This window comes from Nicotiana tabacum, chromosome 8 (genome assembly GCF_000715075.1).
Source record: "Nicotiana tabacum cultivar K326 chromosome 8, ASM71507v2, whole genome shotgun sequence".
In the NCBI taxonomy this organism is placed as follows: Eukaryota; Viridiplantae; Streptophyta; class Magnoliopsida; order Solanales; family Solanaceae; genus Nicotiana; species Nicotiana tabacum.
This window is the reverse complement of record NC_134087.1, coordinates 27,800,394-27,944,572: the sequence shown is the minus strand read 5'-3', so window position 1 is coordinate 27,944,572 and position 144,179 is coordinate 27,800,394. Positions and strand designations below refer to the sequence as shown.

Genomic DNA, 144,179 nt, shown 5'->3' with positions numbered 1-144,179 from the left:
CCATATTTCTTCGGCACTGGCATCACATTAGCCAACCAATCAGGATATCGAGTGACCCGAATAACCTTTGCTTGCAGATGCTTGGTTACTTCCTCTTTAATCTTCACACTCATGTCTGTTTTGAACTTCCTCAATTTCTGCTTGATGGGAGGGCATGCCAGGTTAATGGGCAATTTGTGAACCACTAAATCTGTGCTTAACACCGGCATGTCATCATACGACCATGCAAAAACGTCTTTGAACTCAATAAGTGCTTTTATTAGTTCTTCACTGATATTAGGTGCAATGTGGATGCTTATTTTAGTTTCCCTGATATCATCTGCATCCCCTAAATTGATGGTTTCTGTGTCATTTAAGTTGGGATTGGATTTCTCTTTAAACTGGCTTAACTCCCTATTTATCTCTTCGAAGGCTTCATCCTCATCGTATTTCGATTAATCATCATAATCGACCTCTTGTACAATTAGTTCGGAATCAGATTGATTTTTTAGACTGGGTTGAAGATCTGTTGTGCATGCCATGTCATTAGAACCAATATAAAGAGAACTGTTCAGAAAGAGAAAAGAAGAAAACAAAGTTAAAACAAAATAAGAAGAAAAAGCTTTCACTTTATTAAAATACGGGATAACAGAGTTTCACACTTTGCCGAATGCTAAACAAAACTGGATTACAACCCTGGAATACTCCAAAAGACAAGAAAGAAAAATCAGAGCCCACTGCCAAGACTCCCTCCGGGTAGGAAGAGGAGTAGCCATCCAATTTTTGATATTTGCCCTAGGCCCCACAAATCGTACATCTAACCTACTGGACCCTTCTCCAGCTTCTATCATGTTGACATCGGTGAACAGCCTTTCAACGCCCTCATTCAAATCTCCATCTGGCCCAATCAGTGGTCCGAGAACTTTTGGGACCGACAACTTTCTGATTCCTGCTCTAACAAATGATCTAGATAGGCGCGGGATTGGCTTGGGAAGGTCCCAAACTCTTTTCCTCAACTTGCGGGCTCGCCTCACATCCGTCACTGTAGGCTTGAACCACAACCCAAAAGTATCCAGATTTTTGGGCAAAGAAACCGGCTGAACAATACCCTGAAGATCAGCCACTAAACCTTTGCCTGACACAAACCCGTTCTGCAACATCTTCGAGGCTACCATGACAGTTGTAGCTGCTATTCTGGGAAGTGGGATGCTTTCACCTTCGGGAATTTTGTCCACTAAAACCGTATCGAAAAACTGGTAAACCCACAACCCCTTATCATCATCAGTCTCTATGAAGGGTACGATGGCATTACTTACGGCGCTTGCATTGTCTTCGCCATGTATTACGATCTCTTGCCTATCCCACTCAAATTTGACCATCTGATGTAGTGTAGAAGGCACTGCTTTGGCGGCGTGGATCCAGGGTCACCCCAACAGAAGATTATATGACACTACCACGTCTAACACTTGAAACTCCATGGTGAACTCGACTGGACCAATGGTCAATCCCAGTATGATATCACCTACCGTGTCTGTACCACCACCGTCAAACCCTCGAACATAGATGTTGTTCTTGTGAATCCTATCACCATCGACCTTCAGTTTGTTTAATGTGGCCAAAAGACAGATATTGGCACTGGACCCATTATCAATCAATACTCGAGTGACTACCGAGTCTTCGCACTTCACGGTCAGATAAAGGCCTCTGTTATGTTCTGTACCCTCCACGGGCAACTCGTCGTCTGAAAAAGTGACCCTGTTGACCTCGAAAATCTTGTTTGCTATTTTCTCTAGATGGTTCACAGAGATCTTATCCGGAACATGGGCTTCGTTCAGAATTTTCATCAATACCCGGCGGTGCTCATCTGAATGGATCAACAACGATAACAATGAGATCTGTGCCGGGGTCTTCCTCAACTACTCCACAATGGAGTAATCTTGCGCCTTCATTTTCTTTAAAAATTCTTCCGCCTCTTCCTCGGTAACTGGATTCTGTGTCGCTACTGGATTGGCCCTTCTTAACTCTACGGGAGCAAAACACCTTCCAGAACGAGTTAACCCCTGTGCCTCACATATTTCTTCCACAACCTCCTTCCCCTTATGCATTAGCATTACTTGACTGTAGCTCCACGGCACAGCTTTCTCGCTGATTATCGGCAACTGCATTACTGGCCTGATAACAACTGGTCCTATGCATGCCCCCTTCACGGCTACTGGCTTGCTTGATATCCCTTGCTCCATTACTTTGACCGACTCTGGATTCTTGGCAACATCAGACGAACTCTTCCCCATCACTGGCTTGCCTTCTTCCCTTTCCGACTGTACTACCGCCTCTCCACTGATCGACTTTTCTTTTGGAATGGCATGGATCATCATTACCGTTTGTGAGGGCTTCTTGAGCTTCCCTCCTTCATGCACTAGTTCGATCATGTGGGCTTCAAGGTGTGCCGGCAACGGGTTCTGATTGATGTTGGGTGCCTCTGGATCCTGGACCTCGATCCTATTTGTGTCAATAAGATCTTGTAAGGCAGTCTTCTACTTCCAACACTTCTCAATATCATGCCCGGGAGCCCCCGAACAATATTCATAGCTTACCGAGTGGTCCAGATTTTTGGGAATGGGATTTGGCAATTTGGGCTCCACAGGACTCAATAGGCTTAACTGCCTCAATTTGTGGAACAGAGTAGTATAAGTTTCTCCCAGCGGAGTGAATGTTCTCTGCCTCTGCACCCTTTCATTCCTGAAAGTCTGATTCCCACGAAGCCTGGTCCCGAAGGATTCCTCTAGGTCCTTGGTGGTGGATATGTGTTTTGTGGAGGTAGATATGTGTTTTGTGGAGGTGGATATGTATTCTGGGGAGCCAGCACACGCCATTGCGGGCGAGCCGGAGGCTGGGTGTAAGTTGGGCGTGATGTACGGAGAAATGTGGTTCATGTGGTGGGTAGTAGGGTTGTGGAGGGTAATTTGGAGTGTATGGGTAATTTGGGTGATGGGGTCTAGGTTGGTAGTGAGGGAGGGGACCTCTGGATCTGGACCAAGTACCCACCTCGACTGTTGCGACATCTTCCCTTTTCTTCTTTCCGAGCGCACCTCCCGTGCCACTCTGGATGACCTGAGTGGTTGTTTTAATCACCAAATAGCTCAAGATTTTGTTGGACTTGAGTCTCTCATCAATCATACCACCCATTTTTACTACTTCGTTGAATGATTTGCCAACTGACGTCACCAAGTGACCAAAGTAAGTTGGCTCTATAGTCTGTAGAAAGTAGTCCACCATTTCCCCCTCTCTCATCGGAGGATCAACTCTCGTTGCCTGCTCTCTCCAGCGGAACCCAAATTCTTGGAAGCTTTCCCCAGGCTTATTCTCAAGTTTCAGCAATGTGAGACGGTCAGGGACGATCTCAAGGTTGTACTGAAAGTGACCTGCAAATGCTTGTGCTAAATCGTCCCAGGTGTACCACCTGCTCGGATCCTGTCTTGTGTACCATTCCAGTGCAGAACCGCTCAGACTCTGACCAAAGTAAGCTATCAGCAGCTCATCTTTTCCCCCGGCCCCTCTCATCTTACTACAAAAACCTCGCAGATGGGCCATTGGATCATCGTGCCCCTCATACAGATCAAACTTTGGCATCTTGAACCCTGCCGACAATTGAATGTCGGGGAATGGTGGTGCCACGAGAACAGGAACATTTGGTGGAGGAGGGTTCTGATTGGGTTGTGCAGTTCGGGGATCATAGGCATTTCTTCCCTGATAGTATTGGTGACTGGGGAAGCTTGTCGAAGGGCCGGGGGAGGGTATTCCGGCGTGTGTCCTGGTGGGAGAGTGGGAATAACGGGAGGGTTAGGCACCTTTTGTACCCTAGCTAAGGCCAGCTGCATTTCTTTCATCTCCTGTCTCATCTTATCCATTTCCTCCTTCAGCATTTGATTCTCCGTCCTTTCATCCTCGACACTTTGGTCTGAACTAGTCATGCTTTTTAGTACGGGCCCTTTGGATCTTGTTTGGTAATGGTAATCTGCCAGAACGTTCTAACAAACTAACTGGTTCGAAATCTCTGGAAGGACAACAAACTTGTTAGCGTTAGAGTTTAACACATATTGCAATTTCACGTTGGGGAATGCAATGTTCCTAGGCAGTTTAACCATTTCTAACATGTTTTTGCTTCGACCGCATGCGTCATTCCGGCTTACTTTGTTTGTGCCTCGTTTAAGTGTTTTTGAAATTTTCTTTATCTCTCTTTTTATTACTTTCTTTTCCTTTCTTTTATTCACTTTGCCTCTTTTTTTCTCTTTTTAGTGGTGGTCGAATCTTACGTGGATTGCCTACATATCATGTCCCCACATGAATCAGACCGGGCATAGTTCTGCCACAAGTGCGGAAAATAAAGATACCATTTTTGGAGTTTCCAACCTTTACTAGCAAAACGTTTTATTACAAGGCAAAACATTTTTGAAAGTAAATTGACAGACTTGATACAGACTACAGACTTTATGCTAAAAATACAAACTCTGACGGACAACAGACTCTGAAGACAAGGAAAATACAGACTCAAACTATGAATGTTTCCGAGTTTTGAATTTTTGCGCCCGCGGGGCGTCGTTCAGCCTCGCCGCGGGTTTTGGTGCAAGGCCCCTTTGCAGATCTTTCAAATCTTCCATGATCTGGTGGACATAAATCATTATTGAAGCAAAGAAGGTGGCCCTTCACCACCTAAATCATCCCACCATAGCCGCAACTTGAAAGGGATTTTAGTCATTATTGAAAAAGGTTCATTTTGCATCATGCTCTTCCTGCACATTTATTAAGGTGATTAAGAAATAAAATTTATTTGACTCAACAAATTGACTATTTTTTAATTTTTCACATATTAAAAGAAAGACCCGGCTCCGCACACGGCTTTTCAGCACTTAGGGAACGAAGATTTTAAAGTTGGGTGAGTCAACCGGTCAAAAATCCAAAAATGACTAAAAGTGGCCGTTTATGCAAAGTCAGACTTCCGGCGTCCCTTTTGGGAACATTCGGCTATTTTGACAAAACGGCGTCACCCGACTTATTTATGACAAAAATGTTTTTTGACATTTTTTGTAAAGGGGAGGTTGGATTCGATGGGGGTTGCCTACATATCCCGCGCCATGTGAGAATCAAACCGGCATAGTTCGGGTAGTTAAAACAAAATTCTTTTGAAAACAAGACTCTTTTTAATGGCAAATAAAACCATTTTTCATAAACAAAACCATTTATTTTTTCATTTTCTCAAAAATTCGACAGAGTTTTGACGCTATTTGGACATTGATTTTTTCAAAACAGGCGATTAACTACCTCTATTTCTCTTTCCTCAAAGTATTCAAAAGCCGGTCAGCATGCAAGTCCGAAGCAAACAAATGCACGGGTAGCAAGTTGGATGCATCAGGATAGTCTTTTGTCGTTTTGGTACACCTGTCCTAGACAGACCCAACCCCTATGTTTAGCCTCCAAAGTCAAATGCACATGATGCAAACAAACGTTCCTACTAGGGATCCAGCATGAAGCTGAGTTATTCTAGGTTCGTAACCTGGGTATTTGTTCTAGACAGTGTACCCGAGCGGACAACTCGAGTCGAAGAGGGGGCTACATACCGGGGACCCGCGGGATCGTCCGGCTTTGTAAATTGTCCAGCCTCTTTCTTATTCCAAGGTATGACACTAACAGAATAGGGAGTCTCGACCAGCAAGCACATCCCCGGAGGTAAGAAGAGAAGGGTTTCGACACAGTTTATATACAGTTCAGATAATATCAAAGCGGTAAAAACAACATTTAGCACATTAGGCCCAAACATGTAAAAATCATATAATAAACAAAGCCAATTATAACAATTATTCCAAGCTCAAATTCTCGAACCCTGAACCAGAAGTTCGGGTCTCTATCTCCCCAACAGAGTCGCCAGAGCTGTCACACCTCCTTTTTTACCTACACCCCCGTGAAGGGACGTAAAGGGAGTTTTTCCAATTAAAGGACAATCGAAACGGGATTTATTAATTAATTCAGAGTCGCCACTTCGGAGATTTATGGTGTCCCAAGTCACCCGTTGAATCCCGAATCGAGGAAAAGATTAACTCTGTATTACAGTCTGCGAACCAGAAATTCGGGTAAGGAATTCTGTTAACTCGGGAGAAGGTGTTAGGCATTCCCGAGTTCCGTGGTTCTAGCACGGTCGTTCAACTGTCATATTCGGCTTATTTATCTGATTTTAATTCATATTGAACCTATGTGCAAATTTAAACTTTTTACCGCTTTTATTATTGTTATTTTTTTTTCAACGAGAATTGCAACGTCGTGAAAACGCATCTCGAACCATGTCACATCAATGCACTCATGGTTGTTGACACATATCGACTCCGTTGAGACTTGGATTTGGGTCACATAAGTGTGCACCCGAGTTTAAGAAAGTAAATTATTAAAGGCGCGCCTAAAGCGACTAGCGTATCATTATTTTAGGTAAGGCCGTGAAATTTTGCTATACGACCCATCCCGAAGTCTAAGTAATTTTACCAACACGTATAGAGGGCCCCGCAGCTTGTGTATTTTTGTTTGTCGAGGCTCGTCTCATTCATTATTTTTAAAAGGAATTTGCAACGTCGTGGAAATGCATCTCGAACCACGTCACAATCAATGTACCCGTGATTAGCGACACATTTCGACTTCGTTGAGACTTGGATTTGGGTCACATAAATGTGCACCCGAGTTTAAGAGAGTAAATTATTTAAAGCACGCCGGAAGTGACTTGCGCGTTATTATCTTTTGGGGAAGGCCGTGAAATTCGCTAAACGGCCCGTCCCTAAGTCTAAGTATTTTAAAACAAATATTTATTGAGGGCCCCGCAATTTTGTATTTTTTTATTCGGCGAGGCTCATCTCATTTTTGTTTAAGGATATCCTAAAGCGACTATGATTTTCTATTTATTTGTCTCTAAGAATAAAGAAAAATCCCAATCAATTAGCATTAAAAGTTCGGGCTTCAAGATCAAGTCCGGGTCCAAACAAAAGGAAACACCTTCTAGTTTGAACCCGCTACCTAACTTAAGATCCGCCGCCTGCCGTTGTAAATATTAACAAACCAGCTACCATTTCTATCCAGTTCAACTTTTAGCTTTATTATATGAATTGGATTATTAGAATTAACTATGTGGAATACAAAGCCATTTTGAGCTCTTTTTACGATTTGTTGAAAAATGCATCAATGCTTAAAAACTGACATCAAGCTAACATTAATCACTAACATTTGAGAACTAACATTAGTTACTAACATTATTTACATTGCTATTTAAAATGATGTTATTTACTCAAGTGAACTCGCAATTTCAGAATTAGACCTATTAAACCAACATGCTAATTTCCATAAACTATTTGAACCTGTTTTGTGACATAAACTATTTGAAACTATTTCGCGACCACTGAAAAAAAAAGAATTAAATACGGTATATTTCACAACTAGTAATCACCAACTAAGATTAAGTACAATTGATATTCCATGTTTGTAGAAATAGATTCAATCAGTCCAACTTATGCATTCCAAAGTCATTCCAATACATACTATGAAATATCAAGTGAACTACTGCTTATATATCAAATTAAACACAAAGAAACAAGGGAAATTCAGAAATCCATTCCAACAACTCTTTACTTCCTTTCCTTTAAATTTGAGAGCTTTAGAACGTGTACCTGGATAACGGAAATACAAGAAGATGAAGGAGTAGTCAACAACAATAATAACACAGCAACGCAATGACAGAACAACCCAGTGACAGATTAAAAAGGAAGGAACCAGCAGAGTTCAAGCAACACCCAATGAAAACAATAGCCAATAACCAATAGCAAACTCAGGAAGAACCAATTAAAACCCCAGAAATACCAAACAACAACACCAATGAAACAGCAACAGTACTAGTTCTGATATTCAGCAGTAAAAGAAAAGACCCACTTTTCAGTTTCTTAGCTCTCCAAACACTGAACCTTTTGGATTAAAAACCAGTCTGTTTTTTACTCTCAGATTACTGAACTTTTAAATGTTAAAAATCCAGCCTGGACTCTCTCAAAAAAAGACTGAAAGAGAACTGATTTTTTTCCTCTCCAAAAACCCCCCTTTTCTGTTTTGAATGCCCCTATTTATAACCCAAAAACAGGTATGGACAACATATTTTAATCAATCCTTTTTAAGCTTTTCATACCGTTATGTTTTGTTCCCCACACTTGCACGCCTTGTTCCCCACACTTGCATGTCTTGTTCCCCACTAGAAAATGCCTTGTTCCCCACTAGCAAATGTCTTGTCCCCCACTATGTATTAAACAATGCCTTATTTTAATATTATTAGTGCTTAGTGGACAGAGCACTCAAATTAATCATTTTTAAAACTTTAAATCCCAAAATACCCCTGAAACTACTGAAATTACCATTCTACCCCCATCAGCTATATCCAATCCTCCTAATCAATTAACTAAACTATAGCAGCTATAACCAATCTTAAGTGAGAAATCCTAACAATTGACTAATTAAACACATGAAACTTACTCCCAATCAACAACATTAGGACAATTCAACAAGGCCAGATTCATATCAGAACAAACCTAACGGAACAAACAAGTATATCAAAATCACTATACACAATCATCAATTGAACTCAAAACAGTAGGAATGTCGTCAAAGCGCATACACAAATAATTTCAACGAACATGCAGTAGGATACTTCATGCGAAAACTTTATCAAAATGAACCCACATTAAAACGAAACCACAAATAGATTCGTGAATAGCATAGATTCGAGGTAAGAGATATGACCTTTACTACTACACTTTCTTGCTCCATTACGCACAGTGAAGACGAAACTCCAAAGAATAAGCAAAAAAAAAAATCCGTGAACGAGCTATGGCTGACCTTTATGCTAACGATTCGACGTCGAACAATGCTGAACTTCCGATGAAACACAGCTTCGTTCACAACACTGTTTCAATGCTTGACTAACAAACATGGACTCGGACGGAACCTCGACGCACTGCCTCGACGTACGATTGAGCAAGGCCTCGGATGGTTGGTCTCGTTTTGGACTGGAGGGTGGCTGGTCTCGTTTTTGGACTGGAAGGTGGCTACGGGGAAGGTGAGCCGGGTTGTTTGAGGTGGTCGAACGAGCTGATGGAGAAGGATGGCCAGTGGTTATTAGTAGTAGGGCTAGCGTAAAGCGGGCTGTCGACGAGTGATGGAGTCGCCGGTGGTCGTTGGATGTCGATAGAGAGGGCTTCCATGGATGTCGAGGGAGAAGGAGGGGTCGTTGGTTTCGAAGAAGAAGAAGGAGGGCAGCCATGGAGGTCGTTTGGAGCTGGAGGGGTCGTTTGGAGAAGAAGAAGAGAAGAGGGCAGCCATGGACGTGGGAGCTGGAGGGGTCATTTGGAGAAGAAGAAGAAGGAGGGCAGCCATGGACGTGGGAGCTGGAGGGGTCGTTTGGAGAAGGAGAAAAAGAGGGGGCGGGTGGTTTAGGGTTTTTTGTTAGGGGTTTGGAAATGAAATGAAGAAAGGGGGGTGGTTATTTGGGCTGTGTGGCAGACCGGGTCGGGGATGGGGTATGGTCTGGGTATCCGGGTTTCAATTTCAAAGGGGAAGAAAAATTGTTTGGACTTTAAATTGATTTGGCCCAAATATGACTTAACACTCTTTTATTTTGCCTTTCTTTTCTTGAACTAATAAAACTAAAAATTCCAGAAATCCTAAATTAACTTATAGGACTAGATTAATTTACAAAACTACTACTAACTTTTAATAACAATTAACACACACAATCAAATAAAATCACATAACTTGGACATGAAATGCTAAAAATGCAAAAAATACATTATTTTATGATTTTCTTTCTCTTAAAAACAAAACATGGTTCAATTAAATCCTAAGTGCACAATTAAATCTTAAATGTGCATGCAACATATATTTTTGTATTTTTAATTAATTAAAACAAACTAAACATTCACAGACAAAAATAATTATCTAAAATGTCACGCAAAGTTCTCAAAATTGTACTTAAAGGCAATTTGTTTTATTTTTCGATTTCTTTGGGAGTAGTTTTCGTGAAGCAAAAATCACGTGCTCACAGCATGTGATATACTTGATGAGATGGCGGATATTTACTCGGCATGGAAAAGTCGAGCTAATGTGCCTCAAGGTGATCCCAATGTCATTCACCTATACAAAGAGCTCCATGACCACGGCGAAACAATAGCCGAGTTAACTACAACCATGAACCAGTTGTCCAAAGCTCAGTAACAACAAGTTCAAGGGCCAAAACAAGTGAATGCCATGGAAGGGGTAAATATGATGGTCAACAATTTCAAGGAAATCCAGATAAATTTGAGAAAAGTGGTAGTGGTTACAATCAAGATGATGTGTATGATGATCAAAGTGTGACGACCTGGCCGGTCATCTTACAAATTAACGCCCCGATCCCTTATTAACTGCTTTTCTCGTGTTTATTTCTGTTATTTTTATTTACCGGGATGTTCGGTTTTGAGTTTCAGAGAGTTTTGGGAGACTTAGTTGCTAAATGAGAGCTTAAGTGTTGGAAAATTGACCATAGTCAGAACAACGTGAAGACGACCTCAGAATGGAATTTCGATGATTCTGTTAGCTCCGTTGGGTTATTTTGGGCTTAGGGTCGTGTTCAGATTGTGTTTTGGAGGTCCGTAGCTAATTTAGGCTTGAAGTGCCGAAATGTCGAATTTTGAAGTTTCCGGTTCGATAGTGAGATTTTGATCCGAGGGTCGGAATGGAATTCTGGAAGATGGAGTAGCTCTATAGTGTTGATTGTAACGTGTGTGAAAAATATCAGGTCATTCAGACGAGGTTTGATAGATTTTTTGATCGAAACCATATTTTTAGAGATTTAGAATTTTTAGGCTTGAATCCGTGGTTGATTCATCGTTTCGATGTTGTTCTAGGTGTTTTAAGGATTGGTATAAGTTTTGACAATGGTATTAGACTTGTTGGTCCTTTGGTTGAGGTCCCGAGGGCTTCAGGATGATTTCAGATGGTTTACGGAAGGATTTTGGAGTTTGGAGTTGCAGCTTCAGCTACTGGTTTTCTGTTATAACTGCACCTGGGGGTGTGGGACCGTAGGTGCGACACCGCAGAAGTAGCTATGAGGCCACAAAAGCGGGATTGGCCCAGAGCTCCAAGATCCGCAGGTGCGGCTGGGTTTTCGCAAATGCGGTGCCACAGATGCGGCCAAGCGACCGCAGATGCGGACCCAACCCGTTAAGTGCCTTTTCGCACCTGCGATGCATTTTTCCACAGGTGCGGGACCGCAGGTTTACTCCCTTGACTACAGATGCGGTAATCGCTGGGCAAAAACATATAAATACTTGGCTTCGCGAAATTTAGCCATTTGTCACCTCTTTTAAAACGGGAAGAAGCTTGGGGAGCACTTTTCAAGAGGATTTTTAGAGGAGTTCATTAGGGTAAGGTCTTTGGTCCCTAAACTTATTATTGGAATGATTTTTATCAATTCAAGCATGAAAAATTAAGGAATCAGCGGTAATTTTGGGGGTAGGGCTTGACTAATTAGAGGCCTTTGAGTGATGATTTGAGGGACCAATTGAGGTCCGATTTTGGTACTTTTGATATGACTGAACTCGTGAGAGTGTAAAAATTCTGAAAATGTAAATTTTATCTGATTCCGAGACGTGGGCTCGAGGGGCATTTTGGTCATTTTACCTAATTTTGCGTATTAGCTTAGAATTTCTTTGTAGAATCAATTACTTGAAGTGTTATTTATATTATGAAATTGAATGAATAGATTTGAGCCATTTGGAGTCGAGTACTCATGGAAAAAGCATGATTTTGGATTGATTCGAGCAGGTTCGAGGTAAGTGGCTTGCCTAACCTTGTGGGGGGGGGGGACCTTCCCCTTAGAATTTGGTATATCTGATTATTGAAATGCCTTGTACATGAGGTGACAAGTACGTACTTAAGTAATTGTTGAAAATTCAGTTTTCTTTAAGTTATTTTAATTGTGTTCCTTTTTCCTGTCTTATACTACTTGCAATTTAAGCCTGTTGTTAGCCTAGAAAAACATGTTTAATTGACTTAATTGCTTACTTGCTTAACCTGCCTTAATTGTATTACATGAAGCATGTTAGGTTAGAATTACCTGTTTACTTGGTACGAGATTGAGCTTAAATGAGTATTCCTTGTGTTGTTGCTGCGTGTTTTACTTTGGGACTATGGGATGTCATCTCGGGAGATCCCCTGCACGTATTTATGATTTGAGCTGAGGTGCAGGATACTGAGAGATCCCTAGCACGTATATTGAGGATACCAAGAGATCCTCGGGATACCAAGAGATCCCTAGCACGTATATTGAGGATACTAAGAGATCTTCGGGATACTAAGAGATCCCTAGCATATATTGAGGATACTGAGAGATCCTCGGGATACCAAGAGATCCCTGGCATATATTGAGGGTACTAAGAGATTCTCGGGATATTGAGAGATCCCTAGTTATTTCCTTGTGATTGTTTTTGCTCTATTTCAGTTATTGAATTCCTTGTTTTCCTGTATTAAATTCTTATTGTTAGTTTTTAACTTTACTGCTTATCTTATACTGTCATACCTTATATTTTTTATTTTATCTCAGTAGGGCCCTGACCTTTCTCGTCACTACCCGACCGAGGTTAGGCTTGGCACTTACTGAGTACCGCTGTGGTGTACTCATGCCCTTTCTGCGCATGTTTTTCATGTACAGATCCAGGTACTTCGACTCGGTCCCACTACCCTTGAGGCGCGCGACTGCTCCAGAGACTTCGAGGTATATCTGCCGCGTCCGCAGACCGAGGAGTCCATTTCTATTCTATCTTGTAGTGATAGCCCTTCTATTTTCTTCTGTTGATGTAGACATTCCGGAGTTAGAGAATTTTTATTTTATTCATAGCTTGTGATTCATGGGTTTCCGGGTTTTGGGAAAACTGTATTACTTTGTGAGAGTTGGTACTGTGTATGCCGAGTGGCACTTTCAAATGCTATTTTATTACACTCTTTCTGTTTAAAATTGTTTTTCTTTCTTTTCGCAAGTTTGGTTTATCTTCCGCAGTTTAGGCTTACCTCGTAGAGACTAGGTGCCATCATGATGGTTCATTGAGGGAGAACCGGGGTCGTGACAAGTTGGTATCAGAGCTATAGGTTCATAGGAGTCATGAATCACAGGCCGGTTTATTAGAGTCTCGTTGATTGGTATTAAGAAGTTTGTACTTATCTACGAGAGGCTATGTAACTGTTAGGAAAATTCCACTTCATTTGATTCCCTTGTCGTACGAGATTTTGATATCAAAATTCTAAACTTCTATCTTCTATTCTCTCACAGATGTTGAGGACACGCGCTACCCGAGATGATCAGGCACACGCGCCCCCTACTGCAGTCGTCAGAGGACGGGACCAGGGTAGAGGCCAAGGATGCTAACGTGGTGCAGCTAGAGCACCTGCGCGAGTTGCCACCGAGGTACCGCCAGCAGTTCCACCTGGAGTCCAGGCAACTGATATGCCTATTACTACTACTACTACTCCAGTACTTCAGGAGACTCTGGCACAGTTCATGAGCATGTACACCATTTTGGCTCAGGCAGGGTTGCTTCCCTTGCTGCAGCTATATCTCAGACCGGGGCAGGATCATAGACTCCCGTCGCCCGTACTCCTGATCAGCGAGTGCATGTTGAGCAGGTCCCTGAGATTATTGTTATACAACCTGCAGTTCGAGATCAGTCCGATGACAAGGCAGTTGTTTCCGAGGATGAGTAGCTGAGGCTTGAGTGGTTCAATAAGTACAAGCCTCTTATATTCAACAGTCTAGCGTCGGATGATGCTTTGGGATTTCTAGATGAGTGTTACTATATTCTCCGTACCATGGGTATATCAGGATCGAGCGGGGTTTCCTTCACTACTTTCCAGCTTCGAGGAGCTGCCTATGAGTGGTGGCGCACCTATGAGTTAGATAGTCCGGATGAAGCTGATTCACTGACTTGGACTCAGTTTTCAAATCTGTTCCTGAGAGAGTATGTTCCTCAGAGCCTTAGGGATGCATGGCATGCAGAGTTTGAGCATTTGCGCCAAGGTGCTATGACTGTCTCAAAGTATGCAGTCCGCTACACTAGTTTGGCTAGACATGCACCAGCCTTGGTTTTTATTGTTCGCGAGAGGGTTTGCTGGTTTATTGAGGGGCTCATTCCCAGCATCAGGTCTAGCATGGATCGTGAATTGGAGATGGATATTTCTTATCAGCAGGTGGTAAGCATTGCTAGGAGGATTGAGTGTATGCATGTTAAGAAGAGAGAGAAGAAGGAGGCTAAGAGGTCTCGAGAGTCGGGCCATTATTCTGGTGCCCGTGCCCCAGTTGCAGGCCGTCATGGTAGGGATTATATGATTCAACCTGTTTATTCAGCTCTTCCAGCGGCCAGTGGTATTCCAGCTCCTCCTAGACCTTAGGAGCCTTATTATGCACATCCGGTATCTAGCGCGCCTACTGCACGGGGTGCTTTCAGAGGTTAGTCCAGCAGACTTGGCCAGAGCCAGTCACAACCACCACATCCTCCCAGAGCTTGTTTTGAGTGTGGAGACACACGCCATATGGTGAGGGATTGCCCTAGACTTGGGAGGAGTGTGCCTCCACAGACTTCTCAGCCACTGCGCCCCGTAGAGTTCTTAGGCTATGGTTACAGCTCCAGCTGCTACCCCACCTACTGATAACTAGGAAATATGATGCATTTTACACTCCTTGCTTAAGTGTTGATTAGAATTGTGCACAAAATAGTCCCAAAGGCGCACAAGTTGTGCTTGATTGCAGGTTTGATCAACAAGGTGACAATATGTCAAAAACCAGCTCAAAAAGGAGTGAAACTTGCAAAAGTACCAAAACAAGACAAAGCTCAATCAAACAGGGCCAGTGCGACCGCACTCCAAAAGGCAATGCAGCCGCAAGGGGTTTTGTGCGGTCCGCATTAGGATCATTGCGGCCGTACTTGATTTAGTGCTGTCCGCGGAGCCAAGGGTCAGAGAGGTAGTGTTTTGGAGGTTGAAGCTCAATGCGGTCCACGGTCCTTTTTTGTGCGTACTGCAATGGAAGCCACCGTGGCCGCACTCGATTTCATGCGGTCCGCATTGCCCAAGTTCAGAGAGCTAAGTATTCAAGTTCAGAGCCTTAATGCGGCCACACTCGTTTTTGTGTGGTCCGCACTAGCCCCGCAGGGGTATTTTTGTCCAGATTTTTCAGCCTAGTATAAATAGATTCTTTTCCCATTTTTAGGTTAGCAGATAATTTTTTATCAAGAACTGCGCTCGTGACTTCGTTCTTTTAGATACTTCGAGTAATTTTAGTGTGATTTCAACATTGAATATTCAAATTTAATTTAGCAATTGATTATTATGAGTTTCTCTTCATCTATTTCTTTGTTTCCTTCTCTAATTATGAGTAGCTAGACCTATTAGCTAGGTTGTGGCTCAACCTTAGTGTGAGTAATTGACGGGTCTTGTATTTTGATGCTTGATTGTCTATGGGTGTTTAATATTTGGGCTAATTTAGGGTTTTAATTATGAACTTGTGGTTGCAAACACTAGTTTATGCCTAGTAGACTTTGGCTCTTCTTGAGAAAGAGAGCCTAAGTCCATAAAATTAGTCCAACAAGGAATTGGGGCGTACTCAAGAGATTAATGGGCCCAATTAAAGGGTTAAACCTAGAGATAGTAATACCCGACTTGAACCTTGATTGCTTGCACAAATTTGCATACCCAATTGGTCTTGAGAAAGTCAATTCGGGCAAAATCACTCAAACTACCGAGAGGTGTAGAGTGATTAGAATCGTGCAATGGTTATATCATACTCTTCAAATGTGACAATCTAGCTTTAGACTCAAGAATCTGTCAATTGACCACCTAGGTGAAAGCCGCTAGCCTAGTGCCTTTTAATCATTTGAACAACTCACAATAGTTTAAACCTTAGCTTTATTTAGTTTAATTGAGCATTGTAGTTTTATAAAATTAGAATTATAAATCAAATCAAAAATGTGTAGAAGTGCAATTAAGAACAAATACACAACTCCGCTTTAGATAGACACCCGACTCCAATATCTAGCTCCCTGTGGAAATCGATCCCGACCTTAATCGGGTAAAAGATGCTTTGACCTCTCTCACTACTCTATAGTAGTGTAGGGTTGGCCTCGATCACTTTTTGGCGCCGTTGTCGGGGAGCTAACTTTTTTGGCTATCTATCTAAATAGTTTTATGTATTGTTCTTCTTTCCTTTTGTGTTATTAATTTGTTTGTATCACAACTTTAGGTACAAAATGGCAGCAAATGTAAACAATGCACCTTTTGGAGATCTTCCGTCGGGGGAGGAAGTAGATGACAATGTTGAAGATGAGGTCCTTATTGTGCCTCAAGGACAAAGGAGAGGCCGCCAGGCCAATGATAATATTCCAGACCCTCCCCCGTCACCTCCAAGAGTGGCTCCTCGAGTGTTTCCAAACCAAGGCTATGCAAGTGCAATTTTCCCACCCCGGATTCGGGCAGGCAATTTTCAAATTACCAATGTGATGCTGACATTGCTGGAGCAGCGTGGGTATTTCACGGGAGCTACCAATCAAAATGCTTACAAACATCTCAGGGGTTCGTGGATACCTGTTGGGGGAGCCAGCAAACTAATGTGTCCGAAGATGCACTTCGGTTGAGACTCTTCCCATTCTCACTTAGAGGGAAGGAATTGGATTAACTCGAGCGACTTACCAACCATTCCATCACTACTTGGGATGAGTTGGCGGACAAGTTCATTGCAAAACTTTTCTCACCAGGGCATATGGCAACATTGAGAGATGAGATCTTGGCTTTTAAGCAGGAGCCCACGGGACCTTTGCATGAGATTTGGGAGAGTTATAGAATAATGGTGAAGGAATGCCCCAACAATGATATGACTAAGGCAATGATCCAACAGACTTTCTACTGGAGCATTAACACAACAAATCAGTACATAGTGAACCAACTTACGGGGGGAAACTTCATGAAGCTGTCATATGATGAGGCTTGTGACATTCTTGACAAGATGGCTGACACTTCTTCTGATTGGCAAAGTAGAGCCAATGTGCCCCAGGGTGACCCCACAGTCACTCATTTGCACAAAGAGTTACATGATCATGTGCAGGCTATAGCTGAGTTGACAACTACTCTGAACCAACTAGCAAAGGCATAGTTGCCACAAGTTCAAAATCCTTACCAAGTGAATGCCATGGAGGGTATCAACATGCTTGTCAACAAAAGAAGTCAAAGAGGTCAACAAAACCAAGGGAATTCGGAACAATTTGGCAATGACTGTGGTGAATTTCAAGATGATAGTTATGATGAACATAGTGAAGAGGTGCAATATGTGAACAATTATCAAGGCCAAAGGGGAAATTCTTCCAACCAACAACAATGGAGATCCCAAGGCAATTGGGGAAATCAACAACAATAAGGCAATGGTAATTGGGGGAACAACAACCAAAACAACAATTGGGGTAATTAGAATAACAATCAAAACAATCAAGGAAATTGGAATGGTAACAATAACAATTGGGGTGGTAACAACAATCAAGGTGGATGGAATAATGGAAACCAAGGAAATCAGGGGCAAGGCTTTCAAAGGCCCCCAATGTACCAACAACCGAACAATCCACCCCCATTTTCATACCAAGGTCCTAGTTTTTCTAGCAACGATATGGGTAGCATTGAAATGATGTTCGAACAAATGATGAAAAAGAATGCAGATTCTGATGCGCAGTTGTCTTCCCACAATACCTCAATCAGAAACTTGGAGGTGCAGTTAGGCCAAATTTCAGAGTCTTTGAATACTCATCCAAAGAGGGCTCTACCCAGTGATACGGTGGTTAACCCGAAGGGTGGGAACAATCATGTTTTGGTGGTTACTACAAAAGTGGGAGAGGAAGTGATGTGAATGCCTCCAAACAAAAGCAAATTTTGAGTGATGAAGTTGAGTTGCAAGAAGATGAAGTTCCTTTGGGGGTTGATGATTGATGACAATGTGAATGAAGAAGTGAGGACTGATATTCAAGATGCTGAGGTGGAAACTCAAAATGACGTGAACCCGTCTAGGGAACACGTAATAGACATGCTGGAGCCGGTTGTACCTAAAGCCAAGGTACCTTTTCCAAGGCCACCTCTGCCTTATCCTCAAAGGCTCGCGAAGCAGAAAAATGAGAATCAGTTTAAAAAGTTCATTGACATGATGAAGAGCTTATCCATTAATGTGTCTTTGGTGGAGGCTCTTGAACAAATGCTGAGCTATGCTAAATTCATGAAGGACTTGGTGACAAAGAAACCATCCATAGATTGTGAAACTATAAAGATGACTCACCAAGTTAGTGCAATAGTGCATTTAATGGCCCCGAAGCTTGAAGATCCCGGCGTTTTCACCATTCCTTGCACCATTGGGAGTGCAGACTTTGCTAAGGCTTTATGTGATTTGGGGGACAGTATCAATTTGATGCCCTACTTAGTTTTCAAAACTTTGGGTATTGGGCAACCTACGCCGACTTCCATGAGATTACAAATGGCGGATAGAACGATAAAGAGACCATTGGGTATTGTCGATGATGTGCTTGTCCGGGTGGACAAATTTATCTTGCCAGCTAACTTTGTGATCATGGATTATGAGGTGGATTATGAAGTTCCTATCATTTTGGAGAGACCTTTCCTTGATACTGGGAAGGCGTTAGTTGATGTGAAAGTAGGGGAACTCACCTTCCGAGTGGGTAATGAAAAAGTAGTTTTTCATGTGTGCAAGTCAATGAAGCAACCCAACAGTTCCGAGGTGTGCTCTTTTGTGGACCTTGTCACGACAATGATAGTTGATGATACTAGTGAAATGATCAATGTGGAGGACCCTCTTGAGGCCGTTTTGTTGAATCTTGACGTCAATGGGGATGCAATCCGGGTGGAGTGTGTGAATGCGTTACATGGAATGCGCTCATACTCTTATGAGCCTAGAAAACATTCTTTGGATCTCAAGAATAGGAAGACTCCACCAACAAAGCCTTCAATTGAGGAACCTCCGGTGTTGGAGTTGAAGTCGTTGCCTCCACACCTCAGGTATGAGTTCTTAGGTCCAAGTTATACTTTGCCAGTTATTCTTTCCTCTTGTCTTACTAACATGCATGTTGATGCCACATTGGTGGTGCTTCAAAAGCGGAAAAAGTCAATTGGATGGACTTTAGCTGATATTCGGGAGATAAGCCCCGCATTATGTATGCACAAAATTATCCTAGAAGATGATGCAAAGCCCTCATCAGAGCATCAAAGAAGATTGAACGAAGCAATGCAAGAAGTTGTGAAAAAAGAGGTGATCAAGTGGTTGGATGCCGGGGTTGTGTACCCCATCTCTGATAGCTCTTGGACTTTGCTGGTGCAATGTGTACCGAAGAAGGGTGGCATGACCGTGGTTTAAAATTCACAAAATAATTTGATTCCTACCATATCTGTCACCGGTTGGAGGGTATGCATGGACTACCGCAAGTTGAATAAAGTGACCCGCAATGATCACTTTCCTTTGCCTTTTCTTGATCAGATGTTAGACCGACTTGCTGGGAGTGCCTTCTACTATTTCTTGGATGGGTATTTTAGGTACAACCAAATCTTGATTGCTCCGGAAGATCAGGAGAAGACCACATTCACTTGTCCATATGACATTTTTGCCATTTCTAGGATGCCTTTTGGGTTGTGTAATGCACCGGCTACATTTCAGCGGTGTATAATGGTCATTTTCACTGATATGGTAGAAGACATTTTGGAGGTGTTCATGGACGACTTTAGTGTTGTGGGTGATTCATTGATGAGTGCTTGAAGAATCTTGATAGAGTTTTGGCCCGTTGTGAAGAAACCAATCTTGTTCTCAATTGGGAGAAATGCCACTTTATGGTGGAAGAGGGCATAGTTCTTGGGCATAAAATTTCAAAGCATGGTATTGAGGTAGACAAAGCAAAAATTGATGTGATTTCAAGGCTCCCTCCCCTACCTCTGTCAAGGGAGTTAGAAGTTTTCTTGGGCATGCGAGGTTCTACCGGAGATTTATCGAAGACTTTTCGAAGGTAGTGAATCCTTTATGCAAGCTATTAGAAAAAGATGCCAAGTTTGTGTTTGATGAAAAATGTATGCAAGCCTTTGAACTTCTCAAGCATAAGTTGACCACCACTCCTATCATTACCGCACCTAATTGGAGCTTGCCCTTTGAGCTCATGTATGATGCGAGCGATGTTGCGGTTGGGGCGGTTTTGGTTCAAAGAGTGAACAAAATATTTCATCTGGTGTACTATGCGATCAAGACAATGAATGATTCTCAAGTGAACTACACGGTGACTAAGAAAGAACTTTTGGCTATTGTGTTCGCAATGGAGAAATTTCGGCCGTATCTCAAGGGTGCCAAGGTCATAATCCATACCGACCATGCCGAACTGCGATACTTGATGATGTAGAAGGATTCCAAAGCTAGACTGATGTGATGAGTCTTATTACTTCAAGAGTTTGATTTGGAAATTGTGGATCGGAAGGGTAGTGAAAACCAAGTGGCGGACCACTTTTCCCACTTGGAGGAGGAAGGGAGACCTCGTGATGGCCTAGAGATCAATAATTCATTTCCCGATGAATAACTCCTTTCGGTGTCGGCGAATGGTATGCCATGGTTTGCAGATGTTGCTAATTTCCTTGTGACTGGTATAATCCCGTATGAGCTCTCTTTTAACCAAAGGAAGAAGCTCAAATGGGATGGTTTGGATTTCTATTGGGATGAGCCGTACTTGTTCAAGATTTGCATGGATGGTGTGATCCGAAGGTGTGTCCCGGAGGAAGAGCAATTGAGTATCTTGGAGGCATGTCATTCCTCTCCCTATGGTGGCCATCATGGCGGGGCGAGGACAACTTCCAAAGTTCTTAGTTGTGGGTTTTATTGTCCAACTTTGTACAAAGATGCAAGTGAACTAGTGAAGAGGTGTGATGAATGTCAAAGATCAGGTGGAATTTCGAAGAAAGATGAGATGCCTCTCAATACCATTCTTGAGGTTGATATTTTTGATGTGTGAGGCATTGATTTTATGGGTCCGTTTGTTAGCTCATGTGGGAACACATACATACATGTGGCGGTGGACTATGTTTCAACGTGGGTTGAAGTCGTGGCTTTGCCCAACAATGAAGCCCGGAGTGTTGATACATTTCTTAAGAAGAGCATTTTTTATAAGGTTTGGTACTCCTCGTACAATAATAAGTGATGGGGGTCTCATTTTTGTAATAGAGCTTTTGACACTTTGCTTGCAAAGTATGGTGTTAATCACAAAGTTTTTACTCCCTATCATCCTCAAGCAATTGGTCAAGTTGAAGTCTCCAATAGGGAAATCAAGAGCATATTGTCAAAGACGGTCAATGCTAATAGGACAGATTGGTCAAAGAAGTTGGATGACGCTCTATGGTCTTATAGGACTGCTTACAAGACTCCGATTGGTATGTCTCCATATCGATTGGTGTTTGGGAAAGCTTGCCATCTACCGGTTGAGTTAGAGCACAAGGCCATGTGGGCTTTGAGGAAGCTAAATCTTGAATAGGATATTGCAGCCAATCTTCGTGTGGAGCAGCTTAATGAACTTGATGAATTCTGATTCCATGCCTACTCCAGTTCATCCTTGTACAAGGACAACATGAAGTACCTTCATGATAAATATGCTCGTAGAAAGGAGTTCAAAGTGGGTGATTTGGTTCTCTTGTTCAACTCTTGGTTATGTCTATTTCCGGGAAAGCTTAAGTCAAAATGGAGTGGACCTTTTGAAGTGGTGTTTGTGACCCCGTTTGGTGCACTTGATTTGAAGAACAAAAATATGGAAGTTTTCAGAGTGAATGGGCATAGCTTCAAGCACTACTTGGGAAAAATTGATGACAACCACGTGGTTGCATTTCTTCATCTCAAATGATTTGATGGCAACCTGTGTCATGCCGCCACGTTAAATCACACGCTTCTTGGGAGGCAACCCATCTGTTCTTCTTCTTATTTTTTTTAGATTTTCATTATAGTATATGATTTATTTTTGGACTGACTGGTTGTGAGATGCTACAGGATTATATTGATGTAGTATAGGTCAAAGTGGAAAAAAAAATCTTCAAGTCTGAAATTTGCAATGCGGACAGCACTACCCTTTGTGCGACCGCAAGGAACTTAGTGCGGGGGGCACAAAATCAGTGTGGACCGCATTGATGATGGATGTAAAAACCAACTCTCTGAAGTTTGCCTCCGCGGCCGTATTAAATTTTGTGCGGTCCGTGGTGGACCACTGCGGCCGCGAAGCATTTTGTGTGGACCTCAGTGGTTGCCTTCTCAAACTTGTATAATTCCATGTTGTATGGACCGCACTGCATTTTGTGCGGTCCGCAGTGGGTAGTTAAGCTGGGGCCCAAGACATTTTCTATAAATATTACCTGAGGCCCACCGTTTGATCTTTTCGATCCTTTACTTTCAAAGCCCTAAAAATCACTATTTATCAGTAAAATTGCACAAATTCATGTGCATAGTATAGATTAATCTTCAGTACTTCTCACATCCGGTAACTTTAACTTCTTTTTAATTGTTTGATCTTCTTATTTTCTTTTAATTTTGGTTTTTCTTGTTTCTTTTTCTTGCCCTACCCGTATTTCTCTCAGTAATGTAGCTTAAGTTAGTTAATTCTTGTTTAAAGTTAGACTAGGTAGTTAAAACATTGGGAAAACACTAAGGGACTCTTTATTAGGTGTAAAATTGGACTTAAATTCAAAATATCATTAACCCTAGGTTGGTGCTGCAACTTGGTGCTATGTGCGGATCGCGGTGGAAATTGTACGGTCCGCGGTGCCCTTGAGAGGTCCACTATGGTATTTTGTGGGGACCGCGATGCTAAAAGTTCTAAAACATGATCATTGAGGACCGTAGTCGCATTGCATTTTGTGCGGTCCGCGATTCCTCAATGCGGACCGCATTACCATTTTGTGCGGTCGGCGGTGCATTTATTCAGAGAGTGGGTACTCTGAACCCCACCTTAATGCGGACCGCGGTGTCATTTTGTGCTGTCCGCATTGGCCTCTGTGCGGCCGCACTGCATCTTGTGCGGCCGCACTCTACAAGTTTGAACTGTCTGTAACATTTTTCTGCAACTGTGAATCACAATACTTTTCTGGGTACTAACAAGTCTAATGAATGTTGTTTGCAGACAATGGTGAAACAAAGAGGCAAGGGTGCTAAACAAGCAGATAGAGGAGAGTCCTCCCGGGGTGGGAAACAAAAGATGATAAAGTTGACCCCCCAAGCCCGACAAAACATAAAAAACACAAGGAAACTCATCAGAGCTGCTGATAGGGCTATTGATCAGTCAGGGAGTGAGTATGAGCCCTCCTGGGAGGCATCATCAGATTCAGTTCTAAGGTATATTGCTAACTGGCCAGAGAGAAACTGACTGAGAGACACTGCTCCACCTTCCTCCACTGCCCAAACTTCAGTGCGTGTATCTTCTGAGTCATCTGAGGGCTCAACTGCCGGTAGTGGAAATGAATACTCCACCTCTCCCACAGCTTCATTATCCGGAGAGGGTGCAGAAGGAGAAGAAAAGACAGAAGGAGAAAAAGAGGCAGTGGGAGAAAGGGGTGAACCTCAGGTGGGAGAAGTAGCGAGAACTAGAAACCCGGAGGTGTGGCAAGACCGTTTTGTGAGTGAGGTGGCCTACCATAAGTTCAGAAAATGGTGGCCTGTGAGGAAATTGATTCTAGACCGAAGTTTTTTGGACATAGACCTTTTGCCTCACAACAACCAATATGAGAAGACAATTTAGAGAGAGTGTGGGCTGGGAGTACTTCTTAAGCAACTGTGTAGATCCAAACGAGCACCTGCTCAAGGAATTCTACACCAATGTTTCCCACATCAAGAAGGGCACAAAAGTGACCAAGGTGCGGAATTTGAAAGTGCTATTTGATGGGAAAACAATAAATGACTACTTGGGCTTCAATGAGGAGGATGAATCACTATATTTGGAGAAGATGGCATTAGGTGAGGCGGCCCGTCCTTGGTTGGCACAGTACTTGGCAATCACAGGTACCACCCCCAATTGGTTGAATGCACGAGTGAAGATCTTAAGGAGAAGTTTGAATTTCGAGGCTAAGGGGTGGGAGACATTCGTGTGCGGCAGACCGGACCCCACTACCCACGACAACTCAATCCCTCTTTACCGGGCAGTACTGGTAGCATCAATTATGGAGGGTACCCGATTAACATTGGGAATGTGATGTCTCAGGTTATTACGCAGGTAGTGAGTGAAGGTGATAGAAACTACCCTTTCCCTAGCTTCTTAACCATGTACTTTAGGGACCTAGAGGTAGAAAAGCTAAAATTTGATGTCGAAGTGAAAGAAAGGGCACCGTTTTCATGGTACAACATGCAGGGTGATGACAACCCTAAAGGCAAGAACTGCAAGAGAATAGCAATTGCTTCTATTGGCCAGTCTGAAGAACCAGTAGTAGTAGTGGCTCCTACTCAGCCTTCTTCCACCTCAGCAGACATACCTCCTGGCCCATCAACTTCAGCAGCTCCAGACATACCCTCCACCCCGGCCTACCCAATGACTGCCTATCGTCTGAGCCAGGCCCTTCTCAGCATCAACAACTGGATGAAGACATCTTCCTCTAAGTTGTCTGTCCTTACTTCTACCATGGCAGCTTAGTCGGCACCTCCGCCTTCACAGGTCCCACATGTTATTGAGGAGACCCTCAAGGATATTTTGGACAACCAGAAGAAAATCCTTGACACTCAGAAAGTGCTTACAGAGGCTGTGGATTCTCATGGGAAAGCTCTTAAGGAGCTTGCTAGAGAGTCCAAGAAGATGAGGAAGAGGCAGGCTTCCAAGGAGTCCGTGAAGGAGTTGCGGGTTGTTGTTACCAGGTTGAAGCCATATCACCTGCCTTTGGATTTATTACTACATGACCCGGTTCTAGTAGCCCATCCACAGCCAATGCAGTCGGAGAGGCCTCCCAAGAGGAAGAGGGTGATTCCCCGTACAGATGACGTAATCATACATTTGGAGGACCCCCAGGGAGATTCCTCCAGCCAGCCCCAGGAGTTAGACCAGGCCTCGGTCCAGGTCCAGGCACAGGTCCCAGTAGAGCCACAAGTCTTAGGGAGCCAGCCTCAGGTTCCCGAGCTTATAGAGGACCCAGGGACCACTTAGGATCACATGCAGACATACGGGCCATAGGGAGTTTCTGTATCCTCTGCCCTTTATTTTTGGTGCTTATTTTGCTTAGTTGCCATTGAGGACAATACCAGCTTTCATTTTAGGGGGTAGGCCCTACTTAGATTTGGCGGATAACTGTATATATATGACAAATTTTATTATTTTTTTTCTTTCCTTTTTCATCTTTGGTATGTATATAATTTTAGCCCTTCATTATATTTTTCATAGTTTTCAGTTTGGGTCTATATATAAAAGTTATGTTACATTGTATATATTCACCCCCCTTATTGTATATTCGATTAAATCCCCTCTTGTAAATATTCATTTTACTTTCCGCAGTTTTTTCTTTCTTAGCTTCTTATTTATGTTCGTAGCTTCTTGTTTTGGATTTTTGCAATAAGCCTTTGGTTTTCTTAATTCCATGGTTTTTTTCAAAGGTGGAGTTTGTGTGAACCGGGTGGCTCTTCCCGATGATGGATGACATGACTATCTTCTTAAGGGTTTGACTCTGTTTTTCTTTTCTTTTTTGCTTTTTAGTAGTTAGTGCTTAAGAGTGCCTCAAGCAAAGCTTCACTTGGGCCTAGAACATTTTCCTTTGATCTTATGGTCAAAAACAAATCGTTGTGTATAAGATGGTGAAAGTTGTGACCTTAAGACTCTTGCGTTGGCCGATAATCATCAAGTGGTTTTTCGGAACCATTGTGTGCTCAAATCTTATCTAAGGTTGTTGTGGGCCCTCGACTCTGTGTCTTTAGCGATCCCATAGCTTGTGTGGTGAGAAATTTGCATTGCAAGTCCAAGTCCCGAGTCATTGGTCTAGAACTTCCCCTGAATGTTTGTTGAGGCGAAATCCTAAGTGAATTTTGACTTGAGACATGATTCTCAGCTCTCCTTGATCCAAATGATAGCTTGAACACTTCCATAGCCTAAAAATGATAAAATCCCTAGTCAACCCTTTTGAGCCTTAGACCTTTTTTCCTTCAAGAATCATAATACAAGCCTTTACCCGTTCTAAAAGGTACTCTCTCTTGGCACCCGATCTTTCCTTAGCACATGGAAAAAGTATAAGTTTGGGGGGAGAGACGAGTATTGTAACAAAGTGGTAAAAAGACACAAAATGAAGAAAAGGAAAGGCAATGAAAAAGAAAGAATAGCAAAAAGACAAAAAAAAGAATGTTCAATATAGAAATGAATAAAGGGATTCAAGAAAAGCAAATAATGAAAGGCGTGGAAAGTGGAGAAAGGAGAAAAGATTTGAAATGAATAAGAAAGAGTGACAGTGTGTCTCTCTAACCCCTTAGAAAGAAGTGAAATGACTTAAAAGGTCAAGTGAATGTGTGCCAAAATGAAACAAAAGAAGTGTTGAAGGGAAGATGAAACCTACATTGACCAAACATTTCCTACCATGAACCAAAAGTCTTCACTATGTCTCCACAAGAGCCCTATATGATCTTGAGTTGAATGAAGCTTACATTAGTGGTGACTCACATAAGAGGCAAGCATATGGTACTTAGAGCCGGACTTGTGACTTTTCCTTGAGAGAGATGAGTGTGTTTCCATTAACCTCGTTCTGAGTGCCACTATCCCAAAGGTGAGGTTTGCTTAGGGATAGTTGAGGATGTGTGAGTTTGGGATCCACAATGACCAAAGTAATAGAAAAGGTTCTTTGATGTGTTGAGTCAACTCTTCATGCTCTTGTGTCTCACTTAATCCATGATGTTTAAAGGAGTAAATGTTGTTAATGACTCATTTGTATTGAGGGCAATTGTTAGTCCCAATTGATGCTAGATGAGTTCACTTTAGGACAACTAAATTTCTTGGATTTTCTCTTAAGGGGTGGGTCTTATTTTGTTTGCTTGAGGACAAGTAAAAGCTTAAGTTTGGGAGAATTGATAACTAGGAAATATGATGCATTTTACACTCCTTCTTGCTTAAGTGTTGAGAAATGTGCACAAAATAGTCCCAAAGGCTCACAAGTTGTGTTTGATTGCAGGTTTGATCAACAAGGTGACAAGATGTCAAAAACTAGCTCAAAAAAGAGTGAAACTTGCACAAGTACAAAAACAATACAAAGCTTAGTCAAATAGGGCCAATGCAGCCGCACACCATTCTGTGCAATCCGCATAAGTGAAGTTCAGAGAGGTTGTTATTCACGCCAAAAGGCAATGTAGCCACAAGGGGTTTTGTGCAATCCGCATTAGGATAATTACGGACGCACTCGACTTAGTGCGGTCCACGGAGCCAAGGGTCAGAGAGGTGGTGTTTTGGACTGCAATGGAAGCCATCGCGGCCGCACTCAATTTCATGCGATCAGCATTGCCCAAGTTCAGAGAGCTGAGTTTTCAAGTTCAGAGCCATAATGCAGCCGCACTCATTTTTGTGCGGTCCGTACTAGCCCCGTAGGGGTATTTTTGTCCAGATTTTTTAGCCTAGTATAAATAGATTATTTTCCCATTTTTAGGTTAGCAGATAGTTTTTTATCAAGAGCTGCACTCGCGACTTCGTTATTTTAGCTACTTTGAGTAATTTTAGTATGATTTCAACATTGAATCTTCAAGTTTAATTTAGCAATTAATTATTACGAGTTTCTCTTCATCCATTTCTTTGTTTCCTTCTCTAATTATGAGTAGCTAGACCCATTAGCTATGGTTGTGGCTCAACCCTAGTGTGGGTAATTGATGGGTCTTGTGTTTTGATGCTTGATTGTCTATGAGTGTTTGATATTTGGGCTAATTTAGGGTTTTAATTGTGAACTAGTGGTTGCAAGCACTAGTTTATGCCTAGTAGACATTGGCTCTTCTTAAGAAAGAGAGCGTAAGTCCATGAAATTAGTACAACAAGAAATTGGAGCGTACTCAAGATATTTATATCCCCAATTAAAGGGTTAAACCTAGAGATAATAATACCCGGCTTGAACCTTGATTGCTTGCACAAATTTGCATACCCAATTGGTCTTGAGAAAGTCAATTCGGGCAAAATCACTCGAACTACCGAGAGGTGTAGAGTGAGTAGAATCGTGAAATGGTTATATCATACTCTTCAAATGTGACAATCTAGCTTTAGACTCAAGAATCTACAAATTGACCACCTTGATGAAAGTCGCTACCCTAGTGTCTTTTAATCAGTTGAACAACTCGCAATAGTTTAAACCTTAGCTTTATTTAGTTTAATTGAGCATTGTAGATTTACAAAATTAGAATTATAAATTAAATCAAAAATGTGTAGAAGTGCAATGAAGAGCAAATACACAACTCCACTTTAGATAGACACCCGACTCCAATATCTAGCTCCCTATGGAAATCGATCCCGACCTTAATCGGGTAAAAGATACTTCGATCTCTCTTGCTACTCCATAGTAGTGCAGGGTTGGCCTCGATCACCTGCTCAGCCAGCCAGAGGTGGAGGTTGGGGAGGTAGAGGTCACCCTAGAGGTGGAGGCTAGGCCCGATACTATGCCCTTCCTCCCCGTACCGAGACTGTTACCTCCGATTCTGTCATCACAGGTATTATACTGGTTTGTCACAGAGATGCATCAGTTCTATTCAATCCAGGATCCACTTACTCTTATGTGTCTTCTTATTTTGCTCCGCATTTGGGTGCATCTCGGGATTCTTTGAGTTCCCCTATTTATGTTTCCACTCCTGTGGGATATTCTCTTGTTGTGGACCACATTTATCGGTCATGTTTGGTTGCTCTTAGTGGTTTTGAGACCAGAGCCGATTTATTGTTGCTCAGCATGGTAGATTTTGATATTATCTTGGGCATGGACTGGTTGTCGCCCCATTTTGCTATTCTTGATTGTCACACCAAAACCATAATGCTGGTTATGCCAGGTTTACCGCGTGTTGAGTGGAGGGGTACTTTAGATCACACACCCAGTAAAGTTATTTCTTTTCTTAAAGCTCAGCGTATGGTTGAGACGGGGTGTGATGCATATTTAGCTTATATGAGAGATGTCAGTATTGGTACCCCTTCAGTTGATTCAATCCCAATAGTACGAGATTTCCCCGATGTGTTTCTAGCTGATCTTTCGGGCATGTCGCCTGATAGAGATATTGATTTTGGCATTGATCTGTTGCCAGGCACTCAGCCTATTTCTATTCATTCATATCGTATGGCTCCTTCTGAGTTGAAAGAGTTGAAGGATCAGTTAAAGGAATTGCTTGATAAGGGTTTTACTCGGCCCAGTGTATCACCTTGGGGTGCTCCTGTCTTGTTTGTGAAGAAAAAGGATGGTTCTATGCGTATGTGTATTGATTATTGCCAGTTGAACACGGTTATAGTGAAGAACCATTATCCTTTGCCTCGTATTGATGATCTATTTGACCAGCTTCAGGGCACATTGGTGTTTTCTTAGATTGACTTGTGCTCAGGTTACCATCAGTTGAAGATTCGAGAGCCAGATATCTCGAAGACTGCTTTCAGGACTCTATATGGTCATTACGAATTCCTTGTCATGTCATTTAGGCTGACCAATGTCCTAGCAGCCTTTAGGCATTTGATGCACAGTGTGTTCCGGCTGTATCTTGACTCGTTTGTCATTGTCTTTATTGATGATATTCTGGTGTATTCCCGGAGTCGGGAAGATCATGAGGAACACCTGAGGACTGTGTTTTAGACTTTGAGAGAGAAGAAGTTATATGCTAAGTTTTCGAAATGTGAGTTTTGGTTGGATTATGTGGCATTCATGCGCCACGTGGTATCGAGTGAGGGTATTCAGGTGGATCCGAACAAAATAGAAGTCGTGCAGAGTTGGCCCACACCATCCTCAGCTACAGATATTCGCAGTTTCTTTGGCTTGGCGGGTTACTACTGTCATTTTATGGAGTGTTTTTCATTGACTGCAGCCCCTATGACCAGGTTGACCCAGAATGGTGCTCCATTCCAATGGACGAAAGAGTGTGAGGCGAGCTTTCAGAAGTTCAAGACAGCTTTGACTACAACCCCAATTTTGATACTACTTATAGGTTTGAGGTCTTATACGGTCTATTGTGATGCCTCGAGGATTGGCCTCAGAGCGATGCTGATGTAGGACGGTATGGTGAATTCCTATGCGTCCAGACAGTTGAAGGTACATGAGAAGAATTATCCGGTCCATGACCTTCAATTAGCTGCCATTGTTCATGCCCTGAAGATCTGGCATCATAATTTGTATGGTGTTCCCTGTGAGATTTATACTGACCATCAAAGCTTACAACACCTGTTCAAGCAAAAGGATCTAAATTTGCGCCAGAAGAGGTGGTTAGAGTTGCTGAAGGACTATGATATCACTACTTTGTATCACTCGGGCAAGGCCAATGTGGTGGCCGATGCCTTGAGTCGCCGGGCAGAGAGTTTGGGGAGTTTAGCTTATTTACCAGTATCGGAGAGACCTATGGCAATGGATGTTCAGGCCTTGGACAGCCAGTTTGTGAGATTGGATCTTTCGGAGCCCAGTCGGGTTATATCTTGGTCTTCCTTATTTGATTGTATCAGGGAACGTCAGTATGATGGCCCTCAATTGCTTGTCCTCAAATGCTGGAGATGTGACCATTGGTGATGATGAGGTATTAAGGATGTCGGGTCGGATCTGTGTACCTAATGTTGATGGGCTTCGGGAGTTGATTCTGGAGGAGGCCCAAAGTTTGCGGTATTCCATTCATCTGGGTGCCACGAATATGTATCAGGATTTGAGGCAGCACTACTAGTGGAGGTGGATGAAGAAAGATATAGTTGGATTTGTATCTCGGTGCCTTAACTGTCAGCAGGTGAAGTTTGAGCACCAAAGACCGGGTAGGTTGCTTCAGCAGATAGAGATTCCGGAGTGGAAGTTGGAGCGGATCACCATGGACTTTGTAGTTTTGCTCCTACGGACTTTGAGAAAGTTTGATGCTATCTGGGTGATTATGGATCAGCTGACCAAGTCTTTTCACTTCATTCCTATGTGTACTACTTATTCTTCGAACGATTGGCGGAGATCTATATCTGGGAGATTGTTCGTCTGCATGGCATTCTAGTTTCCATCATTTCGGATAGAGGTACTCAGTTTACATCACGATTCTGGAGAGTTGTTTAGCATGAGTTGGGTACTCAGGTGGAGTTAGTACAACATTTCACCCTCACATGGACAGATAGTCCGAGCACACCATTCAGATTCTTGAGGATATGCTCTGTGTGTGTGTGTGATTGAGTTTGGAGGGTCTTGGAAACAGTTCTTGCCATTGGCGGAGTTTGCCTACAACAACAACTATTAGTCCAGCATTCAGATAGCACCGTATGAGGCTTTATATGGTAGGTGGTGTAGATCCCCTGTGGGTTGGTTTGAGCTGGGTGAGGCCAGAATTTTTGGGCACAGACTTGGTACAAGATTCTTTGGAGAAGGTTAAGTTATTCAGGATATACTTCGTACAGCCCAGTCTAGACAGAAGAGCTATGCAGACCGGAAGGTTCGTGATATTTCTTATATGGTTGGAGAGCGGGTTCTGCTTCGGGCTTCGCCTATGAAGGGCGTCATGAGATTTGGGAAGAAGGGAAAGTTGAGTCCGAGGTTTATTGGCCCTTTTGAGATATTGAGGCGTGTTGGGGAGGTTGCTTATGAACTTACCTTACCTCCCAGCTTGGCAGGAGTTCATTCGGTATTTCATGTTTCGATGCTCCGGAGATATCACGGTGATCCGTCACACGTGCTAGATTTTAGTTCAGTCCAGTTGGACAAGGATCTATCCTATCTTGAGGAGCCAGTGGAAATATTGGACAAGTAGGTTAGAAAGCTGAGGTCAAAGAACATTGCATCCGTGAAGGCTTAGTGGCGGGGTCAACCAGTCGAGGAGGCAACCTAGGAGACCAAGTAGGAGTTACGCAGTCGTTACCCTAATCTTTTAACTACTTCAGGTATGTCTCTATGCTCATTCGAGGACGAACGAATGTTTAAGTGTAGGAGGATGTGACGACCCGGTCGGTCATATTAATAATTAACGCCCCGATTCCCTATTAACTACTTTTTCCGTGTTTATTTCTGCTATTTTGATTTGCCGGGATATTCGATTTTGAGTTTCAGAGAGTTTTGGGGTACTTAGTCCCTAAATGAGAGCTTAAGTGTTAGAAAGTTGACCGTAGTCAGAACAGTGTGAAGATGACCTCGGAATGGAATTCCGATGATTCTGTTAGCTCCCTTGGGTGATTTCGGGCTTAGGGGCATATTCGTATTATGTTTTGGAGGTCCGTAGCTAATTTAGGCTTGAAATGCTGAAAGGTCGAATTTAGAAGTTTTCGATTTGATAGTGAGATTTTGATCCGAGGGTCGGAATGGAATTCCAAAAGTTGGAGTAGCTCCGTAGTGTTGAATGTGACGTGTGTGCAAAATTTCAAGTCATTCGGACGAGGTTTGATAGACTTTTTGATCGAAAGGGTATTTTTAGAGTTTTGGAATTTTTAGGCTAGAATCCGTCATTGATTCGTCATTTCGATGTTGTTCTAGGTGTTTTAAGGTTTGGTATAAGTTTGGACAGTGGTATTAGACTTATTGGTGCCTTTGGTTGAGGTCCCGGGGGCCTCGGGATGATTTCGGATGGTTAGCAGAAGGATTTTGGAGTTTGGAGTTGCAGCTTCAGCTGCTGGTTTTCTGTCATAACCGCACCTGCGAGTGTGGGACCGCATGTGCGGAACCGCAGAAGTGGCTATGAGGCCACAGAAGCGAGATTGGCCCAGAGCTCTAGGATCCGCAGGTGCGGCTCGGTTTTCGCAAATGCGGTGCCGCAGATGCGGCCAAGCGACCGCAGATGTGGACCCAGGCCATTAAGTGACTTTTCGCACCTGCGATGCATTCTTCCGCAGGTGCACTCCTTTGACCACAGATGCAGTAATCACTGGGCAGAAACATATAAATACTTGCCTTCACGAAATTTAACCATTTTTCACCTCTTTTCAATCGGGAAGAAGCTTTGGAAGCACTTTTCAAGAGAGATTTTCAGAGGATTTCATTGGGGTAAGGTCTTTGGTCCCTAAACTCGTTATTGGAAAGATTTTTATCAATTTAACCATGAATAATTAAGGAAAATCAGTGGTAATTTGGGGGTTAGGGCTTGACTAATTAGAGACCTTTGAGTGATGATTTGAGGGATCAATTGAGGTCCGATTTTGGTACTTTTGGTATGACTGAACTCGTGGGAGCGTAAGGATTCTATAAATGTAAATTTTACCTGATTTCGAGACATGGGCCCAAGGTGCGATTTGCCATTTTACCTAATTTCGCGTATTAGCTTAGAATTTCTTTGTAGAATCAGTTACTTGAAGTGTTATTTACATTATGAAATTTAATTGAATAGATTTGGGCCATTTGGAGTCGAGTACTCGTGGCAAGAGCGTGGTTTCAAATTGATTTGAGCCAGTTCGAGGTAAGTGTCTTGCCTAACCTTGTGTGGGGGACCTTCCCCTTAGGATTTGATATATTTGATAATTGAAATGCCTTGTGTCACACCTCCTTTTTCTAAACCTGGAAGGGTATAATGGGAGTTTTTTTAATTAAAGTGACAATAATCGAAATGGGATTAATTATTTATTCAGAGTCTTCACTTGGGATAATTTATGGTATCCCATGTCACCGGTTTAAAATCCCGAATCGAGGAAAGATTGACTCTGTTTTACAGTCCGCAAACATAAAAATAAGGAATTCTGTTAACCCTGGAGAAGGTGTTAGGCATTCCCGGATTCCGTGATTTTAGCACGGTCGCTCAAATATTATTATTGGCCTAATTATCTAATTAATTATATGTTTAAAACCTATTGTGCATTTTATTCCTTTGAAACCACTTTTAATAAATTAATGTTACATATTGCGAATCATGTCACGGAAACCGTACCCACGATCTACAACATGTTTATTTTATTAACAAGATTAAATGTGGTCGGGTCACATAAATGTACCCCCGGATTTTAGAAATTAAGCATCATAACAGTCATGGGAACCGTACCCGTAGCTGTGATAATTATTTAATCAAACATGCCTAAAGCAAACTACGAGAGTACAAAAGCATTTTCTAAACTAATTTTGTATTTATGTGAGGGCCATATGTTATGGATTTATTTGTGTTTGGCGCACCTCAAATTATTTTAAAGAAAAGGTTTGTATATATACCTTTGAAGGCAAACTAAGGATATTTCTATTTATTTAATTTAAAACAAGTACTACAACCACGCCACGTGAGTTGTACCCGTAGTTGTAATAGTTTAGTTACGTGCCTAAAGCAAACTACGAGTTTCATTTTTAAATAGCTAGTTATGATATTTATAAGGGCCATATGCGATTTGACTAAAATGGCACACCCCAATTATTAGTAAAGGACAATACTTGATTGAAACAAATTATGAAGTTTGTTAAGGTAAAGGGTCAATGAGCTTTAAATGAGCCACATGATATGGACCAAGGCTAAGGACCCCTGGGCCTGAGATTTGGCCCAAGATCCAAAGAAGACTGGATATGATAATTTTGGGCCTTGCATTGGACAAACTAACCCAACAGGCCCATGATATGTCTCTTGATACTTTTTGCCTTAGGCACATGCACACAATGTTAAACGTGAAAATTAATTTGCTGAAATTAACTAACCACACATGCATCTGAACATCAAAACTATTATTAAGTTGCTACTGAATTCATACACAGCAATTCTAACATAAGGCAAGAAGATAGGCAAAGTTTCAAAAATCCAAGTAACATGTTGTATCCTTTCTAATAGATGCTCTACTGCCGACATATATTTGTAATTCAAAATTACTTACTAATTACACGACATTCATACATACAACTGCCCTAATCAAATCCAAAATAGTTTCAGCTTACCGTAATTATCAAACATGCAGTCCTTACTTGAATTGTAACTTTAAAGATGACACAACAAAAAATCAAACCAACATAGGACTACTCAATTGACTCGAGCATGCATTCCAATACACTCAGACCCTCAATACGGAGACATAAGGAAAATGTAAAGTAAATGTTGATATTCAGCAGAAACTCAAATCTCCAATTTTACATGTCTTCAATTTGCACTTTCACACATTCATAGGGTCCAAAAAGTACATGGGGACAAAAAATAGAGCAAACGAAGATGATGAAAATCAGCAGCAGTCGAATAGAGCAGATCAGTAGTTCAACAATAGTAAGTTCGATTTCTTTAGACCATTTTGAACCTAGCTCAACCAAGAATCCTTTTAAGTTTTAAATTACTCTAATAGTGCAACCAAAGTAGTTTTTTAACCCAGAATGATTGCGGAGAATTTTCAGTCTTTTCAAGGTGTGAATGTGTGTGTCAAGAGTGTGGAGAGGGCGTTATTTATACAACAGAAATCTGTTGTGTGCCTTCCAAGGCAAGAAAATAGAATTTTCCCAAAATACCCCTCACAAGGCATCATTTCTTAACAGAAATGGACATCTATCTTTTTCTGATTGGTCTCAGCACTTCAGCTAACCAAATGAGGACAGCTGCCCTGTAATCTAGAACCTTCCAGATGGTTTTTATCCTATTAGACTTACCCAATCATTCAAACAAACCCCAAAAGTTTTTTTTTATGCAATTAAGATCCTAAGAGTTCCTACAAATTAACAAACTAGGACTAACAACAAAATTCGAAATCAAGGAAACAATGGAGATCAAGAAAACAAACGCTAATTCACTTTAACCCTATAACTAAATATGAATCCATTTATTAATGAACTTGAAATAAACACGCACATGAACATTTAAATCTAGTATGAATTCGAAATTCTTGACCAAAGGGCCATCCTCAGAGAATTAAACCTAGTCCGGGAACCTAATAACAACAAACAACTAATATGCAATTTTAATTTTCCTAATGAACAAACCACTAAGTAGAATCAAAACTAAGAAACACCAGAAATAGAATCTAAACATGTTGAAAACTAAACATGTGGCCAAATCAACAATAACATGCAGAGAACAAAAATCGAACAAAGAAAAAAGAAAAGGAAATTACCTATACCCTCCCTTTTAGCGTTGGAATCACTCGCTCAAAACATAAGCCAAAAAGTGAACTCGAACTACAGTAAATTGACTGTTCTGAACAAGAACAGTCGACTAACAGATGTTTTGAGTTCACTCGAACATCACACGACCCCAAAAAACGAAAAGGGAAAAATAGAAATCAGGACTCGACCATTCAGCTTCGAGATTTGAAGCTTTTTAGGGGTACTTTCAGGGAAATTGATGATAGGAGTGGGGAGAGGAAACACAACAGTCACCATGTATCGATTTGGGGAAATTTGGAGGGATTAAGGTTTTGGGATTCCGAGTTTGGATCTAAAATCGGGGGAGTTTGAGAGGGATTCGTGGGAAACGAGTTAGAGATTTGGCATGAGGGGATGAAGGGGATTCTAGGGTGTAGTTTTGAGGCAGATTGGAGTGGTATAGGGCGTCATCGCCGGCGGATGGCTTAGGAATTTCAGAGCGGCACTAGGGTTTAGGTTCTCAGGGTCTGAGAGACGTGAATAAAACCGTTTGGAACCGGGGGGTAAGGTTTTTTCAGACATATATATTAGGGCAGGGTGAGGAGTTCCGATCCGTTGGATTGAATGAAATCAACGGTTCAGATGAGAGGAGTCGAAAAAGAGGTCATTTGGTTAGGCTGTAGACTGGACCGGGTTTGGGGTTTGGGCCTGGGAAGATGAAGGGATTGGGGGTTTGGGCTCAATTAAATTTTGGCCCAAATTGCTCCAATTTCTGATTCTCTTTTTACTTTTTCCTAATTTTCAATTATTTTTTTTCATCTTTTCCTTTTAAAATTAATTTAAACCTAAATTAAACTCTTAAACTAAATTACACAATTAAGCTAATAATCCACCATAATAATTATAAAAATTAATTACTTCTAAATTAAAAAAAAGAAGTTACTAATTAAAAGGCTAAAAATGCAAAAGTAAACCGTTTTGATGATTTGCATTTCTTAACAAAACAAATAATTTACTAATTAACATAAAAATGTAAAAATAAATCTCAAATGCAATGCAGGGTTTTTTTTTTATATTTTTCATGATTTAAATAAAACAAACATGCATAGAAAAATGCAACCAATTGACAAAAATCTACAAAAAATCTACGAAATTGAAAATAATGGAAAAATTTATTTTCTTGAATTTATGGGAGTAATTCACATAGGGAAAAAATCACGCGCTCACAGCTGTCCCTATTTGCTCGGGAACGCGAAGAGTTTTCGGGCAAAGATAAAGTGAGCGGATACGAGCGATTTTTACCCGTTTGAATATTTTGTGGTAAGCATTTTTGAAAGATATGGCTGGGCCCTACTTCCGGGTTGCCTACATATTCTTGGCTATAAAAGAATCAGGTCAGTGTAGTTCGGGAAGTTTCGATAGCTGGGACTACCAGGAAGCTATGATTTCACTGATGTTGCTGCTGATACTCTTTGTTAAACTCCTTATTGCACCAAGATAAAATGAAAGAAGTTAGACTAAACTATGATCTATGAATTACAAGATTCATATCTATATCTTCAAACTTGATCTTGCAGTTTTTGTTGCTCTGTTGACTTGTACTCTCCAGGTGAAATTCCTTTGTTGTTGACTTGAATTGTATTCTAAGGTGATTTTCCTTTGTTCTTTAGGCGGGCGCCTGATTATTGAACTTGAACCAACTTCCTTTAAACATTAGTGTTTTCCCTTTGTTCTCTAGGTGGGTGCCTGATTACCAACATTTGAATAATCTTCCCTTCCTCCGACACTTAACTTGTTTTCCTTTTGTTTTCCAGGTGGGTGCCTGATTACTGAACTTACACCATCTTGCCTTGAACCTTGCTACTTTTACTTTGTTCTCCAGGTGGGCTCCTGAGTACCAACATTTTCATGGTTTTTCCTCGAAACTCAAACTATTTCCCTTTGTTCTCCAGGTGAGCTCCTGATTACCAACATTTGCATTATTTTTCCTTAAAAACATTAAATGCTTCCCTTTGTTCTCCAGGCGGGCTATTTATTACCAATGCTTGAATTGATTTCCCTTTGTTCTGAAGGTGGGCTCCTGATTACTGACGCTTGAATTGCTTTTCCCTTTGTTTTCCAGGTGGGCTCCTGATTACCAACACTTGAACTGATTTTCTCTTTGTTTTCCAGGTGGACTCCTGATTACTAACACTTGAATTGTTTTTCCCTTTGTTCTCTAGGGGGCTCCTGATTACCAAGACTTGAACTGTATTCCCTTGCTCTCCAGGTGGGCTCCTAATTGCCAAAAGTTTAACTGCTTCTCTTCGGAACTTGATTTGTTTTCCCTTTGTTCTCTAGGTGGGCTCCTGATTGCTGAACTTGAACTACTTCCTCTTGCAACTGCTTTTCCTTTGAACTATCTTCCCTTGTTTTTCTAGGTGAGTGCCTGATTGCTTGAACCTGAATTGCTTTCTATTCTCGAAACTTGTGTTATTTTCCTTTGCGCTCTAGGTGGGTGCCCGATTACAATAGAATAGACAAAATAAAGAAAATTTTCTGCCCCAGTTTAGTAGCTGAGCACATCTGTGAGTGTTAATTGCATTGTGTTACCCAATATCTCTAAGAATTTAAAAGCTAGATCTCATTATCTAAGAGGGTCATGAAAATTAAAATCAAATATCATCTTAAGAGTGACAACTTTAAGGCTGAATTATATTTCCCTACGGCAGAACGTACGCTAAATCTTGTTATCTAATGGGGGTCTTAAAGCTAAGTCTCATTATTCAGGCGAGTCCTGAAAATTTCGAATTGAATCATATCCTAAGAATGAAAACTTCAAAGCCAACTTATATTTCCTCAAGGTAAGCTTATGATAGATCTTGTTACTCATGAATGTTTTGAATTTTAAACTAGGTCCCATTGTCCAGGAGGGTCCTGAGGATTTACGGTCGAACCTGTCTGGTACTTGCTTTCTTTACGGAAGGTTTCTCCGAAACAAATGGAATTTTCTGCCCCTGTTTCAAATCAAATAAAAATCTTGTTACTTTAAAATGTGGTGGTTAATTTGTGGCATTCTTGCTGAAGGTGGACTCTCCACTGTCGTGCTTTTCTTTGACTGGTTTCCTTGAACTGGCTAAGAATCGTTTGACTTCCTGACTGACTCTCAATTGTAGGACCTTGGATGACCCGAGTGCTCTACACCCAAACCGTTATTTTACATTTCTGACCCTTCTACCTGAACCTCTGTATCTCCCACAAGATTACTAAATCATTCGACTAATGGAATTTTCACTAACACCTTATTTCCCACTTTACATTATGCTATCTCTGGTATGCTTTGGCCGCACATTGCTTTGTGCAATTTGAAATTTGGTAGTAAGCTTTGAAATCTCTTCTCACTTGCTTAAACAAAACTGACATTTGAAAAATCTTAGAGAAATAAACCCATAAGAAATCAAAATGCAATGACTTCGAGAGTTAGGAATAAAGAAGAAAATCCAAAACTGGATGACTGTTTGAGGGGGTAAAAGAAAAGAGACTTATCTGGGCAGAACAACTGGCACCAATTATCATGACATGCATTTTGGATTAATTAGCCCAGCCTATTCAACCAATCACCTTTCAGTTGTCATAATTTATGCCCGAGATCTCCAAAACCCAATTTTTTTGCACAATCACTGACCGTGTTCGGTCTGCGGTGCCCTAAAGAGGGTTTCACAAACAAACCTCTCTTATTTGTTCATCTCTCAACTCATTGTCTCCTTACGGTGCTTGCGAAGGTTTTCACCAATAAAACTTTCTAATTTTTAATTTCTCTCGGCTTTCCGTCGCCTTACGGTGCCCGTGAGGGTTTTCACCAATAAGTCTCTCTCATTTTTCATTTTTTATTTTCCTTCATAGACTGGAGTGTTGCCCTTGATATGAATCACCCCTACTTGCTCGACTTGGCATCTCTCGAGGACTGGTCGGAAGGTCTTTCTTTGGACCGTAATGTGTGCTTTTGGATAGGGTTAGAAAGAAAGGTTATCACGAAGGATCAAAACAAACTTGAATGTGTTCAAAATTATAATTTTTGGAATCAGATCTTTTACATAACCACAACTTCTACCCCAGTTTCTTTGCTTGGGGACTTTTCAATTTTATTTTGATGGGACCGAACCGTGAGGCTACATACGTATCCTTAAAAGGAATCAGGTCAAACGTAGTTCATGTCATAGGAATGCTTTGTTGTTGTTACTTCTCTTTTCCTTTCTTTCTCTTCTTTTTTTTCTTTTCTTTCTTTCTTTTTTTTCTCTTTCTTTATTTCTTTTCATTCTTTTTCCATTTTTTCCATTTTTTCCATTTTTTCCTTTTCTTTTCTCTCTTCTTTCTTTCTTTTCTTCTTTACTTATCTTTTGTGTTCGTGTTTTCTGAATTTTACTACTGATTCCAAAAGAGGGGTATGAAAGGAAATAAATAAGGTTCAAAAGGGGTAACAAAGGATAAAATGTTTAGATAGCAGAACAAAATGTCTTCATCATTCCAATCTTCAAAATATGCCAAGTACAAACAAACACAACTTGAACCAAAGAAATCATACATAATATCTTTTGACTGCATCAGAATTGATAGCCATGTCTACACATTTGCCTTCTATATATGTTAAATACAAAGCACCATCGGACAACACTCTTGTTACGATGAACGACCCTTGCCAATTTGGGGCGAACTTGCCTTTCGCTGCAGCATGATGTGGAAGGATGTGTTTCAATACTTGCTGACCCCACTTCAAATTTTCGGGGATGCACCTTCTTGTTGTATGCTCTTGCCATTCTCTTTTGATACAACTGACCATGGCATACTGCTGCCAATCTTTTCTCATCATTCAAACTCAATTTCGGCTTCAGCAACGATCCGAAGGGATGGAATTTCAATTTCCGCGGGTATCACTGCTTCTGTGCCATATACCAAAAAGTAAGGGGTTACACCTACTGAAGTGCGAACAGTAGTGCGATAACCCAACAACGAGAAGGAAAACTTCTCATGCTATTGCCTAGAACCTTGCACCATTTTCCGAAGTATCTTCTTTATGTTTTTTGTGGATACCTCAACTGCTCCGTTCACCTTGGGGCGATACGGGGTGGAATTGTGATGCGTGATCTTAAACTGTTGACACACTTCTTTCATCAGATGAATGTTAAGACTAGCCCCATTATCTGTGATGATCACCTTTGGGATTCCAAACCGACAAATGATATTTGAATGAACAAAATTGACCACTGTCTTCTTGGTCACAGACTTGAAAGTTTTAGCTTCAACCCATTTAGTGAAATAATTAATGGCCACCAGAATGAACTTGTGCCTATTGGATGTTGCTAGCTCAATTGATCCAATGACATCCATACCCCAAGCAACAAAGGCCCATGGCGCGGACATTGTGTTCAATTCAAATGGCGGAGAATGAATCAAATGTCTGTGTACTTGGCATTTAGGACATTTGTGCATAAAACTAATACAATTTCACTCCATGGTAAGCCAATAATAACCCGCCCGAAGAATCTTCTTTGCAAGAACGTATGCACTTATGTGTGGCCCGCACACTCCGTAATGTAATTCGGTCATGATAGTCATGGCTTGTCTAGCATCTATGCATCTTAACAATCCAAGATCTGGAGTTCTTTTGTACAAAACTCCTCTACATAAGAAAAGTCCACTCGCTAAACGCCGAAGTGTTGTCTTTTGATCCCCCGTGGCTTGTACCGGATACACCCCATCCTGATATACTCCTTGATGTCATGAAACCATGGTTCACCATCAAGTTCTTATTCAACCACATTACAGTAGGCATGCTGATCACGAACTTGAATATGCAGAGGGTAAACATAAGCTTTGTCTGGATGGTGCAACATCGATGCCAAGGTAGACAAAGCATCGACAACCTTATTATGGATCCTTAGAATATGCCTGAACTCTACTGATCGAAACCGTTGACAAAGATCGTACAGACATTGTCAATACGGTATAAGCTTTAAATCCCGCATCTCCCATTCTCCTTGAATCTGGTACACCAGAAGGTCCGAGTCTCCTAAGACCAAGACTTACTGGATTCCCATATCTATAACTAGCCTTAATCCCAAAATACATGCCTTGTACTCAGCCATGTTGTTTGTACAGTAGAAACGGAGCTGAGCCGTAATAGGGTAGTGATGCCCTGTTTCAGAAATGAGTACAGCTCCTATCCCAACGTCTTTCATGTTAGCATCCCCATCAAAGAAGAGTTTCCAACCGAGATTTTCCTCCTTCTCGACCTCGTCAATGTGCATTACCTCTTCATCTGGAAAATAAGTCTTCAAAGGTTCATATTCTTCATCCACCGGGTTCTCGACCAAATGATCGGCCAAAGCTTGGGCTTTCATCGCCGTTCGAGTCACATATACGATGTCAAACTCTATGAGCAAGATCTGCCACTTTGCGAACCTTCATGTGGGCATGGGCTTCTGAAAGATATACTTCAAAGGATCCATGAGAGAGATGAGGTAAGTAGTGTAGGATAACAAATAATGCTTCAACTTCTGTGCTACCCAAGTCAGGGCGCAACATGTCCTTTTAAGGGGAGTATACTTAACCTCATAAGATGTGAATTTCTTGTTGAGATAGTAGATGGATTGCTCTTTCCTGCCAGTGATGTCATACTGACCCAGCACACAACCAAATGAGTTATCCATGACTGTCAAGTAAAGAATCAAAGGTCTCCCTGGTTTCGGTGGGACCAGCACAGGTGGGTTTGACAAGCACTTTTTTATCTTGTCAAATGCTTCCTGACACTCATCAGTCCATTTTCCCGCAGCATCCTTCTTCAGCAACTTAAAGATAGGCTCACAAGTTGTCGTGAGTTGAGCAATAAACCTACTGATGTAGTTCAACAACCCGAGCAAACTCATCACCTTAGTCTTGTTCCTTGGAGGTGGCAATTCTTGGATAGCTTTGGTCTTTGACGGATCCAATTTAATGCCCCGCCTTCTGACTATGAATCCCAAAAATTTCCCTGATGGAACACCAAATGCGCACTTTGCAGGGTTGAGCTTAAGATTGTACCTGCGGAGCCTTTGGAAGAACTTTCTCAAATCTTTGACGTGGTCAGACTGCTTCCTGGACTTTATGATCACATCATCCACATAAACCTCAATCTCCTTGTGTATCATGTCATGGAATATGGTTTTCATTGCCCTCATGTAAGTTGCCCCAGCATTTTCCAAAACAAAAGGCATGACCCTGTAGCAACATGTTCCCCTTGGCGTGATGAATGCCATTTTTTCCGCATCTTCCTCATCCATTAAAATTTGATGATAGCCCGCATAGCAATCCACAAAGAGCCGATCTCATTCTTGGAACAATTATCAATCAAAATGTGGATATTTGGCAGTAGGAAATTTTCTTTTAGACTTGCCTTGTTGAGATCACGGTAATCAACGCACACTTTGGTCTTGCCATCCTTATTTGGCACAGGCACAACATTGTCTAACCACGTGGGATACCTCGTGACCCGAATGACCTTTGCATCAAGCTACTTTGTGACCTCTTCCTTAATCTTCACACTCATGTCAGTTTTGAATTTTCTCAACTTCTGCTTGACGGGAGGGAATGCTGGATCAATTGGGAGTTTGTGGACCACCAAATTGGTAATCAAACCGGGCATATCATCATACAACCATGCAAAAATATCCTTATACTCAAACAATGCTTTAATTATCTCTTCCCTGATTTGCGGTTCAAGATGGACACTTATCTTAGTTTCTCTGACATCATCTGGGTCCCCTAGATTGATTGCTTCTGTATCATTCAGGTTAGGCTTGGGTTTTTTTTCAAAATGACTTACTTTCTTACTAATCTCTTCAAAGGCCTCATCCTCATCATATTCTGATTTATCATCACACTCTATTTCTTGGATTATTATTTCAGAATTAGATTGCCGAAGATTCCTCATGCATGTCATGTCATTAAAATCAGCATAAAAAGAACTATACAAAGAAGAAAAGAAAACAAAAATAAAACTATCAGGAGTGATGGAAAGGGAAATTGCATTTCATTAAAATAAAGGATAACAGGGTTTGTACATCAACAAGCAAAAAATAAAAATCTAGGTCACAACCTTGGAATGACCTAGATAGAAAGGAAAACAAAACAAACTACCAAGACTCCTTCCGGGTAGGGAGAGGAGTAGCCTTCTAATTGTTAAGCTTTACATTCGGCCCGGCGAACTGCACGTCCACTTTGCCAGAACCTTCTCCAAATTCCACCATGTTCACATCATCAAACAACCTCTGGAACCTTTCAATTAACTCTTCATCAATGTCAACCACAGAACTTGGAACTGTCGTCACTGGGCGTTTCTTGACACCGGGCTTGACAAAAGACTTGGAGAGACGCGGAATAGGCTTTGGAAGTGCCCACGCCTTCTGTTCCCCCATTTTAGCCCTTTTCACATCTGCCGCTGTAGGTTTGAATCCAAGACCGAACGTACCCAAGTTCTCAATGAGGGACACTAGCTGTATGATACCCTGCAGAGATGCACCTAGACCTTTACCGGGCACAAAGCCATTTTTCAGCATTTCAAATGCCACTATGACTAACGCAGAGGTTATCTTAGGAGTTGGAACACATTTCCCTTCTGGAACTCTCTCGACCGGCACTGTTTCAAAAACCTGATAGACCCAGGGCCCTTTGTCATCTTCAACCTCAACGAATGGGACAGAGGCATCACTATGAGCACACAAATTATCTTCTCCATGCACGACAATCTCCTATCTATTCCATTCGAACTTGACCATCTGGTGCAGAGTGGGCGGGATTGCTTTAGCGGCATGAATCTAAGGTCGACCTAACAACAAATTGTAAGAGATGGCTACGTCTAGCACCTGGAACTCCATGGTCAATTCCACTAGTCCTATTGTCAACTCAAGCACTATATCACCAACTGAATCTTTCCTCCACCGTCAAATCCCCAAACGCAGATACTGTTCTTGTGAATCCTCTCATCATCCACTTTCAACTTGTTAAGAGTAGAGAGAGGGCAGATGTTTGCACTGGAACCATTGCCAACTAATACCTTGGTAACCACAGACTCTTTACATTTTACCGTAAGATAAAGAGCTCTGTTGTGTTAAGTACATTCCACAGGCAACTCATCATTAGAGAAAGTGACCCTGTTCACCTCAAATATTTTGTTGGCGATATTTTCCAGATGATTTACTAAAATTTTATCGGGAACATGAGCCTCGTTCAGAATGTTCATCAAGGCCCGATGATGCTCGTCTAAGTGGATTAACAATGACAACAATGAAATCTGAGCGGGTGTCTTTCTCAACTTCTCCACGATGGAATAATCTGGTACCTTCATTTTTCTTAGAAACTCCTCCGTCTCTTCTTCAGTGACTGCTTTCTTTACTAGAACTGAGTTATATCTGGATGTTTTAGCTTTCCTTAACTTTTCTGGGGCAAAGCATCTCCCCGAACGAGTTAATCCGTGGGCCTCATTGACCCGTTCATAGTTCTATGGGATAGCCTTGTTGTTGATTACCGGCAACTGGTGTCACACCTCCTTTATACCTACACCCCCGGGTAAGGGTGTATAAGGGAGTTTTTTCCAACTTAAAGTGACAATCGAAATGGGATTATTTATATTAAAAATTTAGAGTTGCCACTTGGGATAATTTTATGGTGTCCCAAGTCACCGGTTCAGATCCCGAATCGAGAAAAAGATTGACTCTGTTTTACAGTCTGCGAATACAGAAATCCAGGTAAGGAATTCTGTTAACCCGGGAGAAGGTGTAGGCATTCCCGGATTCCGTGGTTCTAGCACGGTCGCTCAACTGTTATATTTCGCCTATTTACTTGATTTTAGTATATGTTTTAGCCTATAATGCAATTTTAACTTTATAACCGCTTTTATCTAAATATTTTTAGGAAGATTCAACGCCATCTAAAACACATCTTGGACCACATCACATAAATGCACCCGCGATCCACGACACATTTATTTAGCGTTGTTGAGATTTGGATTTGGGTTACATAAATGCACACCCGAGTTTAGGAAGTAATTTTTAAAGTAGCGTGCTTAAAGCAACTACGCACTTTCAACTCTGCGAGGGCCATGGAAAATTCAACTAATGGCATACCTCGATTCTAATTTCGAAGGTTTGAACTAAACTTTTGAGGGCCAAAATTATGGAGCGCTTTCGCTAAAAGAGATTTCATGCTCGTGTCCTTTTAACTTCCTATTTCATGCATTTTAACCAAGCCCGATCCTAAAACATGTAAACAATTTAATTACTAATAACTTGTCCTTCCACCATTACCCCACGACTGACTCTTAACAACCACAACAACCTGTTGAATGGAGCATCCAAACAAATAAGCATTGAATTCACCCAAAGAAGGAAAGAATTATTGGGAAGCTAAAGTAACAAAATAAAATGAACCATTGTTATATGACCGGGATTAATTTTGCATTAACTATATCATACAACAGTTGACACGTCTAACCCTTGATGGTTTTCAAGGCATTCTAAGGCTATGTAAAATCCAAACAAGCTCAAAGATGTGATTTCTCCAATACATGATCATATACGTACAATTCGCATTAATAACCAAAACAAAAATGATGTTAACTATAATTTGCTTCAGTATGTATAAGAACTAGCATGTGATTTTATATCTAATACATCTAACGAGAATCTCATTGTGGGATATGAACTGGAAATGTAGATCCAAATTTAACAATAGAAAACAGACCTTTATTTCTGCATATTTTTCAGTGTACACAATGAAGAAAGTTTTCGATGCAGCAGACCAAAACGGGCTAACGACCTGATCCTTGAACCGATATCGGAACCTCGAACGATTCAAATCGAATGAGTTGGACGACGATTTCGGATTGATTTTCACACTGATTTAGGGCGAGTTCGCTACTGGTTTTCGGCGAGTTCGCTACTGGTTTCCGGCGAGTTCGCTACTGGTTTGATGAGAGTCGCTGCTCTCATTGGTGTGACGCTACTACGGGAGGAAGGGGTGTTGGGTGTTCTCTAAGGTTCAGGCTTAAGTTGTGTGCTGTGTTCGTTAACTCCTAGTTGAACAAGATGAAGAGTATTAGGAAGGGATGTGTGTTTTGGTGTTGCGGCGGGGAAGGGGCTGCTGTGTATGGATATGGAGATGAGAGAAAGGGGGGTCGTTTGGAGAAGAAGAACAGTCGCTGGGGTGAGGTCTTTTTTTTTTTGAAAAGCTGCGCTCCTCCCCTCTATTCAGATTTTGTAGGCCCTCATCTATATTCCCTAGGTCTAGGTCTATATTTTTGTATATTTTGCCAACTAGTCCCTATGTCTTTTGTTTATTAGGTCCCTAGGTTTTTAAAAAAAGATTTTTCTAGGTTAAGGGAGTATGGGTTTGGTCTTATTGGGCCTAAATTTAGGAGATTGGGGTAAGTCCATGTCTTGTTGGGTCTTAAAATTGGGCTCCAAGACTCCAAAAATTATTATTCAAAACCATAACTAAATTCCTTTAATATAAGATAACTACACTACATGATGCAAAAACAAATTCTAATGAATTAAACTAAACTATATTAAAACATGAAACTATTATATATTTTTTGTATTTTCAATATTACGTAAATATAAAAATAAGGTACTATTTTTGTATTTTTTTAAGATTAAAAATGTCTACAAAACATTAATGAACCTATTTTTTGCAATTTTTGTTTTCGTGTAATAAAATAAAGTAAAAGAGTAAAAATGAGTTGAAATAGCTATATTAGGCCTAAATTAAATATTTACGTGCTAAAATATGAAAAATCTTGGGGAGTGTTTAAAATCACATGTCTACAGCTGCCCCTCTTTGACTGGAAACGCGAAGAGTTTTCAGACAAAGAACGACTAGACGGGTTTTTTGACCCGACCCTTATTTGGGAGAGACTAAAACTGAGAAAAGGGGTATGTGACCGAGCCCTGGTATCTAAGCTGCCTGCATATCCTTGGCTATAAAAGAATCAGGCCATGTGTAGTTCAGAGGAGATTGAGATGATGGAGTATACCGAGGTGGAGAGCCGGTCGAGGTATTGTTCCGCCGAGGTTTTGGTCTGTGGTCCTGTTATTACATCAAAACATGAAAAAGACTAGCTAAGCCTGTAAAACTACGAGTTACAAGATTCCTATCTATAAGTCTTCTGAAGCTTGATTTTGAGTCTTAAGTGGTTCTTCATGCAGACTTTAGATTTGAGCCTTGACGCTTGCTAGTTGCAGGTGCTAGTTCCTCTTCTTCAACTTTTCGGGTCAAGCCAGGCATGCAGTGCTTGTGACCTCGGCCATGTCTTGAGCAGCCCACATCTTTCATCAACTTCTGCCTTTGGATTAACTTCTTGCCTTTCTTTTTTTTCTTAATTGTAACTAACTTTTGTTGATCACCTCGGACTGTTGACTCGCATTCTTGTCGCTATCTTCTTTTGTTGCTGACTTGAATTGCATTTTGAAGTGAATTCCTTTATTCTCCAGGTAAAGTTCCTTTGTTGCCGACTTGAATTGCGTTCTGAAGTGAATTCCCTTATTCTCCAGGTAGGCACATGATTGCCAATACTTGAATTGTCTTCCTTTTTTACCTTAAACTATTTTCCCTTGAAACTTGTGTTGTCTTCCTTTGAACATTGTTGTTTTCCCTTCTATCTTCAGGTGGGCTCCTGATTACCAACACTTGCGCTGCTTTTCCTCGAAACTTGAACTGCTTCCCTTCGTTCTTCAGGTGGGCTCCTGATTACCAACACTTGAATTGTTGCTTTGTTCTTCAGGTTGGCTCCTGATTACCGACACTTAAATTGTTTACCTTCCTTAAAACTGGTGTTGTTCTCCCTTTCTCTCCAGGTGGTCGCCTGATTATCAAAACTTGAACTGTACTCCCGTGCTCTCCAGGTAGGTGCCTGATTGCTGAACTTGAACTGTATTCCCGTGCTTTCCAGGTGGGCGCCTGATTGCCAAACTTTAACTATATTCCCGTGCTCTCCATATGGGCGCCTGATTGCCAAAACTTTAATTGTATTCCCGTGCTATCCAGGTGGGCGCCTGATTGCCAAAACTTTAACTGTATTCTCGTGCTCTCCAGGTGGGCGCCTGATTATAAAACTTGAGCTGTATTCCCGTGCTATCCAGGTGGGCGCCTGATTACTAAACTTGAACTGTATTCCTGTGCTCTCCAGGTGGGTGCCTGATTGCCAAAACTTTAACTGTAATCCCGTCCTCTCCAGGTGGGCACCTGATTACCAAACTTGAACTGTATTCTCGTGCTCTCCAAGTTGGCGCCTGATTACCAAAACTTTAGCTGTATTCTCGTGCTCTCCAGGTGGGCGCCTAATTACCAAACTTGAACTGTATTCCCGTGCTCTCCAGGTGCGCGCCTGATTGTCAAAACTATAACTATATTGCCGTTCTCTCCAGGTGGGCGCCTTATTACCACTTGAACTATATTCTCGTGCTTTCCAGGTGGGCACCTGATTGCCAAAACTCGAACTGTATTCCCGTGCTCTCTAGGTGGGCGCCTGATTGCCAAAATTTTAACTATATTCCCGAGCTCTTTCCAGATGGGCACCTGATTGCCAAACCTTTAACTGTATTCCCGTGCTCTCCAGGTGGGCGCCTGATTACCAAACTTGAATTGTATTCTCGTGCTCTCTAGGTGGACGTCTGATTGCTAAAACTTTAACTGTATTCCCGTACTCTCCAAGTGGGCGCCTAATTACCATACTTGAATTGTATTCCCGTGCTCTCCATGTGGCGCCTAATTGCCAAAACTTGAACTGTATTTCCTTACTCTCTAGGTGGGCGCCTGATTGCCCAAACTTTAATTGTATTCCCTTGCTTTTCAGGTGGATGCCTGATTACCAAAACCATAGTTGTATTCCCTTGCTTTTCAGGTGGATGCCTGATTACCAAAACCATAGTTGTATTCCCTTGCTCTCCAAGTGGGTGCCTAATTGTCAAAACTTGAACTGTATTCCCTTGCTCTCTAGGTGGGCGCCTGATTGCCAAAACTTAAACTGTATTCCCTTGCTCTCCAGGTGGGCGCCTAATTACCAAAACTTGAACCGTATTCCCTTGCTCTCCAAGTGGGTGCCTGATTGCCAAAACTTGAACCGTATTCCCTTAATCTCCAGGTGGGCGCCTGATTGCCAAAACTTGAACTGTATTCCCTTGCTCTCTAGGTGGGCGCCTGATTGCCAAAACTTCAACTGTATTCCCTTGCTCTCCAGGTGGGTGCCTGATTGTCAAAGCTTGAACTGTATTCCCTTGCTCTCCAGGTGGGCGCCTGATTACCAAAACCATAGCTGTGTTCCCTTGCTCTCCAGGTGGGCGCCTGATTGCCAAAACTTGAACTGTATTCTCTTGCTCTCCATGTGGGCGCCTGATTGACAAAACTTTTAAATATATTCCCGTGCTCTCCCGGTGGGCGTCTGATTGCTGAAACTTGAACTGCTCATCTGAAACTGCTACCTTTGAACCTGATTACAACAAAACAAATAAAACATAAGAAATTTTCCTGCCCTAGTTTGGTGCTTGGCGCATCTATGAGTGTTGATTGAATCATACCACCAAATATCTCTATGAATTTGAAAGCTAAATCCCATTATCCAGCAGGATCCTAAAAACTCCTAGTTAAATGACAGTTTTGAATCTAAATTATATCTTCTAAAGGTGTGACTTCCGCTAAATCTTGTTATCTAAGAGGATCTTAAAACTACATCCCATTATCCAGTAGGGTCCTGAGAATCAACAATCAGGTTTTATCTTAAAAGTGATAATTTTTACGGCTGAATTATAATACCCTTCAATAGAACTTACGCTAAATCTTGTTATCTAATGGAAATCTTAACGCTAAGTCCCATTACTCAGGAGGGTCCTGACCATTTCGAATTGAGTCCTATCCTAAGAATGAAAACTTCAAAGCCGACTTATATTTCTTTGGGGTAAGACTTATGCTAGATCTTGTACTCATGATTGTTTTGAATTTTAAACTAGGTCCCATTTTCCAGGAGGGTCCTGAGAATTTACGGTCAAACCTGTCTGGCGCTTGATTTTCCTTACGGAGGGTTTCTCCGAAACAAACGAAATTTTCTGCCCCTGTTTCAAATCAAAGAACAATTTTGTCAGTTCAAAAATATGGTGGTTGGTTTGTGGCCTTGACTTTGAGGGAGATTTCTCCTTCACTTCCCATGGTAACTGATTTCCACTCGAAGACCTTGCTTGCTTATTGACTAACCACTTTCTCTGTCATCCTTATCACAGAAATACCTCTTCTCCATTCAGACCCAATACACTCTATCTGTTGCATTTCTCATGAACTGACATTTACCAAACCTTTGTGTTTCACCGAAAATACCTTTGATTCATTCACCTAGCACCCTCCATCTGGTGCATTGTTCATGAATTGATATGTACCAAACCTTTGTATTTCACATAAATCCCAAAGTATGTCAATTTCCATCCACCCAGTGCGCATGTTGTTCTTTCCTGACTTAAATCACTGGCCTTGGCCTTGAGGTCTATTGCTCCTTTACTTGCCATGATAACTTTGATTTCTGCTTGGAAGACCTTGCTTTTCCCTGGTTAACCACTTTCTTTGTCAATCTTATCATAGAAAATACCTTTGATCTGTTTACCTAACACCCCCCATTTGTTGCATTGTTCACGAATTGATATATACCAAACCTTTGTATTTCACATGGATCCCAAGGCATGTCTATTGTTACCAACTCGGTGCGCTTGTTGTTCTTTCCTGACTTATGACACTTTAATGTACTATCCAGATCCCGTTTTGTGCAATTGGAAAGCTGGTGGCAAATTTTGAAGTCCTTTCTCACTTGTTCTGACCACACAGACTCAGGAAGAAGAAGTAAACAAGACAAAAGGAACAAAGTAAAGGACAGTGGAAAGAGATGATTCCTAACAAGAAAACTACAAAGTAGAAACCTATCAGATGTGGATACCAACTCTAGTGACCATGACATGCACATGTTGATTAATCTGTCAAACAAGTCTGATGTTCAACTCTTGTTGTACCTCTGAAGAGTGAAACTGGGCTTTAATGCTCCAATTATCCAATCTGATTCATGATCCTTATTCGACTTGTGGTGCCTGAAGGATTTTCACCATCAAGCCTCTCTCATTTTGTTCTTTTTCTCAACTCACCATTGCCTTATGGTGCCTGTGAAGGTTTTCACCGATAAGACTCTCATTTTTGTTTTCCTTGTGCAGAACAGAGTGTTGCCCCTGATGTGAATCATACCTCTAACTCGCTTGACTTGGCACTACTCAAAGATTGATCGGAAGGTCTTTCTTTGGACCGTAATGTGGGCTTTTGGATGGGTTAGAAAGAAAAGACAAAGGCTCAAAAACAGATTAAAAGGGCTCAAAATTACAAATTTTGGAATCAGATCTCTAACCACAACTTTTGCCCAAGTTTCTTTGCTTGGGGACTTTTGAATTTTTATTTGATGGGACCGAACCGTGAGGCTACCTACGTATCCTTAAAAGGAATCAGGTCGAACGTAGTTCATGACATAGGAATTAATTTGTTGTTGTGATTTTCTCTTTTCTCTTTCTTTTTTTTTTCTTCTTCCTTTTTTTCTTTTTGTTGTTTTGTTGTTTTTTTCTTTTTTTTTTTCTTTTTCTTTCTTTTTTTTTTCTTTTTTTTCATTCTCTCTTTTCCTTTACTTATCTTTCGCGCTTGCATTTATGATCTTTGCTGCTGATTCCAAAAGAGGGGTATGAAAATAAATAAGGCTCAACAGGGTAACAAAGGATAAAGTATTTAGATAGCAGAACAAAATGCCTTCATCATTCCAATCTTCAAAACATGTCAAGTACAGACAAATACAATTTAACCAAAGAAATCATACATAATATCTTTTGACTGCATCAGAATTGATAGCCATTTCTACACACTTACCTTCTATATCTGTTAAACACAAAGCACCATTGGACAATACTCTCGTTACGATGAACGACTCCTGCCAATTTGGGGCGAACTTGCCTTTTGCTTCAGCCTGATATGGAAGGATACATTTCAATAGTACTTCTTTATGTTCTATCTTCCCCAGTTTCACCCAATCCGGGCTTTGTGATCTCAAAATCCCTTCACTTATTTCCCTCAAATGTCCATATCATATCCCAAATTGCTTCACGATTAAACTAACTTTTTAAAACCAGGTTGAGAGTTATGCGTGCATGTCATGTCACTAGAGTCAACAAGAAAAGGACTATAAAAAGAAAAGAGAACTAAACAAAAATGACTAGAAATAACAGAAAACAGAAAATTGCATTAGACAGATGGTGAAAGGGTTTGAACAACAAAACAAGCAAACTAAACTGGGGTTACAACCCTAGAACAAACCTAGAAAACACTAAACGCACTACTACGACTAAACAAACTAGGCAAAATAAAAGGATAGAAAGGTTTGAGTCACAAGACAATATCCGGATTACAACCCTGAAACTAACCCGGACAATAGAAATGACAAAAAATAAACTACCAAGGCTCCACCCCAGCTAGCCAAAAGAGGAACGTCTTTTGAATTACCAAGCTCTGCATCTTAGCCACTGAGTTCAACATCAAGATTGCTAGAACCTTCACAAGTATTCCTCTCATTGTCCTTATCAAATTGCTTTTGGGTCCCTTTGGTCGGTTCGTTCTTATGATCAACTTTTGGAACCAAGAGTGATAGCGCTGAAGCTTTGAGGCAACTGGCCCTCTGAGGATCTCAGAATAGTTCTCATATTCCTTTTCCACATGAATCATGTCCTCCATGTGCGTCTCAGGCAATGGACTTTAGATGGTATCTGCTGCATTTGGATTTTGCGCGGTAATGTCACCCCCGTCAATAAGCTTATGGACTGCTCCTTTCAGATGCCAACACTTTTCTATGTCATGCCCCGGGGCATCTAGCAATATGCGCACCTTTGAGAAAAATCAAACTTCTTTGGAAGAGGGTTTGGCATTTTTATCTGAATCGGCTTCAACATGTCCAATTGCCTCAACCTTTGGAACAAACTGGCATATAATTCTCCAATAGGGGTGAAAGCCTTTTCTTTTTTCAGTAGTCTTTTCAATTTGTATTCTGGCCTCGGTTTGAACCTTTTGCGGCAGGTGGTTGATATGACTGAGGGGGCAGATGAGATATTTTTGGAAGTGGTGTGGGCCATCGCGAGCCTCGTGGATGTGGAGCATATGGTGGCGCATTGTGGATGAGGCATCGGGAAAGTGGTGTACGATTTTGGGGGTTCTGTGGAGAGAAGTAGCAGTGGGGAGGATTACAAGGATATCCGCGAGGTCGATATTGTGGCTGAAAGCATTTAGCAAGAACGACCACTGGACCCTACCGTCAGCGGGGCTCAGCAACATCTTTTCTATCAATGGGAGGACTATCCCAAGCAACTTGTTCGTTCCATTTGAGCCAAAAATCCTTAAAACTTTCCTTGGGTTTCTTTTCCATCTGGGATAAGGAGGAGCGGTCTGGGACAATGTCTATATTGCACTGAAAGCTTCGCACAAAATCTTGAGCCACGTCGCCCAATGTATGCCACTTACCGACATCTTGATGATTATGACATTCCAAAGTTGCCCCAGTCAAGCTCTCACTGAAATACGCCATCAACAAATCATCTTTCTCGCCGACATTTCTCATTTCACTGCAGTAACCCCTCAAATGTGCTATCGGATCTCCACACCCATCATACAAGTTAAACTTTTGCACTTTAAACCCCGCGGGCAGGCGAATATCAGGGAACATACACAATTCTTTGTAAGTCATGTTAACCTGGTCTCCCATCCCATGTATATTCTTTAAGGACTATTCTATACTTTTCAGCTTCCTGGATATCTCATCTCGCCCTTCTTATCATGTGACCTTTTCATTTTCAGCATGAAGCTCATCTCGAGGGTTCTGCTTGTATGAGTCAGGAACCTTGTGGGCAACCTTTGAGGGGAAATATTGGGCATCATGAGCTTTGAGTGGGTAGTCATTGTTAGGAATAACAGATATGACAGGAGGACAACTTTGGGAAGAGGTAATTGGAGAATGAGTGATGGAGCTACTAGGGTGATTGGGAAAGCTGTGATAAATGGGTGGATTTGGAGAGAATGGGGGATCATCCGGCACTATAACCGGAGTTTGGGTAAGGGTAGCATCTAAGAAGCTAGGTGGTGGCGGGGATGGTGCATTCCCAGTCATCCAGGCCTGATACATGTCCGCCATGTGTTGTCTTAATATCTTCACCTCTTCAACCAACCCATTGTCCTGTTCGACCAATTGCTTTTGGGCACCTGTATCAACCAACTCAATTTTGTTGTTGTCTGCCATTACCTTTTGACTTTATGTTGTGGAGAGGAGTTACTACTTCGAGAACCACAAACCAACCACCTTTCTGTTATGAAGATATCAAAAGGAACAAAATGGGGTCATCCCGTTAGCGTTAGGGCATTTAACAGCAAAAATATCACATTGCGTGCAATGCACCTAGCAACAATTAATGGTTCTAGAATTACTTCGAGGGTCATAAGGTCACTTGGCATCATCCCAGTTTGTCCATTTAAATCTTCTTTTTTCTTTTCTTTCCTCGCACTTCTTAGCTTGCTCGCTTTCTTTCCCTTTTTTTTCTGATTATCGCTCTTTTCTTTCCTCTTATTTCTTACCTCCCATAATTTCACCATCTTTTTTCTTCTTTTTTTTTTTTTCTTTTTTTCCTTTTTTTATTTTTCTTTTCTTTTAATAATAAAAAAAATGATTCGATCGAACCCTATGTAGGTTGCCTACATATCATGACCCCGCATGAATCAGATCTTTGCGTAGTTCTGGAAGATCAGGAATAAAGGAAACAAACTGACGTTCTCTTTTTCTTTTTCTTTTTCTTTTTCTTTTCTTTTCTTTTTACCTTAGTGACTACTCTGATGAGAAAAGAGAAATAAAAGAAGCAAATCTTTTTTTTGAATTTTCTAGACTTAATGTTCTATAACCTATTCTAAAGTCAAGCTTAACGAGCATAAATTTTTTTCTCTCTTTTTTAAGCACTTTATGGGAAATTATTAAGTAAAAATCCTACAAGAGAAGAATATTTTTTTGATTTTTTTTCTTTTTAAGAAGGAAATATAAAGGCTAAACCAAAGAAAAATATTTTGAATTTTCACTTGATATCCTAAAGAAAAGATTTCGAAACAAGAAATGAAAAAGATAAAAAACTGTTTTTGGGTTTGAATTTTGATTACCTAAGGAAGAAACTCTGAAAATAAACCAAAGAAAAAGTATTGTTGTTTTCTTTTTCTTATATGTACAATGTCCTAAAGTTATAGTAAAAATAAAAGAACTTTTTTTTCAAGTCATTTTTCATCAATTTCCCAAAGAAAACTCTCAAAAGAAATTTTTTTTGGATTTTTGAAATTAATATCTTAAAAGAAAACTTTTAAAGCGGTACTAAAGAAAATTCTCTTTTTTTTTCAATTTTTGGTCTTAATGTATTAAAAGAAAATATAAAAGCAATTTTTATTTTGAGTTCTAGATAATAATTGTCTAAAGTAAAAACCACCTCAAATGAATTCTTTTTAATTTTTTTTTTATTCCTAGAATTAGTATTCTGAAGAAAACTTCTAACAGAAATATAAAAACGCAAAATTTCTTGCTTTTTTTCTTTGATCTTTTTCTTATAATACATTTCCAAATACAAAATAAGAAATACAATAACAAAAGACTTGGCAAACGTAACTAGATTATTACAAACTCTAACATCACCTAAAAGACTGGATACTACTATACAGGACTAGAAAGTAAAACATGAACAATTGACTCAAAAACATAAAATGACTCCTCGAGCAGCTCCTGAATGCAGTGATCCTAGGGTATCTGTCATGCTTAAACTCCGGTAAGTAAATTCACACCTGTATAAGAAAACTTTAACCAATACTATGTGACACAATAACACTCCCTGTTAGACACATGCAAGACATGATTGAGGTTATTTGCAAAATGACTTATTTGGCCAAAAGGTGGCTAGAAGTGCAAAATTTTGCTAAAACCCCGCAAAGCAAAGAACTTAAGATTTACTAGGAAGACCGGACCTTATGTGGGTTGCCTACGTATCCCGCCACGAGAGACGAGAATCAGGTTCACGTAGTTCGGGCAGATTGGATACGGGCGAGAATAAAAAAAACAACTAATTTAGAGAAGAATATTTTTTTTTTGTCTTTTTCTTGAAAATGATGAAACATGTAAAAAAATATTGGATTTTCTTTTCCCCCTTTTTTGATTTTTGATTTTCGGGAAATGATGAAAAAGTGCAAAATCTTTTTGAATTTTTCATGTTTTTTCTTTTTCTTTTCCTTAACAAAAATGTGAAAGAAAATATAATTGGGCCCTACTTGCTTTATTACACTTCACCCTCTCTTTTTTCCTTTTTCCTTTTTTCCCCTTTTTTTTTCTTTTTCATTTGCCCTCAACTATCATTGGTCCGCCAAATGACCCTTTTACCCTTGAAAATTGCAAAATGTAGCACATAGGATGCATCAGGATGGTCTTTTATATTATTTTTTTTGGGCTACACCTGTCCTAGACGGACCCAACCCTTGTGTTGAGTCCCCAAAATCAAATGCCCATGATGCAAACAAGCGTTCCTACTAGGGATCCGGCATGGGGCTGAGTTATTCTAGGTTCAAAACATGGGTATAGTGTTCTAGACTTGTGCACCCAAGCGGACAACTCGAGCCGAGGAGGGGGCTACGTACCGGAAACCAAAAGGCCATCCGGCTTAGTAACTTGTCCGAGCCTCTTTCTTATTTCAAGGTATGACACTAACAGAACATGGAGTCACGACCAGTGTGCACATCCCCGGAGATGAGAAGAGAAGGATTTCAGAACAGTTTATATACAATTCACGTGGTATCAAAGCGGTAAAAGCAACATTTACCACATTAGGCCCAAATATGTAATAAAATCAGATAATAGATAAAGCCAAATATAAGAATTCATCTAAGCTCGAATTCTGAACCCTGAACTATAGATTCTGGGTTCTTATCCCCAGAGTCACTAGAGCTGTCACACCTCCTTTTTACCTACACCTCCGTGTAAGGGTGTATAAGGGAGTTTTTTCCAACTTAAAGTGACAATCGAAACGGGATTATTTTTATTAAAAATTCAGAGTCGCCACTTGGGATAATTTTATGGTGTCCCAAGTCACCGGTTCAAATCCCGAATCGAGGAAAAGATTGACTCTGTTTTACAGTCTGCGAACACAGAAATCCGGGTAAGGAATTCTGTTAACCCGGGATAAGGTGTTAGGCATTCCCGGATTCCTTGGTTCTAACACGGTCGCTCAACTGTTATATTTGGCCTATTTACTTGATTTTAGTACATGTTTTAGCCTATGGTGCAATTTTAACTTTATAACCACTTTTATCTAAATATTTTTAGGAAGATTCAACGCCATCTAAAACACATCTTAGACCACGTCACATAAATTCACCCGCGGTCCATGACACATTTATTTAGCGTTGTTGAGATTTGGATTTGGGTTACATAAATGCACACCCGAGTTTAGGAAGTAATTTTTTAAGTAGCGCGCTTAAAACAACTACGCACTTTCAACTCTGCGAGGGCCATGGAAAATTCAACTAATGGCACACCTCGATTCTAATTTTGAAGGATGTTTGAACTAAACTTTTGAGGGCCAAAATTATGGAGCGCTTTCTCTAAAAGAGATTTCATGCTCGTGTCCTTTTAACTTCCTATTTCATGCATTTGACCAAGTCCGATCCTAAAACATGTAAACCATTTAATTACTAATAACTTGTCCTTCCACCATTACCCCACGACTGACTCTTAACAACCACAACAACCTGTTGAACGGAGCATCCAAACAAATAAGCATTGAATTCACCCAAAGAAGGAAAGAATTATGGGAAGCTAAAGTAACAAAATAAAATGAACCATTGTTATATGACCGGGATTAATTTAGCATTAACTATATCATACAACAGTTGACACGTCTAACCCTTGCTGGTTTTCAAGGCATTCTAAGGCTATGTAAAATCCAAACAAGCTCAAAGATGCGATTTCTCCAATACATGATCATATACGTACAATTTGCATTAATAACCAAAACAAAAATGATGTTAACTATAATTTGCTTCAGTAGGTATAAGAACTAGCATGTGATTTTATATCTAATACATCTAATGAGAAACTCATTGTGGGATATGAACTGGAAATGAAGATCCAAATTTAACAATAGAAAATAGACCTTTATTTCTGCATATTTTTCAAAGTACACAACGAAGAAAGTTTTCGACGCATCAGACTAAAACGGGCTAACGACCTGATCTTTGAACCGATATCGGAACCTCGAACGATTCAAATCGAATGAGTTGGACGACGATTTCGGATTGATTTTTACACTGATTTAGGGCGAGTTCGCTATTGGTTTCCGGCGAGTTCGCTACTGGTTTGATGACAGTCGCTGCTCTCATTGGTGTGGCGCTACTACTGGAGGAAGGGGTGTTGGGTGTTCTCTAAGGTTCAGGCTTAAGTTGTGTGCTGTGTGCGTTAACTCCTAGTTGAACAAGATGAAGAGTATTAGGAAGGGATGTGTGTTTTGGTGTTGCGGCGGGGAAAGGGCTGCTGTATATGGATCTGGAGATGAGGAAAGGGGGGGTCATTTGGAGAAGACGAAGTCAGAGGGGTGGGGTCGTTTTTTTTTTGAAAAGTTGCGCTCCTCCCCTCTATTCAGATTTTGTAGGCCCTCGTCTATATTCCCTAGGTCTAGGTCTATATTTTTGTATATTTTGCCAACTAGTTCCTAGGTTTTTTGTGTATTAGGTCCCTAGGTTTTTTAAAAAAAGGTTTTTCTAGGTTAAGGGAGTATGGGTTTGGTTTTATTAGGCGTAAATCTAGGAGATTGGGGTAAGTCCATGTCTAGTTGGGTCTTAAGATTGGGCTCCAAGACTCCAAAAATTATTATTCAAAACCATAACTAAATTCCTTTAATATAAGATAACTACACTACATGATGCAAAAACAAATTCTAATTAATTAAACTAAACTATATTAAAATATGAAACTATTATATATTTTTTATATTTTTAAGATTACGTAAAGATAAAAATAAAGTACTATTTTTGTATTTTTTTTAAGATTAAAAATGACTACAAAACATTAATAAACCTATTTTTTGCAATTTTTGTTTTCTTGTAATAAAATAAAGTAAAAGAGTAAAAATGAGTTGAAATAGCTATATTAGGCCTAAATAAAATATTTACGTGCCTAAATATGAAAAATTTTGGGGAGGGTCAAAAATCACATGTCTACAATTGGGTTACAGGCTTGATGATGACAGGAACTGTACGGGCACCCTCTATAATTATGATAGGCTTATTTGCTGCTCCTGGCATAACCACTTTTAACTTTTCTTTCTTTGTTGCAACATCACTTGGGGATCCTTTCTTGACCACCGCAGGTGGTTCATCGTTTGTCTTGCTCAACTTGTTCACTGATCCTTCAACCATTGGATTTTTAACTGGCTTGACCTCACTGGACCGAATCATCGTGACGGTCTGTGAAGGCTTCTTGGGATCCCCTCCCTTATGTACTATCTCGATCATGTTTGTTTCCTGATGGGTTGGTAATGGGTTCTGGTTGATGTTGGGTGCCTCTGGAGTTTGGACTTCAATTTGGTTTGTGTCAATGAACTCCTGGATGGCATTTTTCAGGTGCCAGCACTTCTTTGTATCATGCCCCGGAGTAGTAGAACAATATTCACAACTCACAGAGTAATCAAGATTCTTTGGAGGAGGGTTTGGCAATATCGACTCAATTGGCCTCAGCATACCCAACTCTCTGAATTTATGGAATAAACTGGTATAAGATTCTCCCAATGGGGTGAAGGTTTTCTTTCACTGCAACCTCTTGTTTTTGAATGCTGGATTGGGTCGGAAACCTGGGCCGGTAGGGTTTCGGTAGGCTCGTAGGGGTGGGTAAGCATTTTGTGGAGTTGGGTAGGTGTTTTGTAGGGCTGGGGCACGCCATTGTGCATAGGCAGGAAGTTGAGTATATTTCTGGGCGTGGTGGACAGAAATATGAGGGTTTGGTGACGGGAAGTATTATTAGGTGGATTATATGGGGGTTGGTGTAGGTTCGGTGAGGGGGTCGAGGCTGGGTATAATGGTGTGATAGGCCCTTGGGTCAAAACCATGATCTTGAATCAATTGTTGCCACATCTTCCTTCTTTTTCTTTCCAATCACTCCCCTAGTCCCATTCTGGATGGCTTGGGTAGTTGCCTTGACAGCCGAGTAACTCATGATTTTGCTTGATTTAAGCCCTTCTTCCACCATGCCACCCATCTTCACTACCTCGTTGAACGATTTGCCTATGGCCGATATCAGATGGCCAAAGTAAGTGGGCTCCAGAGCCTGCAAAAAGTACTCCACCATTTCGCTCTCCTCCATCGAGGGGTTAACTCTTTCCGCTTGTTCTCTCTAGCGAAAACCATATTCTCTGAAACTTTCACTAGGCTTCTTCTCAATCTTAGTCAAAGACAATCGATCTGGAACAATCTCAATATTTTACTGGAAATGACGGGCGAATGCATGGGCCAAATCATCCCAGGTATACCATATGTTGTGATCCTGATGAGTGTACCACTCCAATGTCGAGCCACTCAGATGCTGGCTAAATTATGCCATCAATAGCTCATCTTTCCCACCGGATCCTCTCATTTTACTACAGAATCCCGTCAAGTAGGCCACCGGGTCTCCGTGCCCGTCATACAAATCAAACTTCGGCATCTTAAATCCTTCTGGCAACTGAACATCGGGAAATAGACACATATCTTTGTAGGCCACGCTCACCTGGCCTTCCAATCCCTGCATGTTTCTGAATAACTGTTCCGGGATTGTAACCTTCCTGAACATCTCCTCTTGTTCTGGGTTTTTGGGTGGTTTCTCGGTCTCCACTGGGAGGTCGAAACCTGGAGTGTAGGAGTAATGCTCTAGGCCTTGAAAGTAGGATCCGGGGGATAGTATTGGTTATCCTGGATCTGGAATAAGGGTTCACTGAAGGATCGATGGAGTGTAGCGAGTGGGGCGCTGCAAAAACAGGGGTGGCAGGTGGAGGAGGGTATGGGACTGGTTTGGGTGGTGGTGCTTGTGGGGTTTGGGAAGTGGTGCCTTGGTAGTGGTGGTAAATGGGAAAAGTTGGAGATGAATCAACAGTGAGAGGTTCTTGGGATTGAGCCAGTGACGGGACGAAAGCAAGGTTGGCGGGGTAGGATGGTGGTGGATGCCCTTTTACCCATGCCTGGTACATCTCTTCTATCTGGTGTTTCAGCGTATACAAATCCTTTTTCAGATTAACATTAGATTCCTCCCCCTCTCTTGACGGATCAATAACACTTGCATCCAATTCTTGGTTAGCCATGATCAACTTGTCTTTGGACCTGGTGTTGTACGGGTGAGTTACCAGAATGCCAAACAAACTAACCACCTGCCAGAACTTGATGACAACAACAAACTTGTTAGCGATTAGGGCTTAACAAATATGCAGCCGCACGTTGGGCATGCAATGCACCTAAGCAGTTAATCATTTCTACTATGCATTTGAACGGCTACCTGCATCATCCCAGCTTTAACTAATTTTCGTTTTGCAACTTCTCTCTTTTTATTCCCGCTTTTCTTTGGTTAACTCTTGTCTTTGTTCACTCATTTTCACTCTCTTGTTTTTCCATTATTTCCTTCCCACAATTCTCTTGTTTTTTCTTCTTTTTCTGTCTTTTTTTTTCTTTTCATTTAATAGTTATGATCGAATCCTATGGGGATTGACTATGTATCATGACGCCGTATGAATCAGACCAATTGTAGTTTTGGGAATAAGTGTAAAATAAAAAAGTTGGGGTTTTCAAATTTTCATTAATTAAAAACTTTTTGATTACAACAACTCATCCTAAATAATTTAATCATAAAAACTAACATACTCGAAAAGGGGGACTAACAGACTACAACAGAAAGATGAAAATACATACTCGAAAACAGACTAACAGACTCCAACAAAGAAAATGAAAATACAGACTCGAATGAAAATCATGAATACATCAATGTCTCAACTGCTTCAGGGGCCCGTGGGACATCAGTCGGTCTTGCCACGGGCCTATGCGCAAGATCCCCTTGAAGACGTTCCAGGTCACTCACTATATGGCGAACAAAGGTCATTATCGTAGCAAAGAAGGTGGTTCTAGTCATGTCTTCACATTCATGGCACTTCATGATGATGTAGTCAGCAATTGATCTAACCCTCTCCCTGATGATACCCTTTTCTTGTAGCAACCGTCCAACCTGCTGAGACTTGGCCCCTAAAACTTGTTCAGCTGTATGATTTTGTTCTTGAAGCTGCTGCAGGTCTTTTTCTAACTGCAACATCAGTGCATAATAGTGTTCCCTTTCTGCTTTGAAATCCCTTGTCTGCTTAGTCATTTCGTTCTCAAGGACGGTGATCTTTTTCTTCAACCCCACGATTTCATTGTCATATTTTTCTTTTAACTGTTTGACCAAGTGTGCTCGTTCCTCCGCATTTTTAGCCAATTTTGTTCGAGATTTTGCCAGTTCGCCTTCGGCCTTGTTCAGATCAAAACCATATTCACTCACTTTCTGCCTAAGGTTACTTATAAGCTTTTCATCTTTTGCACTTCTAGCAGTGTTTTCGGCTGCTTTTTTCTTTTCCTGAATTTGGGCTCGTAGGGAATCATTTTCTTTGGCTAGCTTTTTCTTTTCACCCTCATCCGCAGCGGCTTGCAAACCATTATCAAATTGAAGATCTCTAACTTGTTTTTCTAGCTTGCTTATGGTTGCCCTATACTCATTTTCTTTGTCCAACCAATCCCATTGTTCCTGTGACGCCTCGACAAATTCTTGAAGATGGGGTCTTTTGGCTGGTCTTCCAAACTCAACACTTCTTTTGTACCATGCAAGGTAACCTGGCGAGACTTCAGCCTTGGATAAATCATACACTTGGGTGCTTGCTGTCAAGTACTGACACTTTCTCCAGATCTGGCGAACTGCCACTTCATGAAACTGACCATTGGAACCGATCTCGACTACCTGAGTACTAAGGTCTTCATCTTTTGGAACTATTTGACACCTCCCCAGCTGTCTCAAAACCCGGTACGGGGTATAAGGCTGTATGCTTCTGAGACCCATCAAGAGGAAGTGAGGACCGGTAGCAGGCATATATATGACTTCATCAGCAGGAAGCCAACCCAACTTCCACTCTATTTGATTGGTAGTGACAGAACGGAGGCAAGATATCCATTCTGCGACCCCTTCTGGCATGTTGAACCCGTCGACCCTTGTATAAAACTTCTCTATGCAGCTTCCTCCCGTTGACCCATGGTTCATGTACTGGGGACGATGACATAGATGCTCGGTCATCCATATATGTAGCAACAAGTTACACCCTTCAAAAAAGTCTGCTCCGGCTTTGCAGGCTGTGAGAGCTCGGAATATTTCGAACACTATCATGGGTGCGAGGGTGCTTTTGGCCTGGGTAAGCAAAGTGTTGATGACCCCGGCTACACGTACATCGATATTTTTATCCTTCCTGGGAAACACTAAAAGACCCAAAAATACTACCATGAAGGCGAAGCATCTATGCTCTTCCCATTTTAGTCGATTTCCTTTGCTGCAAATTTTGCTCTCTGGGTTTTTGAATTCCCCTATGTGTCTGTACCGCTGATATATGGACTATGGAATAGAAAACTCAAACGCCAAATCTGCATATTCGACCCCCCTGCTTATTTTTATCAAATCAAGAAACTTGTGAGAAGTGACGGCTCTCGGGGCAACCAGATATTTATGTCTCAAAGCTTCGGTACTCCCAACATAACCGACTATCTCTTCTAAAGTGGGTGTGAGTTCAAAGTCCGAGAAATGAAACACGTTGTTTATTGGATCCCAAAATGTAACCATTGCTTTTATTATGTCTCCTCTAGACCTGATCTTCAATAACCCGGTGAGACCCCCCAAGTACTAGCTGACCACATCTCCTCCTGATTTTCCCAGATCTTCCCACCACATGTACAGTTCCAAAGGAATCTTGGTCATAAACTTCATTGGCAAGTTTTGACTCGTCCTCATTCTGCACATTTAGGTTAGGGTGATTGGCTTACACACAAAGTGAATCCCATTTGAAAAACTGACAAAAGGGGTTGTTTTTGCAAAAATTAAGAAATCACGGCTACTTTTGCGAATACGGCCCTTCAACACTTTGAAATGAAAGTTTTTAAGGTTGTGCTCCCTAAGTGGCAAAAATTTGGCAAAACATAGTCAACGGCTATTCTTACAAAAATAGCCTTTCGGCGTCCCGTCTGGACATTCGGCTATTTAGACAAGAACGGCATGACCCATTTTATTTACGACAGAATGACGACGTCTCATATATATTTTTCCAAAATTTTCAAAAAGCGGGGCTGGACCCGATGAGGGTTTCCTACGTATCCCACATCCGGTGAGAATCAAACCCGCGTAGTTCGGTCAGTTTTGACACGACTAAAAAATATAAACATTTTGAAATGATTTTTCTATTCTTTTCTCTCTTTTTTCAAAATTTTTGGCAGAGTTTCGAGATGTTTTTTGATACCGGATTTTGGGCAACGGATAAAATTTTCTCTCATTCTCCACACTTGGTCTTTTTTTTCTTTTTCGTTTCCTCTAACAATTTTTTTGGTTTTTCTCACTTAATCTAGAAGCCAGTCAACATGCAGTCCCAAACAAATTAAATGCATAGGTAGCACATAAAAATGCATCAAGTTGGTCTTTTATTTTCGGGTATGCCTGTCCTAGACGGACCCAACCCCTATGTTGAGTCCCCAAAGTCAAATGCATATGATGCAAATAAGTGTTCCCACTAAGGATCCGGCATGAGGCTGAGTTATTCTAAGTTCAAAACCTGGATATGTTGTTCCAGACTTGTGTACCCGAGCGGACAACTCAAGCCGAGGGGGGCTACGTACCGGGAACCAAAAGGCCATCTAGCTTTGTAACTTGTCCGAGCCTCTTCTTAATTTAAGGTATGACACTAATAGAAGAGAAGTCACGCCAACGTGCACATCTCCGAAGATGCGAAGAGAAGGGTTTCATAGCAGCTTATATACAGTCAGATAATATCAAAGCGGTAAAAAGCAGCATTTAGCACATTAGGCCCAAAACATGTAATAAAACCAGATAATAAATAAAAGCCAAATATAATAATTACTCAAAGCTCGAATTCTTGAACCCTGAACCAGAGATTCTGGGTTCGATCCCCAGCAAAGTCTCCAGAGCTGTCACACTTCCTTTTTTCTAACCCCGGAAGGGTATAAGAGGAGTTTTTTCAATTAAAGTGACAATAACCAAAACGGGATTAATTATTTATTCCGAGTCGCCACTTGGGATAATTTATGGTGTCCCAAGTCACCGGTTTAAAATTCCGAATCGAGGAAAGATTGAATCTGTTTTATAGTCCGCGAACATAGAAATCCGGGTAAGGAATTCTGTTAACCCGGGAGAAGGTGTTAGGCATTCCTGGAATCCGTGGTTTTAGCACGGTCGCTCAACTATTATTATTGTCCTAATTACTCAACTATTATTATTGTCCTAATTATCTAATTAATTACATGTTTAAAACCTATTGTGCATCTTATTCCTATGAAACCACTTTTAATAAATTAATGTTACATATTGTGAATCATGTCACGGGAACCGTACCCACGATCTATAACATATTTATTTTATTGACAAGATTAAATGTGGCCGGGTCACATAAATGTACCCAGGTTTTTAGAAATTAAGCATCATAACTATGTCACGGAAACCGTACTTGTAGCTGTGATAATTATTTAATCAAACGCGCCTAAAGCAAACTACGAGAGTGCAAAAGCATTTTCTAAACTAATTTTGTATTTATGTGAGGGCCATATGTTATGGATTTATTTTTGTATGGCGCACCTCAAATTATTTTAAAGAAAAGGTTTTTATATATACCTTTCAAGGCAAACTAAGGATATTTCTATTTATTTAATTTAAAACAAGTACTACAACCATGCCACGGGAGTCGTACCCGTAATTGTAATAGTCTAGTTACGTGCATAAAGCAAACTATGAGTTTCATTTTTAAATAGCTAGTTATGATATTTATGAGGGCAATGGGCGATTTAATTAAAATGGTTTGGGAAAGGACAATACTTGATTGAAACAAATTATGAAGTTTGTTAAGGCAATGCGGATCATCAGCAAAAGAGCCACAGATACATGCCAATCTTTGCATTGTATTTGGGGACCAAATCATGTACAGCAATAGTAGAACAAACAAGGACAAAGGGGATTGGGCTTGACCAATGGTATAGATGAGTATTGTGCTCAATTGAGCCCCAGAAATGAAACAGGGCAAATGGTCAATGAGCTTTAACTGAGCCACACGATATGGACCAAGGCTAAGGACCCCTGGGCCTGAGATTTGGCCCAACATACAAAGAAGATTGGATCTGATAGTTTTAGGCCCTGCATTGGACAAACTAACCCAACAGGCCCATGACATGCCTCTTGATACTTTTTGCCTTAGGCACATGCACACAGTGTTAAATGTGAAAATCAATTTGCTGAAATTAACTAACCACACATGCATCTGAACATCAAAACTACTATTAAGCTGCTACTGAATTCATGCACAACAATTCTAACATAAGGCAAGATGATAGGCAAAATTCCAAAAATCCAAGTATCATGTTGTATGCCTTTCTAATAGATGCTCTACTGCCGGCATATCTTTGTAATTCAAAATTACTTACTAATTACACTACATTCATATATACAACTGTCCTAATCAAATCCAAAATAGTTTCAGCTTACCATAATTATCAAATATGCAGTCCTTACTTGAATTGTAACTTTAAAGAAGACACAACTGAAAATCAAACCAACATAGGACTACAAAATTGACTCGAGCATGCATTCCAATACACTCAAACCCTCAAAATGTTTAAATACAAAACTCTCAACCTAATTAGCAAACTAATATAAGAGACTAAGAGACTAGACTATAGTTTGAATAGGAAGTACAAGAACAACAAAATGAGAAGAAAAAAAACACATAATAGAATTAACATTAATACAGGGACATAAGGAAAATCTAAAGTAAATGTTGATATCCAGCAGAAACTCAAATCTCCAATTTTACATGTCCTCAATTTGCATTTTCACACATTCATAGGGTCCAAGAAGTACCTGGGGATAGAAATTAGAGCAAAAGAAGATGATGAAAATCAGTAGCAGTCGAATAGTGCAGATCAGAAGTTCAACAACAGTAAGTTCAACTTCTTTAGACCATTTTGAACCCAGCTCAACCAAGAATCCTTTTTAAGTATTAAATTACTCTAATAGTGTAAGCCAAAGTAGTTTTTTAACCCAGAATGATTGCAGAGAATTTTCAGTCTTTTCAAGGTGTGAATGAGTGTGTCAAGAGTGAGAGGATGGCCTTATTTATACAACAGAAATTTGTTGTGTGCCTTCCAAGGCAAGGAAATGGAATTTTCCCAAAATACCCCTCACAGGGAATCTTTTCTTAACAGAAAATGGATAGCTGTCTTTTTCTCATTGGTCTCAGCACTTCAGCTAACCAAATGAGGACAACTGCCCTGTAATCTAGAATCTTCTAGCTGGTTTTTATCCTACTAGACTTACCCAATCATTCAAATAGATCCCTCAAGCTTCCTCTTTGTGCAATTAAGACCCTAAGAGTTCCTACTAATTAACAATCTAGGACTAACAACAAAATTTGGAATTAAGGAAATAATGGAGATCAAGAAAACAAACACTGATTCACTTTAAACCTATAACTAAATTTGAATCCATTTATTAATGAACTTGAAATCAACACACACAGGAACATTAATATCTAGTATGAATCCGGAATTCTTGACCAAAGGACCATCCTCAGAGAATTAAACCTAGTCCAAGAACCAAATAACAACAAACAACTAATATGCAATTTCAAATTTCCTAATGAACAAACTACTATGCAAAATCAAAACTAAGAAACACAAAAAATAAAATCTAAACATGCTTATAACTAAACATGTGGCCAAACAACAATAACATGCAGAGAACAAAAATCGAACAAAGAAAAAGAAGGAAATTACCTATATCCTCCCTTTTAACGCTGGAATCACTCGCTCAAAACACAAGCCAATAAGTGAACTCGAACTACCATTAATCGACTGTTCTTAACAAGAACAGTGGACTAACGGATGTTTTGAGTCCACTCGAACATCACACGACCCCAAAAAACAAAAAGGGAAAAATAGAAATCAGGGCGCGACCATTCAGCTTCGAGATTTGAAGCTTTTTAGCTGTACTTTCGAGGAAATTGATGATAGAAGTGGGGAGAAGAAAGACAACAGTCGCCATGTATCGATTTGGGGAAATTTTGAGGGATTAGGGTTTTGAGATTCCGAGTTTGGATCTAAAATCGGGGGAGTTTGAGAGAGATTCGAGGGAAACGGGTTAGAGATTTGGGATGAGGGGATGAAGGGGATTCTAGGGTGTGGTTTTGAGGCGGATTGGAGTGGTATAGGGCGTCGCCGCCAGCGGATGGCTTAGGAATTTCAGGGCGGAGCTAGGGTTTAGGTTCACAGGGTCTGAGAGACGTGAATGAAACCGTTTGGAACCAGGGGGTAAGGTTTGTTCGAACATATATATTAGGGCAGGGTGAGGAGTTCCGGTCCGTTGGATTGAATGAAATCAACGGTTCAGATGAGAGGGGTTGAAAACGAGGTCGTTTAGGTAGGCTGTAGACTGGACCGGGTTTGGGGTTTGGGCCTGGGCGGATGAAGGGATTGGGGGTTTGGGCTCAATTAAATTTTGGCCCAAATTGCTCCAATTTCAAATTCTCTTATTACTTTTTCCTAATTTTCAATTGTTTTTTTTTCTTCTTTTCCTTTTCAAATTAATTTAAACCTAAATTAAACTCTTAAACTAAATTAACTTACACAATTAAGCTAATAATACACCATAATAATTATAAAATTTAATACTTCTAAATTTAAAAAAAAAGAAGGTACTAATTAAAAGGCTAAAAATGCAAAAGTAAACCGTTTTGGTGATTTTCATTTCTTAAAAAAACAAATAATTTACTAATTAACCTAAAACATATAAAAATAAATCCCAAATGCAATGCAACATATTTTTTTTATTTTTTTATGATTTAAATAAAACAAACATGCATAGAAAATGCAAACAATTGACAAAAATCCTACAAAAAATCTGCGAAATTGCAAATAATTGGAAAATTTTATTTTCTTGAATTTATGGGAGGATTTGGTATATTTGATAATTGAAATACCTTGTACGTGAGGTGACGAGTGCGTATTTGAGCTAATTATTGAAAATCCGGTTTTCTTTAAGTAATTTTAATTGTGTTCCTTTTTCCTGTCTTATACTACTTGCAATTTAAGCTTGTTGTTAGCCTATAAAAGCATGTTTAATTGACTTAATTGCTTACTTGCTTAACCTGCCTTAATTGTATTACATGAAGCATGTTAGGTTAGAATTACCTGTTTACTTGGTACGAGATTGAGCTTAAATGAGTATTCCTTGTGTTGTTGCTGCGTGTTTTACTTTGGGACTACTGGACGGCATCCTGGCAGATTCCCTACACGTATTTATAATTTGAGCTAAGGTGCGGGATACCGGGAGATCCCCTAGCACGGATATTGAGGATACCAAGAGATCATCGGGATGCCGAGAGATCCCTAGCACTTATATTGAAGATACCAAGAGATCCTCGGGATGCCAAGAGATTGAGGATACCGAGATATCCTCGGGATACCAAGAGATCCCTAGCATATATTGAGGGTACTAAGAGATCCTCGGGATACTGAGAGATCCTCGGTTATTTCCTTGTGATTGTTTTTGCCTCTGTTTCAGTTATTGAATTCCTTGTTTTCCTGTAAAAATTCTTATTGTTAGTTTTCAACTGTACTGTTTATCTTATACTGACATACCTTATATTTTTTATTTTATCTCAGTAGGGCCCTAATCTTCCTTGTCACTACCAGACCGAGGTTAGGCTTGGAACTTACTGAGTACCGCTGTGGTGTACTCATGCCCTTTCTGCGCATGTTTTTCAGGTGCAGATCCAAGTAATTTGACTCAGTCTTATCACCCTTGAGGCGAGGCGACTGCTCTAGAGACTTTGAGGTATATCTGCTGCATCCGTAGATCGAGGAGTCCCTTTCCATTCTATCTTGTAGTGATATCCCTTCTATTTTCTTCTGTTGATGTAGACATTCCAGAGTTAGAGCATTTTTATTATATTCGTAGCTTGTGATTCATGAGTTTCTGCATTTTGGGAAAACTGTATTACTTTGTGAGAGTTGGTACTGTGTATGCCAATTGGCACTTTCAAATGCTATTTTATTACACTATTTCTGTTTAAAATTGTTTTTCTTTCTTTCCGCAAGTTTGGTTTATCTTCTTCATTTTAGGCTTACCTAGTCGTAGAGACTAGGTGCAGTCACGATGGTTCACGGAGGGCGAATCGGGGTCATTATACAAAGTGAAGAGGTTCAGTATATGAACAACTATCAAGGACAATGGGGTAATACTCCGAATCAGCAACAGTGGAGATCTCAAGGAAATTGGGTAAATCAAAATCAACAAGGAAATTGAAATAGTGGCAACAATAACAATCAAAGCAACTGGGGGAACAACAATCAAAATTGGGGCAACCAAGGAAACCAAGATAACTGGGGTGGCAATAACAATAGCAATTGGGGAGGCAATAACAACAAAGGGGGTTGGAATAATAATAATCAAGGGAATTGGGGCCCGGGCTTCAAAGGCCTCCGATGTTTCAACAACCTACCTCCATAGCCATCACAAGGTCCTAGCTCGTCCAACAATGAGATGGGACGGATTGAGACAATGTTTGAGCAAATGATGAAGAAAAATGCCGACTTTGATGCCCAATTAGCGTCCCATAATACTTCTATCCGCACCTTGGAGGTCCAACTTGGCAAAATTTCTCAAGCTTTGAATACTCGCCCTAAGGGGGCACTACCTAGTGACACGGTAGTAAACCCGTAGGGAGGAAACAATATGGGCCATGCTATGGCAGTGACCACAAGAAGTGGTAGAGGTGGAGTTGCTAGTAACTCTAATGCAAGAAAGGTTGTGAGTGATGATGTGTTGGTTCAAAATGATGATGAGAAAAGCAATGATGTGCAAGTGAGTGATGAGAATGTGAATGAAGAAGTGAGAATTGACATTGATGACAACGTGGAGGAGACACAAAATGATGTGAACCCGTCTGGGGAACACGTGATAGACATACCGGAAACGTAAGTGCCCAAAGCCAAGGCTCCTTTTCCAAGGCCTCCTCCACCATACCCTCAAAGGTTTGCAAAACAAAACAATGAGAACTAGTTCAAGAAATTTATTGATATAATGAAACGTTTGTCCATAAATGTGCCTTTGGTGGAAACTCTTGAACAAATGTCGGGGTATGCCAAGTTTATGAAAGACTTGGTAATAAAGAATAGATCCATGAATTGTAAAATGATCAAGATGACGCATCAAGTGAGTGACATTGTACATTCCATGGCCCCAAATCTAGAAGACCCCGGTGCTTTTACAATCCCGTGCACTATTGGTAGTGCCGATTTTGCCAAAGCTTTGTGTGATTTGGGGGCAATCATTAACTTGATGCCATACTCTGTATTCAAGACATTGGGGATTGGGAAAACAAGTCCCACATCCATAAGGTTGCCAATGGACGATAGGACAATGAAGAGGCCATTGGGGATAATAGATGATGTGCTAGTTCAGGTCGACAAGTTCATACTTCCCGCGGATTTTGTGATACTTGACTTCAAGGTTGACTATGAGGTGCCGATCATGTTGGGGAGACCTTTCCTAGCTATAGATAAGGCTTTAGTTGATGTGGAAGCAGAGGAGCTCAACTTCCCGGTGGATGATGAAAAAGTTGTGTTCCATGTCTACAAGTCAATGAGGCAGCCCAATAGCAACGAAGTATGTTAATTTGCGGATCTTGTGACCAAGGTCATTATTGAAGACACTAGTGATGTGATTAATGTGGAGGACCCTTTGGAAGCTATGTTGTTGAACCATGATGTGACTGAGGATGGACTTTGGCTGACATTCGGGGTATAAGCCCCGCCTTTTGCATGCACAAAGTTATACTAGAGGATGATGCCAAACCCTCCGTGGAACATCAAAGGAGGTTGAATGAGGCCATGCAAGAGGTCGTCAAGAAGGAAATTATCAAGTGGCTAGATATAGGGGTTGTGTAACCTATTTTGGATAGTTCATGGACTTCACCAGTACAATGTGTGCCGAAGAAGGGGGTATGACTATGTCACAAATGAGAAAAATGAGTTGATCCCCACTAGGACTATCACCGGATGGAGGGTATGCATGGATTACCGAAAGCTAAACAAAGTGACCCGCAAAGACCATTTTCCATTACCTTTTCTTGATCAAATGTTGGATTGATTTGCTGGACGTGCCTATTATTGCTTTTTGTATGGGTACTCAGGATACAACCAGCTTATGATTGCACCGAAATACCAAGAGAAAACCACCTTCATATGTCTGTATGGCACTTTTGCATTCTTACAGATGCCGTTTGGTTTGTGTAATGCATCGGCTACCTTTCAGCGGTGTATGATGGCAATATTTATGGATATGGTGAAGGACTTCCTCAAAGTGTTCATGGATGATTTTAGTGTTGTGGGTGACTCCTTTGAAGAATTCTTGGATAATCTTGACATAGTGTTGGCCCGATGTGAAGAGACCAACCTAGTCCTTAATTGGGAAAAGTACCACTTTATGACCGAGGAGGGCATTATCCTCAGACATATGATCTAAAAGAACGGTATTGAAGTGGACAAGGCGAAGATTGAAGTGATTTCAAAACTCCCTCCTCCTACTTTCGTCAAAGGAGTGTGGAGCTTTCTAGGGCATGCGAGGTTCTAGGTTCATCAAGGATTTCTCAAAGGTGGTGAATTCCTTATGTAAGTTGTTGGAAAAAGATACAAAGTTTGTGTTCAATGATGATTGCATAAAAGCTTTTGAGCTACTCAAGTATAGATGACTACCACTCTCATCAGTACCGCACCCAATTGGAGCTTACAAATTGAGCTCATGTACAATGCTAGTGACATTGCGCTAGGAGCGGTCTTGTGGCAAATTATCAACAAGATGTTTCACCCGGTCTATTATCCAAGCAAAACGATAAATGACTCCCAAGTCAATTATACGGTGACCGAGAAAGAGTTATTATCCATTGTCTTCGTCATGGAAAAGTTCAGGCTATATCTCATGGGTACCAAAGTGATTGTGCATACCGATCGCGCAGTACTCCGTTACTTGATGACAAACTCTAAGGCTAGGTTGATGAGATGTGTTCTTCTGATTCAAGAGTTTTACCTTGAAATTATTGATCGAAAAGGGAGTTAAAATCAAGTGGCAGACCACTTGTCCTGCTTGGAAGGGGAGGGGAGGCCCCATGATGGCCTTGAAATTAATGATTCATTTCGGGATGAACAACTCCTATTTGTGTCTTTGAATAGTATGCCTTGGTTCGCCGATGTGGCTAACTTTCTTGTGACCAGCATTACCCCGAGTGAGATCTCTTCTAACCAAAGGAAGAAGCTTAAATGAGACAACTTGGATTATTATTGGAAAGAACCATATCTTTTCAAGATTTGTAATGATGGTGTGATCCGGAGATGTGTTCCGGAAAAGGAGCAAATGAGTATTCTTGATGCTTTCCATTACTCTCCCTATGGTGGTCATCATGGTGAGGCAAGAACTGCTTCAAAGGTTCTCAGTTGTGGATTTTATTGGCCTACCCTATATAAAGATGCTAGTGAGCTTCTTAAAAGGTGTGATAAGTGTCAGAGAGCTGGTGGAATTTCCAAGAAGGATGAAATGTCTATCACTACTATTCTTGAGATTGATATTTTTGATGTATAGGGCATGAACATTATGGGTCCATTTGTGAGTTCATATGGGAACACCAATATTCTTGTTGTTGTGGATTACATCTCCAAATGGGTTGAAGCTGTGGCTTTTCCCAACAATGAAGCACGGAGTGTGGTGGCTTTCTTAAAGAAAAATATATTCTCAAGGTTTGGCACTCCAAGGGCGGTCATTAGAGATGGGGGTTCTCATTTTTGTAACAAATCCTTTTACACTTTGATCTCCAAGTATGTTGTCACTCACAAGGTGTCAACTCCCTATCACCCCCAAGTAAGTGGACAGGTTGAGGTCTCCAACAGGGAGATCAAGAATATTCTTTCCAAGAATGTCAACGCAAACCAGACTGATTGGTCAAGGAAACTTGAAGATGCTTTATGGGCCTATAGAATAGCTTACAAGAATCGAATTGGTATGTCCCCGTATCGATTGGTATTTGGGAAAGCATGTCACCGCCCGGTGGAATTAGAGCATAAGGCCATGTGGACGCTGAAGAAGTTAAAACTTTAATGGGATATAGCTGCAAGTCTCAGGGTAGAGCAACTAAATGAACTTGATGAGTTTCGATTTCATGCTTATTCTAGTTCGTCCTTGTACAAGGACAAGATGAATTACTTATATGACAAACATGCTTGGTACAAGGAATTCAAGGAGGGTGACTTGGTTCTTCTATTCAACTCTCAGTTACGATTGTTTCCGGGAAAGCTCAAGTCAAAATAGAGTGGCCCTTTTGAAGTGGTGCATGTAACTCAGTTTGGTGCTCTTGATTTGAAAGTAAAAATGGTGAAATATTCAGAGTTAATGGGCACCGATTGAAGCACTGTCTTGGCAAGTTCATGATAGCCACATGGTGGCATTAATCCATTTCAAGTGAATGATGGTAACATGCGTCATGCCGCGACGTTAAATCAGGCGCTTCTTGGGAGGCAACCCATGTATTTTTCTTTCTTTTTGATTTTCTTCTTAGTTTAGGCTTTGTTTTAAACTAACTGGTTGTGAAGTTTGTGTAGGAATTGTTGTGCAGTGCAGGACTTTAGCTGGAAAAATTTGCCTAAATATGGGGAATTTCGCGAACCATACCCAAAATCTCGCTGTCCGTTGTAGCAATACGCGGGGGCACTTTTTGTTCGTGGACACATACTTGAAGAGCTCAAAATATCAGCTCTCTGAATTTGAGTTCGCATCCACGTTCATGATTTAGCGAATCGTAATGACTTTCGCGGTCGAGCTCAATATTTTGCGGACCTCGGTATGATGCTTGAAGCTGTTTTTTATTAGGCAAAAGAACGCAAACCATGGTAGAATTTCGCGGCCTCATTCAGGTAAGTCAATGGGGTCTACAACTGCTATATATAAATAGGGGGTCCCTAATCCTAATACACTTTTCGAACCCTAAACTCTTACTAAACTTAGAGCATTGTTCATCTATCTGGCGTTCACTCTCATTTCTTTTGAATCAAGCATTGCTTTCCTGCTAAACATTCACACCTGGTATGTTCAAATCCATGGATTAATTTTATCTGCTTCTTTTCTTTTTGTTTTAATTTTTCATTTCAATTTTTTTGTTTAGATATAGTAAAATACATCCCTTGATCTAAAATTATTGATTTATGTTTACATGTCTAATGAGGGATAGGGTTAGTAACTTTAATTGCAAATTGAATGAATTGTATCCACTTAGTGAAAACCCTAGATTAAATTATTCATCAATGCTAGTTTTGTTTGAATTTCGCAGTCTGCGGTCCACTTTTTCGTGGACCGCATTCCTTAAATTATGGGAACTGAGTGTGGATGTATGATAGCGAACGCGATGATTTTTTCACAGTCCGCATTTGAATTTATGTGTCCGTGTCCCAGAATTTATGGTCCGCACTCTTGAGCTTTAGAGGCTCTGTTAACAGCTTTCGCGGCCGCGACCACTTTTACACGGTCCGCGCTTGGTCTTTCATGATCGGGTTGATTATTTTACGGTCCTCTCTCCACCAAGATTAGAGAATTAGTAGTTTGAACCTAAGCTCTTCGCGGCCGCGGTTACTTTTTCGCGGTCCGCGGTGCGCATTTCGCGGCAGAGTTCAATTTTTAGCGGTCCGTGGTGCCTGGTTTTTAGAAGCTGTTTCTGCATTTCAACTGCACTATTTTAACATGCTTGAAGCTTTGTTCTGACTGTTCTTCTTTGTTTGTTTGCTGTAGATAATCGTCCGATCCAGAGGTGGAAGTGATACAGCTAAAAGGAGGGCAGAACCCTCCCGAGGCAGAGGAAAAGGGAAGACCAAGATACCCCTAGCAGTCCAAAAATCAATCGGAACGATGAGAGCTGCCATCAAAGTTGCGGATAGAGCAGCGGACCACTCATATACGAGTGAGTATGTCCCTTCCCGGGAAGCTTCTAAAGGAGACTCGGTGCCCACTCATGTCCCCACATAGTTTTCGGGGAAATACCGGTTAAGAGATGAGACTACCTCCTCTTCTGAGTCATTTGATGGCTCAAAGGAAGGTAGTGAGGGTTCATCACCATCTTCGCCACCTACTACAACTTTGGCTTCACCAGCTGCACCTATTTTGGTGGATGATGAAGATGAGGTCCTGGATGACGGGAGATATGGTGACACCAATATTTGGGGATTGGCTAGATTCAAAAAATTCAAGGTGTAGGCTGATAGATTTGTGAGTGAGTTAGTCTGCCAAAAGTTCCGAGAATGGTGGCCCCGAAGGTCACCCACCCTTGAGAGGCAATTCATAGAGAGAGAGACCTCATTCTCCACGATCCAAATGTAGAAAGGCAGTTTGAGGAGAACGTAGGGTGGAAATGGTTTGCCAGCAAAGATTTGGATACCAATGAATACCTTGTCAAAGAATTCTATGCCAACTTTGCCTATATCAAAAAGGGCACACCTATGAAAAAGGTCCAGAACTTGAAGATCCGGTTTGATGGCCACACGTTGAATGAGTATGCTGGATTTGAGAATGTGGAAGCCGTGTAGTACTTGGAGAAGCTAGCACTTGGTGAAGTAGCCCGTCCATGGTTGGCGGAGATATTAGCCCCAGGGACAACACCAACATGACTCACAGTTGGAGTCCCGATATAGAAACACCCTCAGCTTCGAAGCCAAGGGGTGGTCTACCTTTGTGTACAGCTGGCTGGACCCGTGTCATCATGACAACATCCTCCCCCTCACCTGGTGTGTATTGATTGCTTTATCATGGCGGGGTACCCTATCAATGTAGGGAACCTCATGTACTATCACATCATAAAGGGAAAAAAAGGAGTAAAGATCTTACCCCTACCCCAACTTCTTCACCATGTATTTCGAGGACCAAGGAGTAGAGAAGAAGAGCTATGACACAAAGACAAGACAAAGAAGCCATTCTCCTAGTATAGCACAAAAGGACCGGACAACCCTAAAGCAAAGGGTAAAGTTGTTATCTCCGCTGGCCATTCTGAAGAGCAAGGGTAGTAGCCGCCGGGTCAGAGCCTTCCACAGCAGGGGGATCTTCTGCCATACCTCCTCCTTCATCCTGGACATCCATCACCATTCCGTTGTTTGTGCCATCTTCTTCCACTTACCCTCAGACTGCACTGTGGGTTTCTCAGACATTATCCACCATCAATAACTAGATGCAGGCAGCTACATCAAAGTTGTTTGTCTTATCCAATGCAGTAGAAGCACAGTTAGCCCCGGTTATGCCCTAGGTGCCTTCATTAGTGGAGGAGTCATTGAAGGAGATTCTGGAAAACCAGAAGAAGCTCCTGGACAACCAAAAACAGATCATGGATGCTTTAGACATTCCTTGAAGATCTATAAGGGACCAGGGAAAGCAAGTCAAGAAAATGAAAAAGACTCGGGCTTCCAAGGAATCAGTGGAGCAACTTAGGAAGTATGTATAGAGGTTCACATCTACTGGTGATATCCCACTAGATTTGATCATGAAGCAGCAAATCCCAGAATAACATGTAGCAGAGCAGCAGGCACCAGTAGCTGGCCAGTCTAAGGAGCCAGCTGTAGCTACACACAGTGTTGCGGAGTTGATCTAGATGCTCCGCAACCTCGTAGTCCCCCAGTCAGATTTGGAGATCAGTTAGAAGACCCGGAGGGAGCTACTAATCCTATGTAGTTTGAGGACCCCTCTCATGTTCTGGACCCGATGCAGACCACATAGGGAGTTTTCTTTACTCTTTAACCCTTCCCCTGATATTATTTTGCTATTAGCATTGAGGACAATGCAATCTTTTATTTAGGGGTGGTCTATTTTGATTTGATGATAATTGGATAAATTTGGTGTGTAATAACTATGTGACTATTTCTTTATATTTACTTCTCTTTATTTTACTTTTGGTATGTATATATTCGTAACTTTCACATTTGGTATGTATACATTTTTACCATTTGATGTATATATTCATTTTCATTTATATAAATATTCGCTTTACTTCCATTTTGTGTGTATTCCTTCATAGCTTCTTATTTTCTTTAGTAGTTTCTTGTTAAGTTAGTTTTTTTTTTACATTTTATGTGGACAATAAGCCTTTAGTTTCCTTAATGTCACGGTTCTTTCTAAAGGTGGATGTTATGTGAATCAGGTGGCTCTTCCCGATGATGGATGGCGGGAAAACCTTCTTAAGGGATTGAGTTGGTTTTCTTTATGTTTTTGTGTAGATAGTAGTAATGAATAGAAGTGTCTCAGGCAAGCTTTACTTGGGCCTAACACATTTACCTTCGACCTTATGGTTAGAAACTAGTTGATTGGCAAAGAATAGTTCTAGTTGTGACCTTTAGACTCTTGTGTTGACTAATCAATCATCGAGTAGCTTATTGGGGCCATTTGTGATGCTCAATCTTAGATAAGGTTGTTGTGGGCCCTCGACTCTGTCATCTTTAACAATCCAACAGCTTGTGAGGTGAGGTATTGAATTGCAAGTCCATGTCCCGTGCCAATAAGTCTAGAACTTGCCCTGAATGTTTGTCTAGGTGAAATCCTAAGTGTTGCTCGACTAGAGAAATTATTATAGGCTCTCCTTGATACAATTTGAAACTTGAAAGCATCCATAGCCTACCAAATATGATATCCCTAGTCAACCCCCATTGAGCCGATACCCTTTTTCTTTCAATAACCATGATACAAGCCTTTATACATTCTATAATGAGCCTTTCTTGGCACCCGATATTTCGTTAGCATTCACAATTGGCAAAAGCATAAGTTTGGGGGAGAGACGAGGAATGTTAAAGTGATAAAAGGTACAAAATGAAGAAAATAAAAGGCAAAAGAATAGAAAGAAAAGCCAAAAAGAAGTATGTCAAAAAGAAAGTGAATAAGATAGAAAAGTGAAGGGATTCGAAGAAACCAATGATGAAAGGCTTGGAATGATTAGTAAAGGAGAAAAATGATCATAGTGAGCAAGAAAGAGTGACAGTGTGTCTCTCTAGTCCCCCTAAGGAAGAATAAAATGACACAAAGAGTCAAGAAAATATGAGCTAAAATGAGGAAATGGAGTGCTTAAGGAAAGATGAAACCATAAGTCCTACCTTGATCCAAAAGCCTTCATTACATTCTCGCAAAAGCCCTATATGATTTCGAGTTGAGTGAGCTTATATTAGTGATGATTTACATAAGGGGCAAGATTATAGTACTTAGAGTGGGACTTGTGACATTTCCTTGAGAGAGATGAGCGTACTTCTCCACAATCCTTATTTTGAGTGCTACAATCTAAAAGTGATATTTCTTATAGAGAGTAGAGGAGGAAGAGTTTGGGTTCCACAATGACCTACATACTAGATAGAGCTCCTTGGTGAGTTAAGTCAACTCTTGATGCTCTTGTGTCGTACTAGAACTATGGTACTCAAAAAGGTTGTGTGTTGTCGATAATTCATTTGTGTTAATGTAATTGTTAGTCTCAGTTGATGCATGTTTGATTTACAATAGGGCAGCTGAAATATCCTTCTATTTTGATGAAGTAGAGGTAAAAATTACTCTATTTTCTTGAGGACAAGCAAACGCTTAAGTTTGGGGGAGTTGATAAGTGAGGATTTTAACCAATATTTGCTCTTTTTTTACTTGCGTTTTGGGATTAAAATGATTAAAGGTATTCCCTAAAACTAACATAATATGCTTGCTTGCAGGGATTCTTCACAATGAGCCAAAGTGGCCATGATCAACTCATAAAGGAGTAAAAACATGATCAAAGACCAAGACTAGGCCAAGATTGTAGAACGCGGATAGCGACAGAAAAGTGCAACCGTAAAAGTGTAATCGCAGACACGGTCATGAATTCGCGGATCGTGAGAAGGAGAATTAGAGAGGTGGATTTTCGGCAAAGACATAGATGGGGACCAGCCAGAAATTGATGGCCACGAAAATAATACCGTGGCCGCGATTGGAATTTCACCGATCGCACTTGCTAAGGTTCAGAGAGCTCACTAAAGAGGCAAAAATATTAAGCACGGACCGCATCAAAATTACACAGCCGCGAAAGGCTCTCACGTGGACACTGTGACAATTACACGCTCTATGAAACATGTTTCAGCCCAGTCTCATATGTACAGAAATGCGGATCGCGCTCAATATTACGCGGTCGTGAAAGCAAAAGCGCGGTCATGATCAGAATTACGTGATTGCGAAACCTCCGCTAGGGCATTTTTGTCTGGGAATTTCAACCTAGTATAAACAATCTTTTTCATATTTTTAGGTTATCTTATGTTTTGTTGAGTACGTGAGACGGCTAATTTTACCTATTTAGGTAATTTTGAACAAGATTTACCTTATAACTTTAGATTTTCATCTTTTAATTTAGCATTATGGATTTTATCTTCTCTTTATCTTTGATTTATGCTATTTTCATGAGTAGGTAAACCCATATCTAGGGTTGTGACCCAACCCTAGTGTGAGTATTTTATGGGTCTTGAATTTTAGGGCTTGAAATGTGTATGTGTTAGTGATTTTTAACCTAGTTCTTGCTAGAACTATTGAATTAGTGGTTGCAAACACTGATTTACGCCTTTATGACTTAGTCTCAACTTGATAAAGAGGGACTAAGTATAGGAAAACTAGGCTAACAAGGAATTGGGGTGAACTCAAGAAACTGATAGCCCCAATTAAAGGGTTAAATCTAGAGATAGTAAAACCCGACTTGAGCTAAAATCACTTAAAATGCATGAATACCCATTTGAACTTGATAAAGCCAAATTGGGCAAAACCACTCAAACTACCGAGAGGTATAGAGTGAGTACCTGAGTGTGATAGCTATATTACGACCCCAATTAATCACATGATTGCCCTAGATTTTTGCTACCAGTTATATATCCACCTAGGCGGAAGTCACTATCTAGTCTCTTTAAATCTTTGAAAACAATAAACAAAAACATTGTACTTAGTTTTACAAGGTAATCAGAGTCGGCTATAGATTCTGTAATACTGTCATATTTTTTATCTACCGTTGTCATCCATGTATCACATCTTACTCATAATGCATCATTAATTCTCTTCTTATTTTCTGCTTACTTAATTCCAAAATCTTGAACAGGACATTATTTTGTTTTTAGCTCCCCTTGCTCCACCTACTGGCTCTTCAGGTTGCCTAACATTCTTTCTCTACTAGGGACGGGAGTCATACCAAGGTATAATTTATACCTTCGAGGCTTCTAGTGCCTATCTTTGTAGTACTCATATCTAGATGTACTATCTTAGAGTGCACCATCTAGGTGTCTCACAAGGAGATCTATTAGCACCTTTGTAATATCCTTTGGAAATGTCAACTAACGCAAACCATCCATTCATCATTTTGGGTTACTCTAACCCTAGCCAGATCCTACTATCATGTCCTTCCCTTAAACCATATCTGTTAGCTCCCATAAGGCATGACTGAGATAGGTGTGGCCGATTTACATACATTTATTACTGTTAAAGGTAATTCAAAATGCTTGAATCTCCCTTCCTGAATGGTAAATAATGATAATCTTTATTAATTGGGTACCTGTTACCCTTCTTCACCTAGCTTCTTTTACTTGCTGCAACTTGTGTCTCCCTCCTTATTCCTTTTTACCGTAAGAGTGGATGCATTCTTACCTTAGGGATCCTTATCAAAAAGCTTACACATCTTAGTATACACATGATCTGCTGAATACCTCATATTTATTCATCATAAGCAAGATGCAAAATCGAGTTCCTCTAATTCAACACTTTTACAGCTATATCTCTTATCGATCATCCTTCTTAATGTAGGCATCATCTTATTACGATAAAATAGAAGTTCAGAATTTGAATTCTTATAAGTGAGCTCTACCACTTGATCTAGAGTAAGAAGAAAGAGTGACAGTCCTAAATGCCTCGTAGCCTCCTGCTTATAAGTGTGGTGCACGACACACCCATAAACAAGACTCTACTAGACATGGCTTGTAGACTCCCTAGGATAGAACTGCTCTGATACCACTTTTGTCACGACCCAAACCGGTGGGCTGCGACAGACACCCGGTACCTTACTCAACCGAGTACCAACATAACGTATCTTTTCATATCATACTATCATACGTAAATGAGCCAGAGAGGATATCGTGAGATAAGTAGAATACAACATAGAGAAATACTCGACATTGGATGATCCAACATTTAATCAAAACTTATACATATGATGTACGGGCCTATAAGGATGGCATGATCCTTTATATACTCAAAACATAGGCCGACAAGGTCATACAAGAATCTGTATACATGACATCTGTCTACAAGCATCTAAGAATACATAATATCATAAAGGTCGGGACAGAGCCCCGCCATACCAAACAATACACATCTAAATCATACTAACCAAACAAGCAACTCCAGAGCAAATGGAGTGCACCAACATCTTCCACTGAGTTGATCGCCTACTTGGAGGACTCTCGACCTATCTATCGGGACCTGCAGGCATGAAAACCAGCATCCTCGGGCAAAAGGGACGTTAGTAAAAATAATATACTGAATATGTAAGGAATGAAGATCAGTAGACAATAGACATGAGAGAAATATGGAGTAAAAGACTTAACATGTAAATCTGAATAGCTATGTGAAATCCTTTAATATTCAAAATGTCATGCATATACGTATAAATGTCATATCGTACATAGGTACATGTGTTCATAACATTATAAAGACTCTGAGGGCATCTCATCATATCATCTCGGCCACTGTGGAAAAAATCATCAGCGTATATCAGCTAATCAGGAGGTGGTGCATATATAACACCATAACCTTTTCCATATCCCATATATATATATATGTATGTATGTATGTATGTATGTATATATATGTATGTATGTATGTATGTATGTATATATATGTATGTATGTATGTATGTATGTATGTATGTATGTATGTATATGTATGTATGTATGTATGTATGTATGTATGTATGTATGTATATATGTATGTATGTATGTATATATGTATATATGTATGTATGTATGTATATATGTATATATGTATATGGGTATGACGTGTATGTATGTATGTATAATACCATCTGATCATGGGTCAATGCACATGTATAAATGCATGAAATGCATAAGAAATACATTAATACGATTTTCTCGGAATGCCATAAAAATCAGTATGTCTTTCGGATAAACTTTATGAAATATGGATTTTTCTAAGACCCATGAAAAAAAGATATAATAATAATTCACATAGTGAATCAATAATATAAAATCCCCTAGTATTTCTATGAATACATTCATTTATGAAAATTGTGCATTTGCTCGTTTCGTTTGTCGTATAGATCATGCCAAAAGAAAGAAGGGATAGCCTTAACATACCTGAGCCGATTCTCTTGAAAATCCCTTTAATATACGTCAATTGCAATAAATCACGTAACGATGAGATCGGAATAGGAAAACATCCATATGATATTCTTCCGAAAGATTGCACCGGCTTCCTTAAAATTTCAACATATCACGTTTCTAAGATGCTAAGAGAGTTTTTTTGCATAAACATACTAAAGATTAGAATGCAAACTTTTTGAATTTGATGAAGCAGTAACGTTCCCATCCATATTTCATGCAGTCACCAACCTTGATTGTGTGGTCTTAAGAGGTTTTTTTATATAATTGGTTGTGGGGTCCACTTCATTGATGACTTAGCAACCAAAATCTTCTAAAGTTTCTACCAAGCTACATGATTATGAGTCATTATTTGGGTTTTGAGTAAGGACTCACTTACTGCCACGATGGGAGCTTATTAAGCTTATCCAAAGCTCCTAATCACTTAATTAATCTCCCACTAAAAATTAATAATTGACCACTTACTCACATAATTATGAATTAACTCAAATTAATTAAAATACTACCCATTTTTAATATACTTTATACATCACACTATCACGGTCAAATGGTACCTTGTATGGTACTCGTCTATAAATATCGGGTATTATTGCTCGAACCGTATTTTATTCCAAATCGACAACCTTCAATGAAACTCATTTTCTTTATTTTGTGTACTTTTTATCCTTTATGGCACTTACTTATCGCTTGTTATAAATAACATAATGCTTATAATTTCAAAATAATCTCATTTCCCGAACTTACGTCGATTAACTTATGACGAAACTTTAAAGTACGAAAATGCGGGATGTAACATCTCATTTTCGAGCTTCCATCAATTTATTTATGGCGTACTTTCACGTACGAAAATATGGGGTGTAACAAGTAGCCCCGGTACTGGACTTCAAAGTTGTGCGATACGCCCAAAGGACTTCAGGTAGGATTTCTCTCCATTTTCCTTTGGCGTTGGTCAAGCTTTTCTTGAGGTTTCTTATTATGGTTTTGTTGGTCGATTCGGCTTGCCCATTCCCACTAGGGTAATAAGGTGTTGATAAGATCCTTTTGATCTTAAGGCCTTAGAGAAATTTGGTCACCTTGCTACCAATAAATTATTTTTCGTTGTCACATGCAATTTCATATGGTATTCCGAATCGACATACGATGTGGTCCCAAATGAAGTTGATGAATTATTTCTCCTTGACCTTATGGTAGGCTTGTGCTTCAACTCACTTAGAGAAATAGTCAGTCATAAATAAAAAAAATTGAACCTTACTGATGCTAATGGAAGAAGGCCGATGATGTCCATCCTCCACTTCATGAACGGACATGGGGATAAAACCGAAGGCAGCAACTCCCAAGGTTGATGAATCATTGGAGCATGTATTTGACATTTGTCACATTTTTGCACAAACTCCTTCGCATCTTTTTCCATATCAACCCAGTAATAGCCGGCTCTGATTACCTTTTGAACCAGTGATTCAGCGCATGAGTGGTTCCCGCATGTGTCTTCGTGGACTTCCCTCAAAACATACTCGATATCTCTCGGTCCCAGACATATTGCTAGCGGACTGTCGAACATCCTTCGAAGTAAGGTTCCATCTTCGGACAGGCTAAATCGGGTTGCCTTTGTGTGCAGGGCCCTCGATTCCTATTGCTTTGAGGAAGTTTTCTGTTCATCAAATGGTCTGTGTATTTGTTTCTCCAATCCCAGCTCAAGCTTGTGGATTTTATCTCAGCATGGCCTTCTTTGACTACTGACCTCATGAGTTGTACAACAACCCCCGAATTGAGTTTGTTATCTTCGACTGATGACCCTAGGCTTGCGAGGGCATCGGTTTTGATCTCAAGGCACATGTTGCAAAGTCCATTCCTTGAATCGGTGTAGAGTTACTTGTAGCTTATCTAGCTATCTTTGATTTCGTTCCTCTCGAACTTTAAAGGTTCCGTTAACCTGATTCACAACGATGAGGGAGTCTCATTTGGCTTTGATCACCTCTGCTCCAAAGCCTTTGGCTAGTTCGAGGTTTGCAATCATGGCCTCATATTCGGCCTCGTTGTTAGTTAATTTTATAGTTCTAATAGATTGTCTAACCACGTTACCTGTGGGTAGTTTTACCATGATGCCGAGTATGAACCTATTTACCGTCTGTAAAGAGGGTCCAGATCCCCGAATATGTATCTGAGTTGACTAATAATTTTCTTTCAACCTCGGTACTAGGGCAAGTGTGAAGTCAGCCATGAAGTCTACCAAGATTTTAGACTTGACAGTTGTTCGAAGTCGATACTCAATATCGTACCCGCTGATTTCTACGGCTTATTTGGCAATCATCCTAAAAGTTCGGGTATATGAAAAATATTTTGAAGGGGATAAGTTGTAACAACACATATGGGATGATATTAAAAGTATGGTTTTAGTTTCCGAGAGGCACTAATCAAAGCGAGTGCTAACTTTTCTAGAAGATGATACCTAGTTTCGGCCTCACCTAGGGTCAGACTAACATAATAGATAGGGAATTGTGTACCTTGTTCTTCTCGAACTAAGACTCCACTTACCGCTATAATCGATACTGATAGATATAATTAAATTTGTTCGTCTGCCCTCGGCGAGTGAAGTAGTGGCGGGATTGACAAGTACCGTTTAAGCTCCTCCAAGGCCTATTGGCATTCCAAAGTCCATGTGAAGTTATTCTTCTTCTTCAGCAACGAAAAGAATCGATGGATCTTATCGGAGGACCTCGAGATAAATTGCCCCAAGGCATATATGCGCCATGTTAACCTATGCACGACCTTTACATTATGTACTACCGTGAAGTCCTCGATATCTTTGATTTTGTCTGGGTTGATCTTGATTCCTCAATTGGACATGAAGTCGAGAAATTTGCTAGAGCCGACCCCGAATGCGCATTTTTCTGGGTTGAGTTTCAGGTTGTATTTCTTCAGTATACTGAATGTTTCCTGCTAATGCTTCAAATGGTCTTATGCTCGCAGGGACTTAACTAACATGTCATCAATATAAACTTCCATAGATTTCCCTATTTGTTCTTCGAACAATCGGTTTACTAGGCATTGATAGGTTGCACCAACATTTTTTAATCTGAATGGCATTACATTATAGCAGTAGGTACTACATTTAGTGATGAACAAGGTCTTTTCCTGGTCTTCCGGGTTCATCCGTATTTGGTTGTACCTGGAATAGGCATTGAGAAAACTGAGGATCTCGTGGCCGACCGTTGCATCGATCATACGATCAATATTAGGCAAAGGAAAAAATCCTCCGGGCATGCTTTATTTAGGTCTTTGTAATCTACACACATTCTAAGTTTGTTTCCCTTCTTAGGGACTTCTACTACATTCGCTAACCATTTGGGATATTTTACTTCCCGGATGGACCCTATTTTGAGAAAATTGGTTACCTCGTCATTGATTAAAACGTGTTTGACCTCGGACTGGGCCTTCTTTTTTGCTTCACCGGACGAATTTCGGATCCAGGCTCAGTTTATGGGTGGTAATTTCCGGTGGGATCCCTGTCATATCGAGTTGGTGCCAAGCAAAGCAATCCATGTTAGTTTTAAGGAATTGAATACGTTTTCTCCTAAGCTCGGGAGCTAGCCCCGTCCCTAGGTATACCTTTCACTCAGGCTGATGTTTGACCCTTATGATTTTTTCCGGCTCTTTGACTATTGACTTGGTGGCATCGGAATCATCAGGGACTATGAAGGATCAAGGAACCTCGTAGTCATAATTCTCGTAAGTCCCCTACTTCACTGATTGGGTCGAGGTCGGTGTCTGTGGTTGCTATTTGATCTCCTATTTTCCCTTCATATTTGACCCTTTCGTTGATGTGATCACCGATATCAGTATCATTTCGTCGACGACAAACATTTACTTGGCGACGGGTTGCTCCCCATAGACTATTTTGACTCCCTCTGGCGTTGGGAACTTTAGAACCTGATGAAGAGTCGAAGGAACTGCTCTCATGTTGTGGATTCGTGATCTCTCGAATAGGGAATTATACCTCATATCGCCCTCGATCACATGGAACTTCGTTTCTTGGATGGTCCCAGCCACGTTTACTAGCAAAGTTATCTCGCTTTTGGTGGTTTCACATGCCATATTGAAGCCGTTTAATACTCAGGCCGCGGGCACATCCTGATCTTGTAGGTCAAGCTGTTCTACGACCCTCGATCAAATAGTGTTGGCCGAGCCAATTGGATCAACTAAAAAACGTTTAACTTGAGTCTTATTCATAAGTACAGATATTATCAGCACATCGTTGTGGGGTTGTATGATCGTTTCTGCATTCTCGTCATTGAAAGACAAGGTTCCTTCTAGTGCATTATCCCGAGTTTGATTCTCCATTGTGATCGACACCTTGGTGCATTTTAATACTAGTCTTTGAGGAATATCGACCCCTCCAATGATCATGTGAATCACGTGTTGTGGATCTTCTTGCTCATTCTGTCTATTTGAATCTCTGTTTTTGAATTGATTCTTGGCCTGATCACTTAAGTATTCCTAAAGGTGCCTCTCGTTGAAACTATCGGGCTACTTTCTCCCTTAGGTGTCTGCAATCTTCTATTTTATGGCCATGGGTACCATGATACTTGCACACTTAGTTAAGATTTCTCTAGGTTGGGTCAGTCTGTAGAGGTTGAGTCCATCTAGCATCTTTGATATGTCCTATGGAAGATACGATGGAAGACACATCAATGTTGAAGTTATACTCCGATAGTTGCAGTACTTCTTTAGGCCCGGCATCCCCGTCGAAACCACTCTTGATCATGAGTCCCCATGAACTTTGATCTCTATCATTTCTCCTCTCATTGCGTGTGGATTTTTTCCCCGATATTCTGCCTTTACGATCTTCATTATATGGTTGATATCGATCTCTATTCGACCTTAGTTCTCGGTCGATATCCCTCTTGATTCAATCTACGGGCCTATTAGGATAAACAGACTCAAAAGAAGCCCCCGGTTGATCATCCCTGACCCTAATTTTTGACTAATACTGATTGTGTACATCGACCCAAGTGACAACTGGATATTGGACAAAATTCTACTTCAACTGATGTAAAGCTATGGAACTTCGAACGTTGTGACCTTGAGTGAAGGATTGAACAGTCCAATCGCCGGTGACCAGTGGTAAATCCATTCGTTCCATTTGGAATCGAGATAGGAATTCTCTAAGTATCTCATTGTCCTTCTGTCTTACCTTGAAAAGGTCTGACTTTCTTTTTGTGACCTTAATGGCTCCGACGTGTGCCTTTACAATAGAATCTGCAAGCATAATACCATAATATAGCACCCTTCGATAGAGTCTCGCCGAATTTCTTTAGCAAAATAGATTCAATCTCGTCATCTTCAAAGTTATTTCCTATGATGGCATATGTGTATGAGGTGATGGGCTTGTTTGGATCAGTTATCCCATTATACTTAGGAATCTCGGGCATATGTAATTTCTTGGGGATTGGCTTCGGAGCCGCACTTCGGGGGAAACGTTTTTGTACAAACTTTTTGGAATCTAGTCCTTTCAATATCAGTGGTGCCCCCGGGATTCAGTCGACCCTGGAGTTATAGGTTTTCACCTTCTTATCATTTTCCTCAATCTTCTTTTCCCCTGTCTCGATTCGCTTTGTCAGTTCTTTGAGCATTTTTATGATAGCAGGATTGGTCTCCGATTACTTCTTATTCGATTTCCTAGTAGCCGATTTAACCCTGTGTACAACTTCTCAAGATGGCTCGAGTTCGACCTTGCTTGGTGTGTGATTCTGATTTTGAAGTTGGGCTATTGCTGCTTGTTGGGCCTACAACATTTCGAAGATCATGGTGTCGCCCAAGTTCACATCTCAAATTGGGGTTGTGAAATGGTCGATGCAATTATAATTACCCAACTAGGAGTCAGGATCGATTCCTCAGGGAGCGTCGATGGGATTAGGTATATACTCAGACTAAGCGTATAATGTGTCAAAAATGCACTTCCACATACTTTGTTGTTTTTGTCTATTTCTAAATTAAGTTATTGTTTGCAAATACAAAACTAGAGAATGATATTTTTAGCTTTGTTTTTCAGGTTGTAAAAGATTTAGGGTTGTGACTTCCACTTAGGTGGTTGCCTAACGGATTGTGGGCTTTAGAATGAGTTTCGTTGGTCAGGGCATAATATATCAATCAACGCACAATTACCCACTTGATACCTCTCGATAATAGAGTGGTTTTGCCCAATTTGGATTTCTCAAGTCCAAATGGGGGATTCACAAAATAGTTGATAGATGCTCAAGTCAGTTTTTACTATCTCTAGATTCAACCCTTTAATTGGGACTATCAATTTCTTGAGTTCACTCCAATTTCTTGTTAGCCAAGTTTTCCTAGACTCAATCTCTCTTTCTCAAGTAGAGACTAAGTCAATTAGGCATAAATCAAAGTTTGCAACCACTAATTCTTAAATTAAAGCAAGAACTAGGCTAAATATCACACACCCAACCATAAACAAGCCCTAAATCAAACACTCATTAGGTACCCACACTAGGGTTGGGTTACAACCCTAGCTAGAAATTTAGATACTCATAGATGAAATGAACAAATTAAAGAGAAAATGATAATTAAACTCATATTGCAAAACTAAAGGACAAAAATCTAATGTTTAATCACTAAAGTTACCAAAACTAGTAAAAAAATGGCTCTCTACTTTCTGAAGTTCAAACTCAACCTAATTTTGACAAAAATAACTATTTATACACAGTTGATAATTTCAGAAAATATTGCTCTTTCGGAGGTTCTGTGGCCGCACAATTGTGCGGTCCGCTCTTTGAAGTTGAGCTTGACACGTGGGACTTCTGTGGCCACACAATTCTGAATTGTGGCCGCACTTCTTCAGGTTCTACGGACCGCACATTTTTGAGTACGATCTGCACTTCTCGATGGACTTCAAGTTAGACTCTCTGATCTTCCTCTTCTACGGCCACACAATTATTGTGCGGTCCGTACATAGCAAAGTAGCACTGTCAAAATTCTTTCACATTATGCGGCCGCAGACAGAATTCTTCGGTCCGCACTTTGCCACTTTTTGCTAGATTTTAGTCCTTGTCCAAAAATACTCCTTTTGTGTTGAATTTCATCATGTTGGCTCATTTTCCAATACTCACTGCAACAAATCATATTTTATCAGTTTTTCGGAATACCTTTAAGCATTTTTGAGCTAAAACGAAAGTAAAAGGGTGCAAATAAGCAGTTAAAATCCCTACTTATCAACTCCCCCAAACTTAAGATTTTGCTTGTCCTCAAGCAACTAAGGTAATTCCCATCTCCACAAGAAAAGAGCTATTTCAGCTAGCCTAAGGTGAATCAAACATATATCAATTGGGACCAACAATTACCCACTACACTTATGAATTATCAACAAGGCAATGTTTTTGACTTTTTAAGTACAATAGTTATAATGTGACACTAGAGCATCAAGAGTTTCCTTTATTCATCAAGGAAGCTCTCTCTTTCATGTGGTTCATTGTGGATCCCAAACTCCTCCTCCTCTACTCTCCAATAGCATATCTTACTTAAGAATGTAGCACTCAATTCAAGGATTTGTTAAAAGTTCGCTCATCTCTCTCAAAAGAATGTCACAAGTACGGCTTTAAGTACAATACGCTTTCCCCTCATGTAAATCACCACTAATGTAAGTTCACTCGGCTTGAAATCACATAGGGCTTTTTCGGAATGTAATGAAGGCTTATTGGATAAGGGTAGGGAATGCTGGAATAGAAACGGGTTCATCTTTCCTTAAGCACTCCCTTTTTCTCTTTTTGGCTCATGTTTTGCTGACTCTTTGAGTCATTAACTTCTTCCTTAGGGGAACTAGAGAGTCTTAACATCACTCTTTCTCGGTCATGATGTTCATTTTTTTCCTTCTTTGTTTCTCCATGCTTTGCATCATTGTTGTTCCTTGAATCCCTTCAACTCTTTACTTTATTCACTTTCTTTTTGCATTTTTCTTTTTTTCATTCTTTCTTTTTCTTTGACTTTCCTTTCTTCATTTCTTCTCTTTTTGTGCCTTTATACCACTTTTAAACTCCTCGTCTCTCCCCCAAACTTATGTTTAGCCAATTAATTCTCAAAAGTGTTAAAGAAAGCTAGGGTGCCAAGAGAGGGTCACTACAAAAAGGTAAAGGCTTGTAACGTGGCTATCAAATGAGAAAGTTCTTAAGATCAAATGGGTTGACTAGGTATAGCAATATTGGTGGGACATGGAAAATTTTAAGTGGGCCAAGGAGAGCCTACGATCACTTCTCAAGCCAAGCAAAATTTAGAAATTCGCCTAGAAACACATTGGGGCAAGTTCTAAACTATTCGCACGGGTACTTGGTCTTGCAACAAAAATCTCACTTCTCATACAATTGGATTGTCAAAGAGGATAGAGTCAAGGGACCACAACAACCATATTCAAGATTTAAAATCACTAATGGTTCAACTAAACCACTCGATGATTTCTCAAGTCAACACAAGAGTCTAAATATCACTAATTAGAGATATTTCTTGCCAAGAACTTGTTTTTAACCATAAGGCCGTATTTAAATGTGTTGGTACCAACTGAAGCATGCTTAACCCTTTTTATTCATTAATACTACTCTTTTTACCTAAACATCAAAAACGGACTCAATGCCTTAAGAAGGTTGTCGCGCCATCTATCGTTGGGAAGAGCCACCCGATTCACACAAAACCCATATTTGGAAAGAAATATGGCATTAAGAAAACCAAAGGCTTATTGCTCACTTAAACATAAAAAAGAAGCTACCAATGCAAATCAAAAAGAAGCTATTAAAGTAAATAAGAAGTTATACTACTAAGAAAACAAACTAAAGAAGCTATGAAAGACAAATGAATATACAAACAGAGGGGAATAGAATATATACATCCAAAGAGAGGGAGGAATATAAATACATAATGAAAGAGAGAATAAAGATAAAAGAAAAAAAAGTATTAAAGTTATTACAGGCCAATGTCATATCAAACTAACCAAAATAGACCACTCCCCTAAATAAGAATAAGTATTGTCCTCAATGCTTAACAAAAATTAGAATAAGAAAGGGTAAAGAGTGAAGAAAACTCCCTATATGGTCTCAGTGTGCATGGCATCATCAGCACACTCGGGCTCTTCCAACTGGATCTCATCATCCTCCGGTCAGGGAATAATGGGGTTGGTGAACATCTGAATCACCTCCTCAGCAGTGTGGGCAACGAGGTATGGCTTCTCAAACTGGCCAGATACTTCCTTCGATGCCTCGGGTACTGATGGTGCTGCTGGTGCTAACTCCATCAACAGATGAAGTGGTATATCCCCAGTGGATGCTATCTTGGCCATTTTTTTCTCAATCTATGCATTGATTTCTTCGAATGTTGAGATTTACGCATATTCTTCCCCTGTTTTCCCAACTCCTCAATATCTCCCATATGTGCCACCAATGTATCCATGATGATCTTCTGATTTTCTAGGATCTTCTTCAATGTTTCCTCCACAGACGGAGGAACCTGTGGTGCTGCTGGGGCAGAAGACTGTGTTGCAACAGCACTGGATATGTGAGACAGTTTTGAAGAAGCTGTCTACATCCAATTGTAGATATTCTCCAATGCCTAGGAGACTCGTAGCACAGTGAGTGGATATGTGGATGAGGCAGGCACTAGTACTGATGCAGATGGTCTAGAAGATGGAGGTGGTGGCATGTCAGCTGTCTCGGTGGAAGGACCAGCTGCAATGGAAGGTATGGCAGTTGTAGAAGGCATAGGAGTTGTAGAAGGCTCAGCAACTAAATCTATAACCACCACCGATGGCTCATCGGACTGGCCACTAGTGGCAGATTCCTTACCCTTGAACTTTGGGTTTCTCGGACCTTGTAAAGAGTACCATGAGAAGGGATTTTTGGCCCACACATTTGCATCAAAGCTCCTCGGATCCACCTTTGCATCCGTAAGGTATTATGTGAGCGTGTTAGGATATGGGTAGGATCTTTCACCTTTTCGGACAACCACTTAATATTTGCTGACATGATGTCACCCACATTGATTGGGTACCCGGCCATGATAGATACCACCAAAACTTCTAGGGGGAGTGGAATATTGTTCTCATTCTAGCTCGGGTCTATCCGGCTGCACACAAAAGTTTTTCACCTTTTTTCTTCAAAATTGAGGGTGGCCCGTGCAATGGAAACTCCTGTTGTGATCCATGGTGGTGATGGTCCTGGAGCTACCAAGATCTCTGCTAGCCAAGGGCGAGCTGCATCACCATAGAAAGCTTCTCCATTTACTGGACTGCTTCTACCTCCTCGAATCCTATGTAAGTGTTCAAAGTGCATTGATCGAATCTGGCCTTCAAATTCTCACTTTGGTACCTTTCTTGGTGTGTGCCACATTGGCATAGAATTCCCGTACCAAGTGCTCATTGGCATCCATAGCACTCTAGGTGAACCACATCCACCCCTTGCGCTCCCTGAACGGCTTAAACACATTTGGATTGTATTTATCCAAATCCTTCACTAAGAATTGCCGCTCAAGTGTGAGCGATCTCTGGAGCCACCATTCTCTGAACTTTATGAAGGCTGTCAAGCTTACAAATCTATCTTCCCATATCTTCTTCCTTTTCGACCTCTCTAGGATGCCCACTCTAGTGTCACCTCATCTACCATCATCAGGAACATCATCATCATCATCTACTGCAACTAGTGCAAGGGAGTGTGTGTAGACGAGGGCTCTAAATCCTGGCTGCCAGCATCTGAACCCTCAGAAGAACTTGCTGTGGTGGAGGTTTCATCGTGGAGTTGGTATCTCCTAGGGAATTGTGATGGTTGGGACATGGCCTCAGGTTGTTCCTCCATTGAGTGACCCACGGAGGCTTTCCTAGATGGGACGTACGAGCTTGATTCTGAAGGCTCTGTGGCCGTACCTCTCCTTGTGATTTGCTTTTTGGTTGATGCTTTCTTCTGCACTCCCAAAGGTTGAGTATCCTTGCCTAGGCCTCGGGAGGGTTAACCCCTCCCTTTAGATGTATCACCTCTACCTCGTGATCGAACCATTGCCTGCAATACAAAGCACATAGGTTAGTTAAAGTCCAGAAGCAGTTAACAGTTGTAGAAAAAAATAGTTTACAAAAGGGAAAGTGTGGACCGCATAATATTGAGTGTAGCCACAGACTGCCTTGTGCGGACCACACAATTTTATAGTACGGTCGCACACTGAAATGCAGACCGCACAATTTGGAGTGCGGCCACACAAAGCTAGCTTCAGACTACTGGTTCTCTGAAGTTTCAAAGTGCAGTCGCACACATTTTTATGCAGACCGCACAATTTTGAGTGCATTCCATACATTCCATGCTCGGTATTATGCCCTAACTCAGAATTTGTAGACCGCACAATTTCATATGCAGCTGCACAATTTAAAATCATACGGCACTGACTTAGGTTTGTTTTTCAAATTTTTGCAAAATGTAGCCATGGTATTAGAAATTAAACATGATACATGATTTACCCATACCCCCAATGAATGCATATGATATTAACCACACAATTTTAAGCACACATGAAGAATATTTGATATTTTAGGCCTAAAAATAACTATACTACTAAAGAACAAAAAATAAGAAAAATTGAAAAATCTAAACATGAATTTGACATACCAGTGATGAAGGATGCAAAGAAGAATTTAGACTGATGAAATGAATGAGGAGTGCGAAACAATTTGTGTGCATTGTGCTTGCTTGGGTCTCAAGAGCTTAGAGTGTGTAAAGTTGTGAATAGTGCTATGAGGACCTATTTATAGGTCGACCACATTAGGTGAAAAATATGGCTGGGTGTGGCCGCATAATTTTGAGTGCGGTCCGCACTCTCTACCTGAACCTAGCTAAAGCTCTGCGGTCCGCACAAAAGTGAGTGCAAACTGCACAATTTCAAGTGCGGCCGCAGAATGGCTATTTCTATACTATTCCAAACTTCAGAGAGTTGCAATTTTGTGTCTCTAGTTGTGCGGCCACAGATTCCTATCTGTTGCGACAGTCAAGATTGTGCGGTTCGCACAATTAATGTGTGGTCCGCACTTTTTCAACACTTAGCCAATTTTTCTGGGCACGGTTCCTACAAAGCACACTCATTCCTCCACATGCTTCAACACTAGTTAGCACAAAACAAAACCGATCTAAAGAAGAAGAAGAAAACGATAAACAAAAAGAAACATTGGTTGCCTCCCAAGAAGCGCTTGATTTAACGTCGCGATACGACGCAGGTTACCAATCACTTGAAATGAAGAACCGCCACGATGTGGCCATCATCAACTTTTCTAAGATAGTGCTTCACCCGGTGCCCATTAACTCTAAATACGTCACCATTCTTATATTTCAAGTCCAATGCACTGAATGGTGTCACACAAATTACTTCAAACGGGCCACTCCATTTTGACTTCAACTTTCCCGGAAGCACATGTAATCAAGAATTGAACAATAACACCAGATCGCCTTCTTTAAACTCCTTGTTCTGAATGTACTTGTCATGGAGGTACTTCATCTTTTCCTTGTATAAGGATGAACTTGTATATGCATGGTACCGGAATTCATCTAGCTCGTTCAATTGTATCACCCTTGAGTTGGCAGCGACATCCCATTCAAGGTTCAACTTCTTCAAAGCCCACATGGCCTTACGCTCAAGTTCCACCAGAAGATGACAAACTTTCCTGAACACCAACCGGTATGGAGACATCCCAATCGTTTTTTTGTAAGCCGTCCTATAAGCCCATAAAGAATCATCAAGTTTTCTTGACCAATGCGTCTGATTGGCATTCACTGTCTTTGACAAAATACAATTTATCTCCCTGTTGGATACTTCCACTTGACCACTTGCTTGAGGGTGATAGGGGTCGAGACTTTGTGAGTAACACCATACTTGGTGAGTAAGGTATCAAAAGCCTTGTTACAAAAATGCAAACTCCCATCACTTATGATCTCCCTTGGAGTTCCAAAACTTATAAATATGTTCTTCTTAAAAAATGCCACCACATTCCTCACTTCATTGTTGGGCAAAGCAACAACCTCAACCCATTTAGACACATAATCAACAGCAACTAGAATGTAGGTGTTTCCACATGAGCTCACAAACGGACCCATGAAATCAATACCCCACACATCGAAAATATCTATCTAAAAAATGGTGGTGAGAGGCATTCATTTTTCTTCGATATTCCACCGGCCCTTTGGAATTCATCACAATGCTTGACAAGCTTACTAGCATCCTTATAGAGAGTAGGCCAATAGAATCCACAACTTAACACTTTCGCTATCGTTCTAGCTCCACCATATTGACCTCCATATGGTGAAGAGTGCCAAGCCTCAAGAATTTCCACTTGTTCCTCGTCCGTCACACATCTTCAAATCACCCTATCGGTACAAATCTGGATGATGTATGGTTCATCCCAATAATAGTCAAGGCAATCTCATTTGAGCTTCTTTCTTTGGTTTGAAAAGAACTCATTCGATATAATTCCACTCACAAGATAATTTGCTAAATCAGAGAACCATGGCATCTTGGTCATTAAAAGGGCTAGAAGCTGCTCGCCGGAGAAGGAATCATTGATCTCAAGGCCGACATGTGGCTTCCCCTCCTCCTTCAATCGATACAAGTTGTCCACCACTTGATTTTCACTGCCTTTGCTGTCTTGGATTTCTAGATCAAACTCCTGCAATAAAATTACCTACCGCATTAACCTCGCCTTTGAATCCTTCTTGCTCATTAAGTACCAAAGCACCGCATGATCGGTGTGGACAATCACCTTTGTACCCATCAAGCATGGGCGAAAATTCTCCATAGTAAAGAAAATAGCAAGGAGCTCTTTTTCGATCATCAAGTAATTGACTTGGGCATCGTTCATGGCCTTAATAGCATAGTAGACCAGATGAAAGATTTTGTTGATACGTTGCCCCAAACCTGCTCCAACCACCACATCACTTGCGTTACACATGAGCTCAAAAGGCAAGCTCCAATCTGGTGCGGTGATAATATGAGTGGTTGTCAATTTGAACCTGAGCAATTCAAATGCCTTCATGAAATCCTTATTGAAATGGAATTTGGTATCCTTCTCCAAAAGCTTACACAAGGGGTACACCACTTTGAAAAAATACTTGATGAAACGGCGATAGAACCCCACATGACCCAAGAAACTCCTCACTCCATTCACGGATGTAGGGAGTGGAAGTTTAGAAATCACTTCTGTTTTGGCCTTGTCGGCCTCAATACCATTCTTTGAAATATTATGGCCAAGGACAATGCCTTCCTCGACCATGAAGTGACATTTGTCCCAATTTAATACCAAATTTGTTTCTTCACATCTTGCCAAGACCTTGTACAAATTTTTCAAGTAATCATCAAAATAATTCCTAACCATGGAAAAGTCATCCATGAAGACCTCAACAAAATCCTCCACTATATCGGTGAAGATAGCCATCATACACCGTTAAAAAGTCGATGGTGCATTGCATAACCCAAATGGCATCTGTGAGAATGTGAAAGTACCATAGGGACAATTGAAAGTAGTTTTTCTTGATCCTCCGAAGCAATAAGAATTTGATTGTAGCTGGAATACCCATCGAGGAAACAATAAAAAGCCCGGCTGACCAACCTATCAAGCATTTGATCAAGTAAGGGAAGTGGAAAATGATCTTTCCTTGTGACTTTGTTGAGCTTGCATTAGTCCATACACACTCTTCACCCGGTCAGCGTTCTTGTAGGAATCAACTAGTTCTTGTCATTGGTAACCACAGTCATGCCCCTTTTCTTTATGACACATTGCACCGGAGAAGTCCATGAACTATCGGAAATGGGGTAAACAACCCCGGCATCCAACCACTTTATGATCTCCTTTTTAACCACCTCTTGCATTGCTTCATTTAGCCTCCTTTGATGTTCAATGGAGGGTTTGGCATCCTCCTCCAAAATAATCTTGTGCATGCCAAAGGCGGGGCTTATGCCCCGAATATCCACCAATGTCCATCCTATAACTTTCTTCCTCTTTTGTAGCACCGCCAATGTGGAGTCTACCTGTACGTTAGTCAAACAAGAGGAAAGAATAACTGGTAAAGTAGAACAAGGGCCAAGTAATTCATGCCTGAGATGCGGAGGCAATGGCTTTAACTCCAAAGTGGGAGGCTCCTCGATTGAGGTCTTTGTTGGAGGAGTCTTCCAGTTTTCATAAGTGTACGACCACATTCCATGCAATGCATTCATACATTTCACATAGCCTTTTTTTCTCCTCATATTCATCAAGGTTGAGCAAATCGGCTTCTTAAGTATCCTTAATATTCCTTGTGGCACCAGCATCATCAACAATTACATCGGTCACCAAGTCCATGAACAAACAAAACTCATTGCTATTCTGTTCAAAATATTGGGAATTGGGCAACCAAGACCCACATACATGAGGTTAAAAATGGTGGATCATACAATGAAGAGACCTTTGGGTATTATTGATGTTGTGTTGGTTCGTGTTGACAAGTTCATCCTCCCGGCGGACTTTGTGATTCTTGATTGTGAAGTGGACTATGAGGTGCCTATTATCTTAGGTAGACCTTTCCTTGATATGGGGAAGGCTCTTGTTGATGTGGAAGCTTGTGAGCTCACCATCTGGGTAGGTGATGAAAAGGTGGTCTTCCATGTGTGCAAATCTATGAGACAACCGAATAGGGCATAAAGCTGATACTTGCCCCAAGATCACATAAAGCTTTAACAAAGCTGGCACTTCCAATTGTACATGCGATTGTGAAAGCGCTTGTATCTTCCAATTTAGGAGCCATTGAGTGCATAATTGCATTCATTTGATGTGTCATCCTTATAGTCTCACAATTTATCGACCTCTTCTTTGTCACCAAGTCCTTCATGAACTTTGCATATCCCGGCATTTGTTCCAAGGCCTCAACCAATGGCACGTTAATAGACAAACTCTTCATCATGTCAATGAACGTTTTGAATTGGTTCTCGCCATTTTACTTGTCAAGCCTTTGAAGATATGGAGGAGGAGGCCTAGGCATTGGTGCCTTAGCCTTTGGTACTACTGGTTCCGGTATGCCAACTATGTGCTCCCTAGACGGGTTCACTTCTTCTTGAGTCTCCTCCATATTGTCTTCAATATCAATTTTCACCTCATCGTTTGCTTGCACTTCATTTCTTGGCATCTCATCTTCTTGTACCAATTGTTCATCATCCACAATATTTTTTTGGCTTGAGGTGGTTGCATCCTTGCCCTTTTCACTCCTTGTAGTAATGGCCATGGCTTGTCCCGTGTTGCTCCCACCCTTCGAGTTGACCACCATATCACTTGGTAGTGTCCCCTTAAGATGAGTGTTCAAAGCTTGCGAGATTTGTCCCAATTGAACTTCCAAATTGTGAATTGAAGTGTTGTGAGAGGCTAGTTGAGCATTAGAGTCGGCATTCTTCTCCATCATTTGTTTAACCATGTTCTCAATTCGATCCATCTCATTGTTGGAAGAGCTCGGACCTTGAGAAATATAAGGAGGCAGGTTGCTCGGTTATTGAAATATCAGGGTCTTTGAAAACCTGACCCCCGGTTATTATTGTTGTTCCACCCTCCTTGGTTGTTACCTCCCCAATAGCCATGATAATTGCCACTATAATTGCCTTGGTTATTTTTACCATTCCAATTTCCTTGATTGCTTTGATTATTCCAATTCCCTTGGTTGTTTTGATTGTTCCAGCTACCTTAATTGCTTGAATTCCAATTTTCTTAATTTCCTTGTGGTCGCCATTGTTGTTGATTTGGTCCTTGATTGTTGTTTCTTTGCCCTTTGAAGTTTTTCACATATTGTACTTCCTCCTCTTGTTCACTGTATTATCCATCTTGATCGAATACACTATCATCTTGCACATAATTTTCAACCTGGTTTTTCACTTGAGGACCCTTTTGCCTTCTCTTGTTTACCATCATACTAACTCCCTCCATGGAATTTACTTTCTTGGGACCTTGCAATTGTTGAAGTTGAGCTTTGGCTAGTTGATTCATTGTGGTGGTCAACTCGGTAATTGCCTCCCCATAATCATGTAATTCTTTATGCAAGTGAATCATATTTGGATCGCCTTGAGGAATGTTTGCTCTACTTTGCCATGTCAATGAAGTATCTGCCATTTCGTCAAGAATCTCACAAGTTTCCGCATATGGTGTTATCATGAAATTTTCACTAGCAAGTTGGTTGACTACGCATTGATTGGTAGTATTTACACCCCATATAAAGTTTGTTGAATTATAGCCCTCGTCATGTCATTGTTCGGGCACTCTTTTACCATAGTACGATACCTCTCCCATATCTCATGCAAAGGATCATTGGGTTCTTGTTTGAAAGCTAGAATCTCATCCCTAAGCATTGTCATATGCCCAAGAGAAAAGAACTTAGAAATACATTTCTCAGCCAATTGATCCCATGTATGGATAGAATGATTTGAAAACCTCTCCAACCAATCCAAAGCCTTCCGCCATAGAAAGAAAGGGAATAGCCTCAATCTTAAAGCATCCTCGGAGACGTTTATCTGCTTACTCTCCCAGCAAGTGTCAACAAACCCTTTCAAGTGCTTGTATGCATTTTGATTCAGATCCCCGGTGAAGAATCCCCGTTGTTCCAACAACGTAAGCATAACATTTGTGATTTGAAAATCTTCCACCCTGATGAGGGGCCGGACTATGGCACATGTGTATCCTTCATTCGGCAACACACGGTGTGCCTCTCTTTGAGGAGGTAGGTGTGGAAAGGGAACGTTGTCTTGAGGCAGCCGGCCTCGTCTCTTTGCTTGAGGTCCAAGAGGAACCTCATCAACTTAGTCATCATCCTTGTCATTCCCCAATGGCACATTTCCAAGAGGATCATTGTTGCTGAGATCCATTGTATCACCTATAATTATTTCAAAAAAAAGGTTAGTAACCCGAAAGGAAAGGAAGACAAATCACACACAAAACCAAATATATAGCTTGTTTTTTAGCTCCCGGCAACCGCGCCAAAAATTAGTGTTGCCCAAGTTCACATCTCCAATTGGGGTTGTGAATCGGTCGATGCAATTATAATTACCGAACTAGGAGTCGGGATCGATTCCTTAGGGAGCATAGATGGGATTAGGTATATACTCGGACTAAGTGTATAATATGTCCAAAATGCACTTTCACATACTTTGTTGTTTTTGTTTACTTCTAAATTAAGTTATTGTTTGCAAATATAAAACTAGAGAATAATATTTTTTGTGTTGTTTTTCAAGTTGTAAAAGATCTAGGGCTGTGACTTCCACCTAGGTGGTTACCTAACGGGTTGTGGGCTTTAGAACGAGTTTTGTTGGTCGGGGAGTAATATAGCAATCAACACACAATTACCCACTCAATATCTCTCAATAATAGAGTGATTTTGCCTAATTTGTCTTCTCAAGCCCAAATGGGTAATTCACAAAATAGTTGATAGAGCTTAAGTCAGGTTTTACTATCTCTAGATTCAACCCTTTAATTGGGACTATCAATTTCTTGAGTTCACCCCCAATTTCTTGTTAGCTAAGTTTTCCTAGACTCAATCTCTCTTTCTCAAGTAGAGACTAAGTCAATTAGGCATAAAGCAATGTTTGCAACCATTAATTCTTAAATTAAAGCAGAACTAGGCTATATCACACACCCAACCATAAACAAGCCCTAAATCAAACATCCATTAGGTACCCACACTAGGGTTGGGTCACAACCCTAGCTAGAAATTTAACTACTCATAGATGAGAAGAAATTAAAGAGGAAATGATAATTAAACTCATGTTGCAAAATTAAAAGACAAAAATATAATGTTTAATCTCTAAAGTAAGCTAAAGTTACTATAACTCATAAAGAAAAACGGCTCTCTACTTTCTGAAGTTCAAACTTAACCTATTTTGACAAAAAAGTCTATTTATACATAGCTGAAAATTTCGGATAAAATTGCCCTTTCGGAGGTTCTGCGGCCGCACAATTCTGTACGCAGTCTGCACTTTGAAGCTGAGCTTGACATGAGGGAATTCTGCGGCCGCACAATTCTGAATTGCGGCCGCACTTCTTCAGGTTCTGTGGACCACACATTTCTGAGTGTGGCCGCACTCTGGACTTCTGCGTCCACACAATAATAGTGTGTTTCGCACTTCTCGATGGACTTCAAGTTAGACTCTCTGATTTTCCTCTTCTGCGGCCGCACAATTATTGTGCAGTCCGCACATTGCAAAGCAACACTATCAAAATTCCTTCACATTCTGTGGCCGCAGACAGAATTCTACGGTCCGCACTTTGACATTTTTTGCTTGGTTTTAGTCCTTATCAAAAAATACTCCTTCTTGAATTAAATTTCATCACGTTGGCTCATTTTCCAAAACTCCTGCAAGAAAGCACATTTTATCAGTTTTCGAAAATACCTTTAAGCATTTTTTATCTAAAACGAAAGTAAAAGGGTGCAAATAAGTAGTCAAAATTCATACTTATCAAGTCACCTGCAGGCTGGTCCCACCATCTTCAAGGCCATGTGCATTCTGAATAGCTGATCGGGTGCCCCTTTGAACGTTGCTTTCGAGATCGATGGCGAAACTTCCATTGATGGCTATATGTGAACTGACGTCGATCGGATCTACAGCCAGAATTTCATTGAGGCCAGCAGGGGGTACAACATTTCCTGGTGCAATGTTCTCATTTTAGCCATAGTGGCTGAGATCATTGTCAATGTGTTGAGGTGCTGAATGAGATTTTGATATGTTTAAGCCTGTAAACAAAGATACTTCAAAGAACAATTGTGAAATAGTGTGTGTTACGAAAATTTGTACCAGGCAATCATTATTATCCTTAGCCCCACATTAGGCGCCAAACTGTTTACCCTAAAAACGGATAACAATTGAATTTATACTGTGGTTTTAAGGACACGTGATTTTACTTGGCACAAAATGAGAAAAATGCAATATTGTTGTTGAAATTAACTGCAAATAGAGATAAAGCAAACCAAAAGAGATGTATAGCTTTGATCCTCGAGCTAGTTCGCTTTCGAATCAAACAAGTATTTTACTGGAAAGTATGAACAAAGCAGCAGAGTATTGAGAGCTTAAGAAGAAGATAGTATATTGCTTTATGTAACGTGAATATCATGATCTTTACAAATTATCAGACTCCTTTATATAGTAGGTGAATCTTACCCTTAATACAATCCTAAATATGGTAAGAAATATCTTATTAGCTTATTAATCGGCCTCTTCTTGATCCGTGCCGAGATTTCCGCTGTGATCCTCGCCCGATCGCAGATATCTTGGCTTTTCGTTATTTGGCTCGGCAGGCTTCCCTCAATCTTGCTCGATCTCTATCCCACTCGGTCTCGATCTTGGCTGGTCTCGATCTCGATCGGTCCCTGAGTCACGAGCTTGGCCATCTAACTTCGTGTCTTGGTCCGGTATGACATAGGCTCCGGCCTCGATTAATCATAAAAAGGGGCAAGCCCGATTATGACCGTATACACCTATAATAATTAAAATGATCAAGTTTTACGTTTTTCTATTTTATTTTATTTTTTTAAAACATTGTATGTCACTTTATTAAATGTCTCCAAAAAATATTTTTCGGCTAAGAGTATATTTAGTGTGATGAGATAGCATTAGTAATTAAAGTGACTTTTATGTTACAAAATAAATAATATTTTTGTTTAACAATTTTCTATAACTGAATAACCATATACATAAGCAATTAGCTACTGATGGGGTTCGAAATAATGATGGAGTACTAAATGAGGAAATTACCAAAGATTGCTTTCCAACTCCATTGATTTACTATTTGGACACGTATATTTGTTTGTCCTAAATTAAAGTCCAAATCATGCTATTCTAGGAATGAATATTTCCATAAAAAGTCCCCATGCAGTAGTGAATGGACAATTTTTATGTGGAAAACCAACAGACCCGTGATTATAACTTCTGCAAAATAACAAAACAAAAATAAATCAATCAAATCTTGTTATGTCCCCTATAAATATGGTAACAAGAAAATGATGTTTGGTTAATTGGTACCCGTTGAAGGAGATAGAGTTTGGATAACTCATCATGTGAACGGTATATATCGTTACAAAATTATTTCTTATCGCATTAAAGTAACTGAATTTTATCCACTATAACAATAAAATTATAAAGTACTCTTTACTTATTTTAAAGAAACCTTGATGGATAGTTGTAGTTGATAAAATTTAACGACCTTACGATCATAATGAATAAAGTTTAGTACTTTGTTATTTATAATTGAATAAAGTTAGTGTAAACGCGGCAACAAGAAGTTGATATTTGTCAACCAATTAATTGCTGACGGTAGAAACATGTACAAATAAAACGGAACAGATCGATAGGCACTTGTCTATTAGCTTCATTTCTTGATTCACGAGTAACGTGAAAGAAATCTTTTAGGGTTCTTTTGGTGAGGTTTTGGATATATATATAATACCAATATAAGAGGGGTATAGAGTTAAAAGAAGGAGTTAAAAAAAATTAAAATCTATCTTCTTAGATGGTATAGATGATATGACTGATGGTATGATAATATACAATATCAAATGCAGTTGGTTTCTATATAAATTTGAATAAATACTACTATTGTATTGTAGATATATAAAATGTACGGCCAAATCTACTATCGAATAAAACCCGATTTCTATGTCTAATATAAATTCTTCCAAACTTTGAGTAAGGCTCCTAGCAAAGCTTTCTGGATTTGTATAATTATTACGATTATTGGACATTAACAATAAAATTATTTTTTGCGATTAAACTCTTATGTTGTGAAAATCCTACTCGGTACTCTCTCTCTCTTATTCTATAGACTTGTATAGTTACCATATTATCTAAATTATAAACTGAGATTACCCCTTTACTACTCTTTTTTTTTTAATCAACTCTTTTCATCTCTTCTTCCCAATCTTTTAAAGATTTTAACACTTTCTTAACTCTTATTTCTTTAACCTCACATCGGTCATGGTAACACTTATACCCTTCTTAATTGTTTTCGGGTTTTACTTAACCAGTTTCTCCTAGGAATTTACATGTTAATCCATCATAATTGATAAGAAATTGGAAATCTAACCATATACTAAGAGTGATATCTAATAATCGAGCATATGAATATGAAACATAAAACTATACAGAATAACAAAAAAAATTAAAATAAACAGGGGTAAACAGAAACATAATTTAGATAAAGATGAGTAACTTACATGCTTATAGGAGAGAGATTTCCCTTTTGGGAAACCCAAAAAAGTCTACTGAGCTTTGAGAATTAAAAACGATCACACATAATTATAGACTTATTTATTTTATAAGCTTAGAGGAGGAACTACTAAAGTATTCATAAAGAAATATTTTACAAAGTGTTTTGGGAGAGGGATTTTGGTTGATGATGAAAAGTTGGTTGGAGGGGTTTTCTTCAGAGTGTTTTTCTTCTTGTTCTCTCTTGTTTTTCTTCTCCCTTTTATAGCTAAATTTTTTAACAGATTTGAAAAATGGATTCCAAACTCTTTCGAAATCTATCTTGTTCAGCCTTGCAGGGTACTTCATTAAGCTTCATCTTCACATGGCTTGGTCGGAGATTCCTTTCGTGTTCGTAACTTTTTCTTCCACTCAAAATTTTAACTTGTCTTTTAGCACAACTAACAGTACCTCTTGTCACATCTTCTCTACTTTATGTCACTTGTTACTTTTGTCTTTTAGCATAGCTAGCATTTCTTCCTGTCACATCTTCTTTACTCTCTTGTTTTTCTCATTGGTATGCCAACATTATTGCTCTGTATACCAGCCTTGTTATTTTTCTTTTGTCTTTGGTGCTCTTTACTTGCTGTTTAACTGAGACTTTTCTTTTATGTGTCTAAATTATGTATAACTATTGTATCAAAACTCATTTCTGACTCATCTTCATATGGATCTTGAGCATCTTGATAATTTAGGTTGTCTTCATAGTTATCATCTTCTTCTGAACTTTGGGTCCTTTCTGGATTTGGACTTGGACTTGGACTTGGATTCTTAACTATGTGTTTGTCTTGTTCTTCCTTTTCTTGAAAAAAGTTTTCTAATGTCTATTTGATTATATTTTCTATTTTTTCGTATTTTTTTCTTTTTTGAAAATATACCCTTCTTTTTTAACGCTTCTCCATGTGTTAACGTTCTGGGTAGTCTTCTTCTCGATGGACCTTCATCTTCACTTTTTGACAAAGTGACAGCCATAAACGGATTTGATGTGTCTTTACCGGTTACCGTTTGAACCGGACTAGTTGTATCATTATCCGATATAGTGGATCTTGCTGCATCCATTGGGGAATGCACACCCTTCTCATCCATTTTTGTTTGAGATGGAGAACTTTGTTTTGGACTGTTCATCTCTGTGTCTTGTTGAGAAATAACTTGAGTCTGGGATAATTCAAATCTCAACGGTTGTACCCTATGTTCCAATACCTTTACCTGCTCCATAAGTTTTGTCTTCTCTTGTGCCAGGGTTTCATTTTTCTGGTTTATTCGTTTAAAGGCTTATGTCATTGATGAACAATGATCACATAATATTATCTTGTCATTGTCTTTTCGGATGTTGTATTGAGGGGGGTTTTTCTGGATTTTGTCTGAATGCTAGGGAGATATAGTAGTTTGGTCCTAGTATTCCTCTTGCATAATCTAATGCTTCAATAAAATCATTAAAACCTTTGAAAAGCGGTTTTTCTATATCCTTAATGGAATCTAGTACTTCTAACCATGTCTGAAAAATACCATTTGTCTTACCATGTATAACCACATAATACTTAAAAAAAATTCTTGGTTTTTATCTGTAAAATATTGTCCTGAGGCATTAAGAAACGCTATAAAATATTTAGTGTCTTTTTTATTATATGTTATCCATAAGTTATCAATTAAACACCGTTGAGGTCTGTCTATGACACATTCTGGTAGAACTCTAAATGACATGTTTAATGGTGGAAAAAAATATTAAATTATGTTTTCCAAAATTTATTCTTTCTATATTAGTCTGTTCTCCCAAAGGATGTGGCTTAAAATGAAGATTACTTAATACTGTCTGCAAGTATCTGTCTGAAGGTGAGGCTTGAATGCCCTTCCCTTTGTCTTCGGTCTTGGAAACTGTTGATCTCATGTTGTACATGTAAAATAATTGTTTATTAATTGACAGTAATTTTAAGCCTACTTAACTGATCTGCTAAATTATTATCTTTTCCTTTAAAATGTTCAAAAACCAGATTATATATTGATATAGTATCAATAAAATTTAACCATCTTCTTTTACTACTATTCTTTGCAATTATCTTCTGGTGAAATTTAACTATGGCTTCGCAATCAGTTCTAATTGTTACTTTTTGTTTATTTAATATATATAATTTAAAACTATTTAATCCGTAAATTACAGCTAATATCTCTGCATCTATACTGCTCATATTTCCTTTTTCTTTATATTTACCACTTTGATAAGCACATATTTTTCTGTGCTCTTATCACTATATTTATTTGGTTTTGCTTTTAGAACTGCTCCTCATCCTTCAAAACTACCGTCTATTTCTATTATCAAGTAGTCTGTTTCTAGTGGCATATTTAAATCAGGAATATTTTTTATTCTTTCTTTAATATTTTGTACTAATTTAATATCTTCTGTGTTAAAATATTTTTGTCCTGTAGATCCTGTTTTAGCATATAATGGTCCTGCTATTTTTCCTAAGTCTTTTATAAAATTTCTCGCATAATTTACTATACCCAAAAACTTTGTAGCTCTTTGGTACTATCTAATTTATCTGGCATTTCTAGGGCCTTTTTAGCTATATGGGGTTTAATTTAATTTTTTCATCCCCTAAGATTACTCCTAGAAAATTTATATAATTTTACATAGTTTCATCTTCATTTTACTAATTATTATTCCATTATCTACAAATAATCTAAATACTGTCTGTAAATGTCCTAAATGTTCTTTAATATCCTTATTAAATACTAATATATCATCTACATATACTAAAACAAATCTCTTATATTCTCCAAATATTCTATCCATTTTTCGTTGAAAAATTGGTGGAGCTGTTTTTAGTCCGAACGGCATTACTAACCATTCGAAGTGTCCTTCTGGACAAGTAAATGCAGTCCACTCAATGCTTTCTTCATTCATCTTTACTTGCCAATACTCTGATTTACAGTCAAACTTGCTCAATATCCTTTTTCTTTGTATTCTATTTATTAGTTTTGTTTTATCAGGTAACTTATATCCATCTGTTCTAGTGTTATCATTAAGTCTTTTGTAGTTTATTATCATTCTTGCTTTTCCTCTTAGTATCTCACTATGGTTTCTAACCATAAAGGCTGCTGACATGTGTTTAGAAGTGGATCTTCTTATTACTCCTAAATTTATAAGTTCTTTAATTTGAATTTTGAAGTCTTCTAGATCTTGATTTGTAGCTTCTATTGAGGCTGTTTTAATTATATATTCTGGATTAATTATATCTAGTTTACACATAACTTTATTGTTTTCCTAATGTTTTAAAGGTTTTTCTCCTATTATTTCTATTTCATCTAATATTTTTATTATATTATCTAGATCCTTTTCATTCTTTACTATTCCTATTTTTTGTAGTCCTGTTTTAAAATAGTATAATTCTGTTTCAATATCTATTAAAGTATAGTCTTTTTCTAATATATCTCTATCTTCATTTTCTTCTAGTATTAAGGTTTTAGATTCTTCTTTAATCTTACTGCATGTATTTTTATCTTTGTACTGGTGTTTCTATTGTTGTAGTTTCTATTGTTTGTACTGGTGTTTGTGTAATGTTTTTAAAGAATATTACTCCATCTCTACTAAGTAGGCAGCTACCATTATTATTTAGTATGAAACTTAGTCCTAATACAAGTCTACAGAAACTCATATTGTTCTATACAATAGTAGAAGATGAATTAATGAGTATAGAAAATTGTGATGCACTTATATGTAATGAAGATAAAAAACTTAGTACAATAAAGATTTTAGCAAGAATCAAAATAGAAGATTACGAAATAGTAACATTAGCCCTAGTAGAATCCGGATGCACAAGATGTATAATAAATAAAAGGATAGTTCCTCCAAATATAATTAAAACCTTAGATAAACCAATTGCAGCTATGCAAATGGACGGAACCCATAATATATACAGAGATTACGTAGATAAATCACAGATCAGCTTTATAAATAAATGTTTAGATTTCTACAAACCCAACTACAAGGTAGACAAAATCTGGGTAAGGGACTTAAACATAAATGTAGACTTTGTATTAGGACTAAGTTTCATACTAAATAATAATGGTAGCTGCCTACTCAGTAGAGATGGAGTAATATTCCTTAAAAACATTACACAAACACTAGTACAAAAAGTAGAAATTGCAACCAGGATAAGAACACGACTAAACGCAAGCCAGAAAAACCTGCAAGAAGATCAAAAAGAATGTTGTAAAGAGTGTAAAGATAAAAATACATGTTGTAAGATTAAAGAAGAATCTAAAACCTTAATACTAGAAGAAAATGAAGATAGAGATATATTAGAAAAAAACTATACTTTAATAGATATTGAAACAGAATTATACAATTTTAAAACAGGACTACAAAAAATAGGAATAATAAAGAACGAAAAGGATCTAGATAATATAATAAAAATATTAGTTGAAATAGAAATAATAGGAGAAAACCCTTTAAAACATTGAAAAAACAATAAAGTTATGTGTAAACTAGATATAATTAATCCAGAATATATAATTAAAACAGCCTCAATAGAAGCTACAAATCAAGATCTAGAAGACTTCAAAATTCAAATTAAAGAACTTATAAATTTAGGAGTAATAAGAAGATCCACTTCTAAACACAGGTCATTAGCCTTTATGGTTAGAAACCATAGTGAGATAGTAAGAGGAAAAGCAAGAATGGTAATAAACTACAAAAGACTTAATGATAAAACTAGAACAGATGGATATAAGTTACCTGATAAAATAGAACTAATAAATAGAATACAAGGAAAAAGGATATTCAGCAAGTTTGACTATAAATCGGGGTATTGGCAAGTAAAGATGCATGAAGAAAGCATTGAGTGGACTGCATTTACTTGACCAGAAGGACACTTCGAATGGTTAGTAATATCGTTCGGACTAAAAACAGCTCCACCAATTTTTCAACGAAAAATGAATAGTATATTTGGAGAATATAAGAGAATTGTTTTAGTATATGTAGATGATATATTAGTATTTAATAAAGATATTAAAGAACATTTAGGACATTTACAGACAGTATTTAGATTATTTGTAGATAATGGAATAATAATTAGTAAAAAGAAGATGAAACTATGTAAAAATTATATAAATTTTCTAGGAGTAATCTTAGGGGATGGGGAAATTAAATTACAATCCCATATAGCTAAAAAGGCAATAGAAATTCCAGATAAATTAGATAGTACCAAAGAGCTACAAAAGTATTTGGGTATAGTAAATTATGCGAGAAATTTTATAAAAAACTTAGGGAAAATAGCAGGACCATTATATGCTAAGACAGGATCTACAAGACAAAAATATTTTAACACAGAAGATATTAAATTAGTACAAAATATTAAAGAAAGAATAAAAAATATTCCTGATTTAAATATGCCACCAGAAACAGACTACTTGATAATAGAAACAGACGGTAGTTTTGAAGGATGGAGAGCAGTTCTAAAAGCAAAACCAAATAAATATAGTGATAAGAGCACAGAAAAATATGTGCTTATCAAAGTGGTAAATATAAAAAAAAAGGAAATATGAGTAGTATAGATGCAGAGATATTAACTGTAATTTACGGATTAAATAGTTTTAAATTATATATATTAAATAAACAAGAAGTAACAATTAGAACTGATTGTGAAGCCATAGTTAAATTTCACCAGAAGATAAACGCAAAGAATAGTAGTAAAAGAAGATGGTTAAATTTTATAGATACTATATCAATATATAATCCGGTTTTTGAACATATTAAAGGAAAAGATAATAATTTAGCAGATCAGTTAAGTAGGCTTAAAATTACTGTCAATTAATAAACAAGTATTTTACATGTACAGCATGAGACCAACAGTTTCCAAGACTGAAGACAAAGGAAAGGGCATTCAAGCCTCACCCTCAGACAGATACTTGCAGACAGTATTAGGTAATTTTCATTTTAAGCCACATCCATTGGGAGAACAGACTAATATGGAAAGAATAAAGTTTGAAAAATATAATTTAATATTTTTTTCCACCATCAAATATGTCATTTAGAGTCCTACCATAATGTGTCATAGACAGACCTCAACGGTGTTTAATTGATAACTTATGGAGAGCATATAATAAGAAAGACACTAAATACTTTATAGCGTCTCTTAATGCCTTAGGAAAATATTTTACAGATAAAAACCAAGACAAAAGATTAAGTATTATGTGGTTATACATGGTAAGACAAATGGTATTTTTCAGACATGGTTAGAAGTACTAGATTCCATTAAGGATATAAAAAACCCACTTTTCAAAGGTTTTAATGATTTTACTGAAGCATTAGATTATGCAAGAGGAATACTAGGACCAAACTACTATATCTCCCCAGCAATCAGACAAAACCCAGAAAAAACACGTCAATACAACATCCGAAAAGACAATGACAAGATAATATTCTGTGATCATTGTTCATCAATGACAGAAGTCTTTAAACGAATAAACTAGAAAAATGAAACCCTGGCACAAGAGAAGACAAAACTTATGGAGCAGGTAAAGGTATTGGAACACAAGATACAAGCATTGAGATTTGAATTATCCCAGACTCAAGTTATTTCTCAACAAGACACAGAGATGAACAGTCTAAAACAGAGTTCTCTATCTCAAACAAAAATGGATGAGAAGGGTGTGCATTCCTCAATGAATGCAGCAAGATCCAATGTATCGGACAATGATACAGCTAGTCCGGTTCAAATGGTAACCGGTAAAGACACATCAAATCCGTTTATGACAGTCACTTTGCCAAAAAGTGAAGATGAAGGTCCATTGAGAAGAAGACTACCCAGAACGTTAACACAGGGAGAAGCTGTGACGACCCAAGGGGTCATCACCGTAATTCTTCCTTGTTCCGTGCTCCCAAGGCCTTGAAAACCTCGCTTTTAGTTGCCTCGATTGACGTGCACAGTTCGGGCGCGTAGCCGGAAAGTTTTTATGTTAGAATATGTGAATTATGTGAAACATTTGATGAATTTTGGTATTATTATGCATAATGTTGACTTCAGACAACATTTTGGGTAAACGGACCCGGACCTGTGATTCGACGGTCCCGGAGGGTCCGTAGAAAAATATGGGGCTTGTGCGTGTTCCCGGAATCAAATTCCGAGGTTCCAAGCCCGAGAAATGAATTTTTGTGTGAAATTATTTTCTAAATTAATTAAGGAAAATGAAGAAGAAAATTGATCAGAAAACTGTGGTATCGGGCTCGTATTTTGGTTCCGACACCCGGTACAAGTCTTAAATATGTGTTAAGCACTATCTGTAAAGTTTGGCTAAAAACGGACATCATATGACGTGTTTTGGACTAAAAATGGAGCGTTTGAGTTATGAAAGTTGAAGAAAGAAAATCATGTGTTTGAGGCTTGATCCTATGTATATGATGTTATTTTGGCGATTTGATCGCACGAGTAAGTCCGTAAGATGTTTTTAAGGTTGTGTGCATGTTTGGTTTGGAGTCCCGAGGGCTCGGGTGAGTTTTGAGTAGGGCCCGGGAGGTCTTGGACTTAAGAAAATGCAGGTTCAGGTGTTGCAGACACCAGCGCGGCCGCGGTCATTTCCGCGCGGTTCGCGCTGGAGCCGTGCAGTCGCGATGCATTTTTGTGCGGTCCGCGTGGCTGAGTCTGAGGGTTAGGGTTTCAGGTTAACCAGCGCGGCCGCACACCAAAACAGTGCGGTCCACGCTGGAAGGGTTCATAGAAGCCCCACTTTTCTCCCACTCGGCGCGGCCGCAACACATTTTTGTGCGGTCCGCGCCAGGTCCTCAGAAAGGTATACAAGTTCGGAAATCCCAGTCACTTTTCACTTTTCAAAAATCCAAAACCTAAGAGGAGATTTTCCAAACAACTTTTCTTCTCCAAAACGATTGGTAAGGGATTTCTAATTTAATTTCTTTATCCCTTAACATCTTTTAATATAATTTCAACTTCAAATCAAAGATTTTCATGGGAAAAATTGGGTGTTTTGGGTAGAACCTAGGTTTTCTACAAATTGAGAAGTTGGACCTCAATTTGGGGTCCGATTTAAAAACAAATCATATATTGGGATTCATGGGGGAATGGGTAACCGGGTTTTGGTCCGAACCTCGAGTTTCGACCACGTGGGTCCGGGGGTATTTTTGACCTTTTTGGGAAAAACCTTGAAAAATCTATTTTCATGCATTGGGGATGGTTCATTTAGTAATTATTAATGTGATTAAGTAACTTATGACTAGATCCGAGCGGATTGGTGGTGGAATAAAGAGGTAAAGCTATACTAGAAGCGTGAGTTGAGTTTGGAGCATTCGAGGTAAGTGTTTGTTCTAACTTTGGCTTGAGGGATTAGGATTTGGATATTATTTGCTACGTGTTAACTGTGGAGTACGGTGTATAGGCATGGTGATGGTTATCTATACACCGGAGTCTAGCATGACCGTGAGTCGTAGTTGCTTTTAAATTCGAAAGATGTGAAACAGTTGAGCTAATTACTTGCTAATATAATTATGAAGTGATAGTTGAGAAGCATATGAGTTAAAGAAGGAAGTGTGGTATTTTTCCCTTGCCGGGACCTATTGTTGATTTGTTCTCCCTTTCCGGGATGTTTAATCTTGTTGTATATTCCCTTTCCCAGATTGGTTGTGACTGATGATTGGGTGAGGAAGAGTGATTATGCACGAAGGGTCTTTCCGTTCCATGTTTTGATAATTATGCACGAAGGGTCATTCTGTGCCATGTCTCTAATTATTTATGCACGAAGGGTCTTTTCGTGCCATGTCTCTAATTGTTTGAGCACGAAGGATCATTCTGTGCCTTGATGTGAGAGTTATGCGAGGAAAAGCACGAAGGGTGATGTCGTGCACTATATTTGATATTTTTGGTGAGAATTGAGAGTAAAAGCACGAAGGTTGGTGTCGTGCAGTTGTTGATTCACTTGCTCTCATTCATAGATGCTAATTATTCAGTTTCCATCTCTCTGTTCGCTGGTCTTATATCTAAATTGTTACACCCCACAGCATGTCCCCTCCCTATTATCTGTTTAAATTCTGTATATCTTTCCGTTGTTGCACATATATCTGTACAGGTTATTTGAGGTAGGTCCGGTCTAGCCTCGTCACTACCTCGCCGGGGTTAGGCCAGGCACTTACCAGCACATGGGGTCGGTTGTGCTGATGCTACACTTCTGTGCCCTTTTTGTGCACAGATTCGGGAGTAGCTTACGGACCGCAGTAGCAGTAGATTGGGAGCGTGCCTTCAGTCCAGAGACTCCTAGGTAGTTCGCTGGCGTGTGTGGGCCCTGAGTCTCATCTATTTTATTTCTGTTTGTTTTCATTGTATCGAAGCAGACTCCTTATGTATTTTCTTTCAAACTCTTATTTGTAGTATCTTATAGTAGTCCGTGAGTATTGTGACACTAAATCTTGGGTAGAGGATGATGTTAATTTTTTTCCGCATTTTCGTTCATTTAATATTAAATTAAGGCTTCCGCTTGAATTTATTGTTTTTATTATTCTCTTGTTGAAAATTAGTTGAAAAGGTATGTTAAGGTTGGCTTGCCTAGCTCCGATAGTAGGCGCCATCACGACTCCCGACGGTGGGGAATTCGGGTCGTGACAATAAACCATTAAATAAGTCTCACAACTCACGGACAAGCTCAGTAGAGTCTGAGGATCGGTACGGAGACGTCTGTATTTATCCCGCAGAGGCTACCGAGTTAGAAAAACTTCACCTTATTCATTCTTGTCGTGCGATTCTGTTTCTCAAGTATTGATTGTCTTTCCACTCTGTTCTTTCGCATATGGCGAGGACACGTGCTTCCTCTTCTACCGCGCAACAGCCTGAGCCCCCAGCAGCAGCCCCTATTAGGGGCAGAGGCCGAGGCCGACGCCGGGGCAAGGCTCAGCCCCGAGCAGCATTTCCAGCGACGGAGCCTCAGGTCAATTTTGAGGAAGAGTTTTCGGCCCCAGTTGTTCCAGTGGGCCCAGCTCAGGTCCCAGAGGGTTTCATAGCCACTCCAGTGCTTCAGGACGCTTTGGTCCAACTGGTAGGCTTTATGGAGGGCATTTCTAGAGCGGGTTTGCTTCCCGCAGCTCCAGCCACATCTCAGGCTGGGGGAGGAGTTCAGACTCCCGATACTCGTACTCCAGAGCCGGTAGCTCCTCAGGCTCAGGTTCCAGCAGTTCAGCCAGCTGAGGCAGCCCAGCCAAGTATTGCGGCTCAGTCCAGTGATGGTGCGGCTATGTCCGCGGATGCTTTGTGGAGGCTTGATCATTTCACCAAGCTCTTCACTACTACATATAGTGGCACTCCCTCAGAGGATGCTCAGGATTTCATATTCAGCTGTCATGAGGTTCTACGGACTATGGACATTGTAGAGACCAATAGGGTCGATTTTGCCACTTTTCGCCTGGCAGGATCCGCTAAGAATTGGTGGAGGGATTTCTGCTTAGCCAGGCCAGCAGGGTCGCCATCATTGACCTGGGATCAGTTTTCAGAGTTATTTCTGGGGAAGTTCCTTCCAGTTACTCAGCGATATGCTCTTCGCAGGCAGTTTGAGCGTCTCCAGCAGGGTCCTATGGCGGTCACCCAGTATGAGACCCGGTTCATTGATCTCGCTCGTCATGCCATTGTGATACTCCCCACTGAGAGAGAGAGAGAGGGGGTGCGGAGGTTTGTTGATGGGTTGGCCCAGCCGATCCGTGTTCAGATGGCCATGAGTGCCGGTGGTGAGATTTCATTTCAGGAGGCGACAGATGGTGCCCGCCAAATAACGATGGCACTTGCTCAGGGAGGTGGTCATGGGTTTGATAAGAGGCCCCGTTATTCCGGTAGATTTAGTGGTACCTCGTCTGGATTTTGGGATTCATATGACAAAGGCCACTCTCAGAGGCCCTTCTAGTCGGCACTTCAGGCTTCTCATGGTACTCCAGGAGGTGGTGGTCCTCAGCAGTATTATTCGGGTTAGCAGACCTTCAGCGCACCACCAGCCCCCATCAGTGCACTGCCACTTCAGAGCTTCAGGGGAGGACATACAGGTTGACAGGGCCAGCAGTCCCAGCAGCCGAGGGCATGTTATGGTTGTGGTGACCCGAGTCACATTGTCAGGTTTTGCCCCCGAGCCTCGAGTAGTTCTCAGCAGCAGGGTCCTCGCCCTACGATTCAGGCAGTAGGTGATCCACAGGCCGCCCAGCCAGCTAGAGGCGGGGGTAGGGATCATAGGGGTGGAGGGAGAGACCGTAGAGGTAGAGCTCGGACCGCCAGAGGCAGGGGTCAGCCAGCAGTCGATCGCCCCAGAGACACAGTTCAGGGAGGTGGGGGTCAGCCCCGTTGTTATGCTTTGCCGGCCAGGCCAGAGGCCGAGTCATCAGATGATGTGATTACAGGTACTATTCTGGTCTGTGGTAGGGGTGCTTCTGTGTTATTTGACTCGGGATCTACGTATTCTTATGTGTCGTCCTATTTTGCACCTTATTTGAAAATGCCTAGTGAGACTTTGGGTATTCCTGTATATGTGTCCACACCGGTTGGTGAATCTATAGTGGTCGACCGAGTGCATCGTTCATGTATGGTGGTATTTGACTTTCTTGAGACCCGTGTCAACTTATTGCTTTTAGATATGGTGGACTTTGACGCTATATTGGGGATGGACTGGTTGTCCCCGTATCATGCTATTCTGGATTGTCAAGCTAAGACCGTGACCTTGGCCTTGCCAGATTTACCTCAACTTGAGTGGAGAGGGACCCCAGGCCATGCCACCCGCAGTGTTATTTCGTATGTCAAGGCTCGACGTATGGTCGAGAAGGGGTGTCTAGCATATCTAGCGTATGTTCGTGACGCTAGCGCAGAGGTTCCATCAATTGACTATGTTCCTATTGTTCGGGAGTTCCCTGAGGTTTTCCCTTCAGACCTGCCGGGTATGCCGCCCGACAAGGATATTGATTTCTGTATTGATCTGGCTTCGGGCACTCAACCTATTTCCATTCCGCCATATCGCATGGCCCCGCCAGAGTTGAAAGAGTTGAAAGAGAAGCTTCAGGACTTGCTTGATAAGGGTTTCATTAGACCCAGTGTATCACCTTGGGGTGCACCAGTATTGTTCGTGAAGAAAAAGGATGGGTCGATGAGGATGTGCATTGATTACCGGTAGTTGAACAAGGTGACGATAAAGAACAAATATCCACTGTCGCGGATTGACGATTTGTTCGACCAGCTTCAGGGTGCGAGGGTGTTTTCAAAGATAGATTTGAGATCTGGCTACCACCAGTTGAGGATTAGGGCGTCTGATGTCCCTAAGACAGCATTTCGCACTCGGTATGGGCACTATGAGTTTTTGGTCATGTCCTTCGGATTGACTAATGCCCCAGCAGCGTTCATGGAGTTGATGAACCGATTGTTCAGACCTTATTTGGACTTGTTCATGATAGTCTTCATTGACGATATTCTTATATACTCCCGCAGTCAGGAGGAGCATGAGCAGCACCTCAGAGTGGTCCTTCAAACCCTAACGGATAGTCAGTTGTATGCTAAGTTCTCAAAGTGCGAGTTTTGGTTGAGTTCGGTCGCATTCCTGGGTCACGTCGTATCAGCAGCAGGTATTCAGGTAGACCCGAAGAAGATAGAGTCAGTCAAGAACTGGCCTCAACCAGCTTCAGCTACGGATATTCGGAGTTTCCTGGGGTTGGCAGGTTACTACCGTCGGTTAGTGGAGGGGTTTTCATCCATTGCAGCCCCTATGACCAAATTGACCCAGAAGGGTGTCCAGTTCAGGTGATCGGACGAGTGTGAGGCGAGCTTTCAGAAGCTCAAGACGGCTCTAACTACTGCATTGGTATTGGTTTTGCCCACAGGTTCAGGTCCATATACGGTCTATTGTGATGCGTCTCGTATTGGGCTTGGTGCAGTGTTGATGCAAGAAGGCAAGGTCATTGCTTATGCTTCGAGGCAGTTGAAGATCCACGAGAAGAATTATCCGGTTCATGATCTCGAGTTGGCAGCCATTGTTCATGCCTTGTAGATCTAGAGGCATTACTTATATGGCGTGACGTGTGAGGTTTACACTGATCACAAGAGTCTTCAGTATCTGTTCAAGCAGAAAGAGTTGAATTTGAGGCAGAGGAGGTGGTTAGAGTTGCTAAAGGATTATGATTTTACTATGTTATACCACCCGGGGAAGGCCATTGTGGTGGCCGATGCATTGAGCAGGAAGTTCGTTAGCATAGGTAGTCTTGCTTATATTCCAGTCAGCCAGAGATCGCTTGCTTTGGATGTTCAGGCCTTGGCTAATCGTCTTGTGAGGTTAGATATTTCTTAGCCTAGCAAAGTGTTAGCTTACACGGTTGCTCGTTCCTCACTATTAGAGCGTATCCGCGAGCGGCAGTTTAAGGATCCCCATTTGTGTGTCTTGAGAGACACAGTGCAGCGTGGAGGTGCCAAGAAAGTAACCTTAGATGATGATGGTGTATTGAGATTGCAGGGGCGAGTTTGTATGCCCAATGTTGATGGGATTCGAGAGTTGATCTTAGCGGAGGCCCACAGTTCTCGGTATTCTATTCACCCGGGCGCCGCGAAGATGTATTGGGATCTGAGGCAGCACTATTGGTGGCGTAAGATGAAGAAAGACATCGTGGCGCATGTGGCTCCGTGTTTGAATTGTCAGCAGGTTAAGTACGAGCATCAAAGACCCGGTGGTCTATTTCAGAGGATTGCACTTCCCGAGTGGAAGTGGGAGAGGATTGCGATGGATTTCGTTACTGGACTTCCGATGACTCGGAAAAAGTTTGATGCAGTTTGGGTCATTGTTGATAGACTGACCAAGTCAGCGCATTTTGTTCCTATTGCAGCCACCTATTCGTCCGAAAGGTTAGCCGAGATTTATATCAGGGAGATTGTTCGCCTTCATGGGGTGCCGCTATCTATCATTTCGGATCGGGGTACACAATTTACCTCGCATTTCTGGAGAGCGGTTCAGCGAGAGTTGGGCACCGAGGTTGAGTTGAGTACAGCATTTCATCCCCAGACGGACAGTCAGTCCGAGAGGACTATTCAAATTCTCGAGGACATGCTCCGAGCCTGTGTCATTGATTTTGGAGGCTCGTGGGACCAGTTTTTGTCTTTAGCAGAGTTCGCCTACAACAACAGCTACCAGTCCAGCATTCAGATGGCTCCGTATGAGGCATTGTATGGTAGGCGATGTCGGTCTCCAGTTGGATGGTTTGAGCCGGGAGAGGCTCGATTATTGGGTACGGATCTGGTTCAGGAAGCCTTGGACAAGGTCAGGATTATTCAGGATAGATTTCGTACAGCTCAGTCTAGACAGAAGAGTTATGCAGACCGCAAGGTCAGAGATGTTGCTTTCATGGTTGGTGAGCGGGTATTGCTCCGTGTATCGCCTATGAAGGGCGTGATGAGATTTGGGAAGAAGTGAAAGCTCAGCCCTAGGTTCATCGGTCCATTTGAGATTCTTGATCGTGTGGGAGAGGTGGCTTATAGACTTACCTTGCCACCTAGCTTGTCAGCTGTGCATCCCGTGTTTCATGTATCTATGCTCCGGAAGTATCGCGGGGATCCATCGCACGTGTTGGATTTTAGCACTGTCCAATTGGACAAGGATCTGTCATATGAGGAGGAGCCGGTGGCTATTCTAGACCGGCAGGTTCGACAGTTGAGGTCGAAGAGTTTTCCTTCGATGCGGGTTCAGTGGAGAGGTCAGCCTCCTGAGGCATCGACCTGGGAGTCCGAGTCCGATATGCAGAGCCGTTATCCTCATTTATTTTCCGACTCAGGTACTTCTTTCTTTTGTCCATTCGAGGACGAACGGTTGTTTTAGAGGTGCAGAATGTAACGACCCAAGGGGTCATCACCGTAATTCTTCCTTGTTTCGTGCTCCCGAGGCCTTGAAAACCTCGCTTTTAGTTGCATCGATTGGCGTGCACAGTTCGGGCGCATAGCCGAAAAGTTTTTATGTTAGAATATGTGAATTATGTGAAACAGTTGATGAATTTTGGTATTAATATGCATAATTTTGACTTCGGTCAACATTTTGGGTAAACGGACCCGGACCTGTGATTCGACGGTCCCGAAGGGTCCGTAGAAAAATATGGGGCTTGGGCGTGTGCCCGGAATCAAATTTCGTGGTCCCAAGCCCGAGAAATAATTTTTTGTGTGAAATTGTTTTCTAAATTAATTAAGGAAAATGAAGACGAAAATTGATCAGAAAACTGTGGTATCGGGCTCGTATTTTGGTTCCGACGCCCGGTACAAGTCTTAAATATGTGTTAAGCACTATCTGTAAAGTTTGGCTAAAAACGGACATCATATGACGTGTTTCGGACTAAAAATGGAGAGTTTGAGTTATGAAAGTTGAAGAAAGAAAATCATGTGTTTGAGGCTTGATCCTATGTATATGATGTTATTTTGGCGATTTGATCGCACGAGTAAGTCCGTAAGATGTTTTTAAGGTTGTGTGCATATTTGGTTTGGAGCCTCGAGGGCTCGGGTGAGTTTTGAGTGGGGCCCGGGAGGTCTTGGACTTAAGAAAATGCAGGTTCAGGTGTTGCAGACACCAGCGCGGCCGTGGTCATTTCCGTGCGGTTCGCGCTGGAGCCGTGCAGTCGCGATGCATTTTTGTGCGGTCCGCGTGGCTGAGTCTGAGGGTTAGGGTTTCAGGTTAACCAGCGCGGCCGCGCACCAAAACAATGCGGTCCGCGCTGGAAGGGTTCATAGAAGCCCCACTTTTATCCCACTCGGCGTGGCCGCAACACATTTTTATGCGGTCCTCGCCAAGTCCTCAGAAAGGTATACAAGTTCGGAAATCTCAGTCACTTTCCACTTTTCAAAAATCCAAAACCTAAGAGGCGATTTTCCAAACAACTTTTCTTCTCCAAAACGATTGGTAAGGGATTTCTAACTTAATTTCTTTATCCCTTAACATCTTTTAATATAATTTCAACTTCAAATCAAAGATTTTCATGGGAAAAATTGGGTGTTTTGGGTAGAACCTAGGTTTTCTACAAATTGAGAAGTTGGACCTCAATTTGGGGTCCGATTTAAAAACAAATCATATATTGGGATTCATGGGGGAATGGGTAACCGGGTTTTGGTCCGAACCTCGAGTTTCGACCACGTGGGTCCAGGGGTATTTTTGACCTTTTTGGGAAAAACCTTGAAAAATCTATTTTTATGCATTGGGGATGATTCATTTAGTAATTATTAATGTGATTAAGTAAATTATGACTAGATCCGAGCGGATTGGTGGTGGAATCAAGAGGTAAAGCTATACTAGAAGCGTGAGTTGAGTTTGGAGCATTCGAGGTAAGTGTTTGTTCTAACTTTGGCTTGAGGGATTAGGATTTGGATATTATTTGCTACGTGTTAACTGTGGAGTACGGTGTATAGGCATGGTGACGGTTATCTATACACCGGAGTCTAGCATGACCGTGAGTCGTAGTTGCTTTTAAATTCGAAAGATGTGAAACAGTTGAGCTAATTACTTGCTAATATAATTATGAAGTGATAGTTGAGAAGTAGATGAGTTAAAGAAGGAAGTGTGGTATTTTTCCCTTGCCGGGACCTATTGTTGATTTGTTCTCCCTTGCCGGGATGTTTAATCTTGTTGTATATTCCCTTTCCCCGATTGGCTGTGACTGATGATTGGGTGAGGAAGAGCGATTATGCACGAAGGGTCTTTCCGTGCCATGTCTCTAATTATTTATGCACGAAGGGTCTTTCCATGCCATGTCTCTAATTGTTTGAGCACGAAGGGTCATTCCGTACCTTGATGTGAGAGTTATGCGAGGAAAAGCACGAAGGGTGATGTCGTGCACTATATTTGACAGTTTTGGTGAGAATTGAGAGTAAAAGCACGAAGGTTGGTGCCGTGCAGTTGTTGATTCACTTGCTCTCATTCATAGATGCTAATTATTCAGTTTCTATCTCTCTGTTCGTTGGTCTTATATCTAAATTGTTACACCCCACAGCATGTCCCCTCCCTATTATCTGTTTAAATTCTGTATATCTTTCCGTTGTTGCACATATATCTGTACAGGTTATTTGAGGTAGGTCCGGTCTAGCCTCGTCACTACCTCGCCGGGGTTAGGCCAGGCACTTACCAGCACATGGGGTCGGTTGTGCTGATGCTACACTTCTATGCCCTTTTTGTGCACAGATTCGGGAGTAGCTTACGGACCGCAGTAGCAGTAGATTGGGAGTGTTCCTTCAGTCCAGAGACTCCTAGGTAGTTCGCTGGCGTGTGTGGGCCCTGAGTCTCATCTATTTTATTTCTGTTTGTTTTCATTGTATCGAAGCAGACTCCTTATGTATTTTCTTTCAAACTCTTATTTGTAGTATCTTATAGTAGTCCGTGAGTATTGTGATACTAAATCTTGGGTAGAGGATGATGTTAATTTTTTCCGCATTTTCGTTCATTTAATATTAAATTAAGGCTTCCGCTTGAATTTATTATTTTTATTATTATCTTGTTGAAAACTAGTTGAAAAGGTATGTTAAGGTTGGCTTGCCTAGCTCCGACAGTAGGCGCCATCACGACTCCCGACGGTGAGGAATTCGGGTCGTGACAGAAGCTTTAAAAAAGAAGGGTATAATTTCAAAAAAGAAAAAAAATGAAAAAATAGAAAATATAATCAAACAGACATTAGAAAACCTTTTTCAAGAAAATGAAGAACAAGACAAACACATGGTTAAGAATCCAAGTCCAAGTCCAAGTCCAAATCCAGAAAGGACCCAAAGTTCAGGAGAAGATGATAACTATGAAGACAACCTAAATTATCAAGATGCTCAAGATCGATATGAAGATGAGTCAGAAATGAGTTTTGATACAATAGCTATACATCATTTAGACACATAAAAGCAAAGTCTCAGTTAAACAGCAAGTAAAGAGCACCAAAGACAAAGGAAAAATAACAAGGCTAGTATATAGAGCAATAATGTTGGCGTACCAATGAGGAAAACAAGAGAGTAAAGAAGATGTGACATGAAGAAATGTTAGCTGTGCTAAAAGACAAAAGTAACAAGTGACATAAAGTAGAGAAGATGTGACAAGAGGTAATGTTAGTTGTGCTAAAAGACAATCTAAAATTTTAAGTGGAAGAAAAAGTTACGAACACGAAAGGAATCTCCGACCAAGCCATGTGAAGATGGGGCCCAATGAAGTTGTCACGACCCAAACCCCGATCCGGTCGTGATGGTGCCTCTCGTGAAGACAAGGCCAGCCAACAAACCCATATCGCCTTTTCAAAAATAGTTAAACATTAATAAACAGTTTAAATATGATTTAATGATATAATTAACGGAAGTACAACCCGACACAGCCCTAACCGGGGTGTCACAAGTCACGAGCATCTACTAGGGTATAAATACAACTAAAAGCCTGGAGTGTACAAATATAGACTAATGAAATGAGGAGAGAGAAAAGCAGTGCTGCGAACGCCGGCAGCGACAATGCTAAACCCTGATGACTCTGCCTCCGATCATTCAAAACATACCTGAATCTGCACACAAGGTGCAGGGAGTAATGTGAGTACTCCGACTCAGTGAGTAATAATAATAAATAAAGACTGAAGGCAAGAAATCACGCAAAAATACAAGGTATTCCATACTGAAGCAGTAAAATCACTTTAAACAGTAAAGCAGTAAGAAATCAAGTGAAAATCCCTTTTTTCCAACAAGTAAAGCAAGTAGTTTACAGGTGAGTAACAAAAATGATAGAAATGTAAACAGCCTCTCGGGCAAAACATGTACAACAAACCGCCCTCGGACATAATATCAACAGGACCAGCCCCTCGAGCTCAATATCAAAATAGTGTGTGCCAGCCCCTCGGGCTCAATATTAGAACAGTAACAGCCCCTCGGGCTCAATATCAGATCAGTAACATCCCCTCGGGCTCACTCTCAAAATAGTATCAGCCATTCGGGCTACCTCACAATCACTCATATCAGCCCCTTGGGCATAGTATCAATCACTCAGAACAATGGGTACCCGCGCTCACTGTTGGTGTGCAGACTCCGGAGGGGCCTCTTACGGCCCAAGCGCTATATCAAGTCACCTCGTGGCATCATCACTCAGCATATCCTCACATCACTCAAGCCACCGTGTGCCATATAAAGTATCTCAGGCCCTCGACCTCACATCACTCAAGCCACCTCGTGGCATAAATAGTATCTCAGGACCTCGGCCTCATATCACTCAGCATATCCTCACATATGGCCGTCGGCCCCACTCAGTCCGGAAATCATCATAAGCCCCTCGGGCATTTGTAAAACAGTAGTTCTCAGCCCAAAATACCATTTAGAAATATCATTTGAGTTTTCAAATCTGCATAAAAGCGGCTGAGTTTGTAAAACAATAATTATCAACAGGACTGAGTTTAAATATAAGTCAAAACAATGAGAAAATAGTGATAAAAATTCCCAAAGGATTCAAATAATTGGCACGAAGCCCAAGTATGTCAATCAGCCCAAATCATGATGATAACAAATAAGGTTAAATCAAATATGCGGTAAAATCATCAATCGGGATGGACCAAGTCACAATCCTCGGTAGTAAAAGACCTCGCGCTCATCATCCAATGCGTGTCTCACCTCAATATAGCACTACGATATGCAAATCCGGGGTTTCAAACCCTCACGACATCATTTACAACATTACTCACCTCGAACCGGCTAATCCTCTAGCTCGCGATGCCTTTGTCTCTCAAATCGACCTCCGAATGCCTCGAATCTAGCCACAAAAATTCGATTCAGTTAATAAAAATTATAGGAATTAATTCCATTAAAAATCCGAAATTGCACTCAAAATTCGCTCGTGGGGCCCACATCTCAGAACCCGACGAAAATTATGGAATATGAAACCCCATCCAACCACGAGTCCAACCATACCAATTTTACTAAAATCCGACATCAACTCGACCCTCAAATATTAAAATTAAATCAAGAGGGTTTTCAAGATTTTCCCAACTAAAATCACCAATTAAATGCCAAAAGTAGTAATAGATTCGGGTAATCTAACCAAAATTAAGTTAAGAACACTTACCCCGTTATTTTCTCTGAAAATCTCCCGAAAATCACCTCTGCCCGAGCTCTAATTTGGTAAAAATGAAGCCCCATTTTCAGAACTCAACATTCTGTCCAGAATTTCCGTGGTTACTGTTCACGCATTTTACTGTTCATGGGTACTGTATACGGGGTACTACTCATATGTACTGTACACGGTACTATACACGGATAATGTTCATGTTTACTATACATGGTACTGTACACGGATAATGTTCACGCAGGTGCGGTTACTGTTCACATGTGCGAAAAATGCAGACACTGCCCAGAAAATTGCATCAGCTTTTCTTTTCACTAAAAAGGCTCTAACACCATCATACGAACTCGGAATTCGATGATTCTTGTTCCTATGAGTCACAAATAATAATACAAACATAGCCCTTTAGTGGAAACTCAATTCGGAGCTCATTTGCTTAGTTCAATACCCATTTCGCTCGTTAAACAATTAACTCATGTTTCGTGTCAAAAACTCAATCGCAACTTGATGAAATTAGACCAAACTTTCCATATCAGTCATATAATTCATTATCAATCTTCCGGAAGTCTCAAAATCAAATTTTGATCTCTAGAACTAAAAATGGACCTTTGGATCATTACATGTTTATGCTCAAAACGGCAAAATCTTCCAAAAACTCTTCCAAAACATATTCGAGCCTCATGGGACCCCGACCAAACATGCTAACACACCCCATGACATCATTCAAACTTGTTTCAGCCTTCGGAATGCTAAAAACAACATTAAAAAATCGAATCACCCTCAGATTCAAGCCTAAGAATTTTAAAACATCCAAATTCGATCAAACAGTCTATCAAACCTCGTCTGAATGACCTGAACTTTTGTACACACATCCCAAATGACATAATGAAGCTACTGCAACTTCAGGAATTCCATTCCAACCCCTATATCAAAATATCACCTATCAACCGGAAAACGCCGAAATCTCAATTTCGCTAATTCAAGACTAAACCTTCCATGGACTTCCAAAATGCATTCCGATCACGCTCCTAAGTCCCAAATCACCTAACGGATCTAACCAAACCATAAAAATTCAAATCCGAGATCAAATACAAACAAGTTAAATCTTGGTCAAACCTTTCAAATTTCATGCTTCAACTGAGAACTGTTCATCCAAATTCATTCTGATTAACCTGAAACCCGACACCAACGATTTACATAAGTCATAATACACCTCACGGGGCAAGTCATGCCCGAGAACTGGCGATCAAAGAGCAAAAGTTCAAAACGACCGGTCGGGTCGTTACATCCCCTGCAAGGCTGGACAAGATAGATTTCGAAAGAGTTTGGAATCCAATTTTCAAATCCGTTCAAAAATTTAGCTATAAAAGGGAGAAGAAAGCAGAAGAAAAACAAGAGAGAACAAGAAGAATAACACTCTGAAGAAAACCCCTCCAACCAACTTTTCATCATCAACCAAAATCCCTCTCCCAAAACACTTTGTAAAATATTTCTTTATGAATACTTTAGTAGTTCCTCCTCTAAGCTTGTAAAATAAATGAGTCTTTATGATTATGTGTGATCGTTTTTAATTCTCAAAGCTCAGTAGTCTTTTTGGGGTTTCCCGAAAGGGAAATCTCTCTCCTATAAGCATGTAAGTTACTCATCTTTATCTAAATTATGTTTCTGCTAGATATTACCCCTGTTTATTTTTTAAAAAATTGTTATTCTGTATAGTTTTATGTTTCACGTTCATATGCTCGATTATTAGATATCACTCTTAGTATATGGTTAGCTTCCCAATTTCTTAACAATTATGATGGATTAACCTGTAAATTCTTAGGAGAAATTGGTTAAGTAAAACCCGAAAATAATTAAGAAGGGTATAAGTGTTTAACCATGGCCGGGGTGAGGTTAAAGAAATAAGAGTTAAGAAAAGTGTTAAAATCTTTAAAAGATTGGGAAGAAGAGATGAAAAGAGTGGATTAAAAAAAAGAGTAGTAAAGGGGTAATCTCAGTTCATAATTTAGATAATATGGTAACTATACAAGTCTATTGAATAAGAGAGAGAGAGTACCGAGTAGGATTTTCACAACACAAGAGTTTAATCGCAAAAAATAATTTTATTGTTAATGTCCTATAATCCTAATAACTATACAAATCCAGAAAGCTTTGCTAGGAGCCTTACTCAAAGTTTGGAAGAATTTATATTAGACATAGAAATCGGATTTTATTCAATAGTAGATTTGGCCGTAAATTTTATATATCTACAATACAATAGTAGTATTTGTTCAGATTTATATAGAAAACAACTGCATTTGATATTGTTAATATTATCATACCATCAGTCATATCATATATACCATCTATGAAGACGATTTTAATATTTTTAACTCCTTCTTTTAACTCTATACCCCTCTTATATTAGAAACATGTACAAATAAAAAGGAACAGATCGATAGGCACTTGTCCATTAGCTTCATTTCATGATTCACGAGTTACGTGAAAGAAATCTTTTAGGGTTCTTTTGGTGAGGTTTTGGGTATATATATATCTACACATAAGAATCAACATTATATTAGTTTATATAATATTTGGTTAGAATTTGGGGTTATCTAATTTCTACATAAAAATCAACATCAATTAATACAATTGGATGCTGATTTTTTTCAAAATTAGTATTGTGAAAAGTATTTGAGCCATGAGAAATTAGCTTTGGTTCAGTGGCGGCCTAAGGGTAAGGCAAAGAAAGCCATTGTCTTAGGCCCCAATTTACCTTCGTTATCAAATATAATTTTTTCTTGTCACTTTGGTTCAGAGGCAGCCTAAGAGTAAGGCAAAGAAAGCCATTGTCTTAGGCCCCAAAATATTAAGGGCCCCAATTTACCTTTATTATCAAATATAATTTTTTCTTGTCAACGATGCACTCATATATATATATATATATATATATATGCGTGTGTATGTATATTCTAATGATTTTACTTTTTAATTTTAACTCAATTTCTCTGAATTGTCTATTTCTTTTCACCATATTTTTATTGATCCATCAATTACAAAGTAATTTTTTTTGTTCATCATTTTAAGAGAAATCCCCAAATGCAATAGGGCACAATGTTAGAAAGTCGACAGATTTTAGCCATGGCTCCCTCTACCTTCTTCCACTTGATTAATGCTATATTTCTATTTACACATAGTTCCAAACCGTGATGTGCACTTAATTCACATATCACGCATTGTACACTTACTACGGCCGAAGTCCTAGGCGTTTGCTTTGTATCACATTATTATATGGATTTTACAAAAAAATAAATTAAGGGCCTTTTAATTTCTTTTAACTTTAGGCCATAAAATCTATAGAGCAACCCTGCTTTGGTTGAAAAACAAAGTTGGTGATATGCATAATAATCTTGGAAAGTTTAAGATGCAGTTTAAGATTAATGATTTCACCTTAATTATGAATTTTAAAGATTGAAAAAATGTCTAGCTGTTAGATTAACTAAGTGATACAGAGTAAAAGTTGAGATATTTTCTTAAAAAGTAATACCTTTACAAGTATTGGAGTAATCAAATATTAAAAATATATTTTTTCAGTTAAGAAAATTATTGTCACATGAGACATGGTGAGTGGAGCCACCATTATAGCTACGGGTTCAGTATAATCTAATAAATTTGACTCAAATTTTATATTTGTATTAAAAAAAATTATTTAATATATATAAATAATTTAAGCAGTTGGACTCAGTAAGCAAATAAGATTCATAAACTAAAAATTCTAATTCTGCCTCTGTCGGGAGTGAAATACTACACAAGACAAAACTAGCGAATTGAACCTGTTTGTGCGGTGGAAATTTACTGCTACAAATCTTCTCAGATATTATTGTACAGCATGTTGACAAATTATAATTATTTTCAAAAAAGATCACTGTATCCTAACGTTTCATTTTTTTTTTCTTTTACAAAGAAATTTAATTTGTTTCCGAAAATAAGTAAGTAAGAAAGAAATAACGATGTGTAGTCAATTTCAATACACTAACGAAACCATATTAATATGTCAAAAAATGTATATTAAAATAAACTTAATAATTTAAAAATTAAAAGTTAGCAGCCCCACTTTTAATAAAACAAACCCCTTACCTTTCGAAAACCAGAGTTGATTGAAATATATAGCATTATTTCGCTTATGAAATTAATTTGTTTTTATCATAAGCAAAAGAAATGTGTATAACATGCATGAAGAATGAAGGAACGTAAAGCCAGCCAATTATGTCTTCTACTAACGGTGTTAATTAAGTGGACAACGTCGTCTTTGGCAGTAGGAAGAAGAACAACTTTACGACGTGATGATTCATATTTATGCTGCGAATATACAATAATATAGACAACAGATTTTGATTAATTAATATGACCCATAAGTGCCAAGACACTAATGCACTCTCCATTTTATTTCATATGTTTATTGTGATTACGTATCAAAGAGAAATCAGTATGGACGACATCTCAAATCAGTATTTTTGGAGTGAATTCCAAATACTTTTTTTCATCTTAACTCCAAAAATTACCTTTTTTAAAAAGATCATAAATTTTATGTCCAAACGTCTACATATTTACTTAGCTTACCACACTTCTCAGCAGATACATGAGAGGACAATTATTAACCATGTCTGAATCTTGGAGATTTTTTGTCAAAATATAAGAGCTTTAGTTACATATATGGATAAAATGCTGTCTGTCATCTTTCAGTCCTACCACTTGGTTAGAGAATTCAATTGGAGCCTCAACAATATTCTCACATTTTATTAATGTGTATTGCATATTTGCGCAGTTTCGCTTTCCAACTGTACTCTTTCTTTCCATTATATCTTTAGCCATGCAAAGACGTACGAGAAAGAAACAAGCGGTTAGAGCTAGCCTAGCTTACTGGTGCAATAATGTTTATTCGCTGTTTTCCTTTTATTTTCCCTCGAATTGAGAAGTTTTTCTCTTACCTTTCGAGAATTAAATAATCATGATTGAAATTTGAGTTATGATTTACGAAGGGGTGTTATACTCCTTGTTGGGCTAAACCGCACAAAAATATTTTTAACATGGTGTAATATTGTCCGTTTTGGGCTAAGTCCGCACAGTTTTTTCCAGAAAGCGTCACACCATTAAGAGATCCATACACCTTATATATAGCCTCCCAATCTTTTCAGCTACCAATGTGGGACCTTGTTCGCACATCCAACAATCTCCCCCTCGAACTAAGTTCCACGTGGCTCACTAACACGATTCACGGGTCTATTTTTTAGATTCACTGTGTGTCACCCATATTGTTAGAGTATTATGGCAACCGAAGCCCGCAACTAGTTTCTACCTGTGTGCGCGTTGACCCCCACTATTACTTTGCCATCTCTGTACTCGTCCCGCTAAACCTGAGCTCTGTTTGGCTAAAACGGCCCAAAAATACTCTTAACATGACGTGATAGTGTACACTTTGGGCAGAGCACGCACGGTTTTTTCCAAAAGGCCTCACACCATTAAGAGATCCCTACACATTATATGTAGTCCCCTAATCTTTTCAGCTATCAATGTTGGATTTTGTTTGCACACAGAACACTCCTAAAAAAGATGAATGGCCTCAAAATGTTTTGGTGTTGATTGCGTAGAGGGCCTGGTTTTCTCATTGCTAAATTGTGTGTTAAGCTAAGATTTTGCCATTAAAATGGAGATTAAAGAAGAAGAAAACCCTAGTCTTAAAGAGAACGGGAGAGACGACAGAGACTTGAGCTAAATAAAATGAAAGTCTCATTCATTGAAAAAATTACAGAGTAGTCCTTCTAGTTATTTACAAAAGAGTATAATTAAAATCGGACAAGGCCAGGTCCCCAAAATGAAAAATAAAGCCCAAACACTAGTGGGCCCAATATGAAATGATTGGCATGGATCTGTTTTGGTTGTGCTTGGTACTTGGACTCCATAACCCCCTCCCCCCCCCCGTTGGTGGGAAGGAACACACCCAGCTTGGACAATAGCCTGTGATGAGGAATACTTGTCAAGGCCTTAGTCAAAACATCAGCAAGTTGGTGAGTTGTGGAGATATGGTGAAGAGAGATTAAACCAATGGAAAGCACATCACGAACATAATAACAATCAACCTCTATATGTTTGGTGCACTCGTGAAACACATGATTCTTAGCAATGTGAAGGGCAGCCTGACTATCACAATATACTAGGACACGAGAAGAGATCACCAAACCCATGTCACATAATAAATGAATCAGCCATGTCACCTTAGCAACAACCTTCCTGAGGGCTCGATATTCTGCTTTAGAAGAAGACAAAGAAATAGTCTGTTGTTTCTTAGATTTCCAGGAAATAGGAGAACCCCCAAGAACAATGTAGTAACCAGTCACAGACTTCCTAAAAATTGGGCAAGCAGCTGATAACTAAGGATTCTAACCTATTTTATGCTCCTTTTTGCTTAAATTTTGGATTAAAAGTGTGTACAAGTATTTCTGAAAGCTAACTTATTATACTTGTTTGCAGTGTTTGGTCAAAAAGGGACAAGAAAGTCATAACCAGCTCATAAAGGAGTGAAACCTGCATAAGTTCAAAGCTGAGTCAAAGGCGTTAACAGCGAAGAAATAGAAGCGGACGCGGAGGGTCCACCGCTGAGGCGGTCTTAACTACGCTCTCAGCGGTAGTAAGGTTCAGAGAGTCATGTTTTTGAGCTTAACAATCACCACTGCCCGTGGTGAAATTACGTGGCAACGGTATCATCTGATGCGGCCGCGGTTCAATTCTCGCCCTCAGCGGAATTAATATTCAGAGGACTATAGTTGGGAGCTCAAATTGAAAGGCGCGATCCACGAATATATTTCGTGGCCGTGGTTGAAGGAGCACTGAGGCGGGTGATTTTCCGCTCCCGGCAGACTCAAGTTCGGATCCAGCTCAGAAGAAAAGAATCGTGGTCCGCGCTTGCTTTTGCGCGGCCGTGAAAATCCTAGCGCTGAGGCGACCTGTTTTCCGCTGTCGGCGGAATCTCCGTAAGGGCAATTCTGTCCGAAAAAATTAGTTGTGTATAAATAGTTCTTTTTCATATTTTTAGGGTATCTGTTACTTTGTAGAGCACGTAAACAACCGCTTTTTGATTTTTAGAGTAATTTTAGAACATCTTTAACAATTAATCTTAGATTATACTCTTGTAATTACTTTTTATGGCTTATATTTCATCTTTCTTTGATTTCTTCTTTGATTATGAGTAGCTAAACCCATTAGCTAGGGTTGTGACCAACCCTAGTATGGGTATTTAATGGGTCTTCAATTTTAGGGTTTAAATGTTTATGGGTTAATGATATTTAGCTTTATTCATGCTTTAATTGTTAAATTGGTGGTTGCAAACACTGATTTGTGCTTTTTTGACTTAGGCTCTTCTTGAGAAAGAGAGACTAAGTATAGAAAATTCAGGCTAACAAGGAATTGGGGTGCATTCAAGAGATTGATAGGCCCAATTAAAGGGTTAAACCTAGAGATAGTAATACCCGACTTGAGCCAATTTTGCTTGCATTGTTTAAACACCCAATTGGGCTTGAGAAAGTCAATTATGGCAAAGTCACTCAAACTACCGAGAGGTTAGAGTGAGTAATTATGTGTGATGGTTATATCATGATCCCAATTACTACAAGTTTGCCCTAAGTTTTAGACCCCGTTAGATACTCACCTAGGTGTAAGTCACATCCCTAGTTCCTTTTTACCAATTGAGAAAACCCTTACAAAAATATAATACTTAGCCTATTTTCATTCTTCATTAGTGTTAAAAGTAGAATAGTAACCAAAACAAAGCATGATTGGAAGTGCAATTAAGAACATCGCACATAGCTAGATTAGATAGAAACTCAATTCCAAACCAATATTAGCTCTCTGTGGAAATCGATCCTGATCTTTCGGGTAAAAGCTGCATCGATCACTTTTGCATTCTATAGTGGTATAGGGTTGGAGCCGATCAGCAGCCCAATCTGAATCTGAGTGGGCCTGTAAGGAAAATTCAGTTGTGCTGTTGAGAATAATACCCTGAGAAAGAGCATTGAGAAGATACCTAATGACATGTAGAGGAACCAACATGTGAGGCACCTTAGGAGATACCAAGAACTGACTGAGATATTTTACTAAGAAGGAGATATTCGGCCTGGTGTGTTGGAGAAAATTCAGCGCGCCAATGAGTCTCCTATACAATGAGGGATCAGGAAGATGATCTCCAACTTCAGAGGTGGGCTTGGCATGAGGATCAAGAGTGAGAACAGGTTTCACATCAAGACAGTGAAATTCTTGGAGGAGATCCCCGGTGTACTTGTACTGATTGACAACATAGACTTGAGGGACTTTGGTGACTTCAAAGCCAAGAAAGTAGTGGACAGAACCAAGATCCTTTATTTTAAACTGCTAATCTAGAAATGATTTCAGGGCAGCCATTTCATCAAAATCATTCCCAGACAAGAAAATATCATCTACATATACTGCCAAAAGAATGATGGAGGAGGCAGAAACCTTGGAGAACAGGAGGAGTCATTCTTGCTGGGAGAATACCATTTGGAAATAAGAGAAGCAGACAGTTTGGCAAACCATTGCCTTGATGCTTGTTTGAGGCCATATAGAGATTCTCTTAATCTACAAGCCAAAGGAGGATCAGAAGAGGTGGTATTGATAATGAGGCCCAAGGGGATCTTCATGTAAACTTCTTCATGGAGGTCACCATACAAGAATGCATTGTTGACATCTAATTGATGAACAACCCAATTATGTTTGATAGCAAGAGTGAATGGTAATTTTGACTACAGGACTGAAAGGTTCAGTGTAGTCAATACCTTCCTCTTGAGAATCCCCTCTAATAACCAGTTTAGCTTTATATCTTTCAATGGACCTATGACTCTTCTGCTTGACCTTATACACCTATTTGCAAGGAATAGCCTTCTTGCCAAGTGGGAGATGTACAATATCTCAAGTGTGATTGAAATCCAAGGCTTGAAATTCCTTGAGCATAGCATCTTGTCAGATAGGGTGAGGTGCAGTTTGTTGAAAGTACTAAGGTTCATAGAAAGGAGAAACAGATGTGGACAATTTGGAAGGAATAGTAGAGATGGCAGAAGTGTATATGTAATCTTTAAGATAGGTGGGAGTAATAATGATTCTAGTGAAATGTCTGAGAGGTACAGAAGTTGAAGAAGGTGCAGAAACTAAAGGAAAAGAGGGTACCTCAGCAGGAGAAGGAGAAAGAGTAGAAGAATCAGTGGGAGGAGGAGAGACAGTAGAAGAAGAGGGTGAAGAAGTTGAAGAAGGGGGATGATAAAAAGGTGGAGTAGGTAAAGATGAATGGTCAGAATGAGGAGTAAAGGCAGGAAGTAGGGGATCATCAAAGAAAGTAGGAGTTGGTGCGGATACTAAGTAAGAAGGAGGAATAGAAGAAGGAGTATAAGAGTGATAGGGAAAGATGTGCTCATGAAAAATAACATCCTTGGAAAAGAGAATGAAATGATTGTCTAAGTTTAAGACTTTGTAACCCTTCTTGCCCAATGGATACCCTAGAAATACACATGGAAAAGCTCTAGGTTGAAATTTGTCTCTCTTTATCCTAGGCAGAGTGTCATAGCATAAGCAGCCAAAGGTCCTCAAATGATTATAAATGGGAGGATGGCCATGCAACTTCTCATAGGAAAAGATATTCTGAATAATAGAGGAAGGAAACATGTTAATAAGATATGTGGCTGTTAAGACACAATCACCCCAGTACTTGACAGGAAGTTTGGACTGGAAAAGTAATGCTCTAGAAGTTTCTACGAGATGTTTGTGTTTCCTTTCAACCACCCTATTCTGCTGGGGAGTGTGAGGTATAATAGTTTGATGTATGATGCGAGATTCAGTAAAAAAGGAAGTAGTCTGAGACCTTGAGCCAAGTTCAAAGGCATTGTCTGATCTAAGTGTTTGAATAGAAGTGTGAAAATGAATTTTGACCATAAGAACAAATGTTTTAATAATGTTGAATGCATTGCTTTTACAAGAAAAACAAATGAGTCCAGGTGACTCTAGCATAGTCATCCACAATGGTTAAAAAATATTTGAATCTATGATATGTTCTAGTATGATAGGGACCCCATAAATCAACATGAATAAGTTGAAACAGATGAGTAGATTTAATGAAACTATCTGGGAAGGGGAGTCTTTGCTGTCTAGCTAAAGGACATACAGAATATATAAAAGATTACTTAGAAGACAGTTTATCAGACAAATAAGAAATATATTTTATCTTAGAAAAAAGCATATGTCCTAATCTTTGATGCCAAAAAATTAGCTTTATTACCTGAAGTAACATGATTACATAAGGTTGTGCAAGCACTGTAATCACATGTAGGTAAATAAGGAATAGTTGAAATGGTATTTACATATATATCAAGTTTAGAAGAAGATTGAATGACATACAGCCCATTTGGTGATCTACCAATTTTCAATGACCTCTTTAGAGAAAGGTCCTGTATGAGACAAGAAAATTTGGTAAAGAAGGTTGTACAACTGAATTGAGAAACTAATTGAGGAATAGAGATGAAATTTAATTGAAAAGAATGAACTAGAAGAACATTAGACAAAGTAAAATCAGAACGAAGATTTAGAGAATCAGTGCATGTTACTTTTACTTTATAACCATTTGGGAGTTCTACTAAGAAAGGGAAGGGTAAAAGTTGAATGTTGTGTAAGACGTGTTTGTGAGGTGTCATATGATTTATTGCACTTGAATCTAGAATCAAAGTGTTCACTTTTAAATCTGAAGCACAACACAAGGCAAAAGAATAAACAGCAAGGCTACAGAACACACCTGCAAAGGCACCCATGGCTACATTGCTAGTGGGAGCTTCCTGAATTGGTGTGGTTATGCGAGATTGTTGAAAGAGGTTCATCAAGTGTTGGTATTGTTCCTTGATAAAACCATGAGCAAAAGCAGGTGTTGTATCTTCAGAGGAGGATGATGAATCTGTTCTAAGTTCATCAACTTGAACACAAGCTGCTGACCTTTTTTCCTTTAGTGAATTTAAAGTCCATTGGGAAGTCATGAAGTCTGTAGCACTTGTCAACTGAATGCCCAGGCTTCTTACAATATTTGCAAATACTTGTCACACTCTTGTTGTCAAAGTTGACCTTCTGAGTGTAGACTTTGTTAGTGTTATTGTGCAGAGGAAGAACAATAGATGGAGTAGGAGAGGTCTTTACAAAAAAAGAGGTAGACTCTGAGAGGAAGTTGGCTCCTCATGACTAAAGTTCTCTTTGATTTTCATCATTAAGGAGCATATAATAAGTCTTTCCTAGAGTTGGCACAGGATTCATCATTACGATATTGCTTCTAATATTGAAGTAAGTGTCATGGAGTCCAGTTAGGAAATGAATCAGTTTTTGCCCTTCACTGCATTGTGACACAGCCCCACATATGCAAGATGGACCAAAAGAGGTAGTTTTCAACTCATCCCACAACTTCCTAAGAATGGTGTAGTAACTCAATATCAGAAGATCCTTGAGAGATTGTAGCAATCTCTCTTTGAATTTGAGAGTACCTACTAGCATTAGACTGCCCATACCTTTCCTCTATGTCTCTCCAAATCTCTCTTGCAGTGTCATAATGTAGGATACTATCAGCAATATCTTTAGACAAAGAATTACTTATCCATGCAAACACCATGTTATTGCATCTCACCCAGTGCTCATAGAGAGGGGAATCAGGTGATGGCTGGGAGATTCTTCCATTGATCTTCCCAGCCTTGTTCTTTGCAGATAGTGCAATAAGAACATTTTTCTTCCAGGACACATAACCAGTTCTATAGAAGGGTACTGGTACAAATAGACTTCCTGGATTACCAGATGGATGGACATATAAGGGATGGGAAGAGTCAATTGAGTGTCTAATGGTGGAATCTACCTGAGAGGAGGTTGTGGTGCATTAGTACTCATTTTTATGAACCAATCCTATAGTTTAACTAGCAATCAAATGATTCTCACAAGAAATAATTGGAAGGATATACATACATCTAATTTCAACCTCAAATATGATTCGTAAAATAACAGATAGCATCACATACTCTCAAGCTCTGGCACATAACATAACATTGAAGAAAAATCTTGAAGAATTGGCAGATATTACCAGATTTATTTCAGCTAATCCAAGGAGAAGAGCCTCTACTTTTCAAGAAGAAGGTCCAGTATCATCCAAAAATTAAAACGCGAACAGTCCGTCGCCAACAAAACAAAATTCGACTAGAATGAAAAATTTAACTGTTGAATCGACAGAGGACGTCGAGAGTTATGCGGATATCTGCTCTGATACCATGTTAAGCGAAGATTCTGCCATTAAAATGTAGATTAAAGAAGAAGAAAACCCTAGTCTTAGAGAAAACAAGAGAGACGATTGAGACTTGAGCTAAATAAAATCTCTGTCTCATTAATTGGAAAAATTACAGAGTAGTCCTTCTAGTTATTTACAAAAAAGTATAATTAAAACCAAACAATGGTTGGGTCCCTAAATGAAAAATAAAGCCCAAACACTAGTGTGCCCAATATGAAATGATCAGCCTGGATCTGTTCTGGTTGGGCTTGGTACTTGGACTCCATCATTGTGATATTCGCTAGAGGTGAAAATGGGAAGGTTAGGTCAAATTTAAACAGTCAAAATGGGTCAAATTAATAAATAATTCATGAATTGATTCGCCTCAAATTAAGTTTGTTGGAATCAAAATGTTGGTCAAGTTAGGTTAAATAACATGTCATAGCCCAACCCATCCAACATGAACCAACTTCTCCGTTTGACTTGATGGTTTAGTGAGTCATTTCAAGTTAATGTCGCTAAATCAATGCAATAATAAACGGGTCAGAACCCAACTCGTTTATACTTGAATTGGTTGGATAAATTACTAAAAAATATGAAATGAGTTATCACCTCTAGCCCGCTAAAGTGTTATATTATCACTCATTCTCTAGGGTGTATGGATCAAAATCGGACTTAGAAAATCAGGCGTGGGAAGGTCATTAAATGAGAAGACGATGTTTCGATTTGGGCAGCAAAGTTGAGGTCGACTGAAGCCCAACAACGAGCAGTCACTGAGCAAGTCGTTGAAGCTGAGGTCGAATAGCGACAAGTAGGAATAACGGCTAGTGTAGTCTTGGGACTGGAGATGTGAATATTCTCTTTGATGTACTTTTTTAGGGCTTTTAGAGAATATTCCTTATAAATAAAAAAAAGAGAGAGAGAAGAGAGTCACATGAGATTCATTCTGAAAAAACTATTTTAAGAAGTTGACCCTTGAGAGAAAATGCAAAGCTCACCTTTCCATAGTGGTTGATTTTATTGATTATTCTTCCCTTTCACTCACATGATCCAAGAAAGCATTGTTCATACTCTTGTTTACTGCAATATTTCGTTGTCAGAAGGAAGAATCTGTCACATCATCTGATATTTGGGTGAATTGTTCTTCCTATTTACATTTATTGCTATTTTCCATATTTATTGTTCATTATTTATTCTCCAAAGTGAGTATTTAATGATTGAATATACGACTCTAAGCACTAGGTAAACGCTATCACTTAAACTCCTAGCTAGATCTAAAACTTATTATGCTTGATTAGGATGCACCTTTTACCTTAGTTATCTTTTAGTTAGTTTAACAAAGAGTATTATACTTTTGGTCAAATAATTTGGCGCTATCTGTGGGGACTTTCTAGTCAAAATCATAGTCTTTCTATATCTACAAAAGCACACCAATAGCAAAGTACAAAATTTTCTTTCCCCTACTTGCATAATCTAACATGGCAGGAAATGAAGAAGAAAGACTAAAAGCAGTGGAAGTCCTTACTACTAACCTCCTAAATACCCTCAACGAAGTTCATGGAGAGGACGAGGGGAATGTGACACCAAGCGCCTCACCTAGGCGAAGCGATTCACCCCCTCCTCATGGCAGCGTTACTGTTTCTCATGGAAAGGGAGCCTTTACGTCCACCGCGGAAGAGGCAACACCAGCAGTAAAAAAAGCTACTAGAAGCATGGATAACGAATACACTCAATGGTATACTCGACAAACTCGCTCAGAGGGTGAGCAGAGAGAGTGTCCGAGTCGACATCACCACAACCAATAAGCAACACGCCCAGCCTCCATCAACAGGTATCACTCACTCTGTTAATGACACAAGTAACGGCACCTTCGTTGCCATCCTTAGAAAAATAGAGGAGATGGAGAATGAGAACAAAGCACTCCACGACTAAATGAGAGAGCATTAAGAAAGAGTAGATAAGATACCAGGCGCCCCAAAAATCCTTCCAAAGCGGGACGTCGGGCAGTTTGTGGAATAATTGTATAGCGATGAAGCCGCACTATATGCTATACCAAAAACATTCAAAATGCAGCCATACTTGAAAATATACGACGGCATAATGGACTCGGAGGATCATGTGACCCACTATGTCACTACAGTGAAAGGCAACGACCTCGCAAAAGAACAAGTATCATCTATATTGCTCAAAAAATTTGGAGAGACCCTAACCGGCGGGGCCCTAACTTGGTACTCGCAATTACCTGCGCGCTTCATAAAAACGTTTGAGGAGATGGCCGACAAGTTCATCACCGCCTATGTCAAGGCCAAGAAAGCAGAGGCAAGGGTGAACGACATATTCGCCATTAAGAAATCACCTGGTGAAGGACTCAGAGACTTCCTCGCCCGGTTCAACCGTGTGAGAATGACCCTTCCGAATGTATCTGAAGGAATGGTGATGGTCGCTTTCCAGAATGGGCTGAGCAGGAGTGGGTTGCGGGCGACCAAAAAGTTGTTAAGCCGACTCATAAAATACCCTCCAACCACGTAGGACAAGATACACAACACCTACTGTGCCGAGGTAAGAGCCGATGGGAATGATCTCAACGAACCTACTTAACATCTGACCTGGGTCCAAATGGAGTCTAGAAAAGACCAAAGAAACAAAAGCAGGAGAGATCTATCAGGGTCACGACCTAATCTAGAAAGACATCAGCCTTACATCAGAGGCACCCTCATGCCGCCTCCATGTCATGATGAAGGCCCATCTAGCTCGCGAACAGGAATCCACCGAAATGAAAGAGGTATGCCCCCATATTATCAGCTCACAATTTTTATGTTTCCCCCTTAGAAATAGTCTACGCATTAGAAAAGCTCGGCCCAAAGGTAAAATGGCCACAGAAGATGAAGTCCGACCCAAGCACCAGAAAGTCAAGCGCCATATGCAAATTCCACTAGGAACGAGGTCATAAGACAGAGGACTGCATCGCCCTTAGGCAAGAGGTCGTGAATATGCTTCACCAAGGGCACCTAAAAGAGTTGATGAGCGATCGAGGGAGGGCCAACTTCGCCCGAGGGCGAGAACAACATTAGGGGTTGCCCCAACCACCTTCCCCAGTTTGTACCATTCAAATGATCATCGAGGGAGGCGATGATGCATCTATGAATAGCGTGAAGTTCACCACCACTCACAAGCTTAAGCGGTCAATCACCCATGAACGGTATGATGAACTTGAAGAAAGTATCATCTTCGATAAGTCAGATACCCACGGTTTGGTCTTTCCTCACTATGATGCCCTTGTCATTACTTTACGTGTTTTTGATACTGATGTAAGACATATCATGGTCGATGATGGAAGCGGCGCGTGCATCATCCATCCTCGAGTACAAGATAGTTCCATGTTGCATCACACTAACATGTTTTAACAATGCAATTGAGAGGCTATCTGGAGAATCACAATGCCCATCTTGGTCGGCGGCGTCACCTTGGAGACCACATTCCACATCATGGACCAGGATATGGCATACAATGCCATCATAGGCCGACCATGGATACACGCCATGAAAGTCGTCCCCTCCAGCTTGTACCAAGTCATTAAATTTCCTACCCTCTGGGGAGTATTCTGTATCCGGGGAGAGCAACGCACAACCCGAGAATGCTACCACATCGTCCAAGACTACACGTACACCCAACAGTGGAAAGGAAAAGCCGATGAAGCATAGCAATTAACGAAGTCAGGGTCGGGTGGCGATGAAAAGAAAGATGTCATTAGCGGCCTTGAAATCATAAAAGCCACAAGGTCAACCATAGAGGACCTTGACCCCATCCAACTAGATGGCGATGGCCACAACAAGAAAGCTTTCATCGGCCATAAACTCCAAGATCCAGGTAAATATCATCAGTTCTTAAAAAATAACATAGACCTTTTTGTTTTTTTCCATGCACACATTCCAGGTATCCCAAATGGATAGCGACTCACAAGTTGAACGTCGACCCATTTTACCCCCCAGTAAAGCAAATCAGACAAAAATTCAACTCTGCAATAAACAATACAGCTCGTGAAAAGGTTGAGAAATTATTAGGGAACGGCTCTATCATAGAATCGAAGTACCCTCAGTGGGTCACCAATGTAGTTATGGTGAAAAAGAAGAACGGTAAGTGGAGAATGTGCGTAGACTTCACAGACCTGAACAAAGCCTGCCCAAAAGACTCGTTCCCGCTACCCCACATCGACCAACTTGTTGATGCCACAGTCGGGCACGAACTCCTAAGTTTCTTGGATGCCTACTCGGGCTACAACCAAATCCTCAAGGAGGAAACCAGGAAAAAACCACCTTCATCACCTATCAAGGGACGTACTACTACATAGTGATATCGTTCGGGTTAAAAAATATAGGGGTAACGTACCAGAGGTTGGTGACCAAAATGTTCAAAGATCAACTCGGCAAGACCAGGGAAGTATATATAGATGACATGTTGGTCAAGTAAAAGAGAAAGGAAGACCATATCGACCACCTGAGGGAAGCCTTCGACATACTCTAAA

At 40.2% G+C, this 144,179-nt stretch overlaps 1 long non-coding RNA gene across 1 annotated transcript; it reads right to left on the bottom strand.

Moving 5' to 3' along the window:
- Window positions 1-105,170: 105,170 nt before the first annotated feature.
- On the bottom strand, window positions 105,171-107,484 carry LOC107782251 (uncharacterized). The gene is made up of 3 exons (XR_001647184.2): window positions 107,280-107,484; window positions 105,823-105,996; window positions 105,171-105,545 (listed from the first exon to the last, which is right to left on the bottom strand). It is a non-coding gene; the product is annotated as an uncharacterized LOC107782251 (long non-coding RNA).
- Between the last annotated feature and the right edge of the window lie 36,695 nt (window positions 107,485-144,179).